The sequence below is a fragment of the Neolamprologus multifasciatus genome, chromosome 13 (genome assembly GCF_963576455.1).
Source record: "Neolamprologus multifasciatus chromosome 13, fNeoMul1.2, whole genome shotgun sequence".
Taxonomy (NCBI): domain Eukaryota; kingdom Metazoa; phylum Chordata; class Actinopteri; order Cichliformes; family Cichlidae; genus Neolamprologus; species Neolamprologus multifasciatus.
Genome location: NC_140451.1, coordinates 26,834,720 through 26,978,833, shown reverse-complemented (window position 1 = coordinate 26,978,833; position 144,114 = coordinate 26,834,720). Strand labels below are relative to the sequence as shown.

Here is a 144,114-nt window from a genome sequence, read left to right as displayed (position 1 = left end):
TTGCCATTTCCACCCCCAAAAAAAGCAAAGCAAAATTGAAGACGGAGGAAGACTGTGGTGTTTTCAGGCTACAAAAATATTTTGCTTGATAAAATCCAAACTGTGCCTTATTATTTTATTTTACAGTCATACTCGTTTATGTGACACATGACAGACTACGCAAAGAGCCTGTTGTGCTTTAACGCCTGTGTTACATCAGAAATTGTTGGAAACAACGGTTAAAACCGTCAAACACACACATATTTAGGATGAATCTGTCTACTCTGATATCACACATTCATTTCTGAAACTCAACTTTGAAGATTGAAGTCTTGCATTTTCAGAGTCATCATCCTGCTCCATGTACTAGGGATGGGATGATCTGAATAAAAACCTAAGGACACTATTCACATTCATATGGTAATGACTTGTTAATCACAATGTAGCTACACCCTGAAGCGTGCCTTGTGTTTTTTTAATCTACTGTACTCTAAATGAGACCAAAATTTCCAAATTGAGCATAATGATCTATTGAAGAATACTTTAAAATAGCAATTGAGACCATAGTGATTACGAACATTTTATACAGAGGTTAAAAATGGAGCAAGAAGTGGGGTAATATTCGTTTCCACTGGAATACAGTCTGAAACCCCTTGCTGTGCAGAAGATACACATCTAAGTCACAAACTGAGCTACATCAGTTTATAGCAATATTCAAACTGAATACAGACTGCTACAGATCCAGGTGACTTGCTGTCATCAAACACACAACATTAAAGCACATCAGCTCCTTGGCTGGCAACTCGCAATATACCAGCAGACAAGTGGACCAGAAGGTTAAAATTAACTAATCATCTCTAGTGATTTAAGCTACATTAGCTAATGTTTTTGACTGTTTTTAGAAAACAAATAAAAATTAGCAGACACCTTATAAGTCACAGCATTGTCCCCGCATTATCAGAACAGTTTGAACTTTTGCTGTATTTCAGTTAAAGTGTGTTTTAAATCTGCGTCACTGATTTGTGTCATTAAATTTACCTCTTTATCTTCTTTCTGTCACAGCATCAAAAGTCTTATTGTTGATGACAAGTGATGACACTTTATAAGTCACAATGCTGTGACTTATAAAGTGTCTGCTTCCGTGTGAGCGCACAAAAGACAGGACATGAAACATGTTTTCATTCTTTCACGTCAATGGATAACTTATTCAAATACACCATTTCAATATAATTCCACAAAATAATACTAGAATATGATATTATTAATACTTTTAGTAGTTATTTTTAGAGGTATTCTGATAAAAATTTGGGGGCACTTGAGAACCCATGTCTCCATCCATGTCACCTATGTCTTTAAGCCATTAATAACATTGTTAAAAGGGTGTATTTTAACCAAAGCCACAATCTTAATGTACTTAATTTACTAGTTTTATTTGTTTATTTTACCCAATTTTATACTTACAAATAAAAAACAAATCAAAATGTTTAAAAAATTCTCTGAAAAAAAGGCTTTTTTGACATAAGGTTCCAGTGTAATAAAACAATGAGCTTCAGTCATTTAAATGTTGTGACTGATTATAAATTGCTTTTAATTAAAAGAGGTTGGAAATGTGGGCTGAGGGGGGACAATCGGTGAAGTTGTTTGACTTAAAGTTATCATCAACTTTGAAGTCTTTATAAATTCCTTAAAGCCTCTGTGCTGACAAATTGCCAGCCAGGCGTGACATAAATCTAAAGAGTGCTGTGTGTCTGCATGTGAGTGTATGTACATGCACAAACACAGGTAACATTGCACGTATAGCCACACACATGCAAACGACATGAAGAATGTAATCACATCTGAGTTTGTGTCCATGTATCTGTTTACCAGTTCTCTTGTTGTCCACCTTGTGGCCTCCCCCCCATTAATATAATTAAATTCTATTACAAACTTTCCCTTTGAATCAAATTAATTAAGATGCTATTATTTAGCCATTGAGAGGTTAATGACCACCATTAGTTACAAAGGCTACATCCACTATCATCAGCCAAACTCGGTTATTTGGTCCATTTTGGTTATTTACTGAGCCTGAGATTGATGGCTCCTGATACTGCTAGTGACGCTAATTAGCTTTTAAAACATAACACACTCCATCACTGCTCAGGACCAGCAAAGAGGCTAAAGAAGAATCCCATCATGCTTTGCTGCTGACTGAACACATAGCCTGTTTAGAAACTAGGATTTAGAAAACACATTGTGTGGTGTGTGCTGTGCATATTTAAAAATATACATATTTTGTACAGAACCGTGTTTAAATGTGCATTTTATGTATAGTTTACCTACTTATTCACTTACCTAGCAATAAAATATTACAGTCAATACTAATTTTAAATTGTATGGGTAGAAGAATATTTCAAATGAAGGGTCATACAATTTATCAGTAAATCGCACTTAAAATTTGAGCAACACAAAACTCATATTTTCAACGAAAACATAAATGATGCACTGTTCTTCCTCCTTATGTACATAAAATGCATTTGACACTTTTAAACCCTCCAGAGCCGGAGCTCCTTTTACATTTTCATCAGTTCCACACGAAAATTAAGTAATCCACTGTGGTGACAGCAATGTGTTTGTTGCACAAACACACAAACACTCCCACCCACAGATATTTTTAAGAGATGATAACATTTTCTTTCCCCTTCATTTCACACTTCAACCCTAGATTAATGGTTATGCATCATGATGTCACTGAGTGGACAGCAAGGGCCTAGCGGATGTTACTCCCACCCAAATCGAGTTTTCTCATTGGAGGACCCCGGAGCCGACCAATGGCAGCACAGGTTGAAACCACAGAGGGGTCTGGATGAGTAATGGCCGCACCACTAAAGGGCATTCAAATGACATTGCGAGGATAACGCAACTTATTGTAAAACGTTTACGCTGCAGGCGATTTACGGCCACTCCATAAATGTTTACTGGCTTTTCCTCTATTTATAACTTCTGAAAATCATGACAGGCTTGACTACGCCCTTGTGTCCCTATACTTTTATGGTCTTGAACATATCCTGACATGCACTGCTGATAGATAGGTGTCTGATGGTGTGTGCGTCTGTATAGGTTTATTGTATCTACAGTTGCATATACAGTATATATATATGTATATATATTTACAGCATTTATATGTATGCACACTGCTATATCAGACCTCACAGACATTGAGCCATAATCTCTCTCCCTGCCCCACAAATAATCGATGGATATATGGATTTAAAGCAAAAACAGATGTGCTAAAATACACTCAACTGGACTTGCATTTAATCTCTACTTACAATATCACTGCATCAAACCTTTTATACTCCCGTTATAGATATAGTGTACATGAAACCTGATGAGCCTGAGTAATAGTTGCTAGAAGACAGTTTCACAAAGTCCAGATCTGTCACTTTGGACTCCCTTTGGCCTTCAGAAGGGCCTTAATTGTTTATGTCATACATGTAATGAGGAAACACTCCTGGAATGCTGGGAATATTCCTCAGAGATTTTGGCTCACATTGACATCAGCACCACCAGTTGCTGCAGTTGCATGATGTAAATCTACCATCCCACCTCATCTCAACAGTGCTTTATTGAATTGAGATCTGGTGACAGTGGAGACCGTTTGAGTAGTGAACTCATTGTCATGTTCAAGAAACCAGTTTGAGATGATCTGAGCTTTGTGACACTATCCTGCTGGAAGCAGCTCCAGAAGAAAAACCCTGTAGTCGATGGGGCGATCGTGGCTCAAGAGTTGGGAGTTCGCCTTGTAATCGGAAGGTTGCCGGTTCGAGCCCCGGCTCGGACAGTTTCGGTCGTTGTGTCCTTGGGCAAGACACTTCACCTACCGCCTACTGGTGTTGGCCAGAAGGGCCGATGGCGCGATATGGCAGCCTCGCTTCTGTCAGTCTGTGGCTACAACTGTAGCTTGCCTCCACCAGTGTGTGAATGGGTGGATGACTGGGTGTGTAAAGCGCTTTGGGGTCCCTAGGCGGGACTAGTAAAAGCGCTATTTGGCCATTTACCATTTAGTCATAAAGAGGTGGACATGGTCAGCAACAATACTTAGGTAAATGCTTAAAAGATACCCAACCCAGCTCACTGTATGCGTTCCCTCTTTTGAAAAATTACCCATGATCTAAAGCTTTCTTTCAATCCTCTTGGCCTGAGTCAAACTAAACTGACTACAAGCGTAGGATGGGATTTTACTGAACGTTAAAGATGCAGCATTGTAAACAAAGAGGTATGCTGATTTTAGGACAAGCAAAAGCATATCTTGGAAAATATAGGACAAGCAATTGTTTTATTCTTATAAAAACTATTTCAGAAGTCACTGCTGTTTCAGGAAAGAGTAAAGATCAAGAACAGGTCTCAACGTCTACAAAGTCTTAGATCCCAAAAGTTCACACAAAATGAGAAACATTTTCACGGTCTGCTATTACTTCAGTATGTTGCGAGGCAGGTGAATGCACAAGTCTCAGAAAAAACGATACATTTATATATAAAACTAAGGGAATTAATACATTTTCCTTATATGATAATAACAGGATATGTAACGTTTTTCTGCGTCTGATGCCCTTGGTGCCCCTTCCATCTATTTGTCATGCAGAAGGTATTTCTACAAATTGAGGTAGGCCGTGATTTTCCCTGGCTGCCTGCCTTCAAACATTAATCATTAGCTCAGGCTTTTTAAGTGCTGGCCAACTGTGGTCATCTGTGACAGCAGAGGTGTAACTTTATGAAATAATTACTTCTCAGGCCTTCGGAGTATGTGGAGGGCTGAAAATAAACAGCACTAGGGGAGGGGAGGAAGGGCAGAACGGAGAGAAACCCGTGCGAATGAAATGCAAACGCAAGCTGCCTTCTCACCCCCCCTCTCTCTCCCTGTCCCTCTCTATGGGACAGAGATTTATGGGAGAACTACATGACATGGCAGCAAGTCAGAAGAAACTCCTCTCTTTCCTCTTCTCTTGCCTTCTCTTTCTCTCCCTCGATTCCATAGCAGCTGCTCTGGTCCACTTCTGCACCTGCCCCAAAATGACCGCTGATAGAGGCTAGGATGAACAAATCAATCAACACTTGAAGGAACGCATCCAAACTATTAATGCACAAACATTCTAGGATAAAAAAAAAGATTATGGTTAGAATAGAATTATAGTTTTGACTTTGTGCTTTCTTTGCTTTTGACCGCTGAAACGAAGATAAATGAAAGCATGTTTTCTTTTCCATGACTGTCTTGCTTTTAGCTTCCTTGTGACTTTCATAAACCAAGAGAGGCAGATTCACCAAATTTACAGCAGCATCCTTTAACCCCAAGTCACATGATTTTTTTCTGCTGTAACTACTCCTGGCGCTTTGCGGAAAGGGGCTGTCTAATGTTAGTCCCACTGTCTGGGCTTGGTTGATTTATATGACTGAACGGCTGGCGAAAATGGTCCATGACTCCTTGTCCCAGACAGGAAATCAAAGAGAAGGAGACAGCATTATCAGTGGAGCAGGCTGACCTGGATTCAGATGGCCTTACGTCCTTCTGGAACACAAGGTGGTGGACTTTAAGGATTGAAATTTGTTTTTAAAAAATGGGAAATCTGTTAATATTTTACATGTTTTGGCAAAAGATATTCGTATTATTCAAATCTTATCTAACATCATGACATCTGGCATTTTACTGATAAGTGGATATTTTTTCACATCCTCAATGAAGATGGAAATTTTTTAGTGCATTACAAAGTAACAACACTTCATTTTTATTATCCATCAATTTTTTCCCCCCAATTTATGGTTTGTTATTGTTATTAAATATTGTAATTAATTTTAAGACTTAATCTGTAAAATCACATTCACTACAACTGATGCAAGCATTTAAATGTAACATGCAGGAAACAATAATCAGAAATCTTTGCTTAATTATTGGTAACACTTCATGATGTGGTCCACCACTATCTAACTATCATGGAGTGAATTAAGCTTGCCTTTTTACATTCTTTTTTTTAAATTTTTTTGCATACATTACTTTATTTCATATTCATTAGGTTGAGGTTCAAGATGGATGTTCTAGAACAATTAGTCTCATTTCCTGTAAAATACCTGGAGTCTTGCAATACTTAAGTTGTACATTGTAATTCCTAAAATTACTTGTGCATTGCATATTTTACTTGTCACCCCCTTATTCTTGTGTACCTACCTCTAAGTATTTGTAGGTAAATATAATCACAATGTAATTTTGAATAAAATATGCTGACATTCAAACATTTTTTAAGTTGAATATTTTCTTCCTGCTTACAGCAGATCTCAAATGTCCTATATTGTCTGGTATGCTGTAATAGATATGTGTGTATATGATGCATATGTAACAGTCTGGGAAAAAAGTTTATATTTATGCATATGAAGGTATTTTTGCTGTGACATTAACATAAAGGTACTATGTTGCCCTTCTCCACCAGGAATGTATTAGATAAAAGTTATTACTGTGTCTCACAAGTTTATGATTCCATGTCTATGATAGTATCTGTGAAACGGTCAGTATGTGAGTTTGTGCAAATGTGAATGTGAACTCGTGTATCTTAGTGAAAAATCTGCCTCTAATTCTCGTTAGAGCCCTAATGCAGCCATGAGTTGACACACTGCCTCAGCCAACCGCCATATGCATTAAAGTGACTGAAGAAAGATAAATGCACAGCACCCAGATTAAAGTGACAAATAGACTCTGCATGCAAAGTGGCAAAGGTAAATTGTGTTGCTAAATGTGAGTGGAGACACTTTCTGTGACTGCTGCGCCCAGACTGCCTGTGATAAACGAGAGATAGGCGCTTAAGCACCCAAGCTCAAGCCACTAAATTTCCCTCTGCTCTCTGTCCACTTACCTCCCTCCAAAAAGCATCAGATGCATAGCATTCAGGGATCAGCTCTAAATCAAATAAATGCACCGATATACAGAAATGCATGCTTTAAATTAAGCTTCCTTTTTTTTCCTCAACTGTTTGAAAATGCAGCTATGTTGTGGAGTATTTTTGGGTGCACATCACACATTAAACCCTGAAGGGAGCAACAATAATACAACAGGACAGGAGGCTATTACTCCAACCACTACACAACCTAACGAACTTTGCTACAGAGCCATTTCAAATTATTTTTTCACTTACAGCAAAGACTCGTACAGTAATGACTCATAGTCTGTGAGTCTGCCACACAGTAAGATATAATAGAGTCCTTGCATGGTTTCCCATCAGGTGTCTTAAACACTATACACATATCCACACTTTAGGGTATGAGTGGCATGTTGTACGTGACACATGTTTCAGTAGCCAAGAGCAGACTGTAAATCATATCTGCATATTTTCTTTCTTACATGACAAGTCATGCAAGCACACATACACCACATGTGACACACAAGTAACAGAGGTAGCGGATGGCCAAAAGACATGCAGAAGTATGAGCAATGGTGGTAACTGTGGTATCATCAGTAAAAAAAATGTTGGTTAATAAACCGCACAGTTTAGAAAGAAAGAGCCAATTAATAAAAACCAGTATTGAGAAAAGACACAAATTAATACAATATGAAGAATTTAAGTTGACATTGAGCCAGTATACTTGTTTGCTCAGTATGATGCAAATTATTTACAGGAAACATTTTGATTTAGCTACTCCTCCACTGTCCAATGGTAAATCATTAACATAACATTATATTTGGTGAGATAACTGATGTTTGTTAAAAACTCAATCTTGATAATCTTGATAGATATTAAGTGGTCCAGGGAAAACTATGAGAGGTGGTATTGTCTAAAAGTAAAATAAAATCAATTTATTTAGCACAGCAGGATCATCCTGACTGTCAGACTGTTTTATTTATTTTTTGCTCAATATCTGGCATCATGACTTTTTGTTTTTTTCACTACTTGCTGCACCTGTTGAATCAGAGCTGTGCAGCCATGCAGAGCTTTCTTTTTTCCTTATAGCCTTGATTTACGAAAAGATAACCACAGTGGCCACGACTAATAAAAATGTCAACAACCAGGCTGAGCTTGTAAAATCTGGAGGCATGATGAAGGCAAAAGGGTTCATTCCCACTATATATTTTATATTCGACAGCCTTATTTTATTTATTTATTTTTAACTGCAGAGTTCACTACTGTTGATTCTGCATGATCTCAGCGGATGTAACTTCCTTAACTACACACAACACCTCACACGAGAAAGGAAATTATTGATTAACAGTAGCAGCTGCATCAGTTTTCCGGGAGTGTTATTATTATTGCTTGTAGCAGTGGTGCAAATGTGTATGCAAATTTGCATGTGTCAGTGAAAGAAAAGCCAGGAAGTTGATCAAAGATAAAGGGGATGCACTGCAGGAAATGTTGATTCATTGCCTTATTTGCATCTTTGACGGAAAGTGTTGAAACACAATCCCGATCCTCTGCCCGTGGGGCACCTCGTTACACTATACTCCTCAGCTGCACCTGTGCCTTACTCATTCACACGCACATACTGTACGTGCACACAGCATGACAAAGGAAGAGCGTTAGATAAACACAGAGAGAGAAATGGAGGAATACAGAAACATGCCCGTACATTATCTTGGAAAAAAACAAAACTTAAACAAAGCTTCACATGTGATAACGTGACACTCTGGCTAAAGCAGAAAGAGAAAGCGCTGTTGACGTGGAAGAGTTATTAATGAAGGTTTTTTGGAAAAGTTTTCAAAGTGATCAAAGCACTGGATCAACACAATGTTCAGATTTAAGAGATTAATAAAAGGAATTCATGTTTGAATGCTATGGTTGAATCAGGTGTCAAGTTAGAGATGCATGACTGGTGGGAAAAACCCTACAACTTACAAATGTGTTGGCACTTTGATACACAGTAGGTGGAAACAGCCCATAAAACATATAATTAAAATCACAAATTGCTACATCATGAACTCCACAATATTAAAACTGTCAAAATGTGAAATATTATTAAAATTAAAGCAGGGTAAAACAGTATTTGAAGTTTTTTTTTTTAAATCAGTTTAAATAAACTGTAATGTCTGATGGAAACACACTAGTTCATGTATTGTTCAGCCTTCAGAATTAATGATGACTCTGATGAACTGAGCTTGTGACTCTACAGCACATAAAGAGTGCATTCACAGGCGTTTGGATCTGTGCATGTTGTTCCATGTTTGTGTTTGAAGAGGTACGCTCCTCCACACTGTGGGTCGGCATGCGAGTGTTTATAAGTTTCGGCACAGGCCTGCTTCTTTGGCCCTCTGGGTTGAAACATGAACCGACAGAACAGAGTTTACATCAGCAGACGGCAATCACAGGAGCCAACTTCCCAAAAAGACTTGTCTCTGACCACATCAATGTGTCCTTCGAAACATAAACACACTTGATTTAAATACTGATACAGACATATAAAAGACTAGATGAACTTCATTTTACATTTACCCTTTAGACTTTTAAACTTTAACATCTCAGTTTGACATTTGTTTTAAACTTCTCTTACAGAGAATCATCATGACATGTTCCTGCAGATTTTACTTCAATAGCTGGAACGTTGTGTGTTTACTACTTTTATTATACCACTATTATATACTACTACATTTTACCATTTAATTAGGGGCTTGCTTGATCAGCAATTAGTATGTCCAGTCTGTACATGTGAGCTTGGAGTCACTGGTTTTGCAGCACTGACTTAAGTGCTGATTTACAAGAAAGCAAATATTTTTCATTTTCCATTTTTCATATTTTCATGTTATTTCTGTGATATAAGCCAATTGTTATTGCAAAAAATATTCTTCGTCTGCTTCTGCTGTACCTTCTAAACCTGAATTCTTTATTACTGTAACATATACCTGCATGTCCTCACCTATATACCCTGAATTTAATGGCATTTTTCCCTTGAGATATAGCAAGATATCAGCCTTCTGCTTGCTCACACGCGACTGCAGCTGTGTTCAACATTTTAACAGCTAGCTTGGCGAGCAGTTCATTGTGCCTAATAAGTGTGATTAATTGCTACAGACATCTTGGTCATGTCAGCCCATTACTAGCTACACTGCCTCACACATTCACCACAAATAAAGTCTAATAACTGAAATAACCATCCGAATGCCTCTGTACAGTTCCATGTTTCCAAAAAGTCATAAAGAAAACTAAATTACTGCACAGTATTTTGGTTTTTTTGTATTGTTTAGAGATTAGTTTCTGTAGCTTTTTTTTTAAATTTACGTGTCATGTCATGTTTTTACATTTTCACACCAGAGCATTATTAATTAAAGAAAATATTATAGCTTAAAAAATAGTATTTTTAAAGCAAAGTTGAAAAAAAAAAGTCCAGTCCTAAAATTTTAACTAAATTCTTATTTTATTTGGTTTATTAAAATAACAAAACAGCAACCAAAAAAACTGAGAAAAAACCCCAAAACAGCCATGATCTTAGATTTACTGCCCAACTAATGGAAGTTTCAAAGCAGACCAAAAAGTACCCATCAGAAAATGGGAGGGGTTTTACACAGCCGAGTTCTCGGTGAAACTATTTCCCCTTCTTTTAGTTCAGGCAAAGGGGAGGATGATATAAATCAAATGAAGGCCTTCATCCTTGGGGACCAGAGCGCTGAAACCCAAACCAAGCCGAGGTTAATGGAAGTTCACCTCAAGATTTATTTTAATTGTTCCATTGTAATTTCTCGAACTCAAACAAAATGTCTCCTTTGTTGAAATCACTCACTAAAATATACCACATCTGTAGTGGAAAATGTAAAGTGTTAAAAAACTTTTTCACCCCACTCTCGCTGGGTTAAAGTAATAAAGCGATGAGATGTTTAGCTCGGTGATTAAAAGCTCCTTTTAAGAAGCAGAGTGGGAATGCTGGAATTCTCAACAGGAAATGAGAAAATATTCCAACAGGCGATAATAACAGACGTTTGTTTTAGTTTATCGCTTGAATGAATGGAGGTTCATTGGAGGTTCTTTGAAAATCCATCAATGGTTCATAGATGTATTTTCAAAGCTGTGGATTAAACTTTTATTTCCCAAGATGGATACATTTTTTGCAAAATATCTTTTTATGGTTAAACTAGAAGCGTTAGGTTTGCACAAATAAGACCTAAAATTATTATTATTTACCTTTAGACAGCCAGTTGCTCATTTACAATGTTCCTCCCCATGTGATGCTCTGGCAGCAACAAAAGCCAGTTCCACGTCCTTCATTAGATGACAAGGAAATTAACTGCCTCAATAAGCATTTCAGCAACTTGTAACAATAGCACATGCAGATCAAATGAAAAGCATGTGCATAACTATTAGACAGGTGCAACATTCTCAAGCACACAATGAATGCCAACTTTTGCCCTTGATCAGTGGGCCAGCATCTGCCCTTGATCTCTGCTAGGGAACTTAAAGCATGGTTCTGCATGAATCAGTCTAGGGAGACAGCACATGGAGCATGAAAACCACATAAGACAGCTTTGGTATGAGTATTTGCAAACAGAAACTAGTTAGTAATCTGCTCCCCCTCCTATTCGTGCAGCCCCAGCTGTGCTGGGGTCTATTTTAGACATCCAAACTGCATGCTGAGATACACTGACACCCTGTGAGCAGTTATCAGCATGTGTATGCGTCTGTGTTTAAGTGTGTCAGGAGCGGGAGCTGATGATATTACTACCAATTATTGAAATAACTTCCTGCCACCTGTCTTGCTGATGCCTCAATGCCTGTACAGTACATAGTGTTGAAACTGTTGAAGCTGCCTTTATTCAGCCGACAGTTGATATGGCAAACTGGCACGCTACACCGTGTGTCTTCTAATACTTAGAGTATTTTCACTGTTTTTGAATGATTAAAGTAAAGTTGTGCTTTTGTTATACATATAAAACAATACAGATTCAGTGTGTTTATTGTATAGTTACTTGTAAGTTAGTAACCCAGCTGGCACATGATCCATTACTATTCACAGGTAATATTTGTAATATGTGAAGCACGGCAAGCATGCATTACATTTTCTTGTCACTGGTCGACTGTACTGCACAAACTAATAAGAATTTAGAGAAGTCCAGTGAGAAGTCTAAGAGGACTGCAAACAGTCACATCAAAATGAATAACATTTTAGGAATATTTTGACTGAGCGCTCAAAAAAAGGAAAGAGAGAAAAGAAAATCTCAATAATTTTGATGTTAAAGAATCCCCTTTTCAAGGATTATAGAACAAATGAGTGTTTTTTTAAGAATTACTTGAGTCATATGTGTTATATTAATGGAATACTGTGCACTGAAAGATGTTCTTTTGGATTTACTTGATTTGCTTAAATAAGTGATGTCAACTGGTTCCACCCAGTTAAGTAACTCCAAAGAAACTGTTTTTGATTCTAAAACACTGAAGTGACTCAACTCGAGCCATTAACCTCCCAAAATACACTATTGTGTTTCATTTCAATTTTTGAGTATGCTTTTTGATGACTTTTGGTTAAAGGAGTTCCACACTTAACTTAACACTGATCGTATTACTAATTCTAGCATAAACCAATAGGATTACAAGATTACACATGGCATACAACAATGTAACATGTGATCATTTGATTTATGATTTGATTTATATAGATATATACTTTAATTCAATTTCATTTATACACCACCAATTCACAACAACAGTCATGCCAAGTCATTTTCAATGTAAGGTAAAAACCCCACAACATTAGAAAACAAAAGAAAAAAAGCAATCACGCGATCTTCTGTGAGCTTGCAGTGGGAACCAAGTGCTCCCTTGGTGGGTTGCTCCCTCAGACAGAACCAGGCTCAGGAAAGGGGCAGCAGTCCACCATGACTGGTTGAGGGTTAGGGGAAAGAGCAAAGAGCAAATAGAGACAGGACAAAAAAGAAAACTATAAAACAAAGAGCCAGAGTTTAAAAATCTTTGTTATTATATACAGTAGTGGTGTATGAACTCACAGAGTGAAGAGCAATGAGTGATGAAAAAGTTTCAGCCTAATCTTAAAAGTAGAGATGGAATCTGTCTCCTAAATTCAAACTGGGAGCTGGATCCATAGCCTGATAGCCAATGGCTCTGCCTCCCATTCAATTTTGAAAAATCTAGGAACAACAAATAAGCAGTCTACGATCACACTACATGAGGTTTGCACAACTGCGTTTGCGTGAGGTTTCTCCAGGAGCTCCAATTTCTACAGCCATCAAAATTGTGGGTGTAATATAGTTTAAATATAAAGGTTAAAAATGCTTTTAAAATGTCCTCATTCCAAAAACGAGGAACAGATGTTGATAGATTTTACATACAACCCACGAAAGTAGTTGAAATCTTAAAATGATGTTTAAAGAGGACATAAACAGCTATTGCTGTGTCACAAATCCATCCAGAGTCATCACCGTTTAACCTGCATCACTCTGCTCCTACTTACATCCAAATCCTCAGCCACACTAAGTATCAGAGCTCATGTAACTCACGCCAGCACAGATTTGCCTTCCCTCTTTAACGCCTCCTCTGACCAGTGAAAGTGCTGAGCCAGCAGGGCTAAGCTGAAATGAAACCCTCTTTAATTTTACAGTTTGAATCTGCCAAAATATGTAGGCGGCTTGGTAGATTATATCTGTATGGATTGAAACAAAGTATTAGCTATAAGTAATGTTTTTGGGGTGTTCACTACCACAGGTACAATACTGTGCATCACTCATTCAAGAAGCCTCTGGACATTGGCTACTTTTTCACTCAGTTTCAGTGCAGTCCTCACACCTGACCATTTTTCTGTTAAGCCACTTAACACTGACCTATGAATCCTTTATGCACAACAGCTCCTAACTCAAGGGATAAATCAGTGTACTGTCTACACATAACAGACAATTTAGCAATGAACCATTTTTTAGCATGCTGAAAAACACATATTTTATCCCATTTCTGTAGCTGAATCAACACAAATTTCCAAAAACAGAGAGTTTGACAGCCAAAAATTGTATTTGTGCACAATGAGGTGATTCCCAAATATCCATTAGCTCAAAAAAGTGGCATAGCTCAGCATAGCATGCACTGTGTCATTACAAAATCTAAGGAAACAAATGGACAAAAGAAGTGGAAGAACAACAAAACTATCTGTAGCAGATAAATAGATTCTGAAAGTCATTTCCTGGTTTTAGAGACACAGTTAGTCCTTCAGTTGATCTAGCTCAGGGGTGGGCAATCACAGTCCACGAGGGCCGGTGTCCCTGCAGGTTTTAGATGTGTCCTCGAACCAACACAGCTGATTTAAATGGCTAAATTAGCTCCTCAACATGTCCTGAAGTTCTCCAGAGGCCTGGTAACAAACTAATCATGTGATTCAGGTGTGTTGACCCAAGGTGAGATCTAAAACCTGCAGGGACACCGGCCCTCGTGGACTGAGATTGCCCACCCCTGATCTAGCTACTGTTCACTAAAACCCTGTCAGAAATGGTCCAATGAGAAGGTCAAGAAGCCATTCCTAAGGAAAGGAAAGAGGAGGAAAAAAGATGAAATATGTCAAATTACACAACAGTTGGACTTACATCTGTGGAAAGAGGTCTTATAGAAATCCAAATTTGACATTTTGGTTCAAAACATCTTAAATATTATGGATAATAAATAATAAGGTCAGGAGAGTGGTACAATAGTGAATGTCTGCAGCCATTTCTAAAACATGGTGGAAGCACTGTCATGGTTTGGAACTGGATTTTAGCCAGTGATTTCAGAGATCTTGTCAAAAGTGTTGGATTTTTGATCCTCTGTTCAATACCTTCTGGAAAATTCCCAGAGTCTGGACCTCAGTATTTTTGGAGCAGTGTCGGATCATCTTGATAGAGAATGGAGCAAAAGGCAGCCAGCAACCAAAGAAGTGCTTTGGGACATGGAAGCCTGGAGACTACTTACAGAAATTGGCCTACGAGAATTGAGGTTGTCTTTAAGAATGAAGGCATACTAAAATTTGACTTTCAAGCTGGTTAAAAATGCTCACACTAGAAACGTTTTTGTGTTATATAATGTATTTCCATGTATGTTTGCTAATGTTTCAGTAAATTGCTACACCTTTTTCTCATTTTAATAGCAGAATATAAAGAAATGATGGGTGCCTGCAGACTTTTGTTCAGTATTGATTGTGGTTGTAAGCAGATTAAAGCACGGTGGAGATCGGGGCTTTGTTGTAGCTCCAACTAAAGGTTTAGATCAGTCAGCCTCTTAAAATTTGGACCTTGACCCGACATCTTCAAAATCCATTTGAAAAATCATTTTTCCTCCTTGGGATTTAAACCAGACTGAGTCCTGAAATGTTTTTTTTCTTATCTGTTTGTTTTCTGTATTGTGCTGTTGAATTCGTCCAATTGTTTTATTCTTTTAGTTCTACGGCACTTTGCTTGCTTTTAAATCTGCTCATAAATAAGTTGACTTGACCAGTGTACCACAGGTACTTTATCAAGTGTTTTGTAATCAGTTCATTATAAAGGTTAATCCCCAAATGTGCAGGTAGAACAAATTAAAATGTTTCACAGAAAGATTTCATTGCATTGAGATCCTCTAATCCTCATCTAAACCCTCGTTTGACTATTGTTTGTCTGCTTTTCGTTCTTATTAATAACATGTGCAGCATTACATTGATCTTCCCATCCAGATTACTCAAATTTGTGGTTACTGGTTTTATAAGTGTTCATTTGATCATACTATAATAGAATAATGCTAGTTTTCCATTATTTTATATATATTTAGATTGTAAAAACATTGACTAAAGATGCTGATCATGTGCTGAACTGAGGAGTTTGTTTGTGCCAGAAAGTGTCAGGAGGTGTATCTTGTCATGTTCTAAATTTTAATTGACTCATGACCAGCTAAGTATATATTTATGAGCACATACTTGTGTGGTCTAACCGTTAACTCACTAGATTATCAAAGAGCGCTGACTAGTTTCAGCTGGCCTTTTAACACTACTAGATGGAGATAAATCTAAGATTTGAAGTGCATATGTTTCTGTTATGTAATTGCTATACTTGTTCCCTTTTCCTGCTTGCAATATGTGCTCTGTAAAGTTTTATTAGACCACTGTGACGTTACTGTCACTATTCAACTTTACAGCTCCATGTGCTGGAAAAAGAATGTGAGTCTACCCGCTACACTTACTGGCATGGTGGAACCCACTGCCCAACACACCAGCTGAGCAACAACTAGATCAACTCCCAGTGAAGTCCATGATGAAGTTTAAACCTGCCATGTGTGAGCAGAGAATGAGACACTGACGTTTCACACTGTCTAGATTTCCACCAAGGGTATACGGTGATAGCCTGGCAGCCATGTTGGAGCTTTAACTGCAGAGGGAGTGTTGTGATCTCAAGGTTTCATTACATCCTGCACAGTTAAGTACGGGATAGCATTAGCTGTTAATGTCCCCTCTAACTGAAAGGAGTGATTCAGACAAACAGCATTCAGCCCATTAGGTCACCGTGGAAAGTATCTTGCTAAAAAGGGATGCACTGTTAAAAGTCAAGGTGCCGTTTTTAAACACTATGCGTCTACTATCAGATGTGCTCGTTGGAACGGCATAAAATGTATTCTGCTACAAAGAAGCAAAGGTTCATTTTATCTTTTGTGATAAGAATCACAATCTGAGCAAGTTTTAACATCGTCACAGGCAACAGTAATGTTTACTAACAACCTTAATTAGCTTTAATACTTTTTAATTTGAGCCAAACCAATGCCCTAATTTGAGCTTCTGCAGCCAAAAGTACGCTGTTAACACAGAAAACTAATATTAGCTTTAAGATTACAAGATAAAAGCTTAGTGGTCATAAGATGGAAGCTCATCTACGACTATGGAACAAGATTAGCAAGATTTGATTACATGCTACTAAATTTAGCTAGGCAACTTATCAAATCAAATCGAAAAAGAAAAAAAAAAGAATACAGTTTAGAGCTGCTTAGATCTATTATTCAATATGAAAGCCCGGACGTAATCTAAAGTGTATCCAAGACATTTGCTGCTTTGTACTGATGCTCTTGAAATTAAATCTGTCTTTTATGCTTTTTATTGATATGCCTAACGTGCGTGCGTGTGTGAATAAATATATGACATAATTTCATTGTTCTGCTTGACTCTTCTCAATTTGTGCCTGTAAAATGAATTGAAGATTGTGTGTGTTGCTTGACTTTGACGGTAATAGATTCTCAGCAGGGACTACATCCAATTCCACACTATTAATCCACCATTTTCCATTCATTTTAACTACATACAGTATGTCAGTGTGGAATATGTGTGTACACAACAGTGAGAGTGAAAAAAGGCTTTTTGATATCCTTGTTGTGACAATATCTCTACCACTTTTATAGCTGTATTCCTAGTTTTATATATGTAGGGAATATTAAACTGTTTTATTTTTCCTTGATCATCATGTTCGAGCACTTTCTACATAGCACACAGAAATATTTAAGTTTAGTGAAGCAGACTCACATACATAGCCTCTAAAGGCATAAGATTTTCTCTGTGAGCCTGTGTGCCAAAAGCATTTTATTTTGGCTCCGAACTTACATTAAGTTGTTTAACAGCGCCTCAGATTAGCCTTTGACAGGGCATAAATTTATGATATGCTAAGTTATATGGGCCACTGTATACTGTCTCTGTATGGGCTGTGTGGCTAGGTTTTCCATGCTGTAAACTCAAGTATAAAAGGTCAAGGGCCATTTAGACATGTAGAGTGGATTTGGCAGCACATGACAGGCATCTTGTCTCCCTGATAGGTAATAAAAGCTAGCAAATTAAAAGCTCTCTGCAGCTCCCAAGACTGGTGACATTTACACACTGATCACCCTGTTTATGGCCACGGCGTTTGCCAAACCCCGGCCATTTTCTCCACATGTGTCATTGATCTATTTTTCTCCCAAATATAATCAGTTATGTTGGTATCTTTGCACTTGTGAGAGGTCTGGTGCAAAATGGGGAGTGTTTATATTATATTTATACAACTGGAGCATGCAGTATTTTGCCAGTTTACAGTGAACCGGCAATCAGTAATGTCGCTTCACTCATCACGAAGAGTAATTAAACAGATGGTACACATACTCAAAATAGTGTTCCCTTAAATTCCTAAACAATAGCTGCCCAGTGGCCCCCAGCAGGCCATGTTAAAACAATCGTGTGACTATGTGCCATTAACTTCATATGCCTCCTTAATTTAACTGACAGGAGGCTACTGACACGGCCTTATACTGTATCACCCGATACCATTCCATCGCTCTTTGATATAGTGATTGATGATGCGCACACAGTAAAGGAACATAATGTTAAAACATAGCATGTTGTCGGCAGGAGATACAGGCTCAAAGACTGTTTGTGCGGGTTCACAATGTTCGGCGGCCTTGTCATTCCTACACTGATCCTGCTTGTTCGTCCCTGGACTCACAAACAGCAGAGTCAGGTTTCGAGCTCTCCTCAGTCTACTCTGGGACTGTGATGACAGCAGACAATCCCGTAATAGAGGTTCAGCTTTTATTCTCAACATGCTGTAGAACTGTATGAATGTGGGTTTCATGGACCAGGCTAGACCTTTTTTATTACAAATCATGCTTGGATTTCTCTGGGATACTGTATGCTATAATATACATATTGTACAAATTATCAATATAAATTATTTAGATGTTTAGGAGTCTTTATTTTACATCTTTAATCAAATTACATTTTTTTCCATCAATAAATTCTCAAAATTACATCATCCACCCCTGATAACTAGCTTCTGTCTCTTTGCAGGTCTTTTTTTTCTTGCTTTTTTAAACTGTTGTCTTTGTAGGGCTATATCTATGTCTAGTTAATAAAGCCACAGTACAATAAAAACACTCAACTCCACACTTAACCATCCATTTACCAACCAATTGCAAAAAATTACAGAGCTGCCACAGATCCTGCATGGTCTCATGCTGCCCTCTAGAGTACTACTCTACCTCCCATCAACACACACACACACACACACACACACACACACACAAACACACACATTTAAGCTAGCACACAAACAGTGCAATCATAGTCACAGTTGGAGTTCCAGAAAACACCATCCTGAAAGCAGTGATACAATGTAAGGACAGTCCAAATAACGTTTTACATGTAACCTCTCAAGGACATAAAAAATGTTAATGTTTCAAACACAAAATAATCCTTAGTAATCATTAACACCAAGTAAAACTCACATAATGTATAAAACTCTAAGTCTATGTGCCATAACAGTCAAACTTGCAGACGTGGAGATTATTTAGAGTTTAGCTACAGCACCTGATCTTCTGTACCAGCAACACCTGCCTCATAAAGTCAGTAGTAGTGAAGTAGTAACTTTTATAGTAATTGCTACACAGTGGTAGATAATTGAAGTAGAGCAGCTGGTAGTGCTCTAAACAAAATACCAGAAGACTCCACGAGTGCCTTTCAGAACACCGTTGTAATAGTTAAAACTTCTTAAAACATGACGGTGCCTGCGGTCCGGGGATTCATCTCTCCCTTTGCATAGCTATGTGGTGATGCCTTCATCAGCGAGGCATGTAGTGAGCTGCTTCTGTGATCCGTTTAGTGTCAGGAGAAGTCCTGCACATTCCCTCAGGTAAGCCTCTGTCAGACTGCAGACAGGTAAAGCAGTATTGGAATAACAAAGCGGAAGACGTATCCCAGAGTTTTTCCTTGAGGCAACTAGGCAGAATGTTTTTGCACAAGACCTGTCAAGTTCTTAATAGGAGCATGAAGAGGGTAATAGCCCCAAGAGGTGAGTGTGAGACAAAAAACAGAAGCTCAGCCACACAACTTTTGAGTAAAAATATGCAAAAAGTCTCTATTCCACAGTCCTCTTCATGATTTTCAGCTTTTTCCTGGGACTTTAGTACCACACTTACTATGATTCAAATTGCAGAGAAATCGTTACATATCATATACATTTCTTCACACAGCCCGTCACTTCATCAGTTGCCTGAAAAAACTTTGTAGCTTCTGTCACTAAAGTAAAATTCAGAAGACCTGTATCTAATTTTCGTCTAGTAAAATTTATAAAAGAACAATGTTGCCAAAGATTTGATAGCAAAGTAGCATTATAAATATTAGTAATATTAATCTCTCAACTCCATTCAAACCTCTTCTGTAATATCTCAACTTTTCTCGTGTTGCACTTTGTAGATGGTGTTGGTATTTGTAGAACTGATCTCATTTTTATAACCACTGACAACAAGTTCTAATCAATTTTAGCTCAGAAAATATTTAATGAAAATGACTCTAACTTGCCTAGAGTTTGACAGATGTGTTGTTTGTTTTTACCTTTCAAATATGAGCAATTACTTCCTGGGGCTTGCAACGATTAATATCTTTCCAGCTAAGTCAAAAACTCCCTATTAGACACACCTGAAGAGTTGCACGCACCAACTCAGTTATTTAATCTCATGTGCTTTTAAGCCTCACTTTTTACACCATCTTCTGAGTAAAGACAGTTGAAATGTTCAAGCAGGAGACGGCAGCTAATTTATTTAGTATGTACCTAGTATGCCTGGGTGTAGACTGTGGTTCATATCATCGAAAACCTGGCAACTTGGGTAAGATTAGACAAACATGTACAACTTGGACAACTTGGATATTTGCAAAAAGGCTGTTTTAAAAACAAAACAAAACAGCATCCTCTTTTCACGTTAACTGGTAAAAGTGGCTACTTTTATTTATTTATTTATTTACGTTTTTTTCTAGAAAACTTCAAAATACTTGAAAGACATATATTTTAAAACTCACCCTGTTATGAAGGGAGAAATTAGCTACAGACACCCAGCTGTCAACAACTATGCTTTTTGTTGTAAAGTTGGACAGTATGTGGGGATTGACTTCCTTTTGGAGCCGGTGGCCATTCAAGGAACTGCAGTTTTGCACTTTTTTTTTCTTTTCTTTTTAGTTTCAGGAGACAGAGGATTCTGCTCGCTAAGGAGAAAAGCAGAAATGTTGAAAAAGTAGAACAAAGTGTTAGCATAGTCTACCTTTGCATTACTTTATGTCATTATCTGGCCACATTTAAAACAATACAATGAAAGCAAAGGGGAGGATGAATAGGGGAGGAGCTCCTTCAAAAACGGTATGACAAATTAGACGATGATGACATTTTACTTTTTGTGTGTGTTTTGTTTTGTTTTGTATTTAGCTGCTGAGTATCCAGGACAGGCAAGGTGTCAGACGGCCTCAGGCCATCTGTTTGGGGTCCTACTTTAGCAGGGGATATGTGTGGCCGTTTTCTGCTTAATTAGGTCCAGTAAACAGGGCCTCATCAAAAAGCAGCTGCTAATGTCCCCATTAAGGCACCAACACACACATAGATACATGTACGCGTGCACGAGGACACAAAAACAGACGCGCCGCATAGATAAAATTACACAAACACATCAGTAATGACTGTGACGATGATTACGGTCAGTTCAGAGGGTGAACTCTGTCACCTTGATCACTTGACACGCGTTGGTTCCTGGGAGCCTCCCACTGTTTACGTGTCTTGTTAAAAAGTTGAGACACGAGCTATGCTTACTGTTCCCGTGTGTCTTAATCTGTTGTTTACCGTCGAATTATCTCAGCGTGCTGCGTTGTTCGACCAAACTGAATGTCTGAGTTGCAAATGTGTGCAAAGACTGAACATTTGCCACATTATCACCTCAGAAAAATTATAGGAAGCATAAGAGTGCAAACAATCAAATGCCTAATAACACAATTATGGAGCTGCTCCACAATAAAACAAAACAACCCAACAGGAGAAGCAAGAGCAGCATTTCCACATTTCACACCAGCCTCCTTGTTTGTGATTTCACACAACAAAGTTGTAAACTGGAGGGAAATATACTTAACCACACTGGACGTTTGCCAAATTTCCATAGGGCATTAGCAACCAACTGGTGCAGGCTCATTAAAGAGCAGAGAAACCTATAACCATTAAAAGGCCATTAGGCAGCATGTAATTTTGTGGAACTAAATGGCGGAGAGTAATCAAAAGCACATGAAGCCCAGCTGGGCGACTGGGCAAACTGTTTCGATTAGGGAGGAATTCATCATCTACAATGGCAGCTTTTTGGGGGGTCAATTTTCCTGTGCACTCGTTCCTTTCCCTCTGTCACTTTCACTCTTTCTCTCTTTCTCTGTCTGTCATTTTTATGCTCTTTGTCATTAGGATCATTATTACAGTTAGTAAATGCTGCAATCATTATTACAGTTAATGCTGCACCGGGCAAAATTTCTATGTATGCACCTGTATTACCAGATTAAATCACAAAATTTGACTTTTCCTCCAGATTCAAACATAGAAGTGATAAGGAACGTTAGCAATCTTTGACTAATGAGCATGACTGACGTGGTCATTACTTCCAGGTTATGAATGAAAATAAGGAGCATAGTTATCAAATGCCATAAGATTAAAACAGTTCATTTGAAAACAAAACAAAATAAAACTCTACTCAGTATTATTCTGAGCTTCACCTTCTTCTTACAGCACATGAAAAATGTGACACCATATATATATATTCATCATCAACTACCCATCAGATGTATACAATGCACCGCCAACTATAACTTCCACCCGAGGCAAAAAGAGTTTAAAGAAAGGCTGTTACCCTGGGCCTTGTAAAAGTCATGTCAAATTCTCAGACCAGCTCCCTGTAGTGGTAAATGGTGTCCAAGAGCAAGTTTATTACGTGTAAAATGTCATTAGGCCAGTCAAGGCACATATTTCTCAGGCTGTTCTGGCTTTGGAGGTCACTGTGACAGGCCAGACTCTGATTAGTCAAATTAGGAGAGAATTTGGACAGACATGCCTTTCAGGGGTTAAATCAAGTGCGTGCCACCTTGTTTCAATCAAATAGCATTTACACTCATACCAGAACATTGGAAACTTTTATCGCCTCTATGTTAAACCTTGAAAGTCTGGAGTAGACTTTTGGCCGGTGCAGAGAGGACTGATGAGAAAAGCTGGTTTTGAACATTTCTGAAATTTTTGATGCAAAGATTAACAATAATCTAACATGCTTGTTCCATAAAGCACATTTTGTTATTGCAAACAGATTTTAGAATAAAAGTATTAGGTAATGTTTATGTTTAATTTTGCATTTATTCCACTTAACGTGGTTATCCTAAGGAATCGTTCACTGATGGCCACTAATATTGCATGCAACAAGTGGTTAGGAGTGGAAAACACAAATCATGCAAATGAATGGTCACATAAAGAAGCTGGGTGAAAATACTAATAAGTAATTAGTATAAACCCAGGTTGTGGAAAATAACGCTTGTCTGGCAGCTTTTCACTGTTCTAAGTTTTTCTTCAGTGAAGTCATACTAATTTCTGATATAATGCAATTTTCATTCCAGGTATTCACAGCCTTCCATTTGCCAAAATCTGGACTTGAAATACTCAGTCACACATAAATATAGCAATAAACCTGACAAAACATGTATGCACTATTATTAGGAAATCCTTTTGTGGATCTTTGCAATTATGCATAATTACCAACTGCAGGTTTGTGTGTTTGGTACAAATCAAAATGACTGAGCTGCTCTAAATGTGGACAGAGAAGAACACAAAAGAAAAAGAAAATCAGCCAAGGGTTGAGCTAACTCCAAGGTTTTTCAAACGCAAGAAGGGAAGACGCATCTAATATTTCAGAGATGAAAATAAGGGAGAGAGGGACATGGGGGTTTCTTCTTTCTACACCTCATTTACCGCACATCTGTGTGGTTAACCAGTTCCAGCATATAGGAAACATTGGGGCTTTACACACTGCCCATTCTTCACAATAAAACAGTATGATGGCTATGGTGGTTAAAGGGGAATCCCAAAAACCTAAAATGGGCTACTTAATTCTTCTCTGAGTCATGTTTGAGAATGTCAGGCACAAAGCTCTCAGGACTCCAAGGTCAATATTCCTTTTTATTCTTTAAAATGTGTCACGAATTACTCAGATACATCTGGTGAGTTCTACTTCTTTCAGTGTATTTCCATGATACTAACATTTAATTTCAAAGAGTGGCGTAAACAATTTGGATAAAGACGTTTTATTTGCTCATTTTGTAGAGGACAGATGTCTCAATCTAGTTGATTTCTTTTATTTTACAGAGTCACTGACATCAAGCCAACACTTTAATAAGCAGTCCAGTTAATCCAGGAAATGAAAGAACGAAAATGAGTCTTTGCCTTGTAAAGGCGCAGCACGATTTGCAAGGGAAAGCAAAGTTGGAAAGCACAATTCATTAGCATCCATTTTATAGCCTTCCAAAGTAACTGAAAAAACCTCAGACGACCTCTCGTTGTACAGCAATGGCTGTGAACGCACCTCCAGTTTATTCTCAACACTTGATCTTTGTGCTCAACACTGCTTTTCAGCCTAAATACTAATACTACTAATAATAATATGAGGAAACTTTTCAGCATTCATAAAGCATATCTTGAAATTCTTAGAGTTTTACTGCCTTTCTGTTTCTTTCTGATGTCTTTGCGTTTAAATTATAATAATGGAGTTTTAATTTTTGCCTTTTACTGTGTTTGCCTTTAGTTATGTCAACTCTATGAAGGAAACTTGTAATAAAAATAATACTTAATTTACTTAATATTCCATGCAGTATCAATATGGCAAGAGATACATTTCATGCGTAATAAAAGAAACATTTATAGTTTTTACTTAGTTTTCATTTGTTATTTCTCCTCTAAAAGTACTCTGACGTACACTTGTATATGCTTGTACTTCTGCACATCAAGAAATTCTGCATTGGGATCTGGAGAGTATAATAAAAATAATAAGGGAGTGTATTATGTAATGACAGCCACTACTCACACTGTACACTCCATTACCAGGCTCCATCATTTTTAAAGACTAGTGGGGCTTTATCATAGCTAAAGGGCACAATCAACTGATGCAACCTCTCATACCTCTCTGATGAAAAGACCACAGCCCCCACAACCACGCTGTGAAAGTCAACTAATTATTTCATGTTTATCACAGGTAATAAATAGTGGGGAGTCATGTGTGAGTTCATTAAGGGCTGGGTGTTTCAGAGATTTTGGCACTGTAGACGGTTTCTGACCATTTGAAGTTGGGAAGGAATGTGGTGAGTTTTCATAATTCTAAGCGGGATGGCCGACAACCTTCATGAAGTGGATAAGTCAGACAAACTGATGATGAATTATGCAAGCAGCCAAATTAAACGAGAAGGTTACCTGGGTGGGTGCGCGATCTGGCTGTCAGAAAATGACTGGATGTGTTGAAAAAATGTGGAGTAAAACTATCCACCCTTCTACTATTCGGTATGCAAATCACTATAAAAGACATCCATTCACATACATTTAACAGCGGGATTTAAAGCACCAAAATACAAGCAACACACATCTCATATCACCTGGATTTATTCAACAGTTATACTGGAAGGTTTAAAAGATCTTTGGAAAGGCAATGCCATCTACCTCAGCCCTAATGGTAGTAACTTCAACACAGAGAAAGTATGACACATTACCTCTTTTCTTTCCCCCACAAAGCAGCAGTATACTGTGTGCGCGCTAATGAACCCCAATACCATCATGGATACTGTTTTGTGGACTGATAAGAAGCTGGATAATGTTATCGTTTTAGCCTGAGGGATGCAGCGTCTGTGATTTCCATAAAGAACTTCAAAATTCATTTGGTCAGACACAGGACAGTTTTCCACTTTGCCTCAGTCCTTAAATGAAGCTGCCCAGATGGTGTTTCTGGAACTTGTAAGACTTTCAAATAAATCTGGGGTTAAAACAATTTGCAAATCACTGCATCCTGTTTTAATTTTCATTCGATTTGGCATCCCAGCTTATTTGGAAAGAGGCTTGTATATGAAATATATTGATGGATATCCACTCAGCAGAGGCCATGAGCCAGCATGCTGAATTCAGTGCACTGCAAAGTATTATTTCTGTCTGAAGAAAAGAACTGAATAACAAAATCTTTATACTGATAAAAACTAAGTGCTTAGAACAGGGTCAATAATAAGGACTCTCAAACTTAAGCTGGTTGAACACTGCGTTACTTTGATCCTATACATCATTTCAAGCACGCTGTTAATAAAGTCAGTTTTGGCTTGTACCTCTAAATATAATCAAATCTGACAAAACATCTGTGAGCTGTGGGTTTCCTGAAACGGCAAAAAAGAGCTACAGCTCAGACTCTACAGGCCTCGTTTAGCATGTTAAATCTTAAAATTCATGACAGTACAACCAGAAAGACTGAACATCTATGGGTTGTTTGTTTGCTCTAAAACAGCAGCACAGCTTAGTTTGCATAATTACGCTCGAACAAACCGCAACATTTCTGCAACAATATCCTTTGGATACTTAAGACCAAAATGGACATGTTTGGACACAATGCATAGAGCCTGATTTCACAAAAAAACAAATACAGCATATCAGCACAAACACCTCAGCTGTCGAGCATGGTGGTGGGGGAGCGGTGATTTCTTTTGCAGCCACAGTCACAAGAGTTGCTAATGAACTCCTCTGTATACCAAAGTATTCTAAAGTAAAATGTGAGGCCGTCTGTCTGGCTGCTAAAATGAAATTGTGTCATGTAGCAGGACAATGATCCCAAGCACATGTGCAGATCTACAATAGAATGGCTCAAAACTGTGGCCGAGCATTAAAGAAATCTGTGCATCAAACCCTCAAATATAAATGAACTCTTGCTAACAAGCAAGGGGCCAAAATTCCACCACAATGATATGAGAGACTGAACAAATACAGAAAACTGTTACTTCAACTACTAAAGCTTCTGAAAGTATGTTAATACTGTCCGTCCATTCTCTTCCACCTTTCCAATTCAGGGTTGCGGGAGGGAGGCTGGAGCCAATCCCAGGTGTCTGAGGGTGAGAGTCAGGGTACACCCTGGACAGGTCGCCAGTCTAACACAAAAAAGACAGACAACCATTCACACTTATGGGCAATTTAGAATCACCATTTAAACTAATCCCCAACAACTGCATGTCTTTGGACTGTGGGAGGAACCCGGAGTGCCTGCAAACTCCACACAGAAAGACCCATGATGGTGTCGTTAAACCCAGGACCTTCTTGCTGTGAGGCAACAGCGCTAACCATTGCACCACCGCGCTGCCTGTGCAATACTATGTATTTCTAAATGGATCTAATTGTAGTAAAGACTAATAACAACCTGAAAAATGGCTGCCCTCTTATCAAAAAAAGTGTCAAGATAAACAAACAAAAATGAACTTAAACAATAAGAACATATATATATTTAACTTTGTAATATAAATTTATGAGACTTCTTAGTCTTAGATTCAGTCCAAACAGCAAGATTTATTTATATAAAATCTTTTATAGAGTTGGGTTGCCGCCACATTGCAGATGGTGTTGAAGCAAAATAGTGCTGTGATCCAGTGGAAAATTAAAGACTTCATGTTGCACATTACCTCATAGCAAGTTCAGTATGGGTATTTTGTGTAATGGAACAACTCTGTCTTCTCAACTCGCTCAGTCATCCCCCCACCTTCTCAACAATGTCTGAATGGTGCGTCCCTTGGCAGTGTCAGGCACTTAAGCCGCTGACTAGCCTGATTTACAGGGATAAAAAAGAGGAGTTAAGATGTTAGTCGATGAACTACAGCTATGCTGTGCTTTCAGTGCTGTCCTCACTCCACCGTAATAGTATTTTACAGCCGCCCAAAAAAATCCATTGCTGCATCTAGCTTTGGGGCTGACATGTACAGGAGCCAAAGCCAAAAAAGGAGCAAAGCCAACAAAGTCCTGCTGTCCCGGACAAATACTGCAGACATAAAACTGCACAGACAAAGCAAAGAATTATCACATGACATTTCTGATGTTGATGATTTTATTGGTTATTTGCATTGTAGCCATTCAAGATATTCAAGCGACAGAAACCATTTCATAACATCAGCCTTTCAGGTTTTAGAGTCATTATTACATTTAGTGTAATGTGTGAAATTTAAGTTGAGTGAAATCCACTGGTTTTAAAAAGACACACAATCCAGTAGATAATGATGATATTCCAAGACTTGGCAAGTGGATAACAGGACTTGTTTCGTGCAAAATGGATTGAAAGTCAGTACAGAGCACAAATGTGCTTACAGTCTGTAAGATATATAGTAGCAGCTCTGGTGTCTCCCTCTTGAATCATTCCGCCATCACCCTCTTGTCTGTTCCTCCCTCTCACTGCAGATTTATCCCATACTTCCCCAACAATCTCATGCTGCGATGAATGTGTGGGACATTGAAAGGCCCCACTACGCACCCATACTCACACTCACTACATCATATCTGAAGTTAAGAACACAGTAACCCAATATCTAGAGTTTCCCCTTGGTTTGCTGGTGTTCCCACCTAACCCTCAAGTCCACCCTTGGCTTCAGCCCCATGATTCACTGAGGACAGGAAAGGCTGAGTGGAGACATGTAATCCATTACTGAAGGAGACTGCGGAGGGTGTAGGGAAGGAAAAGGAGGGAAAATAAGGTGTGGGGGTGGAAGAGGAACAGACAGGAGAAATAGAGATGGTGAAGATATATGTGAAATGGAGGACTGGAGAAAGGGGATTTTGATACTCTCCAGCAGTTCATAACAGGACTCCCAATGGCAAAGCGGGATGTCTTCATTTTTTTTTTCAAAGGTTTAATTTCTTAACACACAAAAAGCACATTATCTTAATCAACTAAATAAAGTCAGTAATGTTTAATACGAAATAATTCCCCTACTTACTTTAGCAAGTAAACCTTTAAAGCACAAACATGTCATTTTGGCAACCTTATCATAAAGCGAGAAAGAAAAAAATGTTATTATTGATGTTACATGTGATGTGTACGTGACTCTGATGAGTTTAGGCAGTGCAGTTCTCCCGACTGCTTTAATAATTTTTTGTCATTGTGTGCTGGTTCTCCACAAGGGGCACTGAAAAATATAACCAGTGCAGAAGTTGCAAAAGCATGTAGTTCTTCGGGGTGCCACTTGAGATTGCCTCCAGAAAGTAGTCAATCTCCATAAACTCCCATCTTAAAACTTGTTTCATATTTACAGACAATTATACAAACTACAGCTTTGGCCTCTATACATTGTTTCCCCACTTCTAACTGCTCTGAATATTGTTATTTAAAATTAATTAAACTACCTGAATAAATGACTTAGCAGTGTGGCTATATTGATCAACAGGTGCCAGATTAGCCAACTAGCATCCACTAGGCCTCATCTACTACTTCAAGTTGTTAAACTGGACATCTGTGTGTGTTGTTTTTGGTTCTTTTGGGGGCATTTTAATGGATTATCTCACTAATATTATACCTTGTGGTACAAACTTCAGTGAGTGAAATTCTAAAGTGGTATTAATCCCTTACTTAATACTAATTAGCGGATAACTGTCTGTTGTTGTCAAGCTAGATAGCATTAGCAGATAACTTAGCAATCCATCCACCCTTCTAACTCAAAGATTCAATGCAACGGCGACTGAAACACAAAAGATCTGGCTTTTAAATGCAGAGTTGAAACGCAGTGTGCATCCTTGTGGTGGCAACACTCGTCTTTTATACGGTCTGTGGTTCCTTACTTGGAAACATGAACACTATAGCCATATACCAGATTGGTTCCTATATTTTAGCACTTGGGCCAAAACTCACAGCAACCAAGCAAAGCAGGTGAAGGAAAGGTGAGCTTCCTACAGAAACAAAAGGGATTTTGTCTCAGACTGTTTATAGACTCTTGTGGTTTAGTTCATTGCTGCAATAAACACAGCAAGATCAGTAGGAGCCGGGCTTTGTCAATGAACAAGACTCCCTGCTGTCCTTATCACACTTAATAATAAAACCAAACTATTGCATTTGTAATGTTTCATGCATGCATATTATATACGTACACAAAGACACCTAAAAACCTAACTTCAGATGTTCTCTAATAAAGTCTTTTTATGTAACATCTAGTAATTAATCTTATTAGATGACACATACATGGCACCATACAGTGAGGAAAATATCTATTTATATGATTTCCCATTAATATTACTGCTAGGTTTATAGCCAACAACCCTTTCTAATCAATATTAATCATCATATCCAATGATAATATAAGGAAATTTGAATAAAATCTGCTAATTATAGTAATTTCTATGTTACACAAGCACCTCTAGTAATACTTAACCTGTACCAAAAGGTTTGGTTGGTTTTCTGAATTATTTTTAAAACTTAGTCACTTATAAGCCACCACAACCTCCTGCCCTGATTATACTATTTTCACTTTAATAGCACATATATGTTTATCAAAAAACTGATTGATGTGGCTATTTTGTACACACAGGTGAATTACTGCTAATCCACAAACCCAGGAACAGAAAACAAGTATTCGCAAGGTTTGATGAACAGTGAAGGGCAAATAGAAAATCTGACTAAGCCAATGACAGGACTGTATATAGATACAGAGGAGTAATGAGACCTACATAGAAATGAGACACAGGTGGAAACGATAAATTTAAAATCACTAAAAAGGTAAAGACACAAAAACAGGAAGTAAAAACACAACAAGAAACTTAAAAAAAACTAACCTTTGAAATAAAATAGGAAATAACCCAAAGAGAGAGAGAGAGGAAAAAAAACAGCAACACTGAAACATGAAGATGCTGAAAAATAAAGGCTAACAGTAACAATGACGACAGTGAAATTGAAACACAGAAATCAGCTAAAGAAAATTAGAAATAACAAAAAATTAATGGATACCATAAGAACCACCACAAGTTTGACTCCAAAATGTCCTGCCAACCATGAACATTCCCAAACCAATTCTAATTATTTAAGCTAGGAAACAAATATGAAAGCATTTGCAATCAAAGTAATATAAAACATATAAACCCTAATAATGCCTAATCAAAATGATTGCCTTTTGCACTGCACAAGGGCCCTTGGACAACCACAGAGAAAGTCAAACTGCTTCCTCATAATCCACTCATGCCCCTCACCGGATAACTTGCCTCTTTTTCTACTGAGGACCCCTGCTGCTTTGTGGTGAGTTGTCTGTTTTTATTTATATCAACAGGGAGGAGAGGTGGAGAAAGATGAGATGATGTGGGGGGGAAAGATACCTCCCACCCAACCACCCACCCAGGACATACTAGGACACAGCACTCCAGAGATGTGCTGCACCTGCTGTGGCTCCTGGCATGCGAGGCTCATCTCCACAAACACCTCATATATTATAGCCACACATGCACAGCCACAAACAGCAACCTTACTTTATCTCTAGCAAAGTTATTTTGCTGACTCCTATTGAGATTGCAGTTTGTGTATCTTGCATGCACTGTCTATGTGGTCTGTATAGATACTTTTTTTCTAGTTATTGAAGAAACCATGGCAGCAGGGAGCATCTTTGATTATAATCCATTCAGGAGTCAGATATCCTACAACGGGACTAAAAGTAATACGGGGTAAGTGATGCTGTCAAGTGAATATCCTCTTCCGAGGCATCGATGTTGATGATAATATATTTTGACACGGAGTATGATCAGGTATCACTTCCTTGTCTTTCGACTGCCAGTGCACCTCGATCTGCCCCGCGCATCAGGTTGCGTTTTACAAGTGACAAGACCAGATCATGAAAGTACAGCAAAGACTCTGATCACTATCACTGGTGTAATGCTGACAGCTTAAACTTGAATCTCTAAATCAAATGATGCCACATCCTATTTTTGATCCATGTCTGTCGTTAAACCAGAATCCGCTGCCCACATTACAAATAAAAACCAAATGGGGACTGATAAAAATCTACAACGGTATTCTGGGTTTGGTTACATGGGTGAGACAGAGATTTGCTAGTTCACGTATTTTCTTTTCTTAGTATTTTGTCATTTATACACTTGTGGTATGTTCTAAAATTGGCTGCTAGGGCAAAAGGTAATTACCTGTCCCAAAAGCACCACCACTGGCCAGTTCGGTGTGATGGAGAATGGAGATTGTTTATTTATAAAATGGTTATTACATCTGTCAGACCGCCTTTTGAAATCCCTGGCTTTTGACGGCGAGAAAAAGCCAAAGTGTTTTCTTACTATTTAAGCCTCAGAAAGCTTAAACAATAAACAGGCCTCTCAAAAAGCTAATATTTTCTGAATCAGATATTTATTTGAAAAGGCAACGCTGGACGAGCTACAGATTACTCGTGTGATCAAAAAGAGCGTTTCTCTGTTCAGTGCACGAACCTTTCAAGTTTGGCCATGTTCAAATAAATAGAGAAAACAGCCTGAAGTTTAAAATCACACACAGATGATGAGGGCTGATGTGTGTAGTCACCCGCTGTGGGAGCTCATGTGCTCACTGCAGGAATATAAATGGAGTTTTTAATTGTTTCTGACTCAAGTCTGTGGGCTGAGTCTGGGTAAAGCCAATTAGGAGACTGGAGGAAACAGTGAAGGATTGTCTCCGGAAAAGGGCTATGACTTTCTGGTAGACAGGCAGACAGTGAAAGCAGTTGTGTGTTATTGTGCGCATGTCTACATATGCTTTGTGTGAGACTGCTGAGCACACTGTGTCTGCATCCAAACGTACGCACGTGAGCACATTTCTGTCTTTGCGTCTGTGTGTCAGAGAGCTAGTGCTTTGAGTTTGGAGGAAGAAAATGTCGTATGGCATATCTGATTACGTCTCGCAGTGTTTTTTTCTACAGTATTTCGCTTTTTCCCCCTGACATTGAAAGCCCCGGCCACTGCAAAAGTATCTGGAGATTGAAATCAGACCCAGAACTCTGGCCACACTTGGAACCAAAACAGAGAGAAGAGCATTGCAGAGAAACCAGCTCTTTGGTTTTATATGACTTATGTGGTGCTTGAATTTCACTCATTGTTTTGCATAGTCAAAACAATGTTTCAGGATGAAGAGAAAAGCGGTCAGTAAAATTTATAGTGCAGTTCACCAAAGTGAAACTTCATACCGTATGTGAGGTCGGTTTTACTTGTACCATGTGTGTCACTGTGGAACTGACACAGGTTCCAGTATTTATATTGTATTTGGCATTTTAACTAATTCTAAAGCTGAAGCTAACATTCAAGAGGAAGACAGAAACAAGCAAAGAAAAGAGCTCAGAGAACAGGGCTGCTGACCAAAGTGCCTTTGTGGTCAGCAGCAAAAACACAATGCTGTCACACTCCAGTTATGAACTGTAAGTTCCAACTGTCTCTCTATTCTCTGTAGAAAATTGTCAGCATATGTTTGTAGTTTTGCATACATTTCGACCTTGAATGTGTGAGAACTTATATGTTTGGCACAGTCTGATTTGATATTACATGTGCGTAATGTCTTCCTTCTTCATTCACAGCTAGTGAGGGAATGTCCTGTCTCCGTTCTGTTTGAGTTAGGCATCTCTCCCCTTAATAGCACACAGTCTATCACCTGTTGTGTGAGAAAGGACAACTTTGGAAAATGTCTTTTCTGGGAACTGAGTTTTTGTGTGAAAACAGGTCCAAACAGGTCTTTGCTTTTCAGTTTACTGTGGCCCAAACTGACTTTTACCAGTCATGTTTTGTTAGTGTAAATATTTCAGAACTTGTTGATGTGAAATATGTTTTTAACTCGTATCCACAGCAAATATATATTTTTTAAAAACCCTTTTGATGAAAAAGATAATTGTAATAGCTCCTTTTACCGGATCAATCTCTTTCTATTTCCAGTTTTACATGATTTAAAGTTATTGCTGTAAATTATGTCTACAATGAAAAAAAAAATAATGCTGCTCTATTGAACGCTGCATCCCTGCTGGTTTTATTCAACTGAATAAAGGGTGGAGAAGCTAAACAAGAGCTAAGTCCCCATTTAGACCCAATATATTTACAATGCTGTGTTATTACAAATAATGAAGTCCCAAAGGTTTGAATGCTGACAGTGTGGTGGTTGTTACCAGCAGCCATTTGGCCATTCATTTTTCCCTAGTGGCCTTTAGTCTCCCAGAAGGAGAGCAGCAAATCACCGCACTCATTTCACCACTGCTACTCAAAAAGTGCATTATTCTGATGTTAATATATAGAGTCTGGATATTGTAGGAAAGTATGTGAGTAAAGGTATGGGTGTATATCCACTGCATTTCCATATGTCATAATGTTGGTCAGACACACTGTATATATGTGTTCGCCTGCTTGCTGCATGCTCATGCATGTGTATGCCTGAGGCTGTGAGCGTGAGGCGTGTGAATAGGCAGATGACCTGAGTGGTGCCGGGGTGGCCAGCTGGTGAGGGTTAGTGTTCCCTCTGGCATGAAAACTCTTTGCTTGAATCATCACTATAACCAGGCAGGGGGATGTGCATATGTGTGCAAAATGGCAGCGAGTACAGACTCTTTGGTGTTAACATTATATGTACAGGGTGGGCCATTTATATGGATACACCGTAATAAAATGGGAATGGTTGGTGACATTAAAGTCCTGTTTGTGGCACATTAGTATATGTGAGGGGGCAAACTCCTCAAGATGGGTGGTGACCATGGTGGCCATTTAGAAGTCGGCCATCTTGGATACAACTTTTGTTTTTTCAATAGGAAGAGGGCCATGTGACACATCAAACTTATTGGTAATGTCACAAGAAAAACAATGGTGTGCTTGGTTTCAACGTAACTTTATTCTTTCATGAGTTATTTACAAGTTTCTCTTTGTTCACAGCCATTGACATGTCGAAGAGGTTAACACGTGAGGAGCGGATCAAAATTGTGTTGATATTTGGTGAACGCAGTAACCGGGTCATTGCAGAAGATTTCAATGCAAGACACCCTACGAGACCACCCATCTCCCATGCTACAGTTAGCAAACTGCTTGCTAAGTTTCGTGAAACTGGTTCAGTGTTGGATTTGCCAAAATGTGGACGCAAGAAAACTGTCACTAATGAAGAAACATCAGTGGCTGTCCTAGCTTCATTCAGCAAGAGCCCACAGCGTAGCACTCGCCGCATGTCACTGAAGAGTGGCATTAGTCGAACATCCCTTCGGCGGATATTAGCTACTCATAAATGGCACCCTTACAAACTCCAGCTACTGCAGCATCTCAACGAGGATGACCCAGATCGGCGCACAGAATTTGCAGAATGGGCAAAACAAAAGTTGGAACAGGAGCCTCAGTTCATGCAGAAGATTTTGTTCAGTGATGAGGCAAACTTTTATGTGAATGGTGAAGTTAACAAACAAAACCACCGCTATTGGTCTGACACTAACCCACATTGGATGGATCCCTCCAAGACTGTTGGAACAACAAAAGTGATGGTTTGGTGTGGTATATGGGGTACAACGATAGTGGCTCCATTCTTCATCAATGGAAACTTCAAGGCCACTGGATATTTGAAATTGCTACATGATGATGTGTTTCCCTCTTTATGCACTGAAGCTGGCACGTTCCCTGAGTTTTTCCAGCAAGATGGTGCACCACCACATTATGGGTGCCAGGTCTGAGCATTCCTAGATGAACAGTTTCCTGGAAAGTGGATTGGTTGTCGTGGGCCAGTTGAATGGCCCCCAAGGTCTCCCGATCTGACCCCCTTAGACTTTTATCTTTGGGGTCATCTGAAGGCAATTGTCTATGGTGTGAAGTTACGAGATGTGCAGCACCTGAAACTACGGATACTGGATGCCTGTGCTGGCATTTCTCCTGCGGTGTTGCTATCAGTGTGTGAAGAGTGGGAGAAGAGGGTTGCATTGACAATCCAACACAATGGGCAGCACATTGAACACATTTTAAAAGTGGTCAGAAACTTGTAGATAACTCATGAAAGAATAAAGTTACGTTGAAACCAAGCACACCATTGTTTTTCTTGTGACATTACCAATAAGTTTGATGTGTCACATGGCCCTCTTCCTATTGAAAAAACAAAAGTTGTATCCAAGATGGCCTTCTCAATGGCCACCATGGTCACCACCCATCTTGAGGAGTTTGCACCCTCACATATACTAATGTGCCACAAACAGGACTTTAATATCACCAACCATTCCCATTTTATTACGGTGTATCCATATAAAGGGCCCACCCTGTACTTTGCATGAATATCAGCTGGGTAGATCTACTGTCTGCATGACCATTGCATGTTTGCCATTACTAAAACTATTTTAACTGTTTGAAAACTAAACACATTTTAAGATAATAATAGGTATGTAGTTGCACTGCCTTTTATCTCTCAGATTAGCTTCCTCTGTCTCACCTCACATTCTCAAGGCAAAAATCATCCATCCCCTTACTTCCACTCTACGTGTATCTGGCTGTGGGCTCAGCCTGGTCTGACTCTGGGTGAGGCAGGTATGCCTGAGGCTCTTTGGAGAGGAAGCTTCCACTCATTCTGCTGGTAGGAAGCGACAGAAAACAGACTGTGATGATCTGATCTGCTGATATCTTCTTGACACAAGTTTTCAGTGTTTCATTGCTAAACTAATTTTCATGGAAATGAATGGAAATGAAGGTATGAAATCTGTGGCAGCGGCTTTAGAATGTCGTGCAACACATACAAACAAGAAATACAGCACAATGATTTAGTCTCTTCCTACTTCTGAGAGAAATATCTGAATTTTTGGTTGCAACTGCATTCACTAGCCACAATAACCCAATTCAACTGCCCTGTGCAAGAAGTAGCTGTCTGCAGCGGGTTAATGTCATAAAATAAATATGTGGCAAAAGGAAGACACTGACGATGTAAAGAGAGACCACTTTATATTGTGCCAAATTATTTAATTCCCTTTCACATTAAAGTTAAAAATGCAAACATGCTGTGACATACCATGGGATATTTAAAAAAAATTTATGACTCCCCCCCAAAAAAATAAATTATTGCACTTTATTCTGGGAACTATTGTTTGAGAATACATGAAAGTCAGAAGGACAGGACTAGAATAACAAGGGAGTCAGGGTAGCAAATGAAATATTGCTGAGAACATAAAGTGTGGGGTGTGAGAGACAAATAAAGAATATGGCAACATAATAAAAATGGATGAACTACATGCATTCACCCCAAGACCACATTGCTGTCGAAGTTTACGACAAAATGAAAGCTCTACTTTTGCCCTGATTTATCGTCTGAAGTGCAGCAATTCGACCCCTCCTTTGTCTTTTGCTCACTTTCCCAGTTTTAATCTAATTTGTAGTGGTCAAGTTGCCGCCTATAAACAAAGCACGCACGGAAGATTGATGATGCAAAGACACACAGCCCCTGCCTATTGTGTACACATTTTTGCAAACTCGCTGTTATAAGCACAATGCGACAGTGGAGGGATTTTCCCAAGAAGAAAAAGGTACGCTTGTGTTTCACCATTTCATGCAGGCCAGTGCGAAACTGATTAAAAGGCCTGGGGAAGTGTTTGTGGATGTGATGGCAAGCGTAAATGTCAATGCATTCCTAGGCCACACACTCTTACATACATACTGACACTTGTGCACAACTGCATTGCCAAAACCGCCAAAAACTGCATGAAGCAGGCCAGCAGATCTTTGAATGCAGCGTAAGACTATAAGCCAAACAAAACCTAGAATGCAAAACCGCAATACATAAGCAGGAAACTCTTAAAAATATGGAAATGTGCAAACATAAACTTCCACACGAATGCACAATATAGGAATATCCATCGTGTACCATATACAACTTTGTAACACAACAAAAAAGTTTGAAGGGCAGAAGTGGTTACAGATTAAATTTACAGGAAAGGAAGCATGGTGTTAATACTAAAACCCAATATAATAAAAAAGCAATCCAGGGAATGAATTTGCAAACTGGACTGTATCCCTGAGTCTGTTCTCTTGTTTGGTATTTAACAAATGAGTTATACCCAAGGTTAACAAGCCAAAATAAGATCTAATCCTTCATCTACTGGAGACACAAACACATTAAAGGAAATATAAGATGTGACGTGATCGTAAAGTTCTGCTATGCCGTCCGTAAAGATTTAAAAAAAAAATAAAAAATCTGATTTATTACTGCCTGCTCTCCTCAAGATCATGGGACTGCTTCCATTGTGACTCATCGTCCAATGTGTCAAAACAGCAGCCCTTCAGCTTGGTTTCATTTGGGGGGCAAAGTCACATGTATGAATAACTGACAAGCAGGGTGTGATTATGTTTCACTGTGCTGTGTACCTCGCCATTTAGGATTTCTCCAAAAGATCTTGATAAAATACTGCAAAACATTACAGTGAAACTGCCTCCTTGGCGAAATCAGAGAGAAATACATTAAAGAGGTCGGGAATCATTTTGGATGATACTGCAGGGCGTATCAGGGTTCGCTGTGTGGTGGGCAAAGTAGAACCCAAGTGCAAGACTCAAAACTCACAAAGGTAAAACTGAAAAGCAGCTTTATTGCTGAATTAAAGAAAAGTACAAAGTACTTAAGTAGAAGTACCAATACTACTGTTAAAAACTACTCGAGTAAAAGCTAAAGTACTGATTCGACTTCTTTACTCGAGTAAAAGGGGAAAAGGACAGGCTCTGAAATGTACTCAAAGTAAGAAAGTACAAAGTAGCTCTTTTTGTGTGAAGCTAACTGAATCCTGTGCTATATTGACATAGTGATAAAATAAGTCAAGTCAAAGTCAAAGTAAACTTTATTGTCTTCTCTACTATATCCAGTGCAGATTACAGAGAGACGAGATGACAAGGCTCCGGTTACATCAGTGCAAAAACATAAAAACATAAAAACTAAATAATATCAGTAGATTGGAATATAAACTTTAACTTTTTTAAAATTCTAATTATACTCAGCTTGAATCTGGAAAAAAAAAAGAAGAAAATTAAAAATATATATCTATTTTCTTTTGCCTACATTGTAGAGGGTGACTTTGCCTCTAAACGGGACAGCGTGTACAGTCAGGGGTTAAAATTGGATTCAGCAGGTGGGGGGACTCTAAAATTGGTTGTAATGGCTCAGCGTGGGGAAAAGAATCACAACTGACAAGAATTTCCACTGCGAGCTTGAGTAGATTTTCTTAGTGTTCAGGTTGTGATCGGCTGACCTGCTGCTCTTTGTGGATTTACACAAGTTAATTCAACCAGATGTCAGCAGATGTTTCATGAGCTGCCCTGGCTGATTTCCATTCTCTACACTGACAGTAAACTGTTTGTCTTTTTTCTAGATGGTGCAAAGGTGGTATAAAAGTGGAATTCAGTGAATGGATCTCAGCATCATCAGCTAAAGATCATTTGAATTTCTGCTACTCTTGATGTAAGCTTACTCTGACAATGAAGCCACAGCCGCTGTGCACCAGTCACACACTGTTCTTTACTTTAAGTCCATCACAGTACAGCAAACTAACCTGTTTATCCTGCACTAACCTGCAGAGGATTTTTTTAGGCAGCCTTTAAATAACATAGTTAGTCTACCTCAGTTTGTTTTGCAGCATGTTTCACAATATGACAAAACGTAATGTCACATGTACAGACCCAATATCTGATTTAAAAACACCAGGACTTAGATGTAAGCTTTACATATTCAGTTTATCAAACACCACTGAGCATCCTTACCTTTAAATCTAACCTCTCTTCTTCCTCTCCTGTCGTGCCTTTCTTATCTTCCTCCATCTCTGAGTCAAGTTAGCGCTTTTTCTTTTCTCTCCCTATGAAGTACAGCAGCTAGCTAAAGTACAGACCTTTAGCTAGCAACACACTGTGAGACAAACAGTTTGTGTGTTGGCTGATGTTTGTTGAGCTGATAGAAACACTGCATTTGAAATTACCGGACACTTGAAAAAAGTCACTCACTTTATGTTTGTTCCTCTTTTGTAGAGCGAGCTAGATGCTGAAGTACCGCTTCAACCGCAACGTAAGGACATCTGCAGTCGTTCTGGTGTTATGGCAAAAAACCAAAACAAAACAAACAAAAAAACCTACCACCTCACTTTTAACTCCTGACCTTGGCACACATAATCTCTTTTTATCTCTTGGTGATTAATGGTAACAGGATTACCATTCATGTGTTTACTCACAGTGAGGAAATAATAACTCCCAACAAATGTGTTAGAGCAAAAGCAACGAGCCTGTTCTGAAAATGTAAGGAGTAGAAGGTACACTAATTTATTTAAAAATGTAGGAGTAAAAGTAACAAGTATTCAGAAAATAAAACTACTCAAGTAAAGTACAGATACCTGAAAATTGTTCTTAAGCACAGTAACGAAGTATTTGCACTTGCCACCTCCTAAAATAAGTAATAAAAAACAATTTGATGAGGCAAAAATCAAGAACTCAAGAATTAAGTTCAAACTACATTCAACCTGAGGAACATGGAACACACAGAGCACACAGCAAGAGGGAGAATACAACAAAGGAGAAGGGAAGACTGAGATGATACATGCAGGCAGAGGATAACATGGGAACAGGCCACAGGTGGGAACACAGCTGTCACTAAGTAAGTAAGTGAGGTAACTAATGTTTATTTATTAAGCTCTTTTTACAGCCAAGCGGTCACAAAGAGCTGTACACAAAAGATTAAAATAAACACAAACATTACGTGTCAAAATAGTCGATGAAAAGATTCATTGAAACAGTCAAATAAACAGGTAGCTTTAAAATAAATAAATAATACTTTAATAAAAAAAAATTCTTAACAGAAATCAAAATCGTTGTTAACTGCTTTTTAAAAGGATCCACACCAAGATTTTTAATGTTTGACTTAGCAGTTACACAAAAAGAAGCAAGTGCCTTACTGACTTTACTATGTAGTTAAGGAGGAGCTGTAATCATGGTCTAAGTCTTGTTGGTGTTTAAAACAAGATAGTTGCTAGAGAGGCAATCAGTAACCTGAGTTAAGCAGTGGACATGGGTGGACAACCTATCTAGTTGATGAGGCTTAAAAGATATACACAGCTGAATGTCATCGGCATAGAAATGATGAGTAATGTCATTAAAAGAATAAAGCTAGCTAAAGGAAGCATGTAAAAAGAAAATAATAATGGACCCGAAACTGAACCCTGTGGAACCCCACAGGTCAGGGAGGCAATGTTAGAGGTGATCCTCTCAGATAATAATAAGAAAAGCAGTCTAACGTAGAGCGAGATGTACCAGCCAAAACCAGACTAAAGAGACAGGGGAAGCAAAACTGAACACAACACACACAGGACAAGGGACTACCAAAATAAAAGAAGTAAGAACACAGAGACTTACAGACAAGCTTGACACAGAAACAAAAGACAAAAGACAAAAAACTGAACCATGAACCGAGAACACAAATAACTCAGAGGTGCAAGGAAGAACTAAACTCAAGACTAAACAGTACAAAGCTTGAACTTGAAGCATCTCTTACTGCAAAAGAATCAGGAGTCGGTAACCAAATTTAAAATGCTGGGTGAAAGACCCAGGATGGTGACAGCTTGATAATGCTTGAAAGCACCAATATAGCTCACTGGGTTAAGTAGGTAACCCATAACCCAAAAGGATACTGCAGAGACCTGGTCCATTTCCTACATGCTGTTCTTCTCTCCTTTCCCATTTTAAATATCTAAATCTTGAAAAACAGAATGACATTATTAAGCATTTATATAACACAGCTGTCTTCGTACCAAGCAGTCTATTTTTTTTTTTACCATCATTCACCGGTCTCCATCACAGAAAGGATTCAGTGAGCAGTTATGAACCATCTGACAGGATTAGCTTAAAACAGACCAGATCAGAGTACAGGTACAAGTACAAAGAGGGAAAAACATAGTCAAAGTATTTTCCACCTAAAGTATTCATTATATGGGAATTATAGTAATTCCCGTTTCAGATTTAAATGATTGTTGTAAATGTTCAACATCCAGGACAACATATGATTTATTTAAAAAACAAACAAAAAAAGAAAACAGATGACATGAAATCATATTTGTTCTTAAGTTAAGAATCCAACTGTTGTTACACTAAAGCAATCATATCACCTGACCTTTCATATATCCTGCAGCTATACACACACACACACACACACACAGTAAGTGGTGGCTGGGGATGGATTCTCTTGTTCTCTAGGGGGCAGTTTAGATGGTCACGCCTTTCCCTCTGTGACACTGAGGCATTGCCACTGTCTGTTTCACATTTAACATGGCACCACCCCCCCCCCCCACACACACACACACACACACACCCAACACAAATTCATTACAAAACACACATACATGCATTTAAATGCCTGCACTGACATTGCCTGTTTCACATTTCAAACACACACATGTGCTCGCATACTACACGTACGGTCATCTGGCACTAACTGACAAGCATGCAGAGAGACACGCATACACCCACAATGCCTCTGTCCCTGTCTGTTTGACATTAAAGCCGAGTCCCTCTGCACCAGAAGGCAGTTGTTTATGTAGACATAAACTATTGCTCTAATTATCCCATATGTAGTCCTCCAAAAACAATGACGCTCTCTGATGAATTTTTAACGAGTGAACTCATACACACACGTATTCATAATAATGATATGTGTGGCCAACATCAAACACTGCCTGATTAGAATTTATCTCAGGATAACAGTATGGCTTAGCCTCCTAAGTCCCTCAGTAATTATGATTATTGCAAACCTCCACTTTCAGCCTTATTTTGGAGTAACGTCACATTGATAGAACTGTGACAGGCCAGATTTTTGACTCCATGTAACCATGTTTGGTCTAACTTTGAGGCAGAGGCGCAAAAACAAAGTAATCGTAGAGAGCTGCAGAGCTTCCCCATGAAAAGATCAAGTCCCTGCAAGAGGCCAATTATTGGACAAGAGTGTCGGCTGATATTTTGACTTCTCTTTGGATATTGACATGCATGGTTTGTTTGGATAGAGCTACAGTTACTTTAGTTGCTATTCATTCTAACCTGTAGTGCTAGAGTGTCTTAAAAAACATGGCAAACAGCGGTGACGAAGCAAGTCATGCTCAGCTGCAAAATAAGACTGGTGCAATAAACCTGTCATTATATAAAACAAACAAATAACCAAACAAAAAAGCAAGTGGTTGAATACCGCTGACTCAAACCCGTTCTATTTTGACCAAGTCTATTTCTATCAGTTCTGCTGAACTTATTATAGTCTTTTGTCTTCTTATGGTTGTGTGTGAATTAGCAACATTTGTGATACATAAGAACAGGCCATCAGCATTTGTCTGCATACCCAGCAGAAAAAAGTGTAACGAGAACACCTTAAACAGGGTGAAACCCAAGGCTTGAAGAGGGATATTTAGCAAGGCTATGGCAAGCTGCTCTGTCTGTCATCATTTAGCATGAAAGAGGCAGATGACAGCTTCCTGTGAAGAGCCAGGAGTGGGCTAAGATAGATTTCAGTTAGACGTGATGTGGGCAAAGATCTCCTGTGTGTGCATACTCAGAGGTTTCCCTTTAGAAATGTCACATGCATCACCTTAGATATTAATACACAGTTAAACATTTCACAAGTAACTGCAAATAAGTAAACTTTCAATAGTACTCCCTCTGCTCTTAACAAAGGCACAAATAGATTTTGCACATGATACAATTTTAACTTTTATTTAACAGAAAGTTCACTTTAGCAACGAAATTTATAAATACTGTACAAATAGTCATAATTGCAATTATTATTCCTTTTGACATCATGGGCCCATCATTATTTATATTTGCGTAACTTTATTTTTCTCTTTTGCATTACAGATTGTAATTCTACTGCACAGGTTTTAAAAAATGAAGTAAGGGAAATAAAAATAATAGTTAACTTGACTTTCAGCACTTTTGTGACAGCACAATAACAACATGCTGACACTGCAAATTCCCTTATACCTCAAGGCAGACCTTCAGTACCTCTAAACAAGTGCATCTGTAAACAAGTGCATGTGTTGGTCAGCCATGGTTTCATGATTGCAGAATACATTTTGAGACACACGATCCTCGCGTGTTTACTATTATCTGTTCGAGGTCAAAGACCCAGATATATTACACTCCCCAACAAAGCTAGAGTCGCTCTTCAGCTTACACAGTTTAAACTAATCTGAGCGCAGCAATGCGAAAATAAACTCCCTCTTGTGTGTGATGAGTGACAGAGAAGCGTGAAGATAAGCTGGGCTTTAAACTTTCTAACTATATTGAGATTAATCGCTTTTAGTACGTGGGAAATACACAAGTATGCGTGGTCACAGCTCATAGAAAACACACACAGCGGTTTAATCACATTGCACAGCACATTACCACATACTTTCGCATAGTCTTGCCACATTTTTGCAAACACAACCAGAAAACAGCAATATTACTCACTCAGATTAAAGTAACAGTTTACATGGAAAAAGTGTTCCAGCAATATTCAGCTCAAATAGAAAATTGTGCCACATAAAAATCCATAAAAGTAGAAATTCAACTTAAAACATGCATGCAGTTTGCCTTAGTAAGGTAAAGGGGAAAAAAAGCACTCATCGCTGCTCAAATATCAGTTATGCTGAATAATCAGCCGAATACACAATGTGCAAATTAAAATACAGAACTAGCCAATTTAAAAAATCAATCATAACATATTGTTTACACCACATTCTGGCCCTAGCATCTGAATCTTCATGAGTCATCAAACCAGGTAACATTTTTCCAATCTTCTCTTATACAATGCATGTGTGAAATATAGCCTAAAATTCCTGTTTTTGTTTGATACTGTATGGAGAGGCAACCAGTGTCATCTTCTGCTACTGTAGCCTGTCTGCTTCAAGCTTCAGTGTGTTGTGTGTTCATAGATGGTCTCTGCATACCCCGGTTGTAATGAGTGGTTATTTTAGTTGCTCCTGGCTTCCTGTCAGCTAAAATCAGCTCTTGCAATTCCCCTCTGACGTCTGGTATCAATTGGGCATTTTTTTACTCAAAGAGTAAAAAGAGATAAATCAGCAGTTTCTGAAATACTCAAACCAGCTTGTCCAGCCCAAATAACTATTCCACTTCAAATCATTTAAAGCTCCTTTCTCCCCCATTCTGATGCTCAGTTTGAACTACAGCAGATTGTCTTGACCTTTTACATGCCTAAATTCACTGATTGCCATGTGATTGGTTGATTGGATATTTCAGTTAATTAGCAGTTAAAATATGTATCTAACAAAGTATCCTGTGTGTGTGTGTGTGTGTGTTTTGTAAATATATAATGAAAATGCACAAGAACATATCTACTAATTCTGATTTGTACAACAAATGTGTTTTAAAAGGGGTGAAATGGGCCGGGGTTTTTGTTTTTTTTTCCTCAAGCGCAAACTGGAATTTGTCTGGATATCATTTCAGGAGAGACAAACAGGCATCAGATGGAAGGGAGGTGTTCTGACTTATTTTTGAAGCATCAAACACATAGTTCTGATGAAAAACCGACTGGGAGTAAGAGCAGTGAGACTTGCAAGAATCAAATGTGAAGTGAAAAGGAAGCCTTGCAAACTATAATAGAAAGTAATGTACTTGTGTTTATGTGAATAAACTTTGTTTCTAAATATAAAACATTGGACAGGCCTTTAGAAAAAAAAGCCAAAGCCTAGCAGAGCGCTCGACAGCCACAAAGATGAAGAGATGAAGTTAAAGTGAGACACAGGCAGAGGAGACGTGTGTGAGTCACTGTATCACGGATGAATGAGTTCATCTGAGCCCTCTAGGTAACAGTCAGTTTTCCGTGGTTATGATATCGCTCCTGCATGAAATTCAATAAGAGAAAAAAAACCTGAATTGGTCTGCTGGAAGTGAGCCAGATATTTCACTAAAACAATGTAGAGTCTTAGAGGAGTAAAGAAAAGCTTTTTTTGATTTAAAAGATCTCATTTTTTTCCACTGAGCCGGACTTTATTTTTTCTTTTTAAAATAACAAAAAAACATCTATTTTCTCATTTTTTGTGGCTGTTGTATTTCTAAAGCTAAAGCTCTAAATTCATATGATGAAAGTGCATCAATTTGTTTCTCCTTATCCAAGTCAGGGTTCCAAATGCAGTCCAATTATATCCTAACACAGCACAAACACACAGAAACAGACAATGACTAACAACTATGGCTAATTTTGAATCATGAGATAACTTAAAATGTGTTTTGTTTTGCTTTTTAAATGTGGGAGGAAGCCAGAGTACACAGATAGTACACAAAGAGAATCCACGAAGGCACATGGAGAAAATGCAGACTTTATATAAGGAAAAGCCTCAGATTCAAACCCTGGACCCTCTCCCTGTGAGGCAGTACCAATTACTGAGAGCTACCAGAAATTTCCAATATATTTGCAAGGCCTTATTCTCAAATGCTCAAGTCTTCCTCCAATATCTTTGCACTCATTGGAAGGTTTCCATTCATTTTTATAGACATCCTTTTTAAATCAAAGTGATATCTATAGAAAAAGTTTTTGTGAGGCATATAAAGTCTATACAAAATCGTCATTTGACATGATTACAATAGCCAAACCACATTTTACTTCAGCTGTGCACTGCTAAAAAGAAAAAAAATTTCAAACTCAGAAATGGCTCGCCTCTAACTTCAATGTCTTTTACTTGTTTTAAAGCAAGTAAAAGACATTTTATTGTGAAAGGGGAGAAACCAACAAAGAAGCGAGAACCCCAATGAAAACAGAAAAAAGACATTTACATTTTCCCAGCAGGTGCAGTGTTTACTGACTATTTGAAATTGCGAAAAGGCACTCATCCCTGCCAATAACGAGCAATCACAGAAGTCAGTGATATTGGAATATGATAGTGAAACAGCGAAACCCACAAATGTGAAGGAGGAGTGGGCTCACAAGCTAAACAAACCCCACAGTGCACAATAAACCTATTCCTCTGATCCATCACTTTGTAACCCAGTTCCAGCAACACTACAGAGCACTGACATGTTTCCCCTGGTGTGCCACCTCAGGCATAGAGCCGCTCCAGTCTTGGTGGAGTTGTAAAAGAGAAGTAGACATGCTGTATAGAGTGAAGTCTGGCCCAGAGGAAACAACAGGCCCGGCCCCTCTCTGCACCTCCACCTCCCCAGTGACCTTTCACAGAACGCAGCACTGGCAGATATTACAGCTCCTATCTCACCAGGCTCTTAAAGGATCAAAGAAGCCCTAGACCTGAACCACACAGGCATATAGGAGTTTTTACCGAAATGCACATTCAATGCACTTCCATGAATGCGGACATACCAAAAATAAATAAATAAAAATATGAGGTAATAATAGCTCCACACAGGCAACATATGCTTCCTCACACACCTGCACAGACACAGACTCACTCCAATTACATGGGTTTTTTTTGGGTCTCCTTCAATGCAGCCTAAGGGAGAGAAGATGGAAGCGATAGAATAGAAGAGGATAAGAGGATGAGAAGGGTGCCTGAAGCCAAAGCGAGTTGGTTTTCAAGAAAAGAGTCATCTAAACTGCCAGTCCTTGTCTTTTCTTTTGGAAAAGTTAATCCCCGTCCCTCTCCCGGCAGATATGATCCTTCGTCTGCAGGAACTGCCGGCATGAAAAGAAGCAGGTGAACCGTCTGGGGGATTCTTTCACTACAAGAGCGATTGGATTCCACAATGCAGAGATGAGCCTTTTTTTCATGGGCCAGCAGAGCTATCTTTTCCATAGCAGGTCCAGTGATCAGAAACTTACCTCTGGTTGTAGCTGTGTACGTGTGTGTGTGTGTGTGTGTGTGTGTGTGTGTGTGCCAGGTGAAATGTGAGCATAAGCATATCTGCGTGCATGAGACTTACAGATTACATGTCTATTCAAGGATGTTTTTTGAATCTGTGCTTTGGTAAGTAGGCTGTAGGAGTGGGCTGGGTGCTGCTTTACAACTCTTAATGGATAATATGCTTTTTCCACGCACAAGTCGGCTAATCTGAGCTTGACTCTTAACAAAATGTTTGAGTAGAAGTGCTTTGATAAAACTGACTCACAGGGCCTGAGCCGAGTATCAAATGCTTAGCCAAGACCACGCAGACAAAGCGTGTGTTATATAACATTATTGTAACGGAGACTGGATTTTATTATGAATTACATCATGTTAAATATAGCAATACTGTTCAACAGGTCAATAAAAAGCTATTTTCTTTATTTGGGAGGTGGGTGTAATCCTTTTCTGATTAATATTTAAACTTACCTATTAATTCTCTAATTGAAAATTTTGTTTGTTCATTGTTTTAGCTTTTTGGTCATACAGACAACACCTCTTTACAGGTATGCTTTATAGTTCTGGAATACGTCCCTAATTAGTAATTCAATTCAATCTTGCTTTTCACTAAAACAAATCAAAATGTCTTTACAAAAAGAATACATTATATATGTTCTTTAACTTCCTATTAAGTCTCTATTCATACTATAGTCTTACACTGTTGTATCAGTTCCAGCCTATTAGCCACCAAGATAGAAAAATGGTACCGTGAATGTTATGTTAATTACTACATGCTGCTACTGTTTCTGGTACATGCGTGTGCATATCTCAAAACACACATTTGTATCAGTGCAGGTGTGTGCATGTGTATGTTCTCTCATGTGATCACAGTAAGCAGCTGTGAGAGGCCCCAGTCTTTGGGTGGTCTTACACTCTCATCCATAAATTATTAACCCACTCTCCTGTTGTTGGCCTTGAAGTGTGGTGGGGTTTGGGCTGACACGCTTTGCTAATGCATCACTATTGTGTAAGTATGGTGTCTTACCCGATTCCATAGAAGATACAACAGATCAAAGAACACGATTAGATAAAATGTTGGTTTTCTTGTTTTTAGATTTTATGATTCAATTTAGATTATCTCAGTCAAAATCTGCATGTGATCAAATCCTGGATTTTTTTTTTCATATTACAATAAACCGGACATTTAATTATTTAAATATCTGCTTTTTAGCACAAAAACTTCTTTTGTGCAACACCTAATTCTTTTTAGTAGGTGTTGCAAGTTTTATAACCAGCATTTGTATTTGTTTCATAAACAAGGTAATTCTGCTTTTTATCTCCCGTTTCCAGTTAAAAACGAACATAGCATGCATTCACAGGCTTCTAATTTAAAAAAAAGGGTCATTTATGACTTATTTTGAAAGTACGAAAGATTTTGTTTTATTTCATCTGGCTTAAGGCCGTCATTTTTTTGCAAGTCTCTTTGCATAATTGATGAAAAGTCCTTAAATAAAGTGAGAACTAGAACAACTTTATAAAATTACCCTATAAAGTCTAATATAGTGAGAACATGGGGATTTTGCATCTTGATTTACACATCATTTGCAAAAGTTTATCCAAAACTACTTTTATCTGTCCATAAAGCTGAGAGTAATTGGCAGACTTTGTTTCTTTGACTGACACTTGAGATGATAAAGAAAACACACGCTCGGATAAAACACACAAACAAACCGCCACATGCTACTTAAAACATAATTCACTGCATATTTTGCTGGCGTTTAATCATTCCCGTAAGTATAAAAATTGCTGTAATTATCTTTGCCTATTATATCTAATTGTTGCCATAGCTCATATAATCAGAGTTATATGGGGCCAGAAAGTGTGCATGCTTAAAAGTGCTTATGGGTGTGTGCATGTGTGCATAAATGAAAGCGTACTAATGCTTGTCAAATAAATGTGTGTTTCTCTGTGCTTGGGCATACATGCATGTGCCATTAGGTCTATGTGTGTAACTCTGCATGACTTCTGCACATGCATGCAACCTAAACCAACAGAGCATGTTTGGGAGGAAAGCGCAGTGTCTGGAGATTACAGGTCTCTAACAGCGTGTTAGTGCTCCTCTGTCTTTCCAACATACACAGACATCACAATGCACACACACATACAACTTAGCAGTCTTGCATAGTTTCCATTAGGACACATAGAGACCTGGTGTGTGTAGAAAAGTGAGAGGCAGACAGTTGCACAACCATAACTGTCATTTAAAATCTCCCTCCGGCAGCCTACGGATGACCCCTTGATGCAGTATTAAATCTTCTGTCATCATCAATCACTGTCATATCAAACTTTGTAAAATTCCCTCAAAATACATTTTAAAAAATGGACAGGCATCAAAGTGCTTCACGGAGACAGACGCCATGACAGGTAAAACAACAAGACGTACACTAAAAACACTCCAATAACTGTACCGGAACTAATTTCACCACCACCAGCTTTCCGCATGCTAACTCAAGCAAGCCCGGTCACATAATAGAAACAATGACTCTTTGACTCACTATTACCGCCATTTCTCGTGAGCTGACATCAATTGTTTTGACTCCATCAGAAATCAAATGGAACCACGCACTTGGCGCCTTGCTAAGGTTAAGGCTGCAGCTTCAGAACCAATTCAAAACATGGCTCTCCACCAAGGCATCCACTGCACTGCTGAGCATTATCAAATTCCCAGTGACACTTCCCTTAACGCTTAAAATGCAGAGTGAGATTGGAAGTAATATGCTCAGCTGTGTAAGACAGAGATCATTTTGATACTGTGTAAGATTGGAAAAGCACAGGGGACGCACAAAAAGCCTCTTAGATTGTATAACTTAATCATGCATGAAAGAAGGCAATACAGAAACATTCAGGGCCTATTCAAAAACACTGAGAATTTTTTCAACTCCTGCTAACCCTGTCCAAGTTCAGATCTGCACTGGCAGTGATCGCAGTGTTATGAAGCCAAGCTTTTATGAGCTTTGGCCGTTCACGTTGATGATAGGATCCCTTTATAGCGGAATAACTGTTTTCTGTTAATGACCTCTGGTTACTGTAGCATTAGCATGCTAGCAGAGAAAAATGAAGCAGAAATCCCACAAAATACATCAGCAGAGTCTACTTATTTTGCCAGTGTTTTGAAATAATTGAATTTAAAAGCGTTCTAATGGCCATTTTCTATCATCGGACCCTGCTGATTCACAGTAAAAAGAAACAAAAAACAGAAGAAGAAAGAGAATCCATCCTTGAGCTTGTTTTCAAACCCCATCCCGAGGAACAGCTGTTGTTCATTCTGCTCGGCTGTGCTGGGGAAGAGCACCAAATTGTGCTGTTTTCAGCCCAAATAGCTTACGCACAATTACTCTGCCGGGGATCTGTGTGCGTTGGCACGTCGTTGCAGTTCGCTCTTTGTTTTCTTAATAATTAGCTTGTGTTTTCACAGGGGGTTTATGTGTGTGGGGAAGCCAGTCTTTTCAAGGCTACTTAATCTACTCCCTAGTCGGCCTCCCCTTGTCTCTCTCTGTCTCTAATTCCTTGCTTCGTCTCCGCCTGTTGCCTCACTCTCCCATACTGCCTTATCTTCTGTGTCTCCTTTACGATGCCTAAGGCATGCATGAAAAGTTCAGGTGTTTTTGCTGCAGCTCATATTTGATCTGAGCAGCAAAGTAAAATGATGAAAAATGACACAATTTTGCATCACTGGGTTCTTCTTTCCTTGAAGGCTTGTGAATTCTGAAGATGATCAGATTGGTGGTCATGGTGAGCACTGGGTGATTTTATAGCTCGGAGTCTGTGTATCTATGTTTTACTAATATAAAATCATAACGATATTCACTACTATTCTAAACAATTCTGTCTATGACACCCAGACGAATCACATACACTTTGTTTTTTTCCCTAACACCTCAGTCCTTTGGTTTATCTCGACAAAATGGAATAACAAAGCTTTAATCAGTATTTGAAAACTAAACATAGATACTGTGTCCAAGCAGAGCTCACTTAATGTGTATCCAACACATGAACCTCGTGTTAAACACACTTCCACTGTAAACATGTCAATCAATAGTGTCCATGTTTGATTAGTGGTCGATCTGCTCTGTGCGAGCCAATCTCATTGATTTCCCACCTGCCCAGTCAGCTCAATCACCTTGACCCCAATAGGATCTGCTCACATGCTTTGTGTTAATTAAACTAAACTAAGAGCGTGTGTTTGATAAAGCACCCATACACAGATAAAGACAGGATCACTTGTGGTCAGCTTGGCTGGCACACATGCATTTGAGACGTTACAGTAGAAGCACTTTGGCCGCAGTGTCACCAGCACACTCATTGGACTATCTTGGAAAATGTGGCTAAAGACGGTGAATGAGTAGCACTTCCTTGAAATAGCTGCCATTTAGAATGCTTAAGCAAACATTTCCTGTGCAAATGTTAAGGTTAACAGACGCTGATTGTTGAAAAGAAAAATAATTGCAAAGATATAATTTTAGTTGCAAATGGTGGTAAATGAGGTATAACTATAATGAAAACTTGTCCAACTTTCATAATGAGAGTCACGGCCAAGTTTTCAAGGCTAAACGATGGCCACAATGAATGGATCAGAATTATCCAAAGCGAGGTCTGTAAACGCCAAGTGTTTCAAAGTCAACTGCTCCTGTAAAGCTGTCTGACGGTAGAGGCTGTGCAGAGCTGGTCCCAGGTGTGAACGCATAAAACTTCATGAATGTAGGGTTGATGTTTATCAGCCGTGCCGTACATGCTTAGTTGACTTTTGATAGATTGTCAGACTCTCTTTCTCTTTCTCTTTCTCTCTGTCTCGCTCTTTCAATTTAAAAGCCTGGCAGACAGTCACATTGGAAAAGCAGGAGTGATGCTGAAACAACAAACAAAAAGTAAACATATGTGTCAAAGGAGCTTGCAAAGAAAAGCGTCTGGACTTCTTTAAGTTACTTGAAGACGTTTCACCTCTCATCCGAGAAGCTTCTTCAGTTCTAAGGTCAAATGGTGGAGAGTCCCAGATATAAACCTAGTGGGAGTATCCCCCCACAGAGAGACAAAAGGACCCCCCGATGATCCTCTAATCGCCTGAGCAAAGGTGTGGAACTGGGTGCGGGTCGCAATCAGCCAGAGTTTCGGGTGAGTTCATTGTGAAACCTGGCCCCACCTTATCATGTGAATTCCTGAGGTCAGATGGCCTCCTTTGACTAGGATGACCTGGATGACTGAGAACCTTCACAGACATAAACATATGTGTCAAACAAATGTCAAAATAACAGAAAATATGAAAAAAACATAAATGAAAATTTAAATTCATTATTTTTTCATGATGTCTTTCTTTAAAGATATGCAAATGATCCTTGCAGGGACGTATAAAGTGGCTATCACGACATTCTCCATGGCGTTTGTGTTCCACTGGACATCATTTTCCAGTCAGAACAGATCCGACTCGCTGCTGCGTTTGCATGTTTCTGCAGTTCCATTGGCAAACGTGGAAGTATTCTGCATCGAGCCAGATCTTTTATAATCTGTGTGCATTTGTCTCTGATATCTTGATACAACTCTCAGGTGGTTAAAAGTGAAAATCACGTCTCATCTCTTGCAGTGTGGAGTAGCTGAATAGCCTTGGTTCTGTGGGGAGTTGGTTCTTCTTGTGGCAGCTTTTCTCCTCACTAAGACTGTACTCATGAGTCAGCCTTAGTTTTGAACTGGTCACACTCTCTGTTAGATCAAACATAACCCTGGAAGACCTAAACCTAAACAAACGTCTCCTCGAAACACTGAAATAAAGTGTTTTAAAAAGTTGAAATCACAAGCACAGGAATATGTGGAAACTCAGGTCACTGGCAAAAAGCCTGCATGAACTTGATACTCCCTACTTTCCTTAATCTGGCAAAGAGCAAAGCCTCGAACAAACTGACATCATGGAATACTGATTCTAATAGCTATTGAGAATCCAAATCCTGCAAAAATATTTTACCACTCAATAATAAATTTCAGGTGCCACGTGTAGCATTATTAAGTTTGATAAATGTCGGCATTATATCAAGATAAAGCAAGCTCCTGAAGTTCAGTAATGCATTTTCCATCAAAATGAAGCACACCTAACAGCTCTTCTTCCAACATATGTTTCACAGAATGTTTGGAGGAAAGACAAGAACAGAGCACAGAATATGAGAGAAAATGTAGGAAGTAATGATGCAGTCTCCAAAGTCACATGCACACTATCAAACTGAGAGCACAGATTGTGCATAAAGTGAACCTGATGAAGAGAAGGAGAAGATACAAATTGCATTCACATGATCACACATGCACGCACACACACAAAGGTATACTTTCTCACTGGTCTGCGCTCTCAGTGAGGGCATAGGAATGGGGTCACACCTGCACCGGCTGGCAGGGGTGATAAACGATGTTGCTTTAAACTCTGGAGACCGTCATTTTTGGGAGCCACTGTTTACCCTCCATTGAAGTATAATGGGGGCCTTTGAAGACCAGAGCGTTCGGGACAGAGGCTGCCCTCTGTCTGCTGTTTTGAGAGGAGAAACTAGCACTCGTTTAGCTAATGACACATTCTGCTTCGATTTGCCATAATAGGATAGAGCAGGCCTCTGACTGAGGTCTGGCATTTCCTATTCTGGCCGCTCTGGAAAGTTTCTCAGAGCCTTCAATGATCAAATAAAAAAAAAAAATCAAGTTGTTTGTGAAGATTTTTCTTAAAATCCAGTACAGTGTCAAGTTTTCTGATGCAAATCAAGTTGCCAAAAAAGTAAAAGAGATCATATTGTGTAAACAAAAACTAAGCATGAGCTTCACTGCCATGCACAGCTCTTGCATTTCAATCATCGCCTGCCCAACAACTTTTCTGTATCACACACCAAGGCTGCCTTTTCATGCTAGTTTGGAAAAGTCATCAGCAGATCTTCTTACCACCCCTCTTATCAGATGAGGTTGCATATCCTCCTTGTTTGTCTTTAAAGCCCGAAGTGATGCGAAAACGAGTCTAGACTGCAGCTGTCTCAGTATGAAGCATACCAAACCGTCCCTGAAAAGCGTTAATCTCTGTCTCACACACGTGCATGTACACAGACCGACATTAACACCAATACGGCTACAGTAAAACAAGTAAAAGCACTCCACTTAGAGAACACACAATCAGGCACACCAGTGCAGATACAATCAAGTACTTTAAACACAAACACACACACACACACACAATTACATGGATATGCATGCAGAGCTACAGAAAAAACAGCCAATTGATGTCAATCCAAGCATGCAGCGGCTGTGTATTAGATCATGATTAACCCCTACTGCCTGCATCCATTTTTCCTTTTACATTTACTGTTAGGAGATTTATGCGGTTGGACTTTAACTGAAAGTCTTATATCAACAGTCATCCATGTTTTCAGTTTCTATTCAATGCATTTTGATTATACTGTCCATGCAGATTTGCAACTGCGAACAGACAACTAAGGGTAAAGTTTAGTCAGCAAATACAAAAGCACTTTAAATACACGTTACGTTTTATCTATGAAATTGTGGCAGATTAAAGATCATTATGTTCCCGCTTATGTCTGCAAACACTTTTCTTTTACAGTTAAAATGTAAACTGTGTATGTTAGTAGTAAAGTAGGAAAAGCACGAGAACACATGCAGACCACCTTCAGAAATCCTCCCATAAAATCAACACAATTCACCAATAATAGAAACTTTTTTCTTTTAATTAGAAAAAAAAACTTCTCTTAGCTAAACAACCCTGGAGGGAAGTTGCAACCATAACAAATGGGTTTAAATAACAACATGCAGCAGCAATCTCCTCACAGCACGGTGCATTGCGGATGTCATTCATCACGCCACCGCAGCATAACGCGGGACTTCCACAACAATTACTTCTGTCATTAAACTCCCAGTATTGTTGTCGTTTTCTTGTGTGATAAGGGTGATTACTGGCCAAGCGAGGGCTAATCTTCTCTGATCTGCTCTGTGGTGGGAAGAAAAGCAAACCTCAGCTTGCCACTCAAGCTGGACTAGAGGACGGGGTTGTACTGCTGTGTTTGACTGCCCCCCTGTGGCTGTTTTGGGGGACTTAAAGTAAAGAGTGCCCCGTCTGAGACTCCCAAGTGGCTTTACAGTCAGCTTATATGGGGGAAACAGTTTAGTCAAATTAAATCAAATGTAAACTTTATTTTTTTTCGTCTCTTCAAAAAACAAATAAACAACGTGATGATTCCTAGAAGAAGACTGAAGGATTTGTGTAGCATGTTAAGCCTGTAGCATGAAATAATTGCTGGAAATTTTTAATTTTGTGAAAATGAAGCGTTTTTTAAAAAAATAAATAAATATTAATTTGCTTATATGAGTTTCATTTCTATCATATTTAGCTTAATCCTGCATTGATTGCATATATTGACATTTTCAATTCGCAAACACGGATCTATCAAATAGGATACACCTGGATTCATAGGGCTAGTAGTTGGATCTTTTCATAAATGCATACAGCCAAGCAATGTTGCTATGAAAATACAAAATATATATTCAGTTTTTAAATATACCACTACTAAGATATCATAGATATGTGTTTTCCAGAATAAAAAGCTAAACGACTCAAAGGAATCCTCAAATAATCATTTGTTTTGATATTTTAAAAAATAATTTTCCTCTAATCTAATGTTGCATTGTTATCATGTGTGTTTATTGCAGGTTTGCAACTCACAGAGCTCATATTTGTGAATCTTGTACTGACAGGTGTGGCAATAAAGTCTGTATATCTCACCGGTCCCATCTCCTCTTAATTGGACAGATAAAAATTGTATACAACAGGTGTGGGGTTGATGTTTTTAACAAAGGTTAAATCAACAAAAAATAGCTCTTAAAATTTAGCTAACTTAATGGTTTAGGTTACATTCTAATTCTGTGCTGACATCATCTGCAAAAAGACTTAAACTTGGTGTAAATATTAAGCAGCACAGCATACAAGCTCCTCTTTTTACAGCAGTCCAGTCAAGTACAGTAAATGGACAGACTGCTGCTCTCACAAGCTTTTTTACTCTCTCAGGCTACATCATTCACATCATCGTAAAAGTGGGGGCCCTTCATCACTTTACAGTACCCGGTGCTACCGTTAGCCCCAGGCTCTCACATCAGGCCTGCAGCCTTCCGCCCCACAGTAGCTGTAAACCTCGCCTCTGAATGTACAAGCGAAGCGGGATGAGAAGGGTTATTGATGTGCTATAAACCCCATTATTTTATTGAGGCAAAGAGGAAACTATAGCGTGCGTGAAGGAGAGCGGGCTCTCTAGCTGTTCATATCCAGCAGGTGAGTTTCTTTCGAGGAAAACTTAGGAGGAACAAGAGATGCTGCTGTTGTGGTGTTTGTTTGCACAGAGGCATTATAAAATGCAGCAAGTGCAGAGATGATTGTGTAACTTGGACAAGCATGTGGATATTTCCCCAGTGTGAGGAAAATATTATTCAGTTTAGTTGTCTGTTCAAGATCATAGTGCATGCATGAAAGATGAAAACAAAATGCTGTTCACTTCACTCTTTATAAGAGCCGTATCTGGATGTAAGTCTAGAAATCCACGGGACTTAGATGCCAGCGGGGTCTTTAATTTGACATACGCCAAAAAATTAACGTTCAAATAGTTTTAAAAGTGCTGAGCACACTAAAAACAGCTAGTGAATAACCCACATGAATTTAAGAAGACTGACTCATACATGATATTGTTATCACAGCAAATTTTACAGTGTCTTAAAAGGAAAGCAGAGTGAAAGCTGCGGCAAATGTGGCCCTGCAATATCAACTAATAAAGACATATGATCCGAGGAGAAACAATACTTAAATTTTTCCTAGTTGGCAAATCAAAATCACTTACAAGCCGCATGCAACCAAATCTACCCCAAATATTCCTGTAAACCTACAAGCCTGTAGGATAATATGACTCCAGCATCAGCTACTGTATAGAGAGGAGAGTGAAATTCAGAGTTTTTATATGAGACTGGCCAGCTGCTCTCCACTCTGCCCCAGCTGTTTGAGTCTTATATACAACAGAGGAGACCTGCTCCCGTCTGCACGCTAATAACATCAACCTGTGACTCACCTCATCCTGCGAAGGTAGCTGGCTTCGCATGTAACACTGTGCGCTAGTACTAAACAAGAACAGACACAATGGATTCAGTGACCTTGTACATGGCTGCTGCAAAATAAAAATCCTTAGGGTGATCACTTGTCATGTGCAGAGGAATCTTCAGTCATGCTCTTTATGCTGAAGGCTCAGACTTAAGGCATTCCTCTGGAAATTTATGTCCAAACAGCTGTGGTCTCATCCGCCTCTGTATGGATCTAGGAGACAACGCTATCCCAGGAATTACGAGGGGATCCAATCCATTACACACCTCCAATCAACTCCGAGTCTACATATATGCACATGCAATCCATTTTCTGTGTGCCTTTGTACGTCTCTCAACATGTGTAACAGTCAGTGTTTTCCTGCTTTCACAGCATGCTTGCAGCTGCCTAACTCCTTCTGTATGTGCGTTTGTGTGTGCGAGACTGTGCGCACGTTCACGCGTGCTTGTGTGCAAAGGATTCGGAGATGGTTTCGCGTTCAGCTCTTTGATGGCTGGACGGTTATCCTGAGGCTTTATGCATCGGAAGGCCATGGTTTAAAGGGGAAAAACCCCGATTTCACATTGCAGCCATATGGGGTGATACATTCCGCCTCCTAAAAAGAGGTCCGTGCCAGAGGTAAACATTGGGACACAGTAATAGATGAGGTCTTCAAATGGCCACAGAGTGTGCAGCACACTGACTTCATCTTAAGCCTGGTCTGCACATGTGAAAAAGACAATAAATAAGCCCAGTTTAATAAGACGGTTTCATTTTCAAAACTTTATTTATCTATTAAAAGGTCATTGAAAGCAATTTCCTATTTCACATTTAGAAACATTCAAACGTCTGAACTTCTCAGTACAATCACAGATGCCACTTTGACTTGGTTTGGGAGAAAAGACAACATTTACTCACAAAGAAAACCTAATAGCTCATTTTAACCTGATAGATGACAGGCCAACCCCAACTCAGCAAATGAGGGGTATTTCTGGGGAGAGAGTTTTTTCTCTTCATTGGCAGGAGTAACGTCATTTTAAGGATGGAAACACAATGAAGTGTGATGGTGATGTGTTTAGCGAGAGGATTTCAAGGCCTTGGTTTCTATGTGCTTTCAGCATGGCGTCACAGTATTATATGGCTAAATCCCGCTGGGATGTACAGAGAAGGAAAGTGTAGATAGACACAAAGAAGTGAAGAAAGGTAAATCATGAATTTGCGTCCTTGATGAAATTGTCCAAGTACTACTGCTGTTTTTGTGTCACATTTCGAAAAATTCAAGAGAAATGAATGGAAACCAGATTTAGCATTGACAGTTTGCCTATTAATGCTTCTCCACAAAACTGTACTATAGTTTCTAATGACAAATGAAATATATTGAGCTTAGATGGAAACATTAGGTAAGGAAATAGCAAGTTCACAAGTTCAGTGGGTGTTCTGACCAGAAGCGTGTTATTAGCTTTTAAAGGGAAATGAATTATTTTTTGGTTATTTCAGCAGTAGAGAGGATTAACAGTTGCTTAGTTGTCTTCAAATCCATGAGAAAAAAAATCAGGATTATCAGAACTTCAAGAAATAGAATAGAAGGAACTGACCCCACTCTCTGCTGGACAGTTTGGTGGTCTGAACTGTCTCACCTTCTGACGCTTGAAAAAAAGCAATTTGTCTCTGTGCTGGACGGCTAGCTAAAACAAAAACATTGTTATCACGATTAATCAGCGGCTCTGTCATCAGGTCTGAGGTGAACAGAAAGTGGCACAAATGACTGGATGGAATTTGTGGTGTGTCAGATGGAATAAAGCGGCAATAGATGCAATCCTTCTCTCACATTCACTGACATTTCACCCAGCTATTCCAGAGAAAGCTTGTCCTAGTGGGCTTATATGCCCCATCATTCTCTGCAACACAGGCTGCAATGAAATGACTTTCCAGGTCTGTGTAGGTGATGCACTTTGGGATTTTAAAGGTTTTCAGATTCAGCCTTATGAAATGCAACATGTGGCATTGTGCTTTTGTGAATTATAGCATTTTTAAACAAATCTTTTAGTTTTCAATCAGGCACCTGTGCCCATCTGAGACTGATTCTTTTTTTTTTTAGCAGGCAAGCACATACAATTTAACCTCCAATTCAAATTACTAAAACGTACTCTGTGCATATCATCCCAATTTTAAATTTGAATCTCAGCATTTAATGTGGACAGCAAGCCCTTCTTCGGATAAAGAAAATGCGATGTGATTGAAAACTCCAGCTACTAAATTGGACCTTGTGGTAAGATGATTTTAGGTCAAGAATAAACTCTGGATCCCATTTTGTCAGTGCTTTTCATTGTTTATCTGCAGCGTGGTGCTTTAAAGGCAAAAAAAAAGAAAGAAAAAAAATCTTCCCGACTTTCCATTCCCAAACTAGAACACATTGTTCCTCATTTTTTAACATTCCCTTTCTCAAAATATGAGTACCGGTACTTTATACTGGGCTGAAAAGCACCAAATACAAGAAAAGAGAGGTGAAAGTGAAGAAATACATTTTCTCTTGTGCCCCAGTAAAACTTATGACTTCTCTAAAGAATAGATAAGACACCCCGAATGTATCTGATGAGACACACATGATAAATTCCAGGATATTAGAGGCAATGCAATAAAAAGTCTGGCTAGTGATTACATGGACATTATTTGAGGCTTCTGGATTTCAGCACTGTAATCATAGTGTAGCCTATTTATAACATCTTGTAACTGACAATCCAGCTCAAACTCTGTGATTTAAAGCAGGTTAACGCAGTCTTTTGTCAGCAGACTCCATCCTTTTAGGAGACAGACGTTTGCAACAAAGGCTGCCTCTAACGCCATCTTGCCTGAAGAGGTCATTTGGTCTGATGCCTTTCACTCCATGTAATATAAACTTCCTCACCGCAAGCTGCTCACAAACAGCATAAATAAACAACCGCGGGACAAATCAGGGTTTGGAACTAGTTAGGGCTCACAATTTCAACATGAGAGTTTGTTTGTTCAAATTTGCTCGCACTGTGACCTAACTCCTTTATACTCAGCACATGTGTGGAAGAGGGCATTTGAAGGCGGGGGAAAAGCAGAAAAATCCATATTTTTCCAATATGCAGACGGGGCTGTTCATCAGGCAAAGTTTGACACATGTCTTTGAACAGAGTTTGAAACAACAACTTGGTGGAAAAACTTTTAAAAAAATGGAGTAGGAGGCTTTGGCTAAACAAATGTCATTTTTGGACGCTGCTGTAGGGAGGATGAGAAAAGGAAAGATGATGAAAAGAATGAAATGATACATTCCTTAGAATCTAACTCACTGCTTCGCTGTTTCCTGAGCTTGATTAGAGGGATGCAGTGACTCGAGGGTACATTAAGATTAAGATCTCGGCTGTCCAGAGGGAATTAGAAAAAGGAAGCTATATGGGTGCTTTTATCAAATGTGACATTGGTTTTTATAAGAGGGAGTCGCATTACAGCCTATGCTTATACCATGCAGCCATCCAACTACAACACTGTTTGCCATGGTTACAAAGGCCACTTTGTAATCAAAAGGTCACCAGTTTGACCGACGTGAGGGCCGATACAAGTTGCTATCGTGAATTAAATATTCCTCTGCTTGATTGTTATTTAGTACAATGCAGTGTATAAAGGCAGTCTCAACCTTTTATTTTGTACCATTATTCTAATGAAATGAGCTCTACAGTATTGTTCACTTTGACCAAGAAGGTGAAACACAAACATATGGGTTTTTAGTATGTCAGTGTTAAAGGTGTTTCATTCAAGAAATGAATTTTAAAAATATTTGCATGTTTTCGACTCTCGTTATTAGTGCTGAAAGTTTTTAAATGAAAGTAAAAACTGTATTTTTCGTCAGAAGGAAATCAGTTTGGGTTACACGTGATATTCTGCCTGTAAAAACTGGCTTAATTATTGCTTTGTTGGATGTTTCTGTAATATAAATTGCTGGTTTTATTGACCTTTTCACTACTTACTGTTGGGATGTTTGGATTGTCTGTATAGGTTCTCATTCACCTTGGTCACAGTCATCTAAAGCAGCGATCCCCAACCTTTTGTGGCTAACGGACCAGTTTATGTCCAACAATATTTTCACTGACCGGCCTTTAAGATATCACGGTTAAATACAACAAAATAAAACCAGTACCGGTACAAAAAAAAAAAAGAGGATTTATTCATAACACACGGGAAAAGACCCAGGGAAACTGAGTTAAGGATAAAAACTATTTTAAAAAAAAATAACAGTAAAACTCTGAAAACCACAAATTTCACACTTGAGTCTCAACTCTCGCGACCCATTACCAAACGACTCACAGACTGGGCCGGGGGCTGGGGACCGCTGATCTAAAGTGAATAGGAGTCGAGGGCAGTTGAACAATCTGGACGTACTTGTGAGTCACAGGCATGTTATAACCACCTTCATTAGGACAACAGTAGAGGTTATATACTACCGATCAGCTTTTAGAACTGAAGAAGCTTTTTGAATGGTGTTCATCAGAACAATAAACTGGATTGGACTCACAACTCAAATGCCCTGTACAGGAAAGGGCAGAGCAGGCTGTATCTGCTGTGGAAGCTCAGGTCTTTTGGAGTCAAGGGCCCACTCCTGAAGACCTTCTATGACTCTGTGGTGGCCTCAGCCATATTTCACGGTGTGGTCTGCTGGGGACAGAAAGAGACTGAACAGACAGATCCGGAGGGCCAGCTCTGTTCTAGGATGCCCTCTGGACCCAGTGGAGGTGGTGAGTGACAGGAGAATGGTGGCTAAGCTGTCATCCCTGTTGGATGCAATCTCCCACCCCATGCAGGAGACTGTGACAGCACTGAGCAGCTCCTTCAGTGGCTGCGGCACCCATGATGTGGGACAGACAGATTTTGCAGGTCTTTCCTTCCATCGGCTGTCAGACTCCACAACAGAGACTGTGCAGTTGACCAAACACGTGCAGACACACACGCAATACCAATAAGTGTAATTTTTTTTTGACAACATAGTATTTTATTCTATTTTATATAGTATGTTATTCTTTTATCTCATTCTATTTCATTGTTTTTCTTAATTTTTGCTGCTGTAACTTTGCATGTCCACTTTCTGCTGTGACACAACAAAGTTGGGACTAATAAAGGTTTATCTTATCTCATCTTAAAAGAAGGACTATTGAGGAAGACTATCAAGAAACAAAAACAACAATAAGCCTTCAAAAAGAGAAAATTAATATTAAGATAAACTCAATTCTGCTCAGTATTAATTTTAGCTTTCTGTAAGCTCACTGGTGCGGCCCTCAACAATAATCCTAGCTTCTCATGTGGCCCTTTAGGAAAATTAATTGCCGACCACCGACCACTGCCTTAGACAGATCAGCAGTGTATCATACGGTCAGTTTATATAACCACCATGCACTCTCAGATCGACCAGAGGAAACAGACAGCTGAGCAGAAGGCTCACATCCTGTACTGGCTTCCTGAAATGCGACACTATTAAACATTTCAGCACCATGCTGACAATAAACTGTATAAAAGAAAATAATTTAAACACTGTATTTTGGTGAATATTTTTATGCTAAAGGCATTATACTCACAAAACCATTTTCTTGATGATGTTCAAAACATTGCATTTGTTTAAAAATAAAATAAAATGAAACTTTGATTCCTATAATCACTTTCAAAATACAAAGATTTAGACCAGCGCAACATTACAGGAGCATTACAACATGTTTCAAACCTAGAGCAGCTGTTAGCATCAAGATCCAAAAGTATGTGAGACTGCCCTGAGACGACGTGTCAAACGTAGCAACTACAGTCTTTCGCTTGTCAAACACATTTGCAGACTGCTGCGGGGCAGCCATGAAAATTTACACGACTCCGAGCTATGATCCTGATGATGGATTGTTCTGTTTAGCTGTCTTGTGTAATTGTTGATCAGACAACCTTAGCCTTCAAATGTGGCTTATGACCAAAATGTTTTACCTCAGTGTTCATCACCCTTAAAGGTCGTGATCTTTTGCGCTTTGACATACTCTGCAGCTTCTTCTTTATTTCATTTCTGCTTTGAACGCTTTGATGGCGGAGTTTCTGAAGATGTGCTTGCTGCTTTTTTTTTAGAATCCTTATCATCAGGATCATAAAGAGCACTCCTGACGAAGCGTGCGGCAGCTCCCTTATCCAGACGGGCAGCTTTTTTCTTCTCTGTGATCTCTTTCACTTTGTTCATATATGTCCTTATTCGCTCCTGAAACAACAGGATGGTTACTGAGGAATTAGACAACACATATGAATCCATGTGAGCAAATAATAAGTCAGAGATAGATGGCACATACCAATTCCTGTTTGATTCCATGTTCTCTGGGATTTATCCCTTGTGTTACCAAGTACACTGAGTAAGATAAAAATAAAGCCACATGTCCACACTTTACACACAAAATGACATCCATGTATGGAAAAGTTGGAATGTATTTGTCTCTTCAGTATGCTTTTGCTAAATTTATTTCATCTATATTCAACAAGATATAAATATTAGACAAAATAGGGAGAAAACTCACTCCAGAATAATGAATTAAGGGTGTAGGCAGACATCAGATCCAGCTTGGCTTGATCCAGAGGATCCAACTGTTAATGAACCAAATTTTATTTTATTTATAGCCTCCTGCATATGACAGATTAGTATCACTTTTTTCATTAAATGTATTTGTAACATATTCAATGCACAGTATTGTTTCACTGAATAAAATTTTGCTCTATAAAAGAAAATAAATATAAACACACTAGCCACTTTATTAGGTACATCTTCCTAGCATTGGGTTTTGACATCCTTTACACTCAGAAGTGCCTTAATTCTTCATAGCATAGATTTAACAGGGAGGTGGAAACATTGCCCAGAGTTCTGGTCCATATTGATATGATAGCATCACACAGCTGGTACCGCTATGTCAGCTGTACATCCATGATGTGAATGTCCTGTTCCGCCACATCCCAAAGATAATCTGTTTCACTGAGATCTGGTGACGATGGAGGTCATCTGAGTACAGTGAACCAATAGTCATGGCAAGAAACCAGTTTGAGATGATTTAAGGACATGGCATGTTACACTGCAGGAAGCAGCTATCAGACGATGCATACACTGAGGTTATAAAGGAAAAGACATGGTCAGCAACAATACTTAGGTAGGCCAGCACTTCTGTTGTTGTCACCCATCAGCTGCCATGCTCAATGTGTTGTGTGTTCAGAGATGCTCTTCTGCATACCCTTACTGTTGCCTTCTTATGAGCCTGTGGCAGTCTGGCCATTCTCCTCTACCGTCTGGCATCAACATGACATTTTCACCCAGAGAACAGACACTCACTGGATATTTTCTCTTTTTTAGACCATTGTATGTAACCGTATAAATGATTGTTATGGAAAATCCCAGAAGATCCGCAATTTTCTGAAATACTAAGACCATGTTTCATCCCCATCTCAGTTGTTTTTCTTGACCATGTTCACATTCCTAAATTGATTGAGCTATTGGCACATTAAATAATCTGTTACCAAGTAGCTGACCATGTGTTTCTAACAAAGTGGCCGGTGAGCGCACGAGTGTATACAGATAGTAGGTACGCACAAGCACAAATCTAAACCAACAAAAAGACCACAGTACCCGATGTGTATATTAGTATTAGGCCTACCTTTTGCAGCAGGTCATTTCTGGGCATCGACATCAACTGCTCCAAGATGGTTTTAACTGAAGTCACTGACGAGTCGAAGCACGTGAGCTGTTCATCTATCTCGTGAGGGTAGTCCTCTGCGGCCATATTTCTGTAAAATAATTGAATAATTACAACGTCGTGTAACTTTCCTATAGGACTATTTTTCATTAGAAGAACAGAAAAACAATAGCAATGTGTCCAGGGAGAGAGCTAGCATGCAATGCTAACAGGAAACCAAACTAACGTTTAGATAAGCTGAGGAAAGTGACAAAAGGGATAGATGCAAGTTACTAATTACTGATTTAATAGCAAAACGGGATCACTGTAAATTAAATCTAACAAAACAAAATCACATATTTACCCTGTTAGCAGACAACACGCTTTAGCCGACAGGAAATGACGTTAAAACTGTGACCTAGTCGTCTTCGTTTTCCTCTTCGCTCCTCTACCGCCGTCTGCCGTTGGGATGAGTGGAACAGCTAGTTATCGTTAGCTAATTTTTTTTTTTTCAGCGTGATAACAATTTTATTTGCAGTTTTCTATATTTTGTTTAATAACAATATCTGCTTTTGTATAACCGTGTGTATTCTCTAAATCGACGCTATATTCCTTATTATTGACTTTTGACACATTTTTTTAAGCAAGGGTCTAAACGAAAAACTTCTTTAATTATCGGCTGTTGTTTTCATTCCTATTAAACGCCCAAATGTATTTAAAATACTCATATGTAGTAGTAACTTAATATCTAAATACAGCAGAAGTGTTCATGTTACTGTGGTAACGTGGGGCGTCAGTGTGGTAAATAAAACTGAGCGCGCTGGGATGGGACCGCAGTTTAAGTGCTGTGTTTAGGGTCTGTTGTAGCTCAACCCAAGCAAGCTATAAAGAAGACGCCCGAGTCATCATGGACAACTGTGATTTAGAGAAGCTCTGTGTTTCTGCTGGGAAGCTCCGTCCATCGTTCACACCTGAAGTCACAGACTACAAAGTGACTGTGGAGAGCAGCGTCAACAAAGTGACACTGGACGTAATGACAAGCGACTGTGGGGCTTCATATAGTATTGTGAGCACGCTTTATGCCTTCTATTTCTCAATTCAAGTCTCTTTCGCATCTAATTTAGCCTTGTGATTTCTATTTCAGCTCTATGGTGAAAGGTCTAACACGATTACACTGAAAGATGGGTTGAACAGAGCAGGAATCGAGGTGGTAGCTGAGGATGGCACCATCAAGAAATACAGTGTGGAAATCACCAAACTGTCAGCAAAGATCGCAGAGCTCAGTAACCTGGCTTTGGAAGGAGATAGTTCACTTCACCCCGCGTTTTGCACCAAAGTTTTTGAATACAATAGTGAGTACAGCCTATCTGTGTTAAACAAGAAGTTGTATATGAAATGTATAATTCTTTGTTTTGTTTTCTATTTCAATTGATACACAAAAGCAGCCGCAGCTGTACACATGTATGTAAATGTATGTATAAATATGCTACTTTGTAAGTGAATATTATTTAAAAATGCAGAGACATAAAAGGTTTGCAGTATTTCTCAGTTTACAAAATAAATTGTTATGTGCTTTGCTGGGGGTTTTGCCTCCAGGTACTGTTCCCTTTTGTTGTAATTCAGTGACACTCCTTCCTGAGGTGCCTGACAGAGGCATTAAAGTTACAGTAAATGGGGTGAGCAGCTCGGAACCAGTCCCTCTGAATTTTGGAGACACAGTGGTGGAGATTTCAGTCTGTTCACCAGATGGCAGTGTTTCACAGGTATAATAAGACATGGATCGTGGTCAAACTTTATATATGCATCCTAGCTTTGAAATGCTTTGAAACTCATCATTATCCACCTGATAACATATAGTTTTCTTAATTTTTAAACTTCATATGCTTTTAGCATAGCTTTTGCTTCTGTGTAATGAAACCTATTAGGAATTTGAGTCTTTTTAAAGGTCTCGGTTGGAGCCCTAATAACTCCTGCACATGAGTGGATCCATCTGCTTTGTACCCATATATTTATCTGTGGTAACCTTTTGTGAGTAAGGGAGTAGTTAGCTTTATATACCTAATGACCTTCTCACCTTTTCAGGTGTACAAGGTGTTGGTGACTCGAGAGCTGCTTCCTGTGCCTGTGACTTTCCCTGATGTGAAGCAGCAGCTGGAGTATGAATGCCCAGTATCCCTAAGTGCTTTCTACAGGCCTTTGTCTATCAATCACAGGTAAGTCTTGAAACAACTAAGACATATTGCAAAACATATTCGCCAATAGTCACATCCATTACTTATCCTTTGGTTCATGCTGAATATTAATTCGCAAATGAATGATGTTTCCTTTATATAAAAAAATACTATAATATATAGCAAATCACCTTTCACACATTTGTTATTTTGCTAAATTGTAGTGACCCAAAGAGCATCTTCTCAAGGCCTTATATTGAGATGCTTGCCCGAAGGTCAAAAGTTGACCCACTTAGCGACTGTCCTCTCGGAGACGGCTGGAAGGTTGTTGAACTGGACCTTGACAAGAAGATGTCAGCTGCCTTGGTCAAGTGTTTTTTTTTTCACAGAGGTGAAGCATTTCAAACATATTAGTTTAAAGCTACTGGGAAGAGTGGATGTTCTTATTCTGGATGTTCAGATAGGAGGAGGTTCTGTTGTTCTTAAAGAGAGCTAGTAGATTCCTGAACCTCTAGGACAATGAATGTCACATCAATGAATAACAAATGAAGCCACTGTTCTAATATGGATTCTTTGAGTTACTTGATTATTTCCACACCTATAGAAAATGCTTACAGCTACATTGTTGACAGGTATCTTACCTCTTAGCAGAAGTGATTACACAAGCTATACTATCATGTAACATGATGTAGTACTGTAGACAACGATCATGTTACTCTAATGACAGGGGGTATTATTACTTAACTAAAACCTTGTGCCACTAACTGTCATGGGACAAAGGCTGGATTTTATATCAGGGCTTTATGTTCAGAAGATCTGGCTTGCTTACTCAGATGTGTATTTCTAAATAATCAAGGCTTCTCTTAAATTGTTTCATTTAGGTAAAAGTACAAATAAAGTAAAATTGTATTTATATAGCATCTTCCAAGATAAATATCACAAAGTAAATCACAACAAAAATGCTTAAACATTAAAACAAAAAGTTACCCAAAGCAAGTTTCAAAAAGATGAGTTTTTAGCTTATTTATTATCTTGGGTACAAATCTGTCAGGGGCACATTAAGAACTTGTTTTCTCTTCATTAAGTTAGAGATAATTGTCAGCCATCCAACCTTTCATAGTCTAAGCACCTCTGCAAAATCTCTTGCTTAGAAACACCTTGGGGCTTAAAAGACATACATAACTGATCATCTGTCATTCTCATAGCAGTGAAGGAAAATGTCCTTAAATTGCAAATGGCAGTTTCAACATTTCAACCTTAATATGCTTTATAAACACCCCTTAACAGAACTTTGAAGCAAACTGTGGTGAAGAGAAGTAGAAGAAAACATGTGTTTAGAAGCAGCCACAGAAAAAGATTGATTAGAAAGATACGACCATAACAAAAAGACCCTGAAACACCCGCCCAGTATCTCAGCCTATCTCAAGCCTTTTGCACCCAAAGGGACAGATGGACTGAAAGACATTTTTGAAATTAGATGCAGGTAAAATATCGAGAGTGCAGGAGCATGCTTTCATCGAGTCAACTAATTGCTAGTTTGGACACATTGCCTTGGGGGAGGTTGCATGGGGAGCAATTCTACAGATTTGTTAAATAACCTGACAGCTAAATCCATCCCGGTCCACCTCTAATGAGCTTTTTTCCCCTTTTAAACAAAGGGTGTGACACTACGATGAAACTGTCTGAGCTTGGGTCACACATTCTGGACTGTTTACATAAACCCACTGGGGACCTAGATGCACAGGTCAGTGTAAAAGATTAAGCAGTAACCTCCATTGCCAGAATCGCTGACTTTGACACTATTTATCCTTTATTTACAAGACAATGCTCCATTTAACTGTGAGTAAACGCAAGTTTGAATTCCACAGTAAAATTAATGACCACGTTTATGGTGAATGAGTCAATAAAATAGTAGTTTTTATTAACCATGTATAATTTTTACATTTCAATAATTGGTAGAATGACAAACCCAGTTCTGTATATTCAGCACAGCCATCTTGTCAGTCCAGTGCGAAGCTTTATCAATGGAACCTGGTAAAGACACTTTATAAAATCTTTATTTGTGATATAATCAGGATACTATTTCTTTTAGGATGTAACAGAGACAGATTGGTATAAGAAGCACTTTGAATCAGCCAAATGTCTGGAGACAGAGACCAAACACACCTGTGAGGTAATAAGCTGTACTGTAAATATTCTGACTGATGTTGATGATACACAGCAAACCTAAAAACCTAAAATTACTTATTGCCATAGTTCTATCTTGTGGTGAATGTGGGTAATCGAGGACCTTTATAGTTTACCCACTTAATCAAATGAAAATCAAAAAATATTTTAACATTTCCCTGATTACGTTATAATATGATACAAGTATGATATAAAAAAAAGGCTGTAGATGATTTACCTTTATCATATTCTTCAGTGCTAAGTATAAGTTATAATATAGCTCATATCACTACTCCTACTGTATCTGTTTAAGCTTTCCTGCTTGGTCTATTTTCTACTACAGCTTCGTAACTGGGAGAAAAGACTACAAATGACAGCAGCAGAAGACAGTGTTGACAAGTTGTGTGCTTTGGCCCAGGAGCACCTGAAACTCTACAGGCAACATCTGCCAAAGCCAGGCATGTAGCACTTTCACGCCTACATTTTAACACTTTGTGAATTATTATGCTGCATTGTAAGATGGTGATCCAAAACAAAACGTGGGTCAGACAAGAGTGTAAAGCTATTATAATACAAACTAGAAAGTCAGAAAAAAACAAAAAACGAATGCATTTTTTCACCTGTTACTTTTTATAAAATGCTGACTAGTCTGTCCAAATTACCATCTGCCCTAATGCCGAATGTCTGTTGCCTTTATTTTTAAACAGGCTATTTACTGATTATTTAAAAATACTCTGGAGCAAAGAGACTTTTTCCTTGCCTTACCTTGGCAACACAGCTCAGCTCAAAGCTAATAAAAAATACATGAAAACAGGCTGCTAAGTGGCTACTTCTGAAGCGTTCTCTTTTATTTGACATGCCAGACACTCACACTCAAGTTTGTGCTCATGTTTTCTCAGCTACCTTTGCCTTGCTAATTCTTTTGTGACTGAAAAGTATCAAAATGAGAATGAGTGTCATGAGGGTTGTTCATTTTTCATGTGGCCTGGTGAAACGTTTTCATTTTTAAGACACTGTTTATTGCACATTAACATTAGCTCAATGCTTCTGTCAGACTCAAAAATTTCATCACCTAAAATGACTTTTCTGCTATGTAGCATATATCAGTTATAAAACAGCAAATGCTGAATGGGTAGGCTTGTTGGATTATGTAATGTACCAGGGAATATAACAAATTAAAAGCTTGACATCAGTGCACTTGGACAGAAAAAGGAGCACTTGCCAAGGGAAGATACTCTCTTTCAATATTTCATGCAAAAAGGCGCATCCAGTACTCGGTAAAGAGAAGGCAGCTAGATGGGAGAGTCTGTTTAGTTTTCATTATGCATTGTGCTGTGAAGTATTCATGCTTGGATGAAACTGTCCTTTAATAAGCTGTTCAAAATGAGCTCACTTCACAAAGCACACAATACCTTATCCAAGTTTTTTTATTTTTCTGATTCTCAATACAGTTTGAATGGAAATGTATTAAATTGGAGAGTCAAAATTGCTGTAATAAGATTTACTTCCATATTAATTTTATTACTGCTACTACTAAGTACTACTAAGTGACATGATACGTGCTGAATTCTTTATAATTCCTGGAACAAAACACGATCATCAGGTTTACACTGCTGTTGGTTGCTGACAGTGTTTTGAGCATGCCACCAAATACAATCCAAAGAATTACAAAAATAGTTAAATTCAAGTAAGCTGATTATAAAGGGCTTAATTACTTAATAAAATTCGAAACTAAAGCCAATATTCATGACGCATGCTGTGTACTGATTAAATCAGTTTCTCTGAATACTTCAAGCTATGTTTATCTGTGTAAGATCAATAAAATTGCTAGTGGTAACAACAGCCAACAACATTTTATTCTTCTCACATTAATAAACACATTTAGACAGTGTTCTTAAGCTCAACCAAATACTTAAACTAGACACATTTATGGTAAAATTGTAGATAGGAAGTCTGTTGTAAGTTTGGTTTGATCTTACATTTGAACTGAAGGGGGTTTTAAATGGGTCTTTAAAACTCTTAAATGTAATGTCATCCTGCGGCGATGAGAAATGTTGTTTGCCAGTACTATATAATCTATATAGATGCAAATTCTCTGGTCTCTCTGTCAGATGTGTACCTCAAAACAGTGTTTTATTTTTCCCATTTCCACAGGAGACCTATTGCACCATGAAGATGGCCAGTCTCCTCTGCATAGCCTTGAGCAGGCTGCTGTCCACTATGCATCAGCTATCAGACTTAACTCCAGAGATGCCAGGCTTCACTTCCAGCTGGGTCTCATGCTGGAGGAGCACCATTACGCTACAGAGATGTACGGCCTACAGAGGAAGGTGTGGTACTATTATACACAAATAAAAGCTCTCTATGCAGCATATTAGTTGTATTAAAACAATGAAAAAAATTACTGAAGGTTATTTTAATCAGAATTGCATAGTAAATACATGCTAATTTTAAATTAAAATATATGGTCAATTACAGCTGAAATGTTAGTTAACAACATTGCTTTGATGTTGCAGTACACACTTTCATTATTCATAAGCATGTGGAAGTTTAGAGATTTATGAAATGTGACAAAGCTTTCAGAAAATATAAAAATAGTACTTTTTTGCCAGTTTATTGTAAATCAGTTGTCTTGTTGATTTTTGAGTTGAAAGCTAATGAACCTCGCATGTTTCAACTCACAGGCTGACAAAGAGAGAGATGAATTAAGTGATGCCAAATCAACAGCACACCAGGATGACATCTTGGCTGTGTGTAAACTGCACGGTTTCCTTGGAACACCCACAGTAGAGAACCAGCTGCAGGCTCTGGATAAAGAGTATCATCTGCTCAAAGAGCAGGGACAGTCCAGCAAAGCAGACTATGTTCAGACTCTCTACATCTGGCTTTCTAAGAAAACTGGCAAGGTAATTGTGTCATATGCTGTCAGTACCTCTGCTTCTATTGCTTGAGGAAACTGTTTTATCTGATAGTGATGAAAAGGATTAGTGAGGGGCCAGTACAGACAGGCTATCGCCCTCTTCCTAACATCAGTACAACTTCTCTTTGACTTATGAGGGATCTGTTAGAATGTAAAACCACCCTAACCCTTTTGTAAACAATATTCAGTTCAGCATCTCAGAATATTACTGTTAACATTTCCACAGGCTCTTCAAACACACTTAAGTCGTCACAGAGCTGAATTTTATTCAGCTGAAGATCTTGATGTTTTTCATTGCTAGTTATAGAAATCAATATCGTTCCAGATACTTCAGTTCTGCATTCACTACCATGGTAAATATAGATATTGTTCTGTATGGTTGTTTTGAGTCAAAGCATCTATGACTGTTACTTATCATCAATAAACTTGGACTTGGTGGTTGCAGGACATCAGTGCAACTATGCAGGATAAAGAGAGCTATATCCACCGAGCCCTTCTGAAGTACCTGGATGCCTGGTCTCTGTGCCCAGAAAGCTGGGAGTACAGCCTCCATGCAGGAAGGCTGCTGCTGCTGCAAGGGAGGGAAAGGGAAGCTCTGCTGCACTTTCACAATGGGCTGGCCCTACGGCCCCTACACCCTGCACTCAGGTCAGTTTGCAGGATTGTACGTACGGTAGTAGAAGAAGGAAAAATATTGTAATACTAATAGTAACTTGTAATAGTAACAAGAAACTAGATTAAAGAAGCTGATTAAATATCGCAGAGTTAGGAAGCTGTGCAGCTCTCACTGTGATGTCACTGTGACATAGATAGAAATAGATTAGATATCAGCCAGAAAATCAATGCTGAAAATCACAGAGGTCCACTGAAAAATGATACTAACAATTATTTAGTCTGCTGGTAACAGCTTAAAAGCAAGAGTTTGACAATCTGTTCCTCAGCTACTGAGTTTCTGGTAATCAAGAACAAAATACAGAGAGGTTAAAATATGCACTTCCTTTCTGTGGCTGTGTAAGAGCAGGTTTGAAAAAGCCCTTATTCTCCTTCTTAAATTCTCACTCCATGATAAGCCCTCTATCATATAACCTTTCTAAGATTAGACTGTTAAACAGGGTAAACTGGGTTTAGATTCTAAACATCTAAAAACTAGATCAGAGCTCTTCAGTGTGTGTTGCCTTTCTTTTTTCCAGATTCTTCGCAGGCCTGGGTCTGCTACTGCAGGAACAGAAAGCCTCTCAGGATGCAGAGAAGGAGGCTGCTCTGTTCTTACAACAGGGACTGGAGCACTTTATCAGCCAGCGCTGCAGCAAGAGGTGTGTGTGTGTGTGTGAGTGTGTGTGGTGGAGGTGGAGGTGGATATATTCAGTGAGAGAGGGAGAGTGTGAGGCCATGACAGCAACAATAATATACCAGCTTGTTCTGTTTAAGCCTGTCGAAAGGAGAGGTAACTGATTGAAAGAGACCGCTATCGTCTACAGAAGCACATTGATACACTTTAAGTTGTGTCATCTATAGAGTTATAATGGCTGCTTTGTGTTTGTACTGCCATATATTTTATGATTTTGTTTACAGCTGGGAGGAGCAGGATCTATCGGACCCTCTGTCCAGCCGCAACACACAGTTCCTACGAGGCCTTCTTACTCTGGGGCAACTGCAGCAAAGAAACACATTATGCACGAAGGCCATGAGTGCCGAACAGGTCTATCATATGTATGTAAAACTTTGGGAGTTTTTATTTTTTGCTGGTTTTATTATTCGGGGTTTGCAGTGGATATCGGCTCTAACGAGCTATCTCACTCATCTCAGCAGTGAATGTGCGATCCAAAGAAAAGTCCTGTCATTTAAGAGTACAAGCCAGTTTAGCTGTTTTAACCACTACATAAAAACACTGTCTTCTTGTCTCTGTGCTGGACTGCTTCAGTGTGGCAATGCTGAGTGCCCAGAGTGTGAGTCAGTGTGTACGTTGTGGTGAGGTGAGCAGGCAGCTGGAGTGGGTGCTGCTGGATGCTCACTTTGCCCTGCTGCAGAGGCTGACCCAGCAGAGTGAATGCCAGGCTAAGACTGGCATTGAGAGGCAGTCTCTGGTGGCAAAAAGATGCCAGGCCCTCACAGCTCTAATACATCACACCTCTATCACTCCCTGTCAGGAACTTCTTGACATGCAGGAAAGGGTATGAGTGTTGAGCTTTCTTTTTTTACGAGTACCTAATCCATAGAGTGACTGTTAATTTTCAAGAGTGCTTCGTGTGACATAATTCAGACTTTTTTTCTCTTCCGGTTTCTTTACTGCTGGTGCACGAAGACGTGCCACCTTGCAGTAGTAACCACACCGCGTGACAGCCATGCCGTTTGTCTCTTGGGTCTGGCACAGCTGGCTCAGTACGACAATAACCCAAATTCAGAAAGGTCAAAGGAAGCCATAAGTGATGCCTTTCTCAGCCTCCAGGCCAGCATTGAGCTGGAACTCAAGACTCAGATTGGAGAGCCACCTGAACAGCTGACCAGTGAGTCTCTGCACATTAACTAAAGTGAGCTTTTCCAGAGAAGATGGTTTTCCCAGCAGCTTGCAGTGGTGCACTTCTTTTCACTTGTGAGGTGAATAAAGCTGGTTTACCTGTAATGTGTAGAAAACTACATAAAAATAAAGCAGAATTGTAGGCCTGACCCCAGCCAGATGAACCAGCTTCCTCCACCTTACAAGTGGGAGGAAGGTCACCACCGTAGGCTGCTGGCAACACCATGGGTCCTTTTCATTATGCTAATGTGCCTCCTCACTTCCTTCACTTGCATTTCTTGCTCCCAGCAAGGATGTGAGAGAGATGAGAGGAAGCGATGCCAAGATGCAGGAATCAAAGCTGCCAAATGAAAAATCCTTGCCTCCATAGTGTCGGTCTCAAGTTATGTTAGTTACTTAAGAAGGTTCACAGCTGCATCACTGAATGATATGAATGTCCACAGAACTTCTAATATTATGATTTCTTGTCTTTTTTCTCATAAGATATGTTCATCGATTAATGTAACGTAATTTTAGTGGCATTATTGCAAGTGTTGATTTTAGTCATTTAGAATTCATTTTAAATATTTTAATTTATGGAAAGGTCAGTGTCATAAACCTGTTTCATAGAACCCCCAAAATGGTAATCATAGCCCCTCATGTCCTCCAGGTACATTCACGGAACTGGAAGATCTCCTGTGATGGTCTTTAGGAAACAATTTCCATGCTATGGGAGGAGAGGGGATGCAAGAAAGCATATGTTAGCATAATGAATGAAAAGGACCAGATATTCTCTAGCAAACATACTTCATTGACATCTCTGGTGGTCATGTAACTTTTATATTCCATGTCTTGTGCTTGTATTTCATGCAGGAATTATTACTTCCTATCAAACTGATGATTGTGTTTCAATGAATATTCTGTTATTTCTTCCAATAGGCTAGTGTTTTTAACACATTTTTAATGTAGCCTTTTTGGAATTTAACTTTTCCTCACTATTACCTATTTGCTCAGAACAAAAGTGGTGGCAGGAAAAGGTGGAGGTTAAAACTAAGGAAGCTGCCAAGCAGTCCATCACCCAACCAGCTGGTGTAAAGGAGCCTTGTGACATCAAATTGGCAAAAAGAGGAGTGCAGCAGGGCAGGGGAGGCTCTAGGTGTGTAGCAGTAGCTGTAACCAAAGCACCAGCTCCAGCTCCCATCAGGGGAGGGAAGGCTGTCGGGAATCCAGCCAAAACCCCTGCAGCCAGGTTTGTACTGAGTAAGGTGTTTGTAGATAGCATGAATGATTTCCTATGGATTTATAGCCTGTATAGCTTTGCCTTACTTCCTATGTATGAAGCAAAAACAGCCTTTTACCATTTAAGACTCTGGGTCTGCTATATGAAAAGACAAAACAACAACAAACAATCAAACTAACAAAAAAAACAGACTTTTCACTTGAATATTAAATAAGTTTTTAGAGAGCCTGTATTATGCTTTCTCTCCTGTAGGGGGAGTTCTGGAGCAGCTGCCAAGCCAGATAGGGTGAAACTTTCTGGTAATAACACTAAACCTCAGCTCCCGCTCAACAAGTCTAAACAGGACAGTTTCTCTGATACTTTGAGGACAGCTGAGGGTAAGGCATTACAGAGGCAAGTCTGGGAAACTGAAAATCCTTTCTTGGTGAGGTGTGAACAGGTTTTGCAAGCTACAATAAAAACAAAAACTACACAGAAAATCTAAATCTTGATGATAAAAGAGGGCTTATACATTTTTCTGTTTAAGAAGTTCAAATGTTATGCTGTTTAACTGAAGGTATAACATGCAAAACAGTGGTATTGATTACTTGAAATGCAGATGATTTGACATTACTTGTTTAGCACCACTGTCATAAATATACACATTTTCTTTACTTAAGGATTTTGGTTTCCAAGAACATTAAATGGGTACAATATGGGATTCAAAACAATCTCTGTTCAGTTGCTGTGACAGACAAAATCCATGAGTCCAGTCTGATGAACCGCAGATCTCATGCAGCAAGACTGGGTCTGGCTCGAGCTTACTCACGATCTCCAAACACCCAGGACCAAGCAAAACAGCTATACCAAGAGGTCATCGCAATGGCACCAGAGGTCACTTATCTTTTATATTTGCATTTTAAAGCGTTTCCCAAAGTTTCACAATAGCTTCCAGTCACATTAAGTAACATGTTCTTTCTCCCACCAACTCTGTGGAATAGCCACATGTTCTGCTGTTGGACTAGAAAATTAAACTATATATATTCAGATTTTAAAGTCTCATGCTCAAGACTTGAAAGCGGTTACCCTTTGTTCATAAATCTTTGCCTGAAAAAAAAGATCTCAATTATGTCTGAAGAAAATGTGCAGTATAATTCAAGACATTCAAAATACGAGGGAGAGATTCATATACAACTAATAAATGTCATTTTTTGATCATTTGATTCAAATTTAGCTGAGATTTCTGAGTAAATACTTTCATACATCTCATCTACAGTGAATATAGTCATTCAAGAACATTTAGGAAAAAGATTTACCATTATATGTCTTCGATATTTAGAAAACCTCTAAAAGTTGTTGTTTAAATATTTTTAAAGAGTCTCATGCTCTTGGTGTTTATCTGGTTTAATGCGGTGCAGATCAAATATGATTAATGAACTGACTGTTTAGATCCATGATGCCTACATCGAGCTTGTGCAGCTGCTGGAGCCATCCGACCCTCAGGCTGCTTTGGATGTATACTGCAAATTCCCTTTGAAGCCTGTGGCTGAGCAAAACTTCGAGGATGCCTTCATCACAGGAGAGATTGTGCGCATGCTGATGTCTGAGGAGCAGTACGACCACCCACAGCTTGGCCCCAGCCTCATAGCTTATGGCAAAGTCATGGGCCTAAGTGATTACTTTTTATTATTATTATTATAAATACTATAAACACATGGTATTAGCTTTGGAAAAAGTCAGACTTGAACAGTAAAAAGTTATTTACAGAAACCTTTAGAGTTTAAACAAAATGTCTAGTTAAATAACTTTTTAATGATTTTGAAAGGACACGGGGAGCATCTACCTATAAAGTGTGAGTGTTGCTTATTAAGATTGCCAGCTAGAGATACATTTTTAGGTGTAAAAAAATACTGGTTTACCATGATTTTCTTTATAGGCAGCTGGACTATATTTACCAAATGTGTTGTACTGAAATCATGCCGCCAGACCCATGTGACATGCCATGTCGTGTTATTTATAGAGATGTATCACATTCAGCTGGTGTGATTGACAGATAGATGGCATATTGCATGCTAAATAGTAATACATATATGGTGACTGCTGTCAAATAAACTGTCTGGCCACAGGGCGAGTCAGGATATAATGTAGTTATATAAAGATATTTAATATTTTGTCAGACACACCCAGACAATATGACATGCTACAATATTTTTGTCAGTGTGAGTGAACTAATTTTGATATGCAAATCTGTGGCTGTGTTTGCAGGTTGCATAGAGAATTACATTCACATTTTGGATGGAAAGTCTAAGACCAAGCTGCTAAAGACCATCTACGCGGGGATCCACAACAGACAAGAGGATGATGAGGATCTGCAGAACTTCTTCAAGTTCAAGTGCTGGATATGATGTTTTTGGTTGTTTGCCGTGTTGATGTAATAAATTCGGAATCTTGAGTTTAATTCTAGTCTCTTCTCCCTGGCTGCTGCATATGCCTTAAAAGAAATGGGACACACTAACACTTATAGTAGCATGCAAATCAAAGGGGTGATGTGCAACTGTGATTTGGGCCTTTGTGTATTCATAAACAAAACTACTTATCTTGACTACAATTACTACTGCAGTATGAAATAAGCCATTTGTATTTGGTTAAAGCAACTGAGAAATCTTTTTTTTTTAAAATTCAAATACAGATTTAATTAGGAAAAACACCTCTTAAAAATGTCATGTCAAAAGCCACAACTTAAACAACAGACAAAAGTGAACTACAACAATGTTCACTGACAGTGCAACAATGGAAAACGTTTCAGTTTCCTCCTACAAAAACAGAAATTGATGAGAGAAAATAAATCTTGATCCCACAGTAATTCCAAGCCAGAGGCTACAGTTATTTTTCCATCCACATAGAGACTTTACAGGAAATGTATAATTGCGTTACAGGGATATTTCTCTGCAGTAAAGGATAATATCATCTGCAGGGCTCAGCCAGATAATACACATTTTTTTAGGGATATCATTTAACAGAGGGAGAAAAAAATGGCCAAACTCAAGTTTCCCAGTTAATCTAAAATACTTTTTTAAAGGAGTATTGATTGAAATGGACACGAGCAGTCTCCAGGACTTGCAGTAGAAAATTGGTTTCTTCTACTAAAAGACTGCTCGTCATTAAGCCTGTGACTTATGCACAGGTGGTGCAGCACTGCAGATACTTGTTTGTTTTTTGTTTTTCCCATATTAGGCTGCACAGATCACAAAAAATCTTTTATGCAGTGCAGTTGTTAAACTATGTTGAGTTTAGTGACAATAAGTACACGGACAGACTGGTCAAAACCCGAACACACACACAGGCCCTGCTTGTCTGGGCTCCAGTCCAGGCTGGCAATTGGCTGAGTAGACAGAGTGACATTCTGTAAGAGGTTGACAGATCCAGCTACACCTACGTCAACACCATCAGAGTCTTTCTTGCATCTCTGAGCAGGATACTCACTGGAAATGACATCAAAACACAAAAAATTATGGTTAGTTTACAGTTCACAGGAAAGAACATGGTGTCTGTTGACTGACTTGACTGGTTACTTACTATTTCCATAGATGTAGGTTGCCGGCTCCTCCTGTGGTCATAAAGATGTCTCTGTTCTGAGGCAAATGTCTCACCTGCCAAATGGTTGACTTATGAGCCTAAAACAGAAGAGTCATGTTTAGTACATAAAGTGTACCGAAAGACTGTAAAGAAAACCTTTCAACCACTTTAGACTCATAACAGTCACAAAGTGTGACTTGTGCTGTTTTTAGAGATTCCTGTTTTGACTCTTCTTTGGTATAGACTTAAATTCAAAACACAAGTTAAATTTATATCATCAGTGGAATAGTCCGATCTCTGACATTGCATCTTTCCCTTGCTTCCATTGTCAAAAATGCTTCATTTTCCTTGCTTCAGCTGTACAAACTGAATTTTGCATATGCAAAGTATCTCCACAAAAAAATATTTTGCATTAAAACACACAAAATATCTAGACATAGGAAAGGACATTAAAAAGCGAAACAGAAAAACCTCGGAATCCACGTGAAAGAGGCTGCTCTGATGCTTTGAAAATGACTGAAATCTGATTTTGACTATAATAACCATCAATACCATGATATTAATGGCACCATCTCCAACAACAATAAGGCGGCCTACATGGATGAAGTCATGGTGCCAAGACAACCATCTCCAGCTGAACCTTGGCAAGACCAAGGAGCTGGTGGTGGACTTCAGAAGGAGTCAACACAGAGACTACAAGCCCATTATCATCAATGGAGCTCCAGTGGAGAGGGTGCAGTCCTTCAAGTATCTCGGTGTCCACATCTCCTCAGACCTGACATGGTCTGCCTACATTCAGCTCCAGACCAAGAAGGCTAAGCAGCGCCTGTACCACCTACAACAACTGAAGAAGTTTAGGGTCTCTCCAGAGATCCTCAGGATTTTCTATACAGGCACTGTGGAGAGCATCCTCACACAGAACATCACATCGTGGTTTGGGAACAGCTGTGTTAAGGACCAAAAAGCTCTTCAGAGAGTGATCTGTACAGCAGAACGCTGCTGCAGGATTGCTCTCCCCCCGCTTCAGGACACCTACACCAGGAGATGCCGGACTAGAGCAGCACAGATACAGAAGGACCCGTCCCATCCTGGCAACAAACTGTTCCAACTTCTGCAATCCGGTAGAAGGTTCCGCATCATGCGGGCAAGGACAGAGAGACTCCAGAGGAGCTTCTATCCCCAAGCCATTCGGGCCCTAAACCAACCCCCCCCCCTCCCTTACACACACACACCCTCTCACATCATCCATAAGTGACTGAGACAGGACTCTCTTCTAGACACTCTAAACCCACCGGCACAATGTACATTTCAAATTCCTTTAATTTTAAATATGTTCATTTTGTCTATTTTGTAAAATAGTCAGATTGTCTATTCTTATTTAATTCACTCAGTGTACAGAATTCACCTGCTTGCTGCATACATGCTACTACTGCACATTCACCTAATGTATATATTATATATAATGTTCCCCCTCCCCTGTTGCACAAGTCGAGGAGCGTGTCAGGTTACATTTCACTGTGTGTTATACTTGTATAACTATGCATGTGACGAATAAAGAACCTTGAACCTTGTAAAGTCCATCTTGTATTTCAGTCTGAAATTCTTGGTGGAACCTTATGACTCATGGTTGGAGACACTGGTGTTCCAACTGTTGATTGCTCAGAAAAACTGGACAAATATTTAGAAAGCCAGGCCCCTGGATTTCCTGGGCCTAGCTAACACTTGGAAAGCTGGCTGTGCACTAATCCTGGTTTAAGTTTAGTTTTTCCAGCGTTTTCCCAGAGAAAGCCACACATCTCTTCCCTAACATGCCCAGTCTCATTTTCTTTGGCCGGTTACACAAAGGTAGTTAGACAAACATGACCCCAAACACTTCCAGCTGTAAAAACGGTCAAATTGCCGTTTGCCCCCATTTCTTTCTATACCACACAAATGTAACAATAACAATAATAGTTCTAATAGCCTTTTGACATTTTCCCCATACATAGCAGCCAAACATCCATCTGAGTCACTCCGCCCAGGTTAATTACCTTTTCAGAAACAGAGGCGAAGCCTTTGGTAGGGTGCTGGGTCCTCATGTCAAAAACGTGGAATTTTCCCTCCAGTGAAGTGGCCACCAGCTTGTTCATGTTGATGTCTTTCCTGTCAAACTCCACACAACATACCTAGTCAAGAAAAAAAAATAATAGAAATGAGTCACTCCCTGGATATTTACCACATGGCAAAGCTCCATCACAAATGATTTTACCATGCAGTAGAATGTGTTGAACTTGGCATAATGACTTCTGGCAGGTTTATACACAAAAGGAACTGAATGAAAGAGACGGCAATGTAATAAAATCAGAGCAATTCTTTGTACTGCTTATGGCATGTGAGGAAGTATTCACCTCAAACTGCCCTGTTGTTTTATGTGCAGTGTAAATGATTTGGGGAGTCATTTTCAGCTCTGTCTCCACATTTCACACCATTTTTGTCTGCATTATAGTTCAAAATCTGTTATTTGTGCAAAGGAAATATTATGTGCCAAAAGAATTCAACCCTTAAAAAAGCATTAACTTTAACTATTTTGATTCATGTTTGGTTGAATGAGAAAAAAAGTAGAAAATGTATATATGCCACATACTGACAATTTTTTCTTTCACCTCACCCCATTTTTAATGTTCGTTTCCCACCGTAGAGACATATTCCGCAGATCGAAGAGTTTGATGTCACCATTGTCATATCCAGCACAAACACAGCGGTCCTGATCATTAAAGGCATGACCTGAAATGTAAATGTAAAGGATATTTTAAGCCTGGGAAAGATCACTGAAAACAAACACAAAGGCACAACATAGGTTTATGGCTGCATTTTCATAGGTGTTCATGCTCATGTGCTTTTTTTTTTCACTGTACCATCTGTTTGCACCTTTTGTGTTTGGAGGGCATGGATCAGGATGTTCTTAAAAAAGTATACATGAAAAACAGACAAAAACAAAAGTTGTGTTTGTCATGTCTTATCAGTTATGTGCAGTGCATTACAGCAGCTTTATTTATGGTGGCTGATAGGTTAGCATTGTTGCTTCACAGAGTGTCCTTTGTCTGACCCAGAACAGGGTGCTTCTCTCTGGAATTTGAATACTCTCTCCTGACATTGTACCTTTGACCAAGGGACTAGCTGGAATTTGGGCTGTGTTCTGCTGTTTAAAATTCAGAGATATAATCCCCTTTACTAGGTATAAAGAAATCCCTCAAATTGTACACAATAGAATATATGATAAATATTTTTTACTGCTTCTTAGTATTAATATAACCTATGACTGTATTAGTTCTTATCACTATCCCCAAAAAAATGCATTACAGTCCTGTCCCTGTGGATACAGATAAAGTGGAGAGCATGTTTTTAAACTTTACTTTTGGATGTTGGTACTTCGGTCCTCAAGAAAATAATGTTCTGTGAGGATCCTGTTAAGGGGCACAAGCTGTAACAGTGTCCTTTATACTACCACAACTATTGCAGGAGCCTAAACCTCTTCAGACTTCATGTTTTTTTCTGCACACCATGGAAGTAGGGGAAGCACCAGCACTATCAACTTAGGTTCTGAAGAATATTTTACAAACCAAAAGCAACAGTCCAGCAGTCCCTCTTGGTTTCTCCTTCCATTGGCTCCATGTTGGCTACAGGGGAATCCTTCTGTCTGGGATCCCACACCTTGACTGTACCTATTAAAATACAATCATGTAGGATCTAGTCTTATTTTCATGTACTTTACTTTCCCACTATCATTGCACTGAAAAGTAATTACAATCTAGTTTGTTTGTTTTTTTAAATGCTCTTACCATCTCTGCTTCCAGTGACGATCTCAGGCGCACCATCACCAATCCCCAGACCACCAACACCATCAATACTATTCACTATCTCTTTGTGGGCCTTTACAGCATATACGGGCACATCCGGGGTCTCTAGATTCCTATGAACCACAGGACATCAGTACTGAATAAGTCTAATGTCAACGTGACAGATTTTTAAAATAACATTTCCATTACACTTTTTTTGTTCCATTCCAATTATAACTGTCTTTGGGATTGAACCAGCTTTGAATATAAGATCTACAATTAACATAAGAAGTGTTTTTTGGTTAAAAATATAATTTAAACCTTGCTTTCCCTGTTTGATTCTTGCTATTACAGGCACAACACTTATAATTGGTGTATACAATACCATATATTGAGATTTCCATCAAAATCCCCTGTTGCTATGTGTCTTTGCTGAAGAGACGTGGCCCCAAATGTTCCACATTTTATAGCTTTAGGTTTCTCTACCTGAAACATATCACAGAGGTAAGAGGTTGTTTAGTTTCGTGAATGGGACAATTCAGCATATAATGGAAAAGCAGTGTGGAAGGAGTGCAGTGAAAATGTATTTTCATAATCCAAGTGAGCTTCAGGGCATAAACTGACAGTCAGGCATTCTCCTTTAGGATTGTCTGGTTGAACCTATTAATTCAAGTCGTCCAGGCCAAAAGCAGCAAAACAGCCCCAGACCATCACACCACCATGTTTGATTGTTTGGTATGATATTATCTTATGAAATGGTGTGTTAGTATTACGCCAGATGTAACATGATTCAAACCTCCCAGAAAGTTCAACTTTTGTCTCTTTTTCAGTTCACAGAATAATGGGGAACATCAATTTGTCGTTCTTGTTTTTTAGCTAACGTGAGATGGCCCTTTGTGTTCATTTTGGTCAGCAGTGGTTTTCACTACGGAACTCTCCCATAGATGCCATTTTTACCGATTCTATTTCTTATCATTGAATCATGAACACTGACCTTAACTAAGACGTTCTTGTCTTATACTAACATTTGCTTGATCATTTGAAACATGCGTGACAAATATGCAAGAACATAAGAAATTGGGAAGAGGGCAAATACTTTTTTACAGCACTGTATCATGTAGGCACTCTTGATTCAAGCTTTAGCAGCAAAATGACCTATACATAAAAACAAACAGGCAAGATAAGTATAAAAGAATCATGTTTATACACGTTTTGTTACGTTTACTCTCCTTTATCTGTATCTTGATGCCTGGCACACATGCCATGGTGCAAAACTACAACAGTAAGTTTTGTTTGTAGTACGATACACTGGTGACAGCGTAGCAATCTTTTACTCGTTGCAAGTGATGCTGTAGTATTTGCTTTTTAAGTATAATCTGGATAAAGTATGCCAACTATAGGATAATTTACAGTAGAACAATAATGAACGGGCTGCCTTCAAATTGTTGTCATGGAAACACCCTTGCCAGACTTTTCTAGAACTCTTCGACGGGCTAGCTAGCTCTGTACGCCGTTTGTATGAAATATCTGAGAGAAAAGAAAGGAACAAAGGCACAAAAGAGTAGAACGTTAATGTACCTCCTTTATGAGCTGAGCCTCGCCTTGGTGAACTTCATATATTTGAATCACTCCGGTTCCACTAGGAAAGTTTCCCAGACAGACAAACTTCGCGCTGCAGGGAATCCATTTACTGTCAAAAACCGTATAGTTCAAACTCTTCTGAATATGCGTAATAATCTGAGGCTTCGACAGCGGCGATGACATTTTTCTAAGAAACACTGATATCGGCGTGAAAAACTAGACAACTGACGCTCTCTTCCAAAACAAACTAGGTACAGCTGAGCGAGCGGCTGCCTTAACAGATGCCTGACAAAATGCGTATCTTTCAATAAAATATCTATGTACATTGGTACAAAAATTACATGCAAAAACATATAAACAGCCTGCATTCAATTCTAAAGACAACTAGAGACATCATAGATAGTTATAATAAAATAATTCTGTTACCTCTCAATCTACAGGCGTCGTTGATGTGGCTGTTTGGGTCCTTTTCGTCCCACGAGGACATGCTCACGCGTCTCCGTTCAGAGTCTGCTTAGGTTTCTACTCAAAGTCTGATTTTAAAAACTTTTTTCGAGATGGACACCGACAAAAACCCAGTCCCGGACTCTGTAGTACCCATTGAGAACAAAGATGACGCCGATTCTTTCACAAAGGTTAAGTCAAAAAAGTCTCAGAAGCGAAAACGTGAACAAGATGGAGCGAGCATGGACACAGAGGAGCCCGTGGCAAGCAAACGACCGCAATTTCCGCCCATTTCAGGAGACAAATTACGGGTAACTACACCACGTGTATATATAGACTCTGTGTATTCTCTCGGTTTTGTCAAATAAATACCAATAACTACATTTAATGTCATTTGTCATGTTTACAAAGTAGCTTCCCCGACCGAACCATTAACTATTATGCGCACGCGCGGTGTAGTCATGTGAATACACTAAATAAAGCTGGTGTTGTGGTAGTGTGGTTGCCCAAGTAAAATATTCAAATACACAACAAATACTGTGTTTAGGTCGTGACTGTTATTATAATACTTATGATTTCACTACGCAATACTCTGACTGTTTAAAGCACTGTCTACTAAAGCAAAAATACAGTTAGGAAAACAAAACGCATAAATTACTCGTGGTTAATATCGGTCCAATACTCCGAGGATTAATTAGAAACTTAAATTAAGAGTGCATATGAATGTTTCAGTAATTAAATGCACCGTCAGGCACAATAGAAACCCGGGGTTGCTGTTTATATGTACTCAGCAATCTCTCTTTCTCCTTCTGTTGTGGATTAGTGGTTTCTGTTATGATGACATGTTTTCACTGTTTCCTGATGATTTAAAGATCAGACAGTTAAGTGGAAAAAAAGAATCACCACATTAAACAATCGTAAACATGTTACATTAGTTGCAGCATTGCTTTGAGTTCGGGTTACAAAGCAAAGATGTTTTCTGATAAATCCTAACCAAATGTCCTAGAATAGTTTTGCTAACATTACACCTTATGATGAGAAATGTTCTTTGTGTTTGTTTGTTTTTTAAGGGATCAGATGAGACGCGCAAAATCCCAGTTCCAGCTCACAGATACACACCGCTGAAAGATAATTGGCTGAAGATTTTCACTCCCATTGTAGAGAACCTACAACTTCAAGTTAGATTCAACCTCAAAACAAGGAATGTTGAAATCAAGGTAGGTTTCTCCTGTTCATGTAGACTTCGGTGATTTGGTGAGCCTATTTATTACAATGCTTATATACAGTATTTCATCTCTGATATGACTAATATGCCTTCTTTCTTTCAGACATGTAAAGAAACACAGGACATCACCTCACTCCAAAAAGCAGCTGATTTTGTTAAAGCATTTGTTCTTGGATTTCAGGTTGAAGTAAGTACATGAGTTTTCTGCATATTTTAATTTTGCCTGACTGCTTTTGTACTGAATGTGTATTTGTCAAGCCAAAAGTCAAGTTTTGGGATAGTGGTAGAGACAATTGACTGACACTTACTTCAGCTCAGTGTAGTTAAATAATCTACTGTTAATACAATAAAAGTTTCCTCCATGTCAATAGCCTCCATAAAGTGACTTGTAGTTGTTTTTGCTTTGTCTAAATGTGCAAATTATCTTTAGAAGCTGTCACAGTATTTGATTGTTAATTTTGAGCCTTGCTGGATTGTCACTCGTGATGTAACATTCACACTCTCTCCCCTCAGGATGCTCTGGCTCTCATTAGATTAGATGAGCTCTTCCTTGAAAGCTTTGATGTCACAGACGGTGAGTTTCCACCTCCGTAGCACTTGTGGCTGCTGTTAGAGTTGTCATGATTTCTTCCCAGTTCTCTTTCCCTGCTGCACGAAGAATACAATGTTCAACCTCTCGAGATCCATTTAATTGTTCCCCCATGTTTTGGCAGTGAAACCTCTGAAGGGAGACCACTTATCCAGAGCTATTGGAAGAATAGCAGGGAAAGGAGGAAAAACCAAATTCACCATTGAAAATGTCACAAAGACTCGCATTGTGCTTGCAGACACGTGAGTAAATCCAGTATTTTGATATGCTACAGTAAAATTACTATTTAATTTTCCACATCATTTGCTTATTAATCCCTCATTAATTTTTTTTAGCCACCTTTTTGAAGTTGAGATCAAATCAAATCACTTTTATTGTCACATCACATGTGCAGGTACACTGATACAGTACATGCGAGTGAAATTCTTGTGTGCGAGCTTCACAAGCAGCAGAGTTGTGCAAAAATACAATAACATAAAACAAGCAAAATATAAGAATGGCTAAATCTGAGACTAATAGATATATGTACAATATATAATAGTATATGCAGATGGTTTCACTGCAGCATTAATCAAACATTTAGATTGTTTTTTTCTCTTGCATTGTTTTAGTCATGATAAGTATTGGAGTTCAATACAGATCTTGCAAAAAAACTCTGTAAAGAAGAGCTTTACTTCTTTGGGATTAAACTTAAAAAAATAAAATAAACTGGCCCGATTTGGTTTGTTAATAATGGTTTGTGCATAAACATACTATCATAATATATTACTTACTAACAGTTTTTCTCACACAAATGATATTTTCCTCTTCATGCAGAAGTTTGTGTGGGTACTCTAAAGACAATATAAACAACCTTTCGCATACATCCATACCTGCAGTATGTTTTCTAGTTATGTGCCTTGTATTCAGTGTTCATTGAAACTGCGAACACTCTGCTTTGTCTGTCTACAGAAAAGTTCACGTATTAGGATCTTTCCAGAATATTAAGATGGCCCGGACAGCGATATGCAACTTGATCTTAGGTAAGACGAGCATTGTTTTTATAGCACAGTATATCATGTGGTTGATGCTATTGAGGTGGTGCTTTATAGGATGAGCTGGGTGGATACTCTTACTCAAATACTGCTACTCCCTTAGAAGTACAAGTACTAATGGTGATATTTATTCACTTTGAGGTACTCATTTAAACATTGAAATTTAGATTATAAGACTCCCCTGTGAATTCTCATTTTATAGATTTCAATTTTGATCTGCTATATATTTAAATGCAGCAGTAAAAATGCCTAAATGAAAAGAGGCTAAGCAATCAAGCATTGGGATGAAACCATGGGATGTTTAAAAAGACCTGTTGTAACACTGTTTTCCGTAAGGAGTGCAAAAATCGAATTTCTTACTTTTTTTTATAAGCTGACAGTCAGCTTAAAGAAAACAACCAGTTTAACAAAGTCCTGAACTGACCTATTTAACTGCTGTGCAGCCTTTTCCAGTGTTGAGAGCATCAGTCACCTGACAGCAAATCCATCGAATCTAGCACTAACCATATTTGGAATTGAACTCTTTGTTTACACATTAGTGCTGAGAAGTGACCTTTAAATCCCTTTTGCCCCTACAGGAAGTCCACCTTCAAAGGTCTATGGCAACATCAGAGTGGTGGCTAGCAGGACTGCAGAGAGATTCTAAACCGGAACCCTGATTGGTTACATATGTATTTATCTTCCCCTATTGGCTGGTGGAATTCCTATGTGGGGTCTGTGTTGAGACCGTCACTGCCCTTTGGACTGATACCTCGGGTTCTTCTGTAATGATCTCGTGGTTTCTGAATCAGCTGGTGTCAAATATGATTAATAAAATTATGATACATGCATTAAGAGAATGCGGATATCTGAAAGTACGTGTTTGTGCAAATGTGTTTAAAAAAAAACTAAACGAAGCATGTGTGTACTCTTCTTTCCTGATGAATGACGATACAAGTCTAGTCAGTCACATCTTGGTCAGGTTTAAAATAAAAAAGGACAGTCAAATAGAATACTTTCAACATTTCAAAGTTTATTTAAATTTTATTTTTCATACAGTATCAAGTTTCCAACAGTCCCACAGCATAAGATGCAGCATGCAGAAAAAGGAAAAAAAAAGGTTCTCAAACTTAAATCTTCTCATATCCCCACACAAACTAAAAAGAACCCAAGTCCCTCAGAGAAAAGTAGCACTTACAAACTAAAGCGCGGTCTGAACTATACAGAGAACAGAGAGCCAGAACTGCATTTAACAAATACTTATATACAAAAGGAAAAAAAAAAACATCAAATTTTCCCCTTTAAGCTGAGTACAGTGTGTGGCAGTTTGAGACAGGATCAGATATGCAACTTTTACTGGAATCGAAGCATCTCGCTGACCCGGGTAAAATACAAAAAGTTACATGTAGTTCAGTTCAGTTGGATTACCTCTCATAATATGTGTACATTTACCAAAGTTTGGCAACATCCATATTGTATACCATTAAATTCTTAAATATATTAACATCACCATCCATGTGTAAACAAGAGGATTATTTCAAAAAATTGATCTACATGCACAACAAAAAATATACTTCCATGTCATGCAAGCACAGGGAGGCCCAAGCCGTGCAGAGCTTTGGGATAGGGGAAAAATAGAGCACTCCAGATGCACATCTCTTGACTGAAAACTGTTGTTCAAACCAGCAGTTGACCTCCAAAAGCAAAACAAAAAGCTATCCCAATGCTGTTTGCAGTAGGAAGCATTTTCCCTGGAAAATAAAAATCTGGCTGAAGTTATGTTTTTTCTCCCTGTTAGTAGGTCAGAGGGTGAGAAAATGAATTGATTGTGACAGAAAAAAAAAGTGGGAGAAGAAGCCAACTTTTGAAATGTACACGTTCAAAGAAAAAAAAAACAAAAAAACTACAATTTACAGTCTACCCATTGCACACTCGTTATGCCAACATGTTAAGATTTTAAGTGTTTGTGTTGCGCTGAAGAAAACTGACCCATCCTGTGCTGTACTGAGACGTATTCAGAAGGGCTCATTGTTAAGCAGAGGCAAAGCCATCTCCACTTACGGTTAAATAAGCTGAGCACACTTTGATTACCTAATATACACATACTGGTTAACAAAAAAACAAAAAAAAAACAAAAAAAACACGCTGCCTGCAGATAAGTCTCTTAAATTGCTATGTCCTTGCACAAATTGTAACCTCACCATTATTCACTCAATTCTAAGCCAAGTCCGTCCAGCCTCTGTTCCTAACATTAAAGTCTTGAAATACTAATGATTCCACCATCATTCATTAGTCAGTGTGAGTGCAGAGCTAATCTTTGCATTGGAGATTGTCTTAATTAAAGATGCACACTGCTCTATGCAAAATGCTTCACAAGAGAAACCATGTATCAGTTTGCAGCCACAAATTATTTTTCAAAAGACATTTTCTTGGCATTAATTTTTCTATCTATAATTTTATAACAGGAAACAACGATTATCTCCAACAATATAAACACATTCTTAAGTATAAATAAAACTACCACTCTTAATACAAAAAAAAGGAAAGGAAAAGAAAACTGGAGTTGCTTTCCTAGGAGTGACTGGAAGCTTTACCGGTCTGCAAAACTGCGTGCGTAAGCTAAAATGGAGAACAAAAAAAAAAAAAAAAAAAATTTGATTTGCTTCTAATATGACTCGTAGTTGAGCAGTTGGAAGCGTCACGAGCCCATTTGTCTGGCATGAATGACTGCTGTGATGATGGGTAATAACTTGGACTGGTTTTCTGGATATGTTCTGGTTGGCACTTCATACCCTACACTTTCTAGTTGTGCTGCAAGTCAAGTGTTAATACACTACACACTTCCCCTCACGAGACAACCATAGATATACTTGTATTTTTTTCTTCTTTATAAAAAACAAGAACAAAAAATAAATATCAAAAATAACAATTAACAAAAAGAAAAAAAGAAAATGAAAGGATGAAATATGAACAAGCCAACCAGCCTCTTCACCGCATCCCCTTCCCCCCCCCTTCCTCCCCCCCTCATCCAAAACCGGAGATGCTCTTGCGAATGACAAATAGATGTCCTTCAGTCTCTTAAAGTGCTACGACCGGGTTATTGAGAGGATTTACAGTTCAATAACACTTCAAAGTTGGCTTCACAAGGCCTGTGTTTTGTTTTGTTTTTTCTCAAAAAGAAAAAGTGGCTTCACAGAGAGAGAGAAAGAGAGAGAAAAGAAAGAAAAAAAGAGAGAAAGAGAGCGAATACTTCCATTGATTTACACAGAGAGCGTTTTGCCGGACGTCTTGAGCAGATCTTCAGAGATGGTGGAGAAAGCGAGAGTCGAGGACAAAGGGGGGGATTCAGCAAGCGGAGAGCGCTCACACATCCACCACCATCTTTTTGTGTATATCGAGGCCACCAACCACCTGGATGAAAGTGCGAAAGGAAGGAATAGAGAAGAAAATCTTTAATAGAGTGCTTTTAGCGCTGTGGAGGTAAGCATTAAAGTTCACATAGTTTAGTTTTCTTTATAAGGTGCCAATTCACAACAACAGCACCCGAGCTTTATATTTATATGCAAAATTTATGAATACATTTTGATATGTGCTACGTTCAACAGTAAAGAGCCAAAAGTATTAGAGAAGAAGCTAACAATCAATCATCTCTGATGAACAACATGTGGCAAGAGTGGAAAGGAAGAACTCCCTTTTGCCAGGAAGAGACCTGCAACAGAATCCGTCTCAGGTTGAGGCGCCCATGCCCAACCAAGACGGCGCCTTAAAAACATTTTGACCTGCACAATAGAAGAACACCGATGTTTGGTACTGCTATTTTTAAAAAAGTTGTCATCTTTTTATCACTGCCATTAAAAGGTAACCTGTTACGACCTTATATACTGAGAAAACAACTCAGTGTATTTTTAACTGACTAAAAATAAACAACACACATGTTGGTTCAGAGGGTAAACAGATTACTGTACATTTACCTGTGAATACACGGCCTTCACCTCATTGTAAAGTGATTTCATATTGGTAGCGTTTCATTCACCACATAACCATCAACAAGCACGTCAGTTTCACTATGAGTGACCGCATCAACTACAAGTTCTCGCTGTAACACTGCTGCGGAAATGCCGAAATATAACAACGGGATCAACAGCATCCTGAGAAAATCTACTAAATTTATTCTCTTATTTTTACACACTTTCTCTTCTGTTGTTACTTTTACACAACAGTGTTGCTAATACTACAAAGCAAGAATAAAATCATGTCACGGAGCCTTTTCCTTGAACCTTGAAGTGTTTGAGCTGCACTGCTTCAGTAAAAAAAAAAACAAAAAAAAAACTGATCTAATACTCTCCTGCACCACTCTGAAAATACACTAGCACGAGGACAGAGCCATTTTAGTTCATGGCTCCAGAGATATAGCTGTCAAATGTGGGGCTCATGTCTGTCAGTTGGAAGTGGAGTCTTTCATTTTAGAATACGTCTCAGAGCAAAGCCATTTCCACTGGGGTCCGACAACAGACGAGTCGGTGTATCACACTTTTCAACAAGATGACACTAATTGTATTGCGAGAACTTCATTTGCATCTGTGATCTTAAATTAGATAATTACAGCCACATACGTTCTAGTTCGTTTATGCATATCAGTACGACAGCAATGAGAATATTGATCTGGGTCAGTGCTTTTACAAACCAAATAACGCTCATCACTCCCAACCTTAAATTTGCTGGATGACACAGATCCTCCTACATATGCCGTAAGTACTCACCAGGCTATGTTTACAGCCCTTGACACCACATTTCAACAAGGAAGTGTGAAACTGAAACCCAATGCCGTTGAGCCTAAGCAAAAAGTGTTTGTGTTTCCAGAGTTTTCCGCCCCTTTGACATTTGCTTCCAACATACTAGGCTGCATCAGCACAAATGTCACCACCCCAAAATACCCCAGGAGGGCTTTGACTTACTGCACAGAACTCTTCAAAGGATATCCTGCCGTCTCCGTCCTTGTCTGCATTGATAATGGTCTTGTCCACGATCTGCTGGAGCTGCGTGTCCTTCAGGTTGTTGCCTACCATCATCTTCAGAACCTGGAAGAGCTCGCCATTGGAGATGTAGCCATCCTTGTCCATGTCATAGATCCTAAAAGCAACTGTGGTGCAGGGAGTGGCATGGGGAGGGGAGGGAGCAGAAGCACAGGTAGTTGGAAGTCTAAACCAATCAGCCTTTATTATATATAGTCTTTAACTCTTCTTTAATATTAAATGGTTGTTGTTTTTTTCCTTTTTTTAAAAAAGAAAACTTGACTAGCTCATGAAAGGTGACCCAAAAGGTTAACACTGTGCACTACAAAGGACATACTACCCCAGGGGAATTTGTGTTGCAGCAGCAAGGTGACGTGAGACAAACAGAAGAGGGGAGTCACAGGGGACAAAGCCCCTGACTGCTTTTACTCCCAAAGCAACAAAACAAATAGATGCGCTTGAGGATAAGAAACTTGTTCTACTACCCATGGCCGCATGTGATTTAAGCGAAGAAGCAGCTTTACTTACACCGAAGCTTCTGCTCTTTGTCCCCCTTAACGCTGAACTGTGAGACACCCTCGATAAACTCTGTGAGAAAAGAGAACAGAACAGCCATCAGTGCTGTAGGTTTACAGCTACACCAGGCTTCCCACACAGTCCTGACTTCAACATGGCATTTTAGAAACATCTTGATTTGATGGAATTTGCTCTTTAAATAGTATATTAAGAAAAACCTACACAATACAGAAGCATAACAACATCAAGTTTATTATCAAAACACAGAAGAGCTCATTTATAGACAAAGACATACACTGTTCTGAACTGTTCATTTGTTAAACTTGAACTTTATGATGATAATTCTTTTCATTAACTCTCTCTCTCTATATATGTTTTTTTTTTTTCTTTTTTTGTGGAAAGTGTGACTACTGTACAGAAGAATGTCCAGGTTGCAAAGTCCGCAGATATCGAACCTGGGCTATTTTTAAGCCTGCACTATGACTGAACTTCCAAGATAGTGGCACATTTGTAAACACGCAGACCAATAAAAGCAATCCTTATCTTTATGCAATAGGGGCCATTCCCCATCATGTGTTAATGACGTGTTCAGAATGTGGACTTTGTGCCCCATTGAAATGCATTAAATTACAAGTGACCTTAAAAGCAGGTGGCAGAATATTTTAATGGACTGGAAACAAAATAAAATAAATGGTTTTAGCATTGAAAACCAGCAGCAGGTCTTATTAGTGGAACATGATGCTGGATTCTACAAGACGGAGAGGAGCTGAATAAGTAGCTTGTTGGATTCAAGGAACTTTATTCAGTCTTGTTTTTGTTTTGTTTTTTTAGATGTGGCACATAATATGGCACATATTGTAGTATTTCTTCAAAGAAATGCTACAATATGTGGCATATTTGCAGTGGTATTACTCTTAGTTATTGTACTGGCTGACCCGAGCTATGTACTGTAGGCTATTTCGCACATATCTTTAGGAAGCTTGCATGCCACTGATTTACATAATGGTGAAATATGAATAGTCACTATCAAAAATGAATTTGCAGCACGTCTCCTCCTATGTTGTTGCTTTTTTTGGCTCACTGCACACCAGGCCTCCTGTAGCAGGCAGTATCTATTGATTCCATGTGTTTAGGTATGAGAGTAATACTTAAACCATGAGTAAACTAGAAGAATGAAAGCAAAGCAAACTTCCACTTAAGAACCAGGTTTGTTGCTGAAGTCACAAATGTGTAAAGAATTTTTTTACTGTTAGTAAAATCCCCACAAGCAGATTTATTGCATACCTTTAAAGTCCACTTCTCCATTCCCATCCGTGTCGAATATGTCGATAACCCTTTGCACCAGTGGGTTCTGTTGCAGCTCTGGCAGCGACATGAACTCCTCCACGCTGAGTGAGCCAGAGTTATCTAGGTCGAGTTTCTTAAACCTCTTCCCTAGCCTCTTAATCTCATCAGCATCGACTGGACAAAAAGAAAAAGCAAGAGAAGACACGGGTGAGACATTGTCTTTCAAGACATTCAGCTGATGGCATTTTCTATCTTGTTAGATAATGAAAATTATGAGCAAACAACCACAAGTGTGCACGTGTCAAGTGCCTGACAGGTCCTAGTCCTATACAAGAGCATGAGGGAAAAAAACAGCTAAAAAGTGACAATGACAAATGCACGGTGCACTGTGCACCTGCAGCAACATTAGCCCAAGACTGAGCAAACAAAACCAAACAAAGAGCAATAAATCAAACACAAAAACACTAAGTCAGAGGACATTTATGCTACCAAATAAATATCATTATAAATCTCCGCATGAAATGCAGTCATAGATTTTGATGGTCACCACTTGTAACTAGGTCAAGGACACTACTTCTAGCCTGCAGAGGCCTGGACTACCTGCTACTAGCTGCAGACCCACAGTAAGCATGGTACAATTTGTTCTGCTCTTTTCTAGCCATACCTGAAATAGATGCAACTACAAAAAAAACAAAACAAAATGCTCCATTTGGTAGCAAACCTAACATGAAGCAAACTGCTCCTGCTCTGAAAACACTGCTATGGGTGTAGATGTTTTTTAAAAAATGAGTAAAAGGCAGAGAAATGAGAGCTGACAAGAAAGAGTGGAGGAGGGAGTAACAGAGAAGTTATCAGAAGAGCGACACAGAGACAAGTACATAAATATAACTTACAGCCTTTGTTGTCTACTTGTGCTTTTCTATCATAAGGGGTCTGGATCTTTTCTTCCCTTGCCATGAGAAATAGTCTCCTCTCCCCGGCCAGTATACTGAGCAATGCTAGTAGTAATCCACAAGCAATCACAAATCCAGTTGTTAATTACTATATAAGCTCATTCACAGAGAGTCAGGTGATCATACTGGCCAACCACAAGCTACTACTACTTTACCCACTTTAATATAAATGCTAAATGGCACAGGGTGTCTATTAATCTTCACAAACAGCTAACAGAAGGAAGAGTCACAATCAAGAGGTGTGACAAAGGTTATGAACTTATTCCAGTCACGATCAGGTTTAATTTCCTCCACTAGGCCATCCAGTTTAGTTAAATGGCAAAGATAAGATCGACTTAGGAAGAACAAGCTTTGTGGTGGTAACTGTAAGGAGTTACAGTTGGAATTTCTTGTAATTCTTGATGTGAGCACAGTTAGTGAAATGTAAAAACCACTAAAGATACAACTGTCATCAGAACAGTAAGAACCTGCATTCAAACTGAGGCAATGTAGGGATAATACGCATCTCATATTTTGGCTATGAAGCTCTAAATGCACATGTGAATGTCTGGATTCTTACAGGATGTTATCCCATTGTTCCGCTTTCTATTATACGATGCAAAGAGAGAGACGGAGAGAGACGGGTGTGGGTTGTGTTTTGGGTTTCAGAGCTCGAACGCGCTGTGCTACATCAGCTCGATGACTAATCAGAGTGCGAGTGTGGTGGAGGAGTAGGGGAGGAATAAAGGAGTGAGAGAAAGACAGATTGAGAAAGTTGGAAAGGACGTGACCACAGCAGCAGCCACTGCTGGTTGCAAGCAAAGCTTTACGTGAAGAAAAAAAATACACTGTTGAAATCCACTTTATAAAGATTCTTTATGGGTCCCTGCAGCATGTGTAGATCATCATCATGATAAATGAAAAAAATCATCTAGACCAACACCGTGAGCCAATAAGTTTTGATTTAATGCTCCTCTATTGACCGTTAGTGATTCTGTGTTCTTTCTAATAATAAAGCACATGACAGTCACATGATCAAATTGAATTTTTATAGCACCTTCAAGCCAATAAAATTCAAAGGGCACTGAGAGAACAGTAACAACATTGTACATTGTAAATGACTCAACTACAGAACTCTGTTCATTGGTCCTTGGAAATAAAATAGAAAATCGCATGTCAAATTTCCCAGAAGACTAAAAATATATACAAATCCATTCAAAGTACTTAGAATGTCTCCAAATAAAGGCCGTCTCCAAAGCACAGTGCAATATGCTTGCCATATGGTGTACTACAAAGCTGGAACAATAAGCAGATCAATTAATTAGTCAGTTGTGCCAATTAATCGTGAGCAATCTCATTACAGCTTTCAGCATCTTTACTATTACACTGTTAATAAACTATCCATGTGCTGTGTAAGTATGACATCATTAATTAAAATTTACACAAAGCCACTCTGATTTTCCCCTGTTTAACTAATCAAGACGTTAGTCTGCATCAAATATCCACGACATCTGAAAACCCAGATTTATTTCTAATGAGAGGTCAGCGGTTCACTTCACTTATATGTTCCCGATATGACAAATCTACACACAAGAACACATTCACAAGCTGATAAAGACCACAGGGTGTCTGTGTCTACCAGGCACGAGTTATCAGAGGCGAGCACACGGCTGTCCTGTGACACAAAACACTTCCTTATCAGCGGCCTCCTGCTTCCTGTGCCCAGCAGATGACACCATCTTAGCTCATAACCATTTAGCCCGTGAAGAGGTATCAATGCTACAGATAAGCACCATATTGTGTTAGTATGGTAAATCAAAGCCATGTTTGAGATAATCTGTCACACAGCCGGACAGGTCTTTTTTCAGGGTGTTAAATCTTAGTATAGATACTTCTGACACTCATCCAATAGATCTTGAACACTCCACGTTCTCCAAATTAGATCAAAACCAATAGCAAAGAATAACTCCGGGCAGCCCTCTCTTTTAGTTCATCAGTAACTTTAAAAATACAGAGCACTTGTCACCAAATATCAGATTGCCAATTTTAGAGTTTAATGGTGGGTGAAATACGGAGTGCTAAAGCTGCATGAAAATTTAAACACATCAATTAAAAAAATAAAATAATAATCATCACACAAAAACAACACCAACTAGAAATGCTTTATTTTCTCTACGATAAAAGAACGGGTATGTTTACAGGTGCAGGCTGCAGCCTGACTGCTCATTAGTTTGTCATCTGTTGAAGTTCAAGGTCTGGCTGCTGCGCTGGGGTCAGCATTCACATCATTAACATTAACATCATTCTGGGGTCTTATCTAGCTCAGTGTTAGCATGCTCTCTGCGTGCAAAGAGCCGAAGTTATGTGTACATAATGAACATAATGCAGCCGTTTCCATCCTGGATGAAGTTTGCACACCACTCTTTCATCCTTTTGTGCAATAAAAATAAACATAATGGCCATATCCACGCTGCAGACTCGGCCACTATTTTCCTCCTTTGGCACACAAACAGAAATCAGCTGACTACAGTGCAAGTGGAGGTGGAACCAATAAAAGGATCGTTAGGCAATCAAACTAACAATTCCAAGAAATTGAACTACTGGGAATCGGCTCTTGTAGAGAACCGGTTCTCGATTTCCATCCCTATTCTTAACAGAAATCTTGTTAAACAATCTGCTTTGTAAAAGAGTCCACAGAATCAACTAGTTGTATTTGTAGTGGCACACTGTTCCAAAGGCTGGTGTCACACTGAAAGGCGCCTCCGGTCGTTAGTCATGTGCAAAGAAGAACTAAAACTTTGCAGCAACTGTGTGATGCAGTTGAATCTATGCCATTTAAGGCAGTTCTGAAGGCAAAAGGAGGACCTCAATAAAAAGAAAAATAGAATAATAATTACTTGCCTCAGAATTCCATACTCAGCTTTGTAAGGACACAAGGAAAAAACGTTCACAAAGCCGTAACCTTAAAGTAACTCCCTGTCTCTGTTTAAGTTCCGTTTTGTGCTACAAAGTCAGGTTAGTAGGATAAGCTGGATGCAGTTCAGATGAAAAAGTACTGTGACATTTACAACACATAAACTTTGGCGCGGCCGCTAAGCAGGGAACATCTTAACACTGGATCCAGATCCCTTATTGCTGTCAGGACCTGCCGAGTGAGTAGATCCATGTATTATTCATGGACGCAAGGACATCGGCCTTCCTTTTCCAGTGTCACACCAACAAGCCCATGTCTGCTAGATTCACACACACAAAGGGGAACCTACAGAGCCAAAATTAAAAATGTAAAAACATATTGGTTTGACTTATCCAACATATGGGTCCATCTGCTATGGTCAAGTGGTAGATTGCTGAAATCATATCGGAGCTGGAGGTTTAGCAGCTGATGAACAAACAAACAATCGGCAATTCAACTATTCTTATCTCATGTTCTTACACAAACTCATTCTACTATGATTAAAAGTGAGCGCAGTGAAGAAAGTTGAATTTCTGAGCTTTACAAACAGCCTCTCTCCATTACAGAAGCTAAAAACCTTAAAATGTGGCACAATGATGTGTACCAAATCTAGCTGCAAATGAGGCATAGTTTGCGTACGACAGCAACAACAACTGATTCCCAAAAAGGCTGGAACAAACTGTGACTGGCAGTGGTCACATCCAGCCTGAAATGACCACGCTGGATGGGAAAGCGTCCTAGGTGTGAGAGCCACCGAGATAAGATGAAATGTTCTTGGATTTTATTTTATTTCTTTTTTAAATTGAAAAAACACCTGTAATTACCATCAACGAGAAGAGTGAGAAGTAATGTTGCAGAATAAAAGATTGAGATAAGATAATACACCATACATTTCCTGAATGGGTTGGCACATCTTACTCGATTTCACACAAAACAGGATGCTGTTGAGCGACTGGCTATTAAAGCGTGTGATAAAAACCTTCAACCTTCACTTTTGCTATTCACTTGCCTTCTTCGCGACCTTTGGTTTTATAGGGGAAAGAAAGAGTCATGCATCTAAGCCCAACATCAGACCTGCATGTTAAAGCCTGTCTTTGGCAGCAGAGAAACACAACAAGGTGGGTGATGTTGCAAACTCGCATTCAAACACGTACATCTGCTGCTTGTTAGACTATGGATTAAGGTGTAGTGGAGCTACATGTTTGCTATGATGACAGTGTCTAGTAGATTACTTTATACATTATAACCATATTATGTATGGTGAGAGTTCATATACAGCACACCTTTAACAACAAGATGATTTCGCTTTGGCATTTTTACACTTTACAGAAATTGATAGGGATGGGTTTGAAAATGACACGTCTGTGCTTACCTTTACATTTATTTCTAGCAGAATAATATACTGTTGGATGCATTTTCATGTAAAGGAAGTTTAACTGAAATATTATCAAAAATGTTTTCCTATGTAAAAGAAATGCTTTTCTGAGGTCTCTATAGTCACAGAGGATCCTCACACTGCTTTGATAATGAGCATCTCTGAGGGAGACCCAATGTAACTGTGAGATGATTATGATAATCTCATATACTCCACCACACAGCACACAACACACACACACACACACACTTACTTCCATAAACGCTGTATGCACCCTTAACTGTGTTACTAGGCAACTGGAACCCGTTAGCCCCCTAAAGTAGCCCACACACAGACACACAAACACACACACACACGAATATTTAAATAATTGTTCAGGAGGTGTATGCATGAAAACACATGCATATGTAGATGTCATCAGCCTTTGAGGGCACACAGGAGGCTAACACACATAAGCATCACTTAACAAAAAATAAATAAATCTGCTAAGGTCGGCCAAATTGTCCTCCTTCTGGTCTACAGCACACAGCTCGTCCTCCATGGCCTCCTGTACTGTTAGTGGCATTCTTGAGGTATGTGTGTATTTGTGCGTGTCAAACATTGTTAAATTCACAGTCATCTGAAAATGCAAATTCAGCCGATAAAAGAATACATCTAAAGCAACAAAGGGTACTTTTTATATGAAACTGTCTATCAGAGTAGCTGCACAAAAGGTTGGTCTGATCACAAACTAAACGCTCTACCTAACTGTAACAAGATAGCAGTCAGCTCAAGCTAACCATCAGACAGCGGCACAGCTGTGTGAAATGGAAATCTGCTAAGTGCGACTGGCTTCTCCACCCCATTTTTGTTTAATTATAAAAAAAACACAATGTTCCCAAAATATCACTAATGAGTGTGTCCTCTTAAGCATGCTCGGCCCTAAAAACGGCTCACCCTGCACGTTAATGGAGACATGTGACTCCATTAACACAGCTAACCTGAAACGAGGCAAACGGGGCAGGGGAGGGATGCAGAGTGAAAATTCAGTTGACATGTTAGTGAGCATCCCAGTGCACATTCTGCCATATACAGCTGTCGAGGCTCACAAGGTAAGGTGTGAGGGTTCGCAAATATGAAAAGGTGCATGCACAGCTCAATAATAACACAAGTATGACACTCGACACTGGATGAAATATCACACTGTCCCCCAATAAGGGGCTGTTGTGAGCCAACGAGGGTGTAAAATCCAGAGAGCATATTGAAAGACAAGATTACGAAGGGATAACAGGACTGCAGACCAATCTAGAGATTGGGAGTTTTAAACTCATGTGAAGGTAACATTGGGTGGGGAAGGCGAAAAAACAAAAATGCCGCTTTAATTCTGACAATCCTCCTGCATTGCATGCCCAATACTACAGACGCAGTAACAAATTCTCTTGACAAAGACCATATTTCATATCTGCTATCCTGCCTTTTAAACAATGAGGAGCCGTATGGATGAAAAACCTCTCTGTCGTTTTTGATTGAACAGTGTTGCATGACGTATACAGCCTGGCAGCATTTTGGTGGGTGATGTGATCAGTTGTAAGGTTGAAGTTAAAGCCACATGCAGGATGTCACAAGCTGTTTCTTAGGACAGACTGTCAAAATTCAAACACAGGATTTTCCTCCCTGTTTGAAAATGTATTAGCTCCCTCTATGTTGCAGAAGTGCTGCCAACTGTTACTCTTCACATTTGTTTACCTCCCTCTCAATCTCTGTGCACACGTGTACTGTATTTTAATACCGCAGAATTGCCAGTTAGGGAGCTCTCACTGACATTGTTTCCGTTTCTCTAATTAGATACATAACATTGCATTTATTACATAAATAGCAACCATTTATTACATATGTGCTAAACCTTTGATTTACATGCAAAATGTTGGCTCTGAGAAAGTTAGCTCATATGCACCGTTACTCACTCCTATGTCAACACCCATGTGGTCAGCTGAATGTAATTCAACTCAGGTTGCGTTTAGACTAAGATTTGAGCACAGCAGCCAGTTTAAAGCAGTGTGATGGAGTAGGCAGTAGGGGTGCGGGAAAAAATCGATACTGTGTAGTATCGTGATATTTTGTTTGCTAATAATGTATCGATACAGGGACAGCAGAAATCGATATTTTGTAACAAAAATTTTTTTTTTTTCTGAGCAAGAATCCTGACATTCCTTCACTGTCCAAATGTGTTTAACTTTTTTTATGGCAGCAATAAACATGACAGTTTACTTATTTTAATTTAAGACATGTTTTATTTTAATTAAGTTTAAAACTTTTTTGTTTAATGTAAAATTATATTTTGTTTTAATTTACTTTCAAATTCTTCAGTTGCTGAATGGGCTGCATAGTTTTCATAAATTGCATAGTTCAGAATAGCTATAATTGTACCAGATGGTTGCGTTCAGTTAAGTTGGACTAGACTGTAATACAAACCGTTCAGTTTGTCAACAATAAAACTGAAATGAGAGAAAGACTGAGTGTGAGACTTTGTTATTAGATAAAATGAATATTGATAAAGTTTACCTTTATGTACAGAATTTGAATATCGCAAAATATTTAAAAAAATTGCAATAATATCGTATCGTGCATTAAGTATTGTGATAATATCGTATCGTGGGATGTATGGTGATTCCCACCTCTAGTAGGCAGTAGTCAAATTTTTTAAAAATTTAGTCCATTTTTGGGACTAAATAAAAAAAGCACACACACAAAAAAATACAGTGTTTCTCTCACACTGCGTTAGTCTTATCTCATTTCGACCGCAGGTGTGAGAAGGCTATAGGGCTGAGAGCTGCAGCACTCTGTGCATTAGGCTGATTTATCTGGCTGCACCAACAATGTACAGCTTGCCTGCATGAACCAAACAGAGGACGAGGACAGGGCAAAGCATTGATGGCGTTTATTTATAGCCGTTCTGTCATGAGAAAACCCCCAACTCACCCCACTACCCCCCACCGACATAGGCTCAGGCTCCCACCCTCAGGGAAACCCCTAGCAACAAGGAACTCCAGCAAGCCGCCCGCCATTTATTTTTGGCGGCTGCAGACAGACCTGCAATGGTTTCAAACTCGCTGCTGCGTTTCTCTGAGAGCATGAAGCGTTGAGGGGGGTTTCGTGGTTATGTGTGTGTGTGTGTGTGTGGGGTGAACAGAGTGGCGGAACAGAGTGGGCGCGTGCATATACTTTAGCAGAGTGTACTGCAAAAGGATGTGTGAGGAGGTGTGTGTCCGTGTGGTTTGTCTAATTACACACTGCACACTGTTACAAGTAGGCCATTAAATTCTGCCTGATCTAAGCTCGCTTAAGCCATCAGTGGTGAGACACTGCATTGAAAAGAGGCTACAGGCCTTTCAGAAATTCATCCTCCGGCAGAGAAAATAGAGACAAAAATCATGTCAGGCTGAAATGCAACACACAAATATCTCAGTAATGTCTGCAAAGTAGGCTAAATGATTAGCAGCAAGTCAAAGCCACATGCTAGATGGCACAATTATTCCCATAATTACTGACATCTACTGTTCACTTGACTTGAGCCCTTTAGGTCAGCCAGAGTCCCTATTAGTGTTGCTGTACTTTCTTCATGTGGCATTTCAAGAAAAAACTCAGTTAACACAAGCCTTCAAATACAAGAGGTGCATTTTTGTTAGACCATCCCTGCTTCTCATGTTGCAGGGCGGGTTTTGATCAATGTGGCCAGGGAGGGGCGAGTGGGATTGTGCATGGAACGTGACCCGATTTCACAATCCATCTTATCAGTGCGACACATGGAGAAAAATTCCACACAAACAGAGTTAGAAAGTGTCTGATGGCAGGTGCGAGTGAGCGGGCATCAGTCTCACTGTGGGGCAGTAAAGGTGCAGCAGGATGAATTTCTCTGACCAGAGGGCCAGAGCTAATTTCTTAGCAACCAGTCGAGTGCCTGCCTGTCCAAGCACTTGATGAGCTGAACAGCTGCTCTGTCAGTGCAGGGTGAGACAGAGAGAAGACAGCAAGTGAAGGACAGAGAGAGGAAAAAATAAAATAACAAATAAAAAGGAAAAATAGAGGGATCCTGAACTAAGAAATAAGTTGGATAGCAATTTTTACAATAATAACAGAAGCAAATATATTCTAACACAATAATTAAAAAAAAACAAAAAAACAATGCCTAATATATAGGAGGAAATCATCATTCTCCTTCCTAAATTCACACGTCTGCATATTATGTGTATCTGTACACATATAAAACAGTTTTGTCATTACTAATTACTTTCAACTGACAGTTGGTCACACAGATTTTGGTGATCTAGGTACTTATAACTTATAAACACGTCCCACCTAAAATGTTTTTGGCTGGAACAAGCAGTAGCTAGCTAGCTGTACTCGATCATTGCTATATCACTGATGTATCCATATGGTCAGCTCTAGAACAGGCCTTAAATGTGGGAGGTCACCCAAGTTTAATTTTGGCTCATGTCTGTGTAACCATGACACAAATGGAGCCATCGGAGCAATAGGAGAAACACATCCGGGTATTGCATTCTTAATTTGGCATTTCTTGTCAGTGTTTGTATTTGATGCCTAAGTAACGCATTTAAAAACAAACAGCAAAGAGGATTGATAACATTTAAAGAGAAGGAGAAAGACAATTAGACAGTGGTGACCAGGAAAAATGTAGCTAAAGAGAGAGAGAGAGAGACAAAGACAAGGACAGGGAAGCTGTTAATATCCTGGACTGAATACAGAGTTCCTTTATGGGTTCATTACAGGGTCATGCATCATCCAAAATTCATCTCCCTCGTTATGGTGGTATAATCCTGGCCAAGGAATGGCTGGAAGGCCCGGCAGGCCAAGGTCCCGTTCCCCACAATGTTACAGTAGGACAATCTAAGTATGGAAAAGCCACAGTGCACACGCGCTGTGGCTTTAAAAATATAAAAAATATTCAAAATGTCATTTTGAGTATTTTTATGCATATGTTTGTCATGGTAAGCATGCTACGCAAATATAATTATAATAAAATAGCAAATTAACTTTAAAACTAATTAACTCATAATTTACAACTTAAACATAAAGCAAGCAAATCGTCTGTTGTTGCAAAGTCATCCCCAGCTGCAATACTTGCAAATTAATAAAATCCCTGTGCATGTTCCTTGAATATGAAAAAAACTGCAGAAAAACTACTACTACTAAAATTCCTGCCCTTCCTATACCTCTCCATCCCATCTCCATCACATTACCTGCTTCACCTGGTTTGATCAAGATTATAACATACAATAATAGTTGTGGAGAAGAAGTTTATTTTAATCCAATTCTGCCTCATACAAGAATTTTTTTTACACTGTGACACCAAAACGCACAACAGCCTCGGTAATCCTGATGCAAAAATGATTGTTCTTGTCTGAAGGTCAATCTAAACAGCAGTACCCCTAAACTATGAGGGACCTGTCACAGTCTCAGCACTCATTAAACACATCCAGCAGCGCACCCTTTTAGCAGGTGTAAAAATGTGCAGTTTGCACCAAAGAGAGCTGGTGAGAAATCTGCATCTCTGAGGACTTTTCAACAACACAAAGCAGTATGAGCTTGTGTGGATGTGCATCATCAGGTAGGGAAGGTGAAGGAGGCCAGCAAAGAAGAAATGTGAGTCATATCTTCAGCTCTCCTCCTCCTCTTGAGCTCATAAACCTGAATATGTCTGTCTACCAGGCAGACATCTTGTAAAAATAAAAAGAGCACAAGAGACTGATTCCAAGACAATGTCTTCGCCATTTCATCACTTATGCATGATAAATCATAAAATGCAGCTAAGCTATGATGTAGTTAAAATAATACTGTAAGAGATTTTTAATTATAAAGATTTTTAACCCAGAGGAAGTCAGATCAGCAGAAATAATGAACACTGTCTCCTTACTGGAGAGTCATCAAAACATTGGTTATTTACTAGTCATGTCAAAAAGCCCAGAAAACGTATCAAAATAAGTATTTTTATTTTTACGTTTTTTTAGTAAACTAAGTTTTGTACAATTAGATCAAAGATTTAAGCTACTTACAGTGTGAGCACATCTCCAGGGGGTAACTGGCTTCATTTCCCTGAAGAAAGAAGAAAGGCAGAAAGTTCAGTTTAGGTTGTAATAAAATATCACAAAAGCACAAATATTTCAAATTATGTGCAATAACAGTAACAAGTTCACTCATATCAGTTAAATGTATTTAAAGACCCCAGACTGCAGCAGTTTCCAATAGGATCCAGTCAATCTGCACAGTCTAATTCTGAACTTCTTCTTTTTTTTTTATTAATAAGAGTATGAAAACTCTTCAGCATATCTGTACTAATTAAAAGTTAGTGCAGCACAGACATGTACAAATACTTTTCTACAAAACAGACCGCTTCCTTGTTGATCAAACAAACAATGTCACCTACGAGGAAAGACAACACACAATAGGGCCACATGATTTTTGTTATTCATTTTCATACCACATTTTATCAGTGACAGTAATAGTGCGGCCAACAGGACATTAATATGCGTTTATATTTGATTTGTGTATTTAATCTAACACAAAGAATTCCAGGAATTCCAGAAAAAAAAAGAGAAAAAGGAAATAGAAGCGTAACCGATTTTGCCAGCACATCTTGCCAAGATGCAGAATCAAGACTGAAAATGAACGGCTTTATTGTTAAATTCAAAGTAATGGATTGTAACCATAGACACTGTAAACGATGTCCTGTAGCCTCTATGTCTGAAAAGTGAAGTCAACACAAAATTTGCTTAAGCTTACAGTCTTTTTTTGAAGAGCAGCAGGAGGCCACGGCACTGGCAAAAACACTTCTGGTTGTACATTAGTCCATAAACATAACATTCCTCAGCTGTTTAAAACATGAAGTTCATTTAGTAAATTATAGTCAGTGCTATTAGACCCAGAGTCACACAGAATAGTTATGGGGGTTCATATGAAGGGGGTGAAATAGTTTAGAGCCTAAAGTCAAAGGTTTCAGTGTTTTCAGTGTCACAAAGAAGAGCTGCGCTTCACCTGGTCATTAGCAGCACAATTATTTTAGTGAGACAGATCCTCAGCAGAGGGAACAGGCTTTATATATTTGAACTTCTTAAAATGTGGCTCAAATATATAAAACCATAAATAAAAGAAATAAATAAAGCTACCTAAGATCATATCGCTATATACAAATGTCTTCAATGCAAACTTTGTGTGTCACTGTACCAAAGGAACTTACGGATGATACAGAAAATGTTTTGCATTACAGCTGAAAAGGAAAAAAAAAAAAGAACATTTATTACCAGAGAATAATGAAAATAGATTTGGCCAAGAAAGCCTGTGTTAACAAGTTGAGACACACTCTCGTGATACCCGTGATCTTTAACTGTTGTTTAAGATTTTGCTTACCAGATAATGCAAAGAAAGGCATTTCAAACAGTACACCAAAGGCCATGTAAAGTTTTTTGTACACAAATTACAATCTTCACTATTCTACATTATAGCAAAAACACGACTTCGCACTGAATTTGTAATGTTTAACTGAACCCCAAAAAATTATTAAAAAAAAAAAACAAAGTCATGCATCACACACTGCATTAAATATTCAAAAGAACAATGCCATCCAGAAAATCCCGCAGTCCCTGGCTCTTCTGCATGGCAATGTGTGGCATTGGCTGCAGCCACATGCGCATCCCATCTTATCCAACAGTGAAGTGTCGACTCAGCCCAAATATGATTTCTGGCAGAGAGAACAAATGAGGAGTCTCTGAAGCAGAGAGGTAAGGTTAATCAGTTGGGGAAGATGCAGCTGACAGCTACACGGCCCACGTTGCCAAAAATGTCCTACAGTTCCATCAAAGAAGGCCAAACTCAACCTACAACGCTATGTGATCTTTCTTTTCTGATGGTACCACTCAGTCAGAATTTGTCAAATTCCATGAATAGCAGTAAAAAAAATTAAAACTAATTCAGTGAGTGGTGGTCCATGTCCTTTCCACTAAAGTCTGACAAAAAAGAGCAGTAGGGACACTTTCCAGGCAGACTCCATCGCCTGTAAAGTGGATGAGAGCAGGTGGCACCAACAGGGGGTGGAGACAAAGAGCTGCAGTAAAGTCGGACTGTTTCCATCAGCTTTTTGTTTCTACAGGAAGTCAAAGAAACACTTCTTTCCTGTGAGATCTGATCCCAACTTAATAAGATTGCCAACAATATAAATGCAAATGCCGTCTCAAACTGCTGAAATTATGAATTTTTATTATGGGTAGTCTATTCAAATGCAAAATAGATCACTACTTAAAAAATATCTGAAACAATTCAATATTCAATGCCATTTCTAATAGCCAGGACAAAAAGTATTGCCACAGCACAGAGGGGCTAAAAGATGAACAAAAGTAGGCTATATTATGACTTAACAATAAAAAGACAACACTGTGAGTGTGGGGAGGCCGGCCTGTATGGGCACTAAGGTGGTAGTATTAACCCACAACTAGTGTATCAACGCTGTATAAGGTGACCATTAGAACCATTTCATATTCAACATATTAGATTAAAATAAATTTGATTAAAAAAGATTAAAATAAAATACAGTAGATTCTTTTTAATTCCTATTTCATAAAAGTCTGGTATTTGATCTTAGGTACAGAAAAAAAGCAGTTGTATGAATGTATGTGTGATTGGGTGAATGAGGCTGGTAGAATTTTTTTTTTTTTTTTTTAAAGTCCATTTATTATTTTACCATCAGGCAGGAACTGGGCAACATCTATCGTGCCTCGGGACCTTGCAGTCAGTAGAGATATAACTGTGGCACCTGGCTCTAAAAACTGCAGTTGCCTTGATCTTGTGATGTTATCATTGCCTGTTTCAATGACCCAAGGATGTTTTCCAATAATGTCAGACAGAAATCTAACTACGGCGCACTGTGTGGTAACTGTCAGTGATTCAGCACAAGACACTGGATTTTTCCAGATTGAGCCTATTAGTTCTCAGTGTGCTTAACATCCAACACTGTTTGATGAATGCAACAAAAAGTTATATTAACTGTGGTGAAGGTAAATGTAATGTAAATGAACTACCGAAAAGAATCCTACCGTTTTTGATCTTGAGGATACATAGGCATTATTTTTACATCTGACAGCAAACAGAGTTTTAACTATGCTGAAGCATGAATGTAAATTAGATCTCACAATTGGTTGCCAGGACAAATATTAAAGTAGTACTCATATTATTAGCACTACTCATAATTTACTCACATTATTCATATTGATTAGAGAGAACAAAAAAACAAACTAGAGCCAGTTATGTCATATACCAGGTTGTTGTTGTGCTGCTGTGTAACAGCAGACTTACCTCACAGAAGTTGAGGTATTTTAAGAGCAGTGAGGAGAAAGAGGTGACACAGGATTAGCCAGGAGAACGCCTTAGCATTTGACACCCTATCAGAGTGGAGTCAGTTATGATTAGAGGTTGACATGGTTTTTCTCTCTGGAACAAGTTGGCAATGGCTGGGTGCTGCCAGTTTAAGGGATTGAATTCCAATGCGTAGCGCATGACTCCACCATTACTGAGGTTGGGTGTCCCATTGCCTGTGTGGCTCTGTAATAGTGACAATGTGATACTTTATTGATCCTGTAGGGAAAAGTCCTTTTGTTTGCTCCCCTATATAGCGCTCACTCAGCTACAGAATAGCAGAGCTCTACAGAAATGTGATGACTTGCTTAAAAATTTCAACAGGATTTGAAACTGAAGGCCTTGAGCCAATGTCTTCGAGTTCAAGGACAGGTTCTCGGTGCTTCCTCTACCTGCCATGAGACTTAACAAACAGCTATGGCAAAACTAAAGATGATCCAGGTTAAACAGAACAGGTCACTTTTTTGTTCATGGTTTTTAAATCTTGTAAATCTTTTAGAGCCAAATGGACCAAAACGGATTAACAGATAACATTTTTATGTAATTTTTGACATTTAAGAAGCCTCTCTAAAACAAAACAAATAATCAAAAAAGCAGACTTTGTAATAACTACCTCAACAAAATGGTGTGCAAATGTTTGAGGAGCATACTTCTAACTACATCCCTAACAGCCAGTCTCAGTTCAGTGTTAGCTATAGGGTCTCTGGAGGTAAATAGACTTACTGCAAAGAAGATTTGGTTTTGAGGATTACAGGTTTACTTACTAAGGCCTACCTCCTGGGGTCAGGAGTAACTCTTGTCATGTCTTCTGTAATAAACCACTTCGGCAGCTCTTGTTCAGCCATAAATACTCGTGATGGATACCAGATGGATAAATATAAAAAAAAAAATCAGAAAAGGGGAGGGTGATACGTGAAATGAAAAAGCATCTTACATACACAGACCAGAACACAGCACAAGAGAAAGACTAGTGTTGGCTCATTTATAATGCATGATTCATTCAGAATCAATTAGGCCTCAGCGCACAAAACACATTCTGTATAATGAAGAGTTTGGCATCACGGCCGGTTGAGTCGCAAAGAAATGACCGGCACAAGAATCTGGCCAATTACAGACCCACAGGGCCCAGTAATAACATCAGTGAGTGACGAATTCAATACATGGGCCTGAAGACTTGGAGGACTTTTTTCAGGCTTTGGCAAGATGTGAGAATATATTCTCATAACAAATTGAAATAATAAGAAGGTACATAGCGAGCGAGAAACTGCATTTCTGATTTATTCTAAAAGGCAGAAAACTTAGTCATATGAAGTCATAAACAGGTGAACAGTACAGCAGAGGTTCCAATGTTTTATTTACTATTGGCAGCCCTCCCTCTATAGATATAAGATCTAAAAATAAATTTTTTCATTGCTAAATAAAAGATGATTTTTGTGTGTGTGTGTGCACAGAGCAGAGGAGAAACTGGTGAAGATAATGTTAATGGAGCTGATGACAATTCGTAACTTAAAGTGCAATAAAAGCCAGCCAAGAAATTTAAAACCAAAAATGGACCGATGCTGCCCCCCAAAATCTATGAAATTGAGCCTTGAAAACAGAAGGTGAGGGGGGGCCACAATAAGACAGTCACAAAACTAAAAATGTATGCAGATTTCCACATAGAACCATCTGCAATAAGCCTTTGTGAGTCCAAAAGGACTAGTCATTCACTTCCCTGCTCAAATGATTGAAAAATAATACTTCTGACAAGAAATCAGTTCCTCACTTTACATAAATAACAATAAAACAAAATGATATCACTGATACGAAAAACCTTCACATTTTTCTACTGTGATTAAATCAGAGTTGTAACACTCACGTACACACTTTCACTGAGGTGCCCTGAGTGCAGCGAGCCCAATGTAGAACATGCTGGAATGAAGCGATGACTTGCATAAATCCTAAAAATTAATCAACACTGCAGTGTGTGCTCTAGGCAAATTAGCATAGCGTAGAAAATGCAGGAACAAAGCAGAGGCACACATCGCTCGCTGAATCCTAACGGTGGTGCATGAGATATTGTGCATAACACCACAAACGTTAGACTAAGAGACAAACTGGACCAATCTATATTTCTTGCCTAGGTTGTTTTTAATTTAGATGAAAACATTATCACTCTTAGTTATACATTCATAATGCATAACACTGAAACAGTACAAGTGAAAGACAGCCAATAGTGTGCATTAATAATCAGTTATTGCTCGTTAAAGTAACTCCAAATGCAAGAAAAAAAATCTGAAAATCCTACTGAATACAAGACAATATATGTGAGCTTCTTTCTCTGGCTTCTTATGATTCCTTAGGGTAAACTGCACCCTCTCACTGCTGATGACACTTTCAGCAGATAATGTAATCAGAATTGCTTCGAGTCTTTGGCTTGGCCACCAATGTGAGTCTGAAATCACAGCAGCTATTATCACATTTCAAGTCAACACAAAGGCTGCCCTGAAAATGAATGCTTTCAAGTATTAAAGATCCCTGATTTGGCTTTAATTCTCTGCTTTGAGTATTTATGTATTAGACTTTCGTGGCTAAGGATGAAATCTGGACTGACACTCTACCTAGTGTCCATTTATTTCCCTTTAATTATCGTTAGCTTGCAGGCTACATGTGTATGAGGCAATCCGTTTGCCCAGTACCTAAAGGAAACCCCTTTTTTTCTTTAAATTAACACACCTGCGGTTATGGTTAGGGTAAAGGTTAGGTTTAGCAACACCAATGAGTAAGAAGCCACTAAAGCGTGTGTAAGAAGTAGAAGTAGTATACCATGATTGCTGCCCTACAAGAAAAACAATAGAGGTCCAGTTCATGCAACGTTACAATGGTCCCCACCCACGACTGTTCTCTAACACCTTCTCTTTGTTATAGAGCTTAAAGGTCTCAGTACGTTAGGAGTGGGGATGTTGGCTAGATAAAAATATGCAACTGATGTTGTCTTTAAGATCTATGGGAACTTGTGAGAAGCAAAATTACTGTTCACAAAACCAGAACGCTCAAAAGCAAAGAACTGCTATGTGCACTGTGTGGATGTGGACACAGGGAATCAATTAAAACAGCATTCCATGTAAAGGCATCTGTGTGTGTGTATGGTTTGGTGAGTCTGAATTACTTTTCCACACAATTTAAATTACTGATGCATTATTCTTGAGGTGGAAAAGTGTGTTGTGTGTGTGCAGAGCTGTCAGTTTATTTGTTGCGCATTTTCTTTCTGCTCTGCTTATTTGGTTAGTTCAGGGATCACAAGACTCCCCTCCTCCGCACAAATGTGTCTGTAAGTATGAAGCTTACCATATAGCCGAGCTTTGTGATAAACATTACCAAGTCTCACAGCAGAGAGCAGAGCTGAGCTGAGCTGTGCTTTCAGACTGCTTTTTAAATAGACTTCTAACCCTTATTTTTTTAGCCTAATTTTGTACAGCAGGCAAAATCCAGGCTAATAAACAACTGACTGAGAATGATCTCTTAAGAAGAAAAGAAAAACACCCAAAAAACAAAGAAACAAAAAAAAAGAGGCTCAGTTACATAGACCAGAATTAAAATAAACCATTGCTAGTTTGAAGCCATTTGTCTGTTTGAAGAGGCACTCAATTATTCTCCTGCTCCTCTCCATCATCTCTCACCTTTGTAATCGTGTTTTGCAATATTGTCTTGGTTGCCGTGTTTGCATCTATCCTTGCTTTTATGAGAATGTGTGTGTGTGTGTGTGTTTCTCCATGGATGCGTGTGGCTGTCTGCAAATGTGGTGAGGATCTGTACAAGATTTAGGAGTCAAGTGCAAATATGAAAATAATTACCACAATCTCAGCAGCCTGAAGGAACTCCAGCAGGGCTAATCCTCTCAGCCATTTCTATCCTTGGTTTGGGCCTGTCTTCTGAGGGTTTTGAAAGCCTCATAATTCTGTGTAAACTAACAATGCCTAAATCTTCTTATGAATTAACACAGTGGAGATAAAACTACACTGTATTTGCCAAATACTGAAAAACATCTTTCTTTTTTATTTATATTCATTTTTGTAAATCAAGGTGTCAAATAGATGACAAAGCATGGCATGATTAAGGCTAGCTCTGCAATTAGTGAAGAACATCACATCACGCAAAAGTATAATACCTACCAGATAACTGAAAAGTTGCTACCATATAATCGTGAGAGTTATCAGTCTTTTTCATTTGCTCATCACTCCCCATGTACAGACAAAATGCCACACTCTTGGGTTCAAAGCCATAGTGCATACAGTTGATGGGTGACAGGTGGCTACATATATTTTTCATTTACCGTCTGACCCGCCTAGAGTTTCACATAACAAAGCATGTGGTATTAAATGAGATGCAAGGTTATTTCTGGCTACACTGAAGTATGATTCATATATCCTCAGAATTGCTACTGAATGAATAATTTCAAAATCTTAAAAACGTAGCATTTTAGTTTAAACTAACAAATACTACTTCTGTGAGGATTCATTCAGGAGGCAACTCAACGGTAGCCTCAGCAGGAGTATCAATGCAAGTAAGTTACAAGACCTAAAAGCAAATGATGTTCCTTTTTTATATATTACAGCAGTTTATTAAGGATTTCAATCATTTTTCTCCATCACATTGGTGAAGAGTAGGTATTGGGGTTAGGCAACCAAAGTCGTCATTTCAGCCAGCAACAGGAGATTACATTAATGCGCTAAACCTATGGACCACTGCAGGTAAATTGTTTCAGAGCAGATAAAATGCTGAAGACAGTAGCTATTAGTTAATGAAGCCACATACTGTTGGTTCCATTATTACCACTGACAGTGTGCAAAATATGCTTTTAGAGGTTAATTAAATGTAGTACTTTTGATGCCTTGAATGCTGATGAGGTAAATGTGATTTAAAAATCATCCCCAAAGCCATCAATCAGCTATAGATTCTTGCCAAGAGTAAATTTATCACACTGACCACCCTTTGTAAGTCTACAAAAAGAAAATCCTCTGACCTTTAAGCTCTATTGAACTGTTTCTAGTACCACAAATCCACTGAGCATCAAGTTCCTACCAATGGTTATAGAGGTAAGTTCTGAATTATACTTTATAAACTTTTCTTTTCACTGTGCACATAGATTTCCAAACAAATAGGTGTTTATTGAAGAAACTGACTAGTTTAGCTTATGCTGGTGACTGCTGGCTCCAGTGCAAGCCATGGATTCTGCAGAGATGCAATGGCCAGTGAGGAGAATAAATCCAGATTGAGTGGGCTGGTTGGAAGTGCTGTGTGGATCACGTAGTGTTGATCATCACTTCTGTTGGTGGTTCACTGTGGCTTTTATCTCTTTTACATTAGCTACAGCTCAATCCTTATGTGGGTGGCGCTTGATTGCTAGGCAGCATATGGTCCCCTTAGCATCAGATCATTCCACTACATGCTTAAGCAACTGCGCGTCCCTGCCCCCAACCTCTCCTTGCGGCTGAGAAGAATACATCTGACAAGCCATAGGTTGCCACAGTGCCTGCAGGACGTGCATGTCCTGACAATCCACGGTCTGATAGTTGAGATTGCTGCAGGGCAAATCTAACAAGGTAAGCATACACAGGAAAAAATGTTTCCTCTGACAAAGTAAAGGTTCTTTACTTTGTCAGAAGAAACATTTTTTCCTGTGTATGCTTACCTTGTTAGATTTGTTACTGGGGGCAGTTACTGCTGCCCCCAAGTAATGAGATGCTGCTCTTAATAGCTGGTTTTTGTGTGTGACTTATGAATTCCTTTCTATTTACAGATGGAAATTTTCTGCACTACTTTATGCAGAATTAAAGTCAGGGATGATGTAGGCCCCTTATAGTTGTATAGCAATTGTATGAGTAACACTCACTTCTAATAACCCAGTTTCCAGATACCCTCTTTGCAATAATGCAAACACGTTCCTAGGCCCGGGCTGGTGAAGTGTCAGATCAGGAAATTTCATTTATTTCTTTACAATAAAAAAGAAACAGCAATAACTCTACCAACAGACTGGACAACATTTCCTTTTATGTATTTACAAGCAAGGGCCTCAACCCACCGCAATCACACCTCTTGTGTTTTCAATGAGAAGAAGAACGAGCAGCAAAACCAGTGAATGAGATGTCTACGTACGCACAATGTTGTTTTTGTGGTTTGTTACCAAGACCGCAGCACTACAAATAAAAAAGACAAAATAAAAAATTTCGCTGAATAAACATTTTACAAATATCCATGGGCATGATATACACCAGGTGTTTACAATCTTTTTTTTTTTTTTTTTTAAACACTGTTGCGGTCATACAGTCAGGATTATTATAAATGTATGCTTAATTAAACTAAACATGTGCAACACGGTCATATTCAAACCAAACCTTCTGCATGCAAATGCAATCTATAAAGAGCGACTGTTGTTTACAATGACGTGTATAAATGCAGAGTCTCAACATGACAACATGAAAATTGCAGGCAAAATGAGAGCAGGAATAACTTCATTGGCTTATACACCGCTCTGAATTCACAGTCATACCTAATCTCTGCTTTTTCCCCCCTTTTTAAATTACATTAGACACCGGCATCAACATGGTCACAAAGTTTTACTTGGTCACAATAATCCCACCTCTAGTGTTTGACACGAGTAGTTCTCAGTTCTAAAACTGCAAAAGTGTTGATACCGCCTTGATAAAGTTCTAATGGCGAGATCCTGCTGTCATTATGTGACAAATTGCTTCGAGATTAGGCACTGGCTCCGGACCAACCCTCATACCGCCTTAGTGAAAAGAGATTGTAGAATAGGTGATTTTATATCAGCTAGTATATACAGAAGTGAGGTTTTGCTTCTCTAATCTTGATTATCAGGAAGGATATGCACCTGGTGAGTACATACTACGTCAAGTAGCAATGCAGTGGCAAATGGGAATGTACTTACACAATAGCCTTCCCAAGATTGAATTTTCTAAGTCAATATGCATAACACAGATTAAAGAAGGGGGAAAAAAGGTCTAATAATAGCCAAGTCATGACAAACTATCTGACTTTGGTTAACATTTTATAGAAGAAAAAGATAAAGAAAATGTTAACACTGTTTCTAATAACCGTTTACTTTTTAGATGTCATAAGTGTTAGCATGAACTAACATGTTAGCATGTTGTTAGCATAACCCAATTAAGAATTAATATTTAAATTTTTCCTTTTCCAGACAACAAGAAAACAGGAAATTCTCCCTCCCTATACACAATATAAATAAGACCAATAACTAGCGTTGATGTGGTTGATACTGCTTATTTTATATCATGGGTAAACTGTCAATAAACACAGTCTGCAGTCATTCTGTAGTGTAAATGAGGCTTTTGGGACAACATTTGGGTTAGAGGTTAGATATGGGGCTTAGCCTTGACTATGCAAAGGTCAGCCTATTTAATGACCAATCACTGCTCTTTATTCCTGGTACTTACCTCAACCTGAAGACGATGAAGCATTTTCAGTTATTGTCCCCAATCTGGATTTTTCAAAGCCATCGAAGGACCCACCTTCATCCCCCTTAGCCTCCTCTTTCCCTATATCAGCCTATGCTTATGCAATTTATTTACTTATGTACTACTACTACTAATTAACTACTTCTCTTATTAAAATAGGAATTTATTTAATCATTCTTATGTTCATAATTGCTCCGTAAAGCAGAGGTGTCATACTCACTTTTTTTCATGGGCCCAATCTGATCTCAAGTGGGCCAGACCAGTAAAACTATTGCATAATAGCCTGTATGAAAAACACCCCTTTAAATGTCTCCTCTCTTTTATAAGTGCAAAGAACTACAAGCAGCTTCTTCAAATGTTCATTTGTTCACATTCGATGAGCCATCAATTGTAAAATGAAGGTGTAATTAAGATAAATACATTAAAAAAAATGAATTTCAACACGTCCATTTTACTATATTTGGCATGTCCAACCGTCATTACATGTACATTACAATTCACAGATCACAGTGGATCAAAAATAGGCACAAAACTCTTACATGTCCAGTTTTTGTAAATAGACAAAAATAGCATTTTATGCATTTACAATTGTAAAAATTTGGCTATATCTAAAAATACTTCCACTATTTTGCATACATGATTTCTCCTGTGTAATAATGCTGGCATCACTTCGCCAGACCAAGAACTGCAGTGCCTTTTATTGAAATAAAGAGAGAAATTAATGTCTGCACAAAGCTATCCGCTGGGTGGAATTGGACCCTCTAGTTGGCTGGTTTTGGTCCTCGGGCCACATGTTTAACAACCCTACTGTACAAAGCATTTGGGTTACTGTTTTTAGAAGCAAGTCTAACTAATATATATATATATATATATATATATATATATATATATATATATATATATATATATATATATATATATATATATATATATCCGTCGATGTATAGGCGCACACGCACACCAAACAATCGTATGCAGTGTGTTTTGCAGGAACAAGCCTGTGGCCTACTATGGAAGCCTCCTCTACAACCACAGGTAGAAATTATACAAATGTAGCCTCGGCCGATTATTGCACTTATCACAGTTTAGTGGCTCAGACGAAACAATGTTGCAACCATCAACACAGCGCCATGCTATCTAGAAAACACACCGAGATGGATGTTATATATTTGAATGCAGTGCGATATAGTAGGAGCAAAGACCTAACATAAGCAGCCGTTACATTTTCCTGTCTGCTGTGTCAAATGTGCCACAAATAGTCGCCAGCCTAGGCTTAGTAAGCGTGTATTTTTGTTTCGAAAACTCATTTGCACAGGCCTAGTTGCTAATAAGAGTGTAGGCTATGTCGAGAAGGGATAAGAAATATCTGGGCCACAAGCTGCAGGCTACTGTCAGCCCTGGGGTATTGCACAGAGAGCGCGACAGGGAGCCAAAAGTGGGTGAGAAAAGCGTTTCCTTCTCGCCACAGCTCTACGTTTTTTCGACCGTTCACTCAAAGCGGAACGCTCGCTACGAGCAAGAACCTGTCAAAACTGAACTATATTCGACACATTAAAGCACAGGCCTGTCCACTGGTGTGTTCACCAGTCGGCGGAGGTTGAAAATAAGAGTCGTTGCTGCTTACCATCTTGCAGGTCGGATGATGAAATCCAAGCGATGTGAACGGAAAAGGAGGTTACAACAGCACAAGTCAGCAGGCCGCCGAGCTGTGGCGAGAAATACAAGAAAAATACGCTGTAGATGTTCTCGGCTCTCGTCCTGGCTTTACACCCAGGTTCAGGATCTCTTAACCGTTTCTCTCTCCTTCACCGAGGCTTTCACTGCAGTGGCTGAAGGGAGGGAGACCCGCTGGGAGGGGACAGTAAGCGGAGGAGGAGGTTCGGTTTGACAAGCAGGCGGTGGCGGAGGGGAGGAGAGAAGAGTCGAAGGGGGGGAGGTGCAGCAGTACTGTACATCCGGGAACTGCTGGGTCTATCGATTTATTTATTTATTTGTATTCCTGCTTCGAGTACAAGTTTGTGCACGTGCTCCCCCAACTGGCTTTATGACTGTACTACAAGAAGTGGCCAATCTAGCCTTCGACTATCAGCGTCTCCTGAACCTCAGTATATCCAAGTTTTACATGGAGTTCATTTTTGTTATAATGCCCTAAAGTGCTTGAATTATTCCTCGGAGATTGTGTTCCATATTGACACAGTAGCTTCACACAGTTGCTGCAGATTCACCTACTGAATCTCCTTGATATGCATCTGCTGTTTCACCACTTGCCAAATGTGCAATACTGGATCGAGAGCTGGTGAGTGTGAAGACCAGATAAGCATACCGAACTTAATTTCACGTTAAAAAAAAACAGTCTGAGGTGATTTTACCTTTGCGACATGGTACATTATCATGCTGGAAGCAGCAAGATGTCAAAAGATGGGTAGGGGAGACCGGGGATAGTTGTAACGTGGGTCAGTTGTAACACTTCCAATTTCTCCAATGAGGGCTAAGTTTCAAATGATGTGACTCATCCTGTGCATGCCCAATTCAGAACTGCTATCACGTGTGAAAAATCAGCACATTTTGTCAAACACAGACAATTTAACATGAAAAAAAGTAATTTGTATGCCAAAAAGTAAGTTTTTCTACTTTATTTCAATTTCTAATAGCATTATCTGCTTTGCAGTTAAACTCATCAAACTTAAATTATGTTATTTGTATGTCTATGGGGATATATTCTGTGTAGGTCTTTAGTGCTAATGTTTTAGTTGTTGGCTGTAATGTTAGCTAGTTCATGGCTATAGGAGTCTGGGTCAGTTGTAACAGCAACAGGTTAGTTGTAACAATAGTGCAAATGTTACAACTTACCACACTATTACTTTAACTTATATTAAACAAGTTGGGGCAACGACATGAGCAGAGAGAGGTTCACTGGTTGCTTTTGTATATGCGGTTAATGCCATTGGCAACACAATTCCTCCACTGTTTGTGTTCCCACACATACATTATGCAGACCACTGTGTCAGAGATGGACCAGTAGGAAGTATTGGTAGTGGAAATAAATCCGGATGGGTGCAAGAAACAGATTTCCTCATCTTTCTGAAGCACTTTGCAAACCACACCAAGGTAAGCCATGATAAAAAGTAATGGAATTGCGATGCTGGTGAACAACTACATTTTTTCAGCTTCATTGTTATGTTCAAAATTGGTGCAAGAGTTGTAGGTTATAATGCCCACTGAGCCAATGAGGCCAAACTCAAGGAAGACCAACCAAAATTAATGAAATATTCAGTTGCAGAAAATTCCATAATTTGTCTTTTTTGGGGGTTTGGCATATGTTCAAAAGCTAGATTTCTGCATTCTGTCACACACACACAGCTACATAAATGGCTCTAAGTGCATTCATGTGTTGAATAAACAAAGATTACATGTTAATGTTTTGTCAGTACCCTTATTTCATTGTGTTACATTTCACCCCAGGATATGTTACAACTAACCCAGACTATGGGGTTAATTGTAACATTTCGCTCTTTGTGTTTGAGACCATACCATGCAATGGGTAATTGTGCTGCAGAGAAAATAGCTGCACTATTTAATAGCCGAGACATGTAAATACTTTGCATTACATTTTGAATCCACTACCTTAAAAGAGCTCCAATTTACAGACAGAAATGTCAAAAATGTTACAACTATCCCCGGTCTCCCCTACACTGTAGTCATAAAGGGATGGACATGGTCAGCAGCAATACTCAGGTAGAGTGTGGTGTTTAAATAATGCTTAGTGGTCCTACGGAGCCCAAGTATAAGAAAATACCCCTCACATTTACACCACCAATAGCCTGACTCACTTATACAAGACAGAAAGGGTCTATGATTTCCTGTTGTTTATGCAAAATTCTTCTTTTTGACAATGTGCTTGTTTCTAGATTGTCTTATCCTTGTATTTATCCCCAAACGCCTTAATAAATCACCTATAAACATGACCCAAACAACAGCAATATGTTTTGTCCGAGTATGCACATAATGTGATTCTGCAGTATGGTTTCCTTTGTGTCAGCCATTTTCTTCTGTACTATACTTTTTTCGGAGGATGTGCATGGATTCTTTGTTTGTTCCTAATTCCATTCCATTTTTTAAAAAATGTATACAGCGCCAATTCACGACAACATTCACCTCAAGGTCTATTATATTGTAAGGTAAAGACCCTACAATTTTAGAAAGAAACACCAATAATCACACAAACTTCTATGACGAAGCACTTAGTGATAGTGGGAAAGAAAAACTTCTTTTTAACAGAAAGAAACAAAAGGCAAACTGTAGGAGAGACGGCCAGAGTCTAGTAACTGGCTGTGATTAAATACACTAATGTTGTATAAACACACTGAAAGTGAAAAGAGAAGAGTGGAGAAGAAATGCTCCCCCCCACCAACATAAGCGTATTGCTGCATAACAAAGTTTTATTCCTAATCTTAAACATAGCACAGAATGAGTGTGCCACGCAAAAAGATTTTTCATTTTAATGTCTACAATGTAAACAGTCAACACTATCACAAAAAAGGTCAGAACAATACTGAATATAAACTTCACCACAGAAAAATTTTAACATCACATTTGACACCAATTTCTTGCATAGGTAAGTAAAGTATTTAATTGAAAATAGTTGTCATTTCTACCAAAGTACACACAGTAACGTAAAAACATTTCACATGGTCCACTCACTGTACAAAAATAAATTTTTTAAAATATAATATATTTACCACATTAAATAGAACAAAATGGTCCAAATATTCCAAATAAATTATTTGTCTTTACACACAAATATCCGTGGCAAGGACCACTGTTAGAGGTAGAGAGAATAAACATACACTAGACAGGGGCACAACTTCACCCAAATCCAAAACTCCTATTTGCCACACTGTATTACACAAATGATAAAACACACTGATCCACAACACTACCCTGAGGGTTTCATTCCAAAATTGGGACTATTTTAAAAATCACTCGAAGTGTGACAGCAAAATTTTAGATAATTTCATGGTTGCTGACTCACAAGACTCACAAGTGCAATCCATTGCAAAATGATATGGGCTGAAAACATTTATCAAACAAGACAGTTATGATTTCGGGTAACAACAACTAACCAAAGTTTGCATAGAAGCAGTCAATAATGACTTAAAATGGCAACAGCACCAACAAAACAGCTGTTTGGATAATAAGAACAGCCTTCAGCCTTGGCACAGCATAAATGAAGCTGAATTCAATTGACCTGAACTGAATTCTAAATTTATATTACACTGACAGAAACAGATGTTTTGATTCTTGTATAAATTACTGCACTTGTTAAATCAGACAGAGAATGATGTAATTCATTTTTAAGCATGTCTGAAGAATTTCTTTAAGCACACTGGAATGCTCTGTGTTTCTTTTTGTGGAAAGTTCGGATTTTGAAATGAAACTCTCTCTAGACGTTCAGTAGCTTCAAAGTACATGCACGTCTGTACAAGCACCATATGTAAACAGATACTGTAACTAAACACACAGGCACTCTCATACACATACACCAATGTATATACATGTAACTCTTGTCACACTTGGGGTTTACCAGATGCCACAAAAAAAAACTGCATGTGAAAAAAAATATTTGCCTCATAAAACTTCATTTAATATTATCCTCAATAAATGTGCCATATTTGTATTATGGCTCAAACAAATAGAACCACTGCGAAAAGACTGGAAACATCACTGCATTTTATATTTCAAATCACTGGAAATGATTATCTTGAGGGCATAATGGAGGGAAATCCTGCATTTTCTCTTCAAACACCTTTAGTTTTTCCGATATTGGCAGATTGCAGACAGACAGAAAACAGAGTAAAACCACAGAATTGTCTTCATTTCAAAACAACATGCAGATGATTTAAAACAATCTTTCAGACCATCACACAAACATCTCCTTGTTGACCCACATGAGCGTATGCGTGTCGTTGGGTTTGCATTCGTATTCAATGCTGTTGAAGCTGTTTCCCCACTGGCAGTGATCCCTCTTGTTGTAGTTGTAGTACTTCACCTGCCACACCGTTTCAAACATTCCCGCCTCTGTGAACTGAAGCAGAAGCAGATGTACCACTGTGTACATACACTGGCGCACACAATGATGTAGAGCACATGCAGTGTGGTAGACTGGAACGTGCATGGGTACTCTCTCTATAAAGGCACAGACTCCTGTTGCATCATGTGTAAAATCATTTGAAGATGCAGTGAAAAGGGAGCATACTGACAGCACAGATGGATGCACATACACACAGGCACACACACACACACTTGCAAACACACACACCAGATCATCCCATAGGCCTCAGCGTGTGAACTCAACAGATGGGTCACACATATAAATGTATGTAGACACAAATAACACAGTATTTCATAATGTATTTATATTTCATTTTACTGCCAGAAAACCAGAAACTTTAAATTTATAAATATATATTAATGTATTTTCATGTAAAATCTTAGCATTAGGTGTTCTCGTTGCCATAAAAATCTATGTAGTGCTGCTTGCTGAAAAAAATGTGATCACTGAACACTGCACAATTATTACCAAATGCAAGAGGTATTTTTGTGATGTTTCTTATGGTCCGCAACATTTACAACTCTTTATGTATATGTATGTGTTTTCCCATTTCCCCTATCGTCTGTCCTCCTGCCTGTTTTGATCAAATCTGTCCCAGTGTACCATCTTCAATGACGTCACACTTTCTAAAATGGAACTTGAGCAAGGAAAGCGGAGGATGCTGGAGAAGCTGCGATTAAAGATACAAAGTGAATCTTCAGGGAAGTGTTTTTATCCATGGTGCATGAAAAGCTGTGACTGACCGGGCAGTGCATGTGATAAAATATATACATGGGGTGCTGACGGTTCTTTAAGTTATCACTTTAACTTGTTAAGTTAAAGTGTCTTAACTTGGCAAAGGCTAAGGCCGATTAACTTCTTATTTGCCAGCATAAAAACAATTTGTTTGACAGCACTCAAAACAACGGGATAGTCCATGGAGCTCACTGAAGTCTAAGAAAGAAGGTCTTCTTGAGATTTGAGATTCCATTTGAGAGTCCAAGATCACCTGTTGAAACAATTCTATATATTAAAACTTAGTTGGATGTGTCACTACTTTGCAAATACCCAAAACTGTCACCCTGAGATGAGAGGAAGTTGACTGAGATGTTCAGGAACTACTACCAAGGCTCAAGCCTGCCATGAACTGCAAACTGCTGGAAAACCAGCATCACTGTTCACAGTGAAAAGTTTTATGTCACTGTGGAGTGAGAGGGTACAGACCTGCCCCTTGAAATTTAATTAAAAATCCGACACCTTCAGCCTTTACTGAAATTTGTAGCTGCCTATATGGACAAGCGGATTGCCTTCTGGAAAAAAGTTTTTGATAGGACAAAATAAAGATTAAGCTACTTTGGCCGCAGTGAGAAGAGGTATGTTCTGAGGAATAAAGATGAGGATTTCAAACCTAAGAACACTGTAGCAACCGTCAAACACAGTGGTGGTAACATCATGATCTGGGGGCCGTTTGCTGCCATTATTACTGGTACATTGCACAAAATTGATGGAATAAAGAAGGAGGAGACCTGCTTCCAAATTCTTCAACCTTGCCTCAAATCAACAGCTAGACGGTTGAAACTTGGACAGAGTTGGGTGTTCCAGCAGGACAATAACTGGAAACACACATCAAAGCTCAGTCCATGTCAGGAAACAAACCAGTTTAAAGGAACTCTACCAACTCTGTCACAAACAGTGGTCAAATATCCAGCCATAATAATGCCAGGATCTTGTTTATGGCTACCAAAATTGAGATACATCTTGGTGGAGAGTGGTCGAGCTAAGATCTTGTGGGACTTCCAGATACAGACGTACAAAATGGTGGTGGCTAACCAACCAGACATAGTGGTGGTAGACAAGCAGAAAGCAGAAGAAGATGGCCATAGTGATAGATGTAGATGTAGTGATAGTGATAGATGTAGATGTAGATCTAGCTTGGGAGTCACTGCACCTATAGTGCTCCAATTACCACTAGGACCACTAGGTGCAGTGACTCCCAAGCTAGGTGAGTGGCTCCAGCAGATCCCAGGAACAACATCCAAGATCTCTGTCCAGAAGAGCGCAGTAAGGAACAGCTAAGATACTGCGCAGTACCCTCAAGCTCCCAGGCCTCTGGTAGAGGACACGAGAGACAAATTTACATATATTCTTTTGACTCTGTGTGGATTACAGAAAATATAAATAAATTCAAACTTATAATAATAATAATAATAATACATTTTATTTGAAAGCGTCTTTCAGAACACTTAAGGACACTGTACACAGCATAACACATAAAACAAATTTAAAATAGCAGAGTAGAAAGGTTATGTGGGATAAGCAAATTTGAACAAGTGAGTTTTGAGTCTAGACTTAAAGAGAGAAGAAAGTGATATTTCCTTAATCAGGAAGTAGGGAATTCCAGAGTCGAGGAGCAGAGAAACTGAAAGCCCTGCTCTCCATGGTGGAAAGACGGGGAGAGGGGACAGAGAGAGAAAGAGAAGAAGAAGATCTGAGACACCGAGATGGGATGGTGATCTGAACCAAATCAGAGAGATATGGAAGGGAGAGATGATGAATTGCCTTAAGCGTATACAAAAGTATTTTGAAATTGATGCGATATTTGACCAGGAGCCAATGAAGCTGCTGCAGGACAAGAGTGATGTGGATCGAAGGGGTCCTGGTGATGATATGGGCAGCAGAGTTCTGGATGCGTTGGAGCTTGTGGATGGATTTTAGAGTAAGACCGAAAAGAAGTAAATTACAGTAATCGATCCGGGAAGTGTCAAGGCTACGAACAAGAATGGCAGTGGCATGTGGAGTGAGAAAAGGACAGAGACGATTAAACTTGTGCATATAATTGTTGTTTTTTGAAGTCATTAAAGACATATGCTTTACAATCAATCCACCCTGGAAAAAGTAATTAAAAGTTTAAAATTAACATGACATTCATGATCATAATGAATATATATATAGCCTTCTGATTACAACAGTAATATTACACAAATACTGAGATATGATATAAATATATAATATATAAGTTGTGAATATGCTTAAATGTAGGTGTAAATATAAAAGTAGTCTTAAGTACTCCTACGCTCATAAAATACTGTATCAGGCTATCACAAATCAATGGACCGGTGATGCAGCTGTGCCACACATCACCGATTAAAATCACTTTAACATAACGTTTCTTTTTGATTAAACTCTTCACATGTCATGTTTCTCCCTCAGGCACATGAGGACCTAAGACTGGAGAACGCAAGGAAAGGAATCAAGGACATACCAGCTGAGACTCACTGTATATCATGAGGTTGCTTTCCCTCCATTGTGATTGTCTTTCCTTCTTTAATTAGTCTTGTCTATTCAATTACTCTCTGCACACACACCCACACACGAATATGTATGTCCTGTGTAAATTGTCAGTCCATCTGAAAAGAAAAATATATATATCAAGAATGAAAAGAGCAAAAAAAGAACAAAAAAAACCCCCTCTTGATTCTTTTGCTTTGATGTAGTTACTTATCTAAGGTGGAAAGTTTTTTTTGTTTGTTTGTTTTGTTTTTGCTTTGTTTTATTCTTTGCTTCGAGCCCTGTGTACAGGAGCTGCATGCAAAAAGATCTTTTGTTAAAAGGGTTGGCGTAATAAGCAAACGCTTCAGCCAATACCTTTTGATTAGCCTTGTCTCATGCTTTCTTGCTTTGTGGTAATCTTTATTCTGTCTTCACTGAGATATTTGAATGCTAATCAATAAAATCAAAATCAAATCAAAATCAAAAAATCTGTATTCTTGGATTCCTGATTTCTCTGTTTGGTTTATTGTGAGTTCGAATCATCTTAGCATTAAACCTGGATTTTGGTGTATTCCTGCCTCATGTGTCCTTCATCTGGGTCCTCATTTGCATAAAACATAGTAGAAAGTTTGACAGAATTACTTATATACCAAGATTAGTTCAGTGTTAAGTTCCAATCTTAATCCAAGTGTATTAACAAACTCTGTTAACACACAACTGACCGCAGTCACTGTTAACCTTTTTGGGTTTGTTTCTTAGCCACCTGTGTTAGAACATTAGAGAGATTTCTGGGATTTGCGATGCTGATTAGGAATAAAACATCACCATGGGCTCCAGGAAATTCAATACTTGATATTTTACTGGAAGACAGAGCAGAGTTGAAACCCTAAATAGGTTATATTGCCACCCTCGAAACATTCATCATCTACCTGGTAACCTTGGATAAAAAATGAGGCTATCAAGATACTCTGTAACCATAGAAACACTGCCAGAACCAGAACCATGACAACATAAACAGACATGGTAAGACCATCACTTGACATTAATCTCAGGATTATAAGAACATTATGAAACACAGGTAGAGATGAGGTGAAGTGGCTGAACACAGATGAGATCACTTGGTGATTAAAGGGCTGGTGAAGATCAAATCTTTCTATCAGCAGGTTTTGATTTTAATCTGTCTCCATCCCATTTATTCCTATTAAACATCTAAATCGTTTGAAAGTTTTAAAAAGCTACAATTTTGAAACAGTTTTTTTTTCTCAGTAAAAATGTGTGCCACAGTTATTATTATGTTGAAGTAATTGTAAGATATGACACAACAAAGCTGGTGGAGGATCTAGAGCAGGGGTGGGCAATCTCAGTCCACGAGGGCCGGTGTCCCTGCAGGTTTTAGATGTGTCCTCGAACCAACACAGCTGATTTAAATGGCTAAATTAGCTCCTCAACATGTCCTGAAGTTCTCCAGAGGCCTGGTAACGAACTAATCATGTGATTCAGGTGTGTTGACCCAAGGTGAGATCTAAAACCTGCAGGGACACCGGCCCCCGTGGACTGAGATTGCCCACCCCTGATCTAGAGATATATTAAGAAGACCAGGTAAGTAGTCTAAATGCATCCAGATTAAGAATAAATAGATGATCTGGTTATTTCTGAAGCCAAAAAGGGCCTTGGTTGCTACAATGAAAAACACAAAACACTACCATGTTTAACATATAAGTCTTAAAATGAGTGAAACTGAAAACGTGACTTGCAAAACTGATAAAAGGTCAATCAAGAGAACCAAAATCCAAATTGAAGATACATGAATGATAAAACCATCGTTAAAGAATTCAATTTTTTTTTAAAGAGCTTACTGGGAACTGGGAAACTCGTCATCAGGTTTCTTTACCAGCTCATATCAAAACATAATTCCTGAACACACGAGAACAGTTCTTCCACCTCTGTGCTGTGCACAGTGTATGCATACCTGTATGCTGATCTGAACTGGTTGCCTCTCTCCACTTTTGGTATGTGCCACACCTTCTGTCTCGTACAGGCCAGTATAGACCACAGACTGTGGGTCTTTAGACTGCTGCTCCAGGGGGAAGGTCACCCCACCCACACTCATTGACCTGCATTGACCAGATCACACAGCAAAAATAGAATCATCACAAAACTGCAAAGGTATGAAATGCATGAATGAAAATAGTTTTACACAAAGAGGGAGGGAGAGAGCGAGAGAGACTTGTGTTGACAAATCAGTTGATGAAATAGGGCTACAGCTGGGTTTCACCGGCTTGCCCCACATTCAGTTCAACACCACCTATGCATCACTGCGTGTGTGACCTAGTTTTACATTGGAGTGCTCCTTCAGTGATGTTTTTACATCCTGGTAGTTAAATATCCGACGCTAATCCTTATTGGGAGATGCGAGTACGACAACTCACATTACATAATCATGAATTGTAGGCAAATCCCAGGAGGGCGGTGCCACAAAGCCCAAACACTGGAGTCCTAATCTGCGGGGGATTTGACGTGCAGCCAGTTGGGGTTTATGCTGCCTTTATGTGCTGCACGTAAAATCCAACTTTTGAACGTTGAACTTGGAAACAGCCTCTTTACCCCGTTGAGCGCTCCAGCAAGGCTTGCTTCTAATTCAGTTATTATTATTATTATTATTATTATTATTAAAAGCTACTTAAAAGAGGTAAAGGGATGTGTTGTTTTAGGCTCTCTGTATTTTAGGCTTGAAAATCAAAATCAAGCCTAAAATACAGAGACCATCAGAACATCGTTGTAGTCGACTGCAGGTTTAAAATCTGCACTTGCCTTCTCTTCAGCATATCTGCTAAAGTCAGTGGTATTAGTGCGTCTGCCTTATCCTTGGTCAGTTACAACAAAGACATGTATCTAATTACTCTCAGTGCAGATGAAGCAGAAAAGCAGTGCTGCTGTAGTGCAGGCTATTTCGCTTTAAATGGGAAATACAATCAGAAACAAACAATACGACAAAGAAGTCCCAAAATTTAATACATTCAGGGAGGATTAATAAAATATTCGTAAAACAACGTCATACAACCCCACAGGTTGCTATAGAAATAATTATTTAAAGGGAAAATATCATCAAGAATGGCAAATCAGACAGAAGGAAAAAATCTTCATTATTTGAAAGGCTTTCTGAGCTTTTATCTCCATGCTCCAATAACGTTTATCTGAATGCGCGAAAATATCAGCGACGTTGATAAATGAAATGATCTTTGCGTTTCCAAAAATAGAATATAGATGTAGAATATGGCGATCTGGACGTGATAGTTGCCTCCCTGGATTAATAGGTTTCCTAGCAGTTTGGTTGGGTTATGACCTGGTCAGGAAAATCCACATGGGCTACCTACGTGGCCTCGACCGCTCCTGGTTTAACAACCACCTCGATTTTGTACTTCGACCCGGTCAGAAGCTTGATGGTCCGGGTCTGTCCGAACCGGGTCCCGTCGGATTTGAAGTGCACGGCTGTGTTGTTAGGAAGCATCTTCAGTGAAATCCCAATTTTCACGATCTGCGGAACGTTGGCCATGTTTCCATATAGCTAGTGTATCTCAGGAGGACCGCGGGGTGTGGGAGGGACCGTCGATCAGTTCGTGGAAACTGAGAAATGCCGTGTGGTGAATCCCAGAGAGCACCGCGCAGCACGGGGAATTGCGCTGCGTAATCCCGTCCAACCTCCAGAATATAAACCTAATCCCAACCGTTGCACTCGCTCTCTCTCTCTCTCTCTCTCTCTCGCTCTCTCTCTCTCTACACACTCTATCACCGACTCTAGCCACCGTCCTCTCGGTCGCTCTCTCACCTATCGTCACTGTTTGCACGCAACACAACCAATGCTGCTAGTATAATATGTCATCTATTCTCTCTCTTTATATCTATGTATATCTACGTTGTCATCGACCAATATAAAATTTGTGTCTCGCTGTCCTTGGTCCTGAAGTCGTGCCAGTTAAGACAGCGGAACACTTAAAGTGATCCTCAAAGGACCGATTAATCCTTGAATACTCTTAACACTCTTAACCCAACTCTCCTTGGGTTAAGCGTCGAAAGTGACACATCGTCACAAAAACCCTTAAAATGAAGCAGTTTGAATTTTAACCCCCAAATGCACGAAGAAACAAACCTGGTCTCAAATTCTGTTCACAGAGCCGAATGACTGAAATTAGTCAGTGTACAGTAAACAGCATTAGTCTAGCTGGCAGTCGTTTCGAATCTATTTATTGAAAATATTAGTGTTATCTATATACACTAGAAAACCCCAATTTTTTTCAGGTTTTTATTGAAAATTATGCAGTTTAATGTCTCATTGAGCTCTGAAATGAAAGCATAGTACAAATAAGTAATTTGAGTTAAAAAAGAAATGATGGAATCAATTTAGAAACCAAAATTTATTCTAAACCTTTAACTCATCAAAGTAGCCACCTTTGGCAGATATAACAGCTGAACACCCCGGTGGCAAACCAGCTTAATAAGGTTTAAGTCTGGAGACTGTACTGGCCACTCCATATTTTCAAGCTTACTGTCTTGTTCTTTTTTCCTAAGTAAATTTCTGGTATAGCTTGGACTTATGTTGTGGGTCATTATCTTGCTGTAGGATGAACCCCTGACCAACTAGAGGCCTACCAGAGGGTGTTGCATGCCACTGCAGAATGCTGTGGTAGCCGTTTTGGTTCAGGGTGCCTCTCACGCTGTACAAGTCATTGACCCTGGATCCTGTAAAACAGCCGCAGACCATCACACTTCCTCCTGCATGTTTGACAGTTGATGCCACACACTGTGGAAACATCCTTTCGCCTACTCGATGGTGTACAAAGATCCTGTGTGATGAACTGAAGGTTATAAATTTTGTTTCATCAGTCCATAATACCTTCTTCCAGTCTTTAGTAATCCAATGGTGGTATTTCATGGCCCAGACAAGCCTCTTTGTCTTATTCTGGCATCTTAGCAATGGCTTTCTTGCTGCAACTCATCTTGTCAAACCTGCAGCTCGAAATCTTCTCTGCACAGTTAAAACTGAGACGTGCTTATTACGACCACTATTAAGCTATGTTTGAAGCTGTTGTCCTGTAAGCCCCCTATCACGCAAGCTGTTAACTCCTAGAAACTTGTCCCCTGATTCAGTTATGGCTTTGGGTCTGCCAGACCTCTTCCTGTCAGAGTTTGCCCCATTTTCTGAGTGCCTTTAGATGGTGAAGGAAACTGTACTCACTGACGCCTTGAGATTCTTTGCAATTTCTCTGTAGGACTGACCTACATTTTTAAATGTTATGATGTTTTGTCTCTCTTCCATTGTTGATTGTCGTTTTCTCGCCATTTTGGTAGCAACACACTACTTTCTGCAGTACAATACTGTTCAGCTGATGCTCACAAGGCTATGGTACCACAGTATGTTCCAACACTGCTTTTATGCAGACAGAGGCGCTTGTAAGTAATCCAGAAAAGTTGGAACACCTGTAGGAATTAGTAGACCAGCTTTTAAGGCTTGATCAACGTCTATTGCTGCAGAACAGCTTTAAATTGTTAACCCATTATGTGTCCCTTTTTTTGTATAATTTTGAAAATGTACATTATTTTTCACTTTTGGGTAAACTTACCCTTTTTTTTAAACCTCTGCCAGTTCACCACTTACCTTTGTACCATTTCAAGCTATCCATTCATAGGTTTCTACGACTGGAATTGCAATAAATAATTGGAAAAATTTAGGTGTCCTACAACGTTTGACTTGTAGTATATATTCATAAAAAAATGAACATGAAATTACATTTTCCTCTTTTTAAATCATTCCTCCAGCCATGATTTATATAAAAGAAATAAATATGAATAAAACAATTTAACTGATAGGGATAAACCAGAGAGAAAGAAAGAAGGAAAAGGTCTTCATGTATGCTCAATCAAATCAATCAAAAGTCAAAACCACGATAAAATGTTAATATTCATGAGAAAATTCAAGAACGTCTAGATAGACGCAGGCCATTAAGTGGGTAACCCCCGTACGTCCTACGATTGACCACTAGAGGTCAGGCTTGGATTGGAACTGGAACAAGCCATGCACGCGAATAATAACTGTATTGTTTTTCTAGCTAATGTGGCGGAAACTGATGGCCATCACTTCTACAACTATTACTAATACAAAAGCTGTTAAGTTGAGCCTGAAAATACTTAGTTGTAATTAAATACAAAAGAAGTTAGTGACAAGTGATCAGATAGAAGGTTTAGAGTAAAAAAACATTCAGCTTCAGGGCCACCGAAGTGGAGATGTTTAAGTTATTATGGCAAGCAAGCAATTAAATAAATAATTAATTACAGCTCTTAAATTCAAGCCTAATTCATGTATTTTTATTTTTTTCCAGAACACATCGTGTACATTTAACTGGATGTATCCAGTAAAGGTGGAAAATAAGGCAGTAGTTCTCCACGGGTCCCGTGATCGGTCAGTAGGGAAGCGCGTGACGCAGCTGTTACCAGCAGAGCATATTCTGTTTTGGGCGGAAATAGTTTTGGACCGAGCGGACCATCTTGTCTACAGCTGCCGAGTCCAGTTCTGTTTACTGTAAACTCTGTTTCTCCTAGTATGTAATAATGTTAATGTGCTGTTCATTCTCCTTTAAGTGTAAGCAGTCATTCAAGTTTTATTTAGGCATATGTGTGTAGGTTAATTCTTGTACAGTCTTTAGTATTTCCCTTTACAGGCTACTACTTCATAGTTAACTTCCTCTGAAAGTCTTACCCCCAGAAGGACTTTCTTTCTTTGTAGAAGCGTTTCAAAGAAACTATGTTATTAGCTGTAGATAAAATATCTTTATTTTGCTATTTGATGCATTTTCTTACATAAACCAAGCACAGTGATCACGCTTTGGGGGTTATTGGGCAGTTTCATCACCTGCGTAAAATCTGCGTCATCGGTGCATATATATATATCTCTTGACGTTTCTTCGGTTAACATTTATCACCCAGATTGAAAATCTGCTATCGTTCAAGTCCAGATTTACGACATCTAATAATCTCGTGGCGCTGGTGGTGCTGCGCCCTTCCCGTCTGATGCGTAAAAGAGCACCATGACTAGCAGAGCACCGGCAGGCTTCACACACTTTGCCAGAAAGAGCCAAACCGGCGTGAGAGTGAGTTGAGTAACAAAGAGAGTGTGGGAGAGCCCTCCCCCCGTCAAATGTATCGATGGATCCACACCTTCATAACCCAACTCTTCTTCAGCTTCGCGCAGATGGCCAAAGTGTCCAAACCAGACCGTGAAACTGTTCAGCCAATAGATTAGTTATTTAACTCTTCATCCACTGCTTTGTTGTACTTAGTGTGTAGTGAAAGTCAAAGTAGCCACACACCCTCTGGCCCAAAAGCACTTGGCTACACGTGAATGCCTGCCGGTCTCCCAGCGCACTCCACGCTTGCGCTAGTTATGCCATGCCGCGAAGTCATACCGGCGACGAAAGCGGCGGCAGCGGGATCTGGCTAAAGACCTCGACTGGACGTCGGGGGCAGGACTACCCACTGAAAGATGTGGAGTGCGGACGGCAGACTATGAATAACGTTGTGGGTGTCGGGGACGGTCTCCTGTCTCCAGCCGCGGCAGGTGCGGTGGGAGCGGAGAGGAAACAGGGCGCCCGCCTGAGTCTGCTGGGGAAGCCGCTGACCTACAGCGCGCAGAGCAACCGCAGAAACGCACGCTACCGGCGGCTCCAGAATTACCTCTACAACGTTTTGGAAAGACCGAGGGAATGGGCTTTTGTTTACCACGCTTTTGTGTGAGTACTTATGCTTGTGCAGCACAGAACTAAACACTACAAGTCGTTTAGAATCTCATGTTTATGCTTTCCGATTGAATAGGAGTTCCCCACCTCTGAAAGCTGAATCAGTAAAATATTTTGTTAGGCAGGGATAAAAGTGAACACACAAGATATCAAAATATGTATTAATTTTTCTACTGATGATAATGATCAGTTTGGGTCATGATACATTTATATATCACTATCTCTGTGGTTTCTTCTTCTCTATGGAAGATGTTTGCATCTTCCTCTAAACATCCAGCATGTCAAAAATCATGTAAACACCTTTTGGTTTAACCTTATTTATCTTGAAGGTCTTATGCCAGTTGTTGATACATTTAAATGGAATGAATATGTTACTTTTTGAATGTGACCACCTGTTGCTCCAGGTGTGCAGAAAAGACTAAGAACACAAAGCAAACACAGTACAATGCTACCATCCTCCAGCAGTTTTTGAGCTCTTTAAGATGGTCAGCAGACTGTCAGCTGAAAAGGGAAAAATGTAATAACTGCTGCTCCCTTGCATGATCTTGGTTCTTTCATCACTTCTTTCTACAGAGAGAGGCATTGGGAAAAGCCCTGAAGGGACAATTTTAAAGCTGACATGTTGCAGTTCTTAAATTCAAACCAGTCCTCTACTGACCACAGCTTGTTTTTTCTTCCTTTTTGGTTATTTTTCTGGTGTGAAAATGCTTCATGATCAAAATTTCAGCTTCCAGCTTCCTTTCTCTTCATGCAGTTTCCATTAGCCATGGATTATTGTTAACATTCAAGCAAAGCTTTTCTTGCTCATAGCTGTCAAGATCTAGCTAAACTATCACAATTTGTTGTTCTATTGCTCTTACAAATCCTAGGATGTTTATCAACATGACACACACGTACTGTGAACTGTATCTATTATCCACATCCAACAGTTGTGGTCATATTTTTAGAGAAAGCTTTTCGAGCACTCGTATACAGTGACAACCCTCAAAAATCCGTCTCTGCTTTTCCCTTTTTTTTGTGCAGATCACCTGTCAGTAGAAGTGTGTAGGTGGTGTTGGTGCACTGATTAAGCAAGGGTTTCTGGAAGTAGCTCTTATTTCACTGTCTGCTGTGGTGGCTGTTGATTCTCTCTGTTAAACACAGGCTATGCAGTAAACCTATGCGACTCGTTCACACACATACCAGTGTCAGCATGGTTATGGGTACAGATTAAAACACTGGATCCATTCCTTGTCCCAGTCAAGTCCCGTGTGAAGAGAAGGAAGAAGAGCTGTCAGAGGAGGGGCTCCACAGCCGGATGCTGACGTTTTATTTGCACAGGCAGGACAGCTGAGGTCGCAGGGGTTAAGTTGTTACATCTACTCGCGACTGCGGCCTCCCACACTTTAGTAGTTTTGGATCAGCTGCACATATGAAATGATTTAAAAGCCTCAAACAATTTGCTTAAGTGAGATGAAGAGCGCTTTGGAAAAAAATACTCCTCCGTGTCAAAAAGCATGTGTTTTAATGTCCAGTGGTGGAGAAAGAAAACAGAAACCTAATAAAGCAAAAGACAGGGACAAAAGTTGATTAAATTACAGATTTTATTTACTTATTGTAAGAAAAAAAGCAGGTGTAAAAAGAGGTAGACGCATTAGAATACTGCAAATATTTGTCGTGAAGAGTCAAAATAAATGTATGGTTCCTGATTAGAATAGTGTTTCGTTGATTTAGAGGTAGGCCTGATGATTTTGAAATAAGGAAAGTACTTTTGTAAAAGTGCAAATTGAATTTCTAGTCACAGCAAATTGCACTTATTTTTCACAGTTTCCGTCAGTGTATTGGAAGCGCAGCAGTCTATCAGGCCTAAGTTTACCCCCCACTGGGTCTGTGCATCGGTGATTAAAAAACATATCGGTGATTAAAAAACAGCAACAAAATGAGTAGAAATGTGCACGAGTTCGGTGATCTTAAAGGTGTCTTACTATACAACGCCCATGTGAATGTCAGATTCTCTAATTGCCGCCACCACTTCTGGTGTTAGTCAGTTTTTAGATCTCTTCTCATGTGTAGTTTGTCCGAAGTCATTAACTTGTTGCTCTGTTATCCAAGAAACCTTTGAAGCCTTTGAGCAACACATACATAAACTTAAGTCACTGATCTAAAAAAAAAAAAACTTAATCTGAATTAATTAATCTTAACGCGGAACTGAAGTTAAACTTTGAAGTCTGGTTTTAATTGAATATAGCAAGTCACATCTTCTATTGCAAACACTTCAAAGTCAGATGGTTTTGATCCATCTAGACCACAAATGAAAGCTAGTGTGTAAATGCAGCATCTCGCTGCAACTTGTCTACAGTGTGATGTAGATGTATGGCTTCACAAACTTACAATCGCATGGCTTCACACATGTGTTACTCACAAACACATTCACACGTGGTAAGTGATGAACCAACACACAAACAACACAAAGCGCATGATTTATAAAAGAAAAGTTCCTTTGATCGTTTAATTAGTAAGCACTTATGTTGAAACAGATGCTGCTGTGTGTGTGTGCGTGTGTGTAGATCCACACCGTACAGATGCGTAGGAAAACAGCTGAATGGTGTGTGTAGGTATTTGAATTATAAGTATGTATACTACACTCCTTAGGAATCCCTGATGTGCTCCTAATATCTGCTGATGGGCTGCAGATATCAAGACACTGATAAGCATCTGGGCTTATTTCTTGCCAAATAATGCTCCCACACTTGAAACACTGCTGGCTTTAAGATTCAATCTCTTAATGAGATGGCGTGTGTTGGGCTAATCACATTTGCTAAAATGGGTTCCAGCCACAGTCTGCATTTGTGTTCTATACTCAAAAGATGATCCCTTCCTGTGCATGTGTTTTAGTGTGCATGAAAATAATGTCTTACCTATTTTTTTCAGATCTATTTATTCATTTTTCTTGTGTGAGTTTAAGATGATACACGCAGCCTTTTCTGTACATTGACATGTCTAATGTTTCTGTATCGTGAAAGCATTTATTCACGACGTACGCTGCTATTTCCGCAGGTTTAAGCGTCAATGTTTTTGTTTTCGTGTCTGAGAACGAGTTGCAGAAACGCTTCAGAGTTTGTGTGAGATTGAGTCACACATGGTGTGAGTGCACCAGCCATTGATTCCAGGGTCATTTTGGTCTGCTGACAGGTAAAATGTCAACATCGCCTGATAGGGATGGGTACCGGTGTCCGGTGACATAAACGGTAGTAACCAGACCGAAAAGCAGCGCACATTTCGGTGCTTTATTTCGGTGCTTTTTTTTCCTGAGCTGTGATACACTTTAGATTCTAGCCAATCATTTTACGTTTCCGAGGATAGTAGGCGGGGCCAGGTACGTAAGTTCTTTTAGAGCAGAGCTACAGATTAAAAATGCCCAAGGCGAAGCAGTCAAAAGTCTGGCTGTACTTCACAGCAAAATATGCAAACTCAGCAGCCTGCAACAAGTGCTTTAAGCTGATACTGTGACACTGTCAAAGGAGGTAACACCTCGAATCCGATGAAACACCTGGCGACGCATAGCGCTTTTTTTTTAAAGCCGAGAAATGCGCCGTATTTGATAGCTTGCTGCGAGACCTCACACCGTGCACATCTACTGCGGGTGTGGTACCTGTTATCGGACCCGGAGCCCTGCTAGTGTAGCAGAAATGATGATGGCAGCAGCAGCCGTTCTTCTCTGCGTGAGTAGCTTCATGTTGTTCATGTGTAATTTACGTTGAGTAGGCTAACCACGTTATTGCATTAATGCATGTAAGGTGAACTAGCAAACACTGTCATAGTTACATGCGGCTGTCTTCTTGTTTGATGACAGATACTCCCTTCACCCTGGCCAAAAAGGCTAAAATGACCAAAGAAAAAGTGGAAAACAGCTAAACATGAGAGGTTTTTGGACAAAGTTTATGTTTTTTCCATTGTTTAAGCACTGCTTCCAGCCAAGAGTGATACCATATATGCCCCATAGCTGCAGAAAAGGCTAACATTGTTATCTTTTTACAAAAAAAACAGCTAAACATGAGAGGTTTTTGGACCAATTTTGTGTTCTCCATTCTTTAAGCACCGGTTTGAGCACCGTTTAAGCACCGGCACCGTTTCAAAAGTACCGGTTTGGCACCGGTATCGGATAAAACCTAAACGATACCCATCCCTATCGCCTGATGATTTGCCAGGTGGATGGACACCTTCTCTAACGACCAACCTCTGTCCACGTTATCTTTCAACCAGACTGGCTTGTACTGAGTTGCTTATGTGTTAACTGTTGACTTTAACTGGGACACTTTTAATGCACTGTAATATTTACTATAATGGACAAAAAAAAATCATTAAATTTTGTATGTGATATACATTGGTCTACCAATGTAAACCTAACTTTAATATTATTGTTTCTCCTGTGTCGCCAAAAAAGCTTGATCTTTTCTCGAGGCAGCATGAGACACCCCACCATTGGCAGACATATCCTTTAGGCACTCGGTACGGTGTAGCGATTACATGGCTTGGACTTGAGGATGTTTGATTACCTTTGGATGGGGGGAATTTGGAAGTCAAAACCATCCGTGGGGTCTTTGTCATGTTTGCGATCAGTTTCTGGGATGTTTTTGATACACAGTGGAGTACATTGTCCAGCTGGAGGAAGCTGTTGCTGCAAGGCGGTGCAATTTCTCATCCATCCATCCATCCATCCATCCATCCATCGTAAACCTTGCAGTTTTAGGTTTCTGTTTTGTGTGTGTGGTTTGTAAATTCACTTTTAATGTTAGCTGCAGAAGGTTAGTACATATCTCAGCATTTTTGGCTACCTACTTGTGTTAAACCATGACAGAATTATAGTGGCGAGCATGAAAAGGAAAGTTTACAAGATGGCAGTGAGACCTGCTATAATATATGTTTTGAAGACGGTGGCACAAACAGAACGACACGAGGTGGAGCTGGAAGTGGCAGAGTCAAAGGTTTTAAGATTTACATTGGGACTCACCAGGATGAGTTTATCAGAGGAACAGCTCAAGTTGAGCAGTCTGGAGACAAAGTCAGCGAGGTGGTGTAGAGACAGTTTGGACATGTGAAGAGGAGGTATAGTGGATATATTTGACAAAGGTTGTTGAATATGGAGCTGCCAGACAGGAGAAAAAGAGGAAGACTTCCGAGGAGGTTGTGTGGATGTAGTGAAGGCAGACATGCCTTTCAGACCTACAGTTAATTTGTCTGCCACCATTTAATGTAGCAAATATGCCTTTGGACTGTTAGAGTAAGCCATATTATGCAGAGAGAACTAGAGCTGGGCGATATATCGAGTTTTTAAAAAATATCGATATATTTTTATACGAGATATAAGATGTGACAATATCCTTTATATCGATATAGTCTATGTTACTTGTGGAGCCGCAAGTTTGCCTCTCTTTCGTCCACTTTTGTCTTTACGCAACATTACTCGGCCTCGCCTCTCCTTCACTGAGCACAACTCCCCCATCGCTTCACCTGCAGGAAGCGACAAGATGGACACGGCAAATCTCCGTTAACGAGTTACTGCGCATCGCCCCGTGCGTGGGGCGGGACGCCGTCAACGTGTTAGCTAGCTAACCACGCTAACGAGCTAACCACGCTAACGCCATGCAGCCCAGAGGCGCTGCACAGCCTAAAATCCTTTCATTTTCTCAAAAGTTGACAGCGCGCCTTATGTATGAATTCTGGTTGTGCTTGATGGCCGCGAACTGATTTTATGTGGTACACAGGGCTCAGCAATCTGTCAAAACATGTTTTAGTACAACTTTGGTAAGCTACGGTGCTGCACCGCTTGATGGATTGTCGGAGCATTACGGCTACCGAGGAGCCCCGCGGAGTGATACGTACTGTGCTTCAACGTAATATTACCCTACTGTGTTTAAGGACCATAAATGGCACCTGTTAAGAGACGTGGTTACGAAGAGGATTTCAAACTCAATGCTGTGAGTCACACAGTAGAAGTTGGGAACAGAGCAGCTGTGAAATCTGTCTTTGTTACTATGCTCAGCGTCTTTTAGTTTACATTTTGACTGCACAATTGTGAGCTTTTTGTTATGCACAAAAACAACATTGTTTTCTTTTATTTATGGAGCATTATTATTTAATAAATGCTCATAATTTATTTTTGAGTAAATTTTATGTACATCTATGCTCTATGTTAATAAAAGTGCCTGTGTGACATCTGGGACACAGCTTTGACTAAGAACTCTCTTTTTGTTCTTACTTTATGGCTTAAAAAAAAAAAAAAATCGAGATATATATCTTATATCGCCATCCAGCTAAAAAGTATCGAGATATGAATTTTGGGTCATATCGCCCAGCCCTAGAGAGAACCCATCCAGGCATAACAAAAAGACTGATCACTGACTTTTTTTGTATGACTTCTTAATCATCTCATGTTGATTTCTGTTTTTTTCCCCTTGTGGTATCAGTGCACTGCCTACTCAGACCTACCATGTCCAAGTTTGGTTGTCAGCACATAGGCAGTGAGTGGAGTGTAGCATATGCAAAAGAAATACCAGTGTAGTTACTGATTCAACACAACGTCTTATTATGCAACCCAAGGCTGGACAGAGGAATTGTAGTTGCTGCCTATTTATGCTGCTAAAAAATAATTACTTATAAAAGAATAAATATCTAGTAACTTAGTGTTCAACATGCATATATTGTGGAATATTGTTCCTCTGTAGAAATGACGAAGAATTCAATATAATATATGTAATCTCAAACAGTTATTGTACTCAGAGGGTATTTTCTCACTCATGAAACTGCAGGTGCACTGATCAAAAAAAAAATTGCGCTCAGATTTGGGGAACTTAAAAGGAATCCTGAAGAGGCTGCTCTTTGTCTCCTTAGATCATGGTGACATTTGAGACACCTGAGCACATAAAAGGGTCTCTGTGTTTAGGTTCCCTCTTGCTTCCAGGTAGGAAGGAGGTGGTTGGCCAGCACCCAGTGGAAAATGCTGGAAGATGCAAAAGGATCTATTTGATAGGGTGAACAGAAGGAGGGACGTGCGTATGTGGGTGACTGTATAAATACTGTCAGCATGCCATCCGGTGTTTGCATGAGTAGATACAGAGTTGCTACCCTATTAAAGATGTTTGGTGTATGTGTGTGTGCGGGTACTTGGTCATCACTGGGTAATGTAACATCACAGACACATTGCGTGTCCAGGTCACAAGTTGGCTGTCTGTCTTTCAGGGCCCACTGAAAAGAGGAATGAAGAGGAGGCAAGAGAAGATAACAAACAAACAAAAAAACAACTGTTATCGCATAAAGGAAGTGGTGATGTGGGAGGGAGGGATTTAAGTTTTGTTTTTTATGCATGAAAACACTTATAGGCAGTTTTTTGTCCACTCAGTGTGTTGTGAAAGAAAGGTAACATCTGGCTGTGAAGTGTGATTTCAAAGAGTGAAAAAGAAACAGCACCAGCATCCTGTCTAGACAGTTGGATACTGGCCTGTATGCAAGATTTGCAAACACAGTGAAAGATGGATAGCAAAGAAGTAATAACTTTGTGAAGGTCATGTCAGAAACAGATTTATAAATTATTTGAACAATTTTATTCCTCCAAAACGAAGTCAAAGAACATATTCAGGAGTTAGACCCAAATGGAGCTATAGAAAAGACACCTTTTCACCCGGTGATGTGGTTATCAATAAAATCCTAAGCTTTCTAAAGTAACTAATGCACTGTAACAAACTTTTTCTCCCCTTTTGGCTTTTCTATGCTTCACTGTCTCCTGCTAATATCCCACTTGGAAGTGTATCATACGGACATTTGAGATGAGTGTCGATCTGGTGCAGTCAGTTTTGAAGTAAGTAAATAACAGACAGATTTCCTTATATACCACACACTGATTTCCCCTCAAAATGAACAAATTTGATTAAAAAAAAAGAAACTTCTTAGAGATATATGTCAGTGTTGGACCTATAGTGGTCCACAAATACGTGGTTCCTTCCTCTTCATAACATCTGTTTGAAAAGTTAAATTTTTATTCAGCATCATAAAATCTAGTTGCATAAAATTCAGTGTGTCAGCAGTTAGTGTAACACATTATAGTTTTATGTTGTTGTGATGTCACTCAGCTACAACAAAGACCTGTTTCCAAGCCATCTTAAAGTTTGATTCAGAGGCACTGCAGTATTCATTATTTCATATTAAGATGCCTATCATCTTTTTAATCAACGATCCTCTAACAGCGTATGTATTAGATAATAGATAAATAGCACCCGACAGTACTATTCCTAAATCCCCAGATTTAACAGTCTAGCTAACTGCTGATGTTCGATCCAGCTCAATGCATCAGGAATCAGTTACAGAAAATGTAGGGAGAAATGAGAATAGTTTGTTATTTAAACTGATGATTAATACGCGAAGAATCACTCCTGACACACAATGGATCATCAGAAAATCCATTTTCCCCATCGACGCCCACTATTCTGCATTTGTATTGCTTTTATGGCATTTAATTATCTTATTTATTTGACTCTATTTTGTGTACAGTGCTTTGTAACCGGGCATCAGTGAAAGACACTTTATAAATAAACACATACTTTCTTACACTCTTACTGCACTTGTAACCAAGAGCATTTAACTTCTTCTGACTGCAAAGAGTATGTAATGATTCCCATGACCATCGGTTTATTTACACCCACCACATATTCTCCTCAGTCTTCCTGTGTTAATCACGCTTGCAAATGTGTTAAAAAAAAGAAAGAAAGAAGTGAGCTAATTAGTCTGTGCCAGAGTGGAGAGATTTGATGAATCAGACTTTGATGTTAGTGTCATCAGGGAAGAAGTCGTCTACATCAGTCAGAGCTCACTGGTGAGAAGAAGATCAGAAGGGATTGCAGTGATAAATATACTGTGACATTCAAGCAGGTCAAACAGCAAGTGTGTATTGCAGGTGTGTGTATGTGTGTCGAATAGGTTGGGAGAGAAAGACCTGGAGTGAGAAAAAAAAATTGCATTTCTTTTAAAGTGCATACTTGTATGTCTGAGTTTCATATGTGTGACATGGATATAAAGAAGGAACAGAGTGAATAGGAGGAGAATAGAGTGTGTATGTGTGTGGCCATATGAGTAGGAATGCACTATGTGTCGGTTAGTCTTTTTGCGAGAGCGTGTGTGTCCAAATCAATGTATGTCTGCTCGTTAGTCATCCAGCAGTCCTCTCGTACATCAGCGGAGGTGCCACTTTGCAGAGCAGACCGCAGCGCTGATGGATGGAGACAGGCTGAGCTTGTTGGTCCTCTTGCCCACACAGAGTGCACCACAGCTGGGCACGCATTACACCAGCCTCATTCGCCTGTCGCACACGACTCGGACATTACCCTGTCAACTCTTTTAATAAGAACATGGCTCAAAAGCACTCTCACAAATAGACAATCATCCATATTTGTGTTCATTTGCACACATGCACCTACGTCACTAAAAATCCACCCGTGCCATTAGAATGATTTAGTATGCAAAGTATGTAATATGCATTCTGT

At 39.1% G+C, this 144,114-nt stretch overlaps 7 protein-coding genes across 11 annotated transcripts in view; 3 read left to right on the top strand and 4 right to left on the bottom strand.

Annotated features, from left to right (window-relative positions):
* Positions 1-63,153: 63,153 nt before the first annotated feature.
* c1d (C1D nuclear receptor corepressor) lies at positions 63,154-65,771 on the bottom strand. The gene is made up of 5 exons (XM_085183275.1): positions 65,657-65,771; positions 65,275-65,404; positions 64,153-64,219; positions 63,931-63,986; positions 63,154-63,842 (listed from the first exon to the last, which is right to left on the bottom strand). The coding sequence occupies exons 2-5, from the start codon at positions 65,398-65,400 to the stop codon at positions 63,651-63,653; spliced, it is 441 nt and encodes a 146-aa protein (XP_085039401.1). The 5' UTR covers positions 65,401-65,404; positions 65,657-65,771; the 3' UTR covers positions 63,154-63,650.
* A 227-nt stretch (positions 65,772-65,998) lies between these two features.
* Positions 65,999-78,720, top strand: LOC146505696 (uncharacterized). The gene is made up of 20 exons (XM_085183276.1): positions 65,999-66,358; positions 66,437-66,644; positions 66,889-67,055; positions 67,375-67,505; positions 67,688-67,854; positions 69,122-69,207; positions 69,556-69,636; positions 69,973-70,087; positions 71,784-71,959; positions 72,314-72,535; positions 72,995-73,197; positions 73,740-73,862; positions 74,122-74,259; positions 74,471-74,720; positions 74,852-75,053; positions 76,058-76,292; positions 76,536-76,660; positions 77,005-77,156; positions 77,712-77,934; positions 78,528-78,720. Exons 1-20 carry the CDS (start codon positions 66,200-66,202, stop codon positions 78,665-78,667), a joined length of 3,303 nt encoding a protein of 1,100 aa, XP_085039402.1. The 5' UTR covers positions 65,999-66,199; the 3' UTR covers positions 78,668-78,720.
* Positions 78,721-78,926: 206 nt separating this feature from the next.
* dnaaf10 (dynein axonemal assembly factor 10) lies at positions 78,927-85,511 on the bottom strand. The gene is made up of 8 exons (XM_085183269.1): positions 85,232-85,511; positions 84,039-84,139; positions 83,657-83,787; positions 83,438-83,539; positions 82,486-82,601; positions 81,869-82,003; positions 79,839-79,936; positions 78,927-79,744 (listed from the first exon to the last, which is right to left on the bottom strand). Exons 1-8 carry the CDS (start codon positions 85,415-85,417, stop codon positions 79,537-79,539), a joined length of 1,077 nt encoding a protein of 358 aa, XP_085039395.1. The 5' UTR covers positions 85,418-85,511; the 3' UTR covers positions 78,927-79,536.
* A 171-nt stretch (positions 85,512-85,682) lies between these two features.
* On the top strand, positions 85,683-89,365 carry pno1 (partner of NOB1 homolog). Its single transcript, XM_085183270.1, has 7 exons — positions 85,683-85,989; positions 86,749-86,895; positions 87,007-87,090; positions 87,417-87,477; positions 87,617-87,734; positions 88,444-88,514; positions 89,105-89,365. Exons 1-7 carry the CDS (start codon positions 85,792-85,794, stop codon positions 89,170-89,172), a joined length of 747 nt encoding a protein of 248 aa, XP_085039396.1. The 5' UTR covers positions 85,683-85,791; the 3' UTR covers positions 89,173-89,365.
* Positions 89,366-89,518: 153 nt separating this feature from the next.
* On the bottom strand, positions 89,519-119,358 carry LOC146505693 (calcineurin subunit B type 1). Of its 2 annotated transcripts, XM_085183272.1 has the most exons (6): positions 119,079-119,358; positions 106,631-106,670; positions 95,318-95,494; positions 94,046-94,105; positions 93,461-93,645; positions 89,519-91,916 (listed from the first exon to the last, which is right to left on the bottom strand). In XM_085183272.1, the coding sequence occupies exons 1-6, from the start codon at positions 119,079-119,081 to the stop codon at positions 91,869-91,871; spliced, it is 513 nt and encodes a 170-aa protein (XP_085039398.1). In that variant the 5' UTR covers positions 119,082-119,358; the 3' UTR covers positions 89,519-91,868. The 2 variants fall into 2 exon arrangements, with proteins under 2 accessions (XP_085039398.1, XP_085039397.1); XM_085183271.1 differs by lacking the exons at positions 106,631-106,670; positions 119,079-119,358 and adding an exon at positions 96,214-102,701.
* Positions 119,359-122,066: 2,708 nt separating this feature from the next.
* cnrip1b (cannabinoid receptor interacting protein 1b) lies at positions 122,067-130,513 on the bottom strand. 2 transcript variants are annotated; one of them, XM_085183273.1, is made up of 3 exons: positions 130,190-130,495; positions 128,785-128,929; positions 122,067-123,539 (listed from the first exon to the last, which is right to left on the bottom strand). In XM_085183273.1, the coding sequence occupies exons 1-3, from the start codon at positions 130,366-130,368 to the stop codon at positions 123,375-123,377; spliced, it is 489 nt and encodes a 162-aa protein (XP_085039399.1). In that variant the 5' UTR covers positions 130,369-130,495; the 3' UTR covers positions 122,067-123,374. The 2 variants fall into 2 exon arrangements, with proteins under 2 accessions (XP_085039399.1, XP_085039400.1); XM_085183274.1 differs by lacking the exon at positions 122,067-123,539 and adding an exon at positions 124,235-124,554 and having other exon boundaries at positions 130,190-130,513.
* Positions 130,514-130,883: 370 nt separating this feature from the next.
* The window catches only part of kcnq5a (potassium voltage-gated channel, KQT-like subfamily, member 5a), a 130,233-nt gene continuing 117,002 nt past the window's right edge, over positions 130,884-144,114 (top strand). For all 3 annotated transcript variants that reach the window (XM_085183261.1, XM_085183260.1, XM_085183262.1), the window contains exon 1: positions 130,884-134,596. In XM_085183261.1, coding sequence (XP_085039387.1) covers positions 134,256-134,596 — 341 coding nt within the window. In that variant the 5' untranslated portion in view covers positions 130,884-134,255. The remainder of the gene's footprint in view (positions 134,597-144,114) is intronic.

Coding starts and splice junctions, on each gene's coding strand:
- c1d (XM_085183275.1), bottom strand. CDS start 65,400: ATGGCCGCAGAGGACTACCCTCACGAGATAGATGAACAGCTCACGTGC. Junction 64,220..65,274: donor GAAATGACCTGCTGCAAAAG/GTAGGCCTAATA, acceptor GTTCATTAACAG/TTGGATCCTCTGGATCAAGC. Junction 63,843..63,930: donor ATGGAATCAAACAGGAATTG/GTATGTGCCATC, acceptor CTGTTGTTTCAG/GAGCGAATAAGGACATATAT.
- LOC146505696 (XM_085183276.1), top strand. CDS start 66,200: ATGGACAACTGTGATTTAGAGAAGCTCTGTGTTTCTGCTGGGAAGCTC. Junction 66,645..66,888: donor CAAAGTTTTTGAATACAATA/GTGAGTACAGCC, acceptor TTTTGCCTCCAG/GTACTGTTCCCTTTTGTTGT. Junction 77,157..77,711: donor TCATCGCAATGGCACCAGAG/GTCACTTATCTT, acceptor CTGACTGTTTAG/ATCCATGATGCCTACATCGA.
- dnaaf10 (XM_085183269.1), bottom strand. CDS start 85,417: ATGTCATCGCCGCTGTCGAAGCCTCAGATTATTACGCATATTCAGAAG. Junction 83,540..83,656: donor CGTCACTGGAAGCAGAGATG/GTAAGAGCATTT, acceptor GTATTTTAATAG/GTACAGTCAAGGTGTGGGAT. Junction 82,004..82,485: donor AAACGAACATTAAAAATGGG/GTGAGGTGAAAG, acceptor TTTCTTGACTAG/GTATGTTGTGTGGAGTTTGA.
- pno1 (XM_085183270.1), top strand. CDS start 85,792: ATGGACACCGACAAAAACCCAGTCCCGGACTCTGTAGTACCCATTGAG. Junction 86,896..87,006: donor CAAGGAATGTTGAAATCAAG/GTAGGTTTCTCC, acceptor TCTTTCTTTCAG/ACATGTAAAGAAACACAGGA. Junction 87,091..87,416: donor TTCTTGGATTTCAGGTTGAA/GTAAGTACATGA, acceptor CTCTCCCCTCAG/GATGCTCTGGCTCTCATTAG.
- LOC146505693 (XM_085183271.1), bottom strand. CDS start 96,277: ATGGCAAGGGAAGAAAAGATCCAGACCCCTTATGATAGAAAAGCACAA. Junction 94,106..95,317: donor TGGAGAAGTGGACTTTAAAG/GTATGCAATAAA, acceptor CTTTTCTCACAG/AGTTTATCGAGGGTGTCTCA. Junction 93,646..94,045: donor CAAAGAGCAGAAGCTTCGGT/GTAAGTAAAGCT, acceptor CCTGCACCACAG/TTGCTTTTAGGATCTATGAC.
- cnrip1b (XM_085183273.1), bottom strand. CDS start 130,368: ATGGCCAACGTTCCGCAGATCGTGAAAATTGGGATTTCACTGAAGATG. Junction 128,930..130,189: donor CCAGGAGCGGTCGAGGCCAC/GTAGGTAGCCCA, acceptor TGGTCAATGCAG/GTCAATGAGTGTGGGTGGGG. Junction 123,540..128,784: donor CAGTTCAGATCAGCATACAG/GTATGCATACAC, acceptor CTTCTGCTTCAG/TTCACAGAGGCGGGAATGTT.